The 144,179-nt window shown below is 40.7% G+C and overlaps 2 protein-coding genes across 2 annotated transcripts; both read left to right on the top strand.

The window, feature by feature from the left end:
- Positions 1-65,183: 65,183 nt before the first annotated feature.
- Positions 65,184-83,470, top strand: LOC116911287 (dimethylaniline monooxygenase [N-oxide-forming] 5-like). Its single transcript, XM_032915194.1, has 8 exons — positions 65,184-65,318; positions 67,790-67,978; positions 68,772-68,934; positions 70,723-70,865; positions 71,538-71,737; positions 78,868-79,220; positions 81,988-82,060; positions 83,095-83,470. The coding sequence occupies exons 1-8, from the start codon at positions 65,184-65,186 to the stop codon at positions 83,468-83,470; spliced, it is 1,632 nt and encodes a 543-aa protein (XP_032771085.1).
- A 20,830-nt stretch (positions 83,471-104,300) lies between these two features.
- LOC116910900 (dimethylaniline monooxygenase [N-oxide-forming] 5-like) lies at positions 104,301-122,955 on the top strand. The gene is made up of 9 exons (XM_032914666.1): positions 104,301-104,435; positions 105,376-105,564; positions 105,972-106,134; positions 108,547-108,689; positions 110,220-110,419; positions 112,751-113,100; positions 115,715-115,781; positions 117,893-118,255; positions 122,868-122,955. Exons 1-9 carry the CDS (start codon positions 104,301-104,303, stop codon positions 122,953-122,955), a joined length of 1,698 nt encoding a protein of 565 aa, XP_032770557.1.
- Positions 122,956-144,179: the final 21,224 nt, after the last annotated feature.

The following is a 144,179-nucleotide window of genomic DNA, read 5'->3' as shown; positions in this document are numbered from 1 at the left end:
TTGCAGACTGGTACAACCACTCTGGAAATCAATTTGGGGGTTCCTCAGAAAATTGGAATTAGATCTACCTGAAAACCAGCTATACCACTCCTGGGTATAGGCCCTAAAGATGCTCCACCAGACCACAAGGACACGTGCTCCACTGTTCATAGCAGCCTTATTCATAATAGCCAGAAGCTGGCAACAGCCCTCAGAGGAGGAATAGATACTGCAAATGTGGCTCATTTACACAATGGAATACTATTCAGCTGTTAAAAATGAGAACATCACGAATTTTGCAGGCAAATGGATGGAACTAGAAAATATCATCCCGAGTGATGTAACTCAGACCCAAAAAGACATACATGGTATGTACTCACTAATAAGTGGATATTAGCACGAAAGAAAAAAATACCCAGGATACAACCCACAGGCCATAAGAAGTTTAACACGAAGGATCCCATTTAGGAGCAGGAACAAAATAATCATTGGAGGCAGGGGGTGGGGAGGGATCTGGGTGGAAGGAGGGAGGGGGTAGGGAAAAGAGGAACAGAATCAGGTAGAGGGGGTAACAGGCAAAGCTCAGAGGGCCAGGAGAATGAAGGCAAAGGTGCAGCTTCTGGGGTTGGGGGCAGAGGGGACCTCTAGAATGTCCCAGAGACCTGCGGCATGAGAGGTTCCCAGGACTCAATGGGGATGACCTTAGCTGAGATGCCCAACAGTGGGGAGTTGGTCACCTCTAGTAGACAGACAGGGCACCCGTGGAGGGACAGAGCTACTCATCTACCGTCAAAATGTTTGACCCACAATTGTTCCAAACTTGAGATCCATCCCATGGGCAGGCACTAGACCCTGACACTATTGATGACGCTATGCTGTGCTTGCAGACAGGAAGGAGCCTAGCATGGCTGTCCTCTGTGAGGCTTTACCAACGGCTGACTGAGACGGATGCAGATACTTAACAGCCAACCACGGAACTGAGGCCAGGGACCCCTGTGGAAGAGTCAGGGAAGGATTGAAGGAGCTGAAGGATCAACTAACCCAGACCCCTCACACGAAGAAACTAAGCCACCAACCAAAGAGTGTACACGGACTGGTCTGTGACCTGTGGTACATATGTAGCAGAGGACCGCTTGTCTGGCCTCAGTGGGAGAGGGTGAACCTAATCCTGTAGAGACTTGATGCCCCAGGGAAGGGGGATGGCCTGGGGGATGAGGCGAGGGGGCAATCACCCTCTCCAAGGCAAAGGGGAAGGGGACAGAGAACTCTGGGAGGGGGAACCAGGATGGGAGGGGGCAACATTTGGAATGTAAATAAATAAACCGATAAAAAGACAAAGGACAGTAAAAGGGGCGGGTAGGAGGAAAATGACCAACATTCTAGGCCACTGGCTAATTTCTAAACACACTTAGAGGGTTCTCTGGATTGAGTGATTGATTACCCACGGTCATTTCTCAGGATTGCCAGTACTGCTTTAGTCTCTATTCTTCTAGGTGATATAGGGCAGATGGGGGGAAGAAAAATGGAGGAGTGACAGTGGCCAGAGCCACTCATAAGAACGGCGGAAGGCAGGTTCCAGAATTGGGGAGCTTGGGGACTGTGCCCAGCTACATCTGTGCCATTAACGGTGAAATCGTTGAGAGCATAGGACCTAGGGTCCCAGAGCTTAATTTCACTCATCTATTCTCCTTGTTGATATGAACCGCTAGGACAGTTCTAAAGAGACAGTAAGTGTGACTGAGGTCAGAGAAAGCAGGCAGGGGAAAGGGCATTTGCTTACAAGACCTATCAATTATCCCATTGATAATTTCCTCCCAACGAAGTCTGGGCGCTGAGTCCGCTTGCAGGCTCCTCTTGAAACACAGGCGTCACCCACTGTGTTATTTGCGAGAGGCCCGTTGGAAGCTTCTCTTTGTTTCTAAGGAGTAGTCTGAAGGAAGGCCCAACTCTTCTGATCTGTGACCATCACATGGCCAAGGAGTGGCTTTTTTCAGCGGCGTCACCAGGCCTAATCACTTTCTAAACTCTGCACATGACTTGGGGGTCCCTATGGTGACCGTGGTCTTAGTTAAGTTCTGTGCCCAATGCACTCTGATCATCCGAACTGCGTCTATCTCCAGATAAAACTAGGATTTTTTTTTTGTTGTTGTTAAATGAACCAACTCTTGAGAATCTGATGAGGGAAATTGTTACCTTTCTTCCAGAAATACAAACACATTTTTAATGCCATTTCAGAGAAGTGTAAACTCCGCTCTAGTCATTGCTAAAAGGCCATTGAACTGAAGGCAATACTGAGTTTATCTGCAAAAATCTTGCTGCTTGCATACTGGATCTTTGGGAGTATATATAAGAATGTGACTTTCTCCCTGGGATTTGTGTTTTATAAACTCAAAATATTTTTAAAATATTCTCTGTAGAGGAGTCGCTGTTTAATGAACTGCAGAACATTTTCTCCGAGGCCCATTCTAGCCTCAGAGAGCATGACTGTCATTATCTATACAGATCCCCAGACACTTGAACTTAGAAAGCCTGTGCTGATCTCCCTCTCATCCTGATGTCTTTGTAATCGGTGATTGATTACCTCCCCTGGCAGCTTGTTGACCATCCACAAGGAAAATAAGCAAGAGCTTAGAAAAATCCCAACAATTTTTTTTTTTTTTTTTTTTTTTTTTCTAGCTTGGATGGGGGGGTTGGAACTTCTCTGTAACCAAAAAATTTTTTGGCTTTTGAACGGCAAAAGAAGGCTGCCATGAATGAAGCACAGTCTCCAAATCTTGTTCTGTTTAAATGATGTGCTCACCCAGAGGCCTAAGGACAATTTGCTAACAAGCGCGATGCTCACTTCGTATAGGTAACAAGATACAAGCAGAACAGCTGCTGGAAATGCGCTAAACACTTGCACAATAATCTGATCGAACGCTGAGGGGAGGGAACACAATCAAGGGACAGTTTTGTGGGTGTGCAAGTGTGCCATCTGCCGGCCACATCGGGGAAAAGCACAGAGATTTTACAGCGCCCGTTCTTTCTTTACCCAAAGGTATTTGTCATTCGTCTTCTATGCGTCATATACAATCAAGTACGATACTCATGTCTGAGGCATTTTGGTGTGTTCAAGAAGTTGCAATTTGTATTTTTAAAACATTTTATTAGATATATTTTTTTTACTTACAATTCAAATGTTATTCCCTTTCCCAGTTTCCTGTCCATAAGCCCCCATTCCCTCCCCTCCCCCTCCCCCTCCCTCACACGGGTATTCCCCCTAGACATCCCCCTTATTGCCCTCCCCCATATTCCCCTGCACTGGGGTCCAACCTTGGCAGGACCAAGAGCTTCCCCTTCCCCTAGTGCCCCAACAAGGCTATTCTCTGCTACACATGCAGTTGGAGCCCTGGGTCAGTCCATGTATCGTCTTTCGGTAGTGGTTTAGAAAACTTTGTATTTTTAAAAGAAAGTTTGATAGCTACTTGGACCAGTTAAATGAGCTGAACGTATTCATTGATAAAAGGTATTTTAGAACTGGGGAGTGATGAATACATTTTTTTTTTTACTTAGGTGCCATTTATTTTAGAGTTAAAATAAAACCTGAAACTTCAAGGCATTAACATTTAACGTAAGAACAAAAGGAGAAAAGGACAGTACAAAAATTGAGATTTCATTCCTAGTGAATTTGTTAGACGTGTGTATTTTGTTTGTTTGTTTGCTTGCTTGCTTTTGTAGTGAGCAGTGGTCACCAATTTGACACAGAATAACTCATCTATACTCCTTACATAGTTATTCAAATTAATTCTCCTAGAAGGTAATGGCTGAAGTTACAGAGTGGCCAAGGATACCAGGCAGTGAACTTTAGAATGAACATGAGGATTTTAGACGTTTGGATCTTAGGAAAGCTGATCCTAGACCTCCACAGCATTGAAGAATAGGAGCCCCTGGTTAGAGCCTGATACAGTTCGGAAGGTCGAAGACACAAGAGGCTATGGCAGGCCAGGCATGGCTGAAGAGCTCGTAGATAAAGTGCTTGATCCCGAGAGAGACCCAACCATTAGCAGGAAGAAGGCAGAGTCACCTCATGTGGGGTCACCTCATGAGTACTCAAGCATGGGGGAGGGGAGTGCAGCTTTCCAGACAGCACCATCAGCATGATTTCCCCAGACAGGTTTCAGAGAGCCCACCTCGGCCGGAAATGCTGCAGATGAGCCCACCTCGGCCGGAAATGCTGCAGATGAACTTGGCTGGGGACTCACCCTCTGGGAGCTCGTATGGCTGTTTTAACTAAAGTGGTCAGGGAGCTTCTGTGCTTTTTCACATGCTGCCTAGGGGGACTCAACCCACTTTGAAGATCATTTTATTTCAAGTCCCTGTTCAGGCCAGAATGACAGTCCTAAATAGCTCACTGTGTTCAGGAGGATGTATTTTCTCTTGGGCCCTGCCATTTCCACTCATTTCAATACAAATCAAGAAGACTTGGATGATAATCATCTATGTCAAATAAGTAGTCAGAGAATAGCCTAATTTCAAGATTCAATCATAGGCTCTATGACCTAGTCTTCCTGCTATTTCGGGGGCACATTGATTTTGTCTCGTTTGCTGTAATTGTAAATACTACAGCCATCTAGCCACCATGACCCAGGGCTTCACTAATGAGCCAAGATTAGAGATCATCATGCAAAATTTATCGACATTATTTCACTGAAAATGCTAAGTACAGGTTGTTTGTTTCGGGTTTATGTATCAAGTGAGAAAGGAAGCAGTGTGGACTGCATATTCTTTGACAAGAGCTGCAAGGATGAACAGTACACATGGTAGTCAGGCAGTAATTATGGTGTTTACATGAGAGCAAGCATTGGGATGGTCACGTTACATTTACTGAACCCTGGCTGAGAAACCAAACAGTAATACAATAGCTTCTTGCAACTGTAAAGTGAAAGTTCAAGGGAAGCAAAAGAAAGAGTTTCTTTCTCTGTGTGCTATACACATGTGTGTTCGTGTGTGTATACACAGGCCTGTGTGGTCATGTGTGTGCTTGAGGCCAGAGCTCAACACTGAGTATCTTCTTCTATCATTTTTAATCCTCTTTTTTGAGACAGGGTCTCTCACTGCCTTAGAGATTTCCTGTTCCATTATTCTGGAACCCAGGGTCTGCTTGTCTCTACATGGTAAGCGAAGAAAACCAACTCCCAAAGCTTGTCCCCTGACCTCCACAAACACACCATGAAATACACACACATACACACACACACACACACACACACACACACACACACACACAGAGAGAGAGAGAGAGAGAGAGAGAGAAAGGATTAAAATGTAATTTAATAGTTTTTAGAATATGATTGGAAAGAAACCAAATCTACCCTTTCTGCATCAAGGTTTCCAAGTAAACCCTTGTAATTTCAGAGAACATTTAAGTCAACAGTCCCTCTGTATGCAAACACTGGTGAATCCTGTGCGGACCACGGGAGCCTGTCTGTATCTGTGAACAGCTCAGTGTTACCGAAAACACAACACTCCTGTACACGAAGGAACATACTCAGGTAATCCAGAAAGCACAGGAACACAGCAGTAGACTGTCATGGCCATCTGGGGAAGTGAAAGTGATCAGAAACAGGGTAAACTTAGGCTTTTCGCTGAAGATAGGCTTTACCATGGCTGAGGCCATGGTGACATTGACATCTTTTTTTCTCTGTGGTGCATTTGGGTATTCTCAGGCCCCTCAGCTCAGCATCAGAAGGACCATAGAACTCCACGAGTAATTCCACCTCTCTGGCAGGAACCAATCCAATTCGCTGTCTCTCTTACTCAGTACAGCCCTAGCTGTATTGGAGGTTTCCATTGGCTTGTGCGCCTATCCCGACACTGCTTGAAGGTACCAGACACAGGAAGCAGGGCCCACACAATGATCCTGAGCAGGGGAGAATGGAGTTAGGTAGATGGTTCAATAGGTAATATGCTCACTGCCCAAGAATGAAGGCCTGAGTTCAGATCCGCAGATCCCAAGTAAAAGTGAAAGGTGTACGTCTGGAGCACCAGGCAGAAGGAGAAGCGCAGGTCCTGGGCCAACCGAGTTAGCCAAAACAGCACGTTCAAGGTGCAGTGGGAGGCATTGCCTCAAAAGTTAAAGTGAAAAGCATTACGAAGACACCAGAAATCAGCCTCTGGCCTCTGTGTGCCCACGTACAGATGAGCATACCCACTCAAACACATATCATACACAGTACAGACACACACACACACACACACACACACACACACGCACACCACTTCCATACACATATGGGGTAGAGGGAGGAGAGAGAGAGAGAGAGAGAGAGAGAGAGAGAGAGAGAAGAAGGAGGAGGAGGAGGGGAGGAGGGGGAGGGGAGGGGGAGGAGGAGGAGGAGGAGGAGGAGGAGAGGAGGAGGAGGATGGACTCAGTCACACGAAGACTCAGGTGTCCCTCAATCTCACAAACCAACGTGACTCTGGTTTCTCTGCTCCATAACACGGACACCTCAGTGTTAGAGGTGACCTGTCAGTAACCCCTTCTAGCTTTGTAGATAACAGAACAGAGCCAAGGCAGCTTGATTCTAAACCAGCTCCCACTTCCTGCACAATTTCTCCTGCCTGGGCCTGGCTTGGTTCCTGTCCCTTGGCCTGCTCTCAGAGTCTGCCCATCCCGTATCATCAAGAGAGAGTGTTTGACTGGCTGCCACGATCGCCCCTGATTACTCACCAGTGCTCACAATGAGCACAACTTGGTACACAGCAGTAGCTATCATCCCATTCTGACTACGTCTTGCAAGACGGGCACCTGTAAAGTTCCATTTGAACAGTGTCTTCATTTAGGAAGAAGAGCTGGATGGTCGTGGCTTTCCCTAAATCTCTCTGTGCCCCATAGAGAGGAATTTAACAGAAAGTCACTTCTGAGAAGTTGGATCCTTACAAACATTTACGCAATACCCAACCCACCCACGAATAAATGAGCACTAATCTGCAGGCTGTCAGGTGTGCCCCTAAGCGGCTTCCATCCGTTATCTTTTAAGTTTTAGTGCCTGAAAGGGAGAAAACTTGCACTCAGTTAGTCCAAATTGCCTGAGGTTGTGTAATGAATAAATCGTGGTTCAAAGTCTGAACACTTGACGTGAAAGCTGCTGTCTTTGCTAAACATCCCATTCATTGTCCATTGATATTTCTCAGGCATTCGCTTACTTGGATATTTATAATTTCACTCCTGTAAGATGTATTTTCTTTACTGTTGATTGCTTGCTGAGGCAAACTGTTCTAATAGACAAAGGCAAAATATGTATTCTCCTGACTACATTTATAAATATTTATAGCAGAGCGCCTCCTCACAGTGAGGTTCTTCTGTGTAATTGATAAATTGCATATTAGAGGGATGTGAAATCAGAAATATTTTTCAATCAAATCGTATTTCCCAACATGAACCTGTTTGTCATCTTGATGCACTTTAAGTGTTTGTGTGAAAGAATTTCCCGTTCCAAGTCTCCCTTTGAAAGATTCATGCTCTACATCCCAACTCTCAATTTCTGCCTCCCAGATGGAATTGCAAGTAATGATCACAGAAAACATATTTGAGCACGGTAAGACATTTGAGAAAAACCTAGTTCCACCAATCTCGTTGAGATCAGTAGCATCGCCCATCAGTGTTTCTCTGTCTTCTTTCTGATCACATGGTACGATTTCTCTCCCTCATCGCCTCTGATGCCACATGTGATGGTTGTGATGGTTTGTATCGGGCAGGTAAACCCAAGCAGAGCGACCTATTTTATCCTCCTGCAGCATCTACAAGACACAGTAGCAACCATGTTCCTCTGACAAGGCTGACAACCGAGGGCACCTTTAGCCTAAGTTCTGGAGCGATGATAGTGAGCACAGCCTTGCAGTGTACAGTGCTTTGCCTTGAGACACAAATACTTAGGGACCTTCACTACCATAACGTAACAGAATCTACTCCCTGATGAGCTAATATGATGCACATTCGCCTTCTGCATATTCCCTTCACATTTTACCTGTATAAATAGTCTCTATGTGGATGTAATTACAGTGTGTAGATATAACTTTCTGTGCTAAACTTTTCGAAATATTATGCTGCAAATATTCTCTTAGTCTTCTCAGACTGAATGTTCATCATTTTACTGATTGTATAATGCCCTGTATAAAACCAACCTCTACAGTTATGTAGTATTAACTTAGTTGTTTTTATTTTTTGTTACAAATTATGGAACTCTTAAGTGTTTCCAGACATTTACAGCTGAATTCTCTTTTAAAAATGCTTTTGAGGGAAAAATAAGATAATTTTCTTTTTTTTTTCTTTCAGTTTTCTAGTCAGGTATTTTATAATTAAACTCACAGAACCTTTTCTGGATATTCGTACATAATTTCAGCAATAACAAAACTGAAATCTTTCTGTTTCCTTTTATTTGGCCACCCTTTCAGAATATAAGACTCAACTGTCCCAAGACAGAATGTCAGAATAGTCTTTCCAGAAGGTCCAGACATTGATTACAGAAAAAAGTATACGACTTGAGCCAAGGGTGGTTGTGTACATCTATAATATCTGTACCCTAGGGCAGGAAGAACACAAGCTGGAGGATAGCCTGGACTACATAGCATGTTCCAGGCCAGCCTAGGCTCCATACTGAGGTCCTAGTAAAAAAATGGTATTTGATTATAAAATTTTGTATCTACCATAAATAGCTTAAAGTTATACAAATTAACTGTCCCAAAGATAGAAGGATCGCTTTAACTGAGACCAAATGAGTAGTGTTTCACCCTCCCACTGAACCAGAGAATTTATTCTTCAGTTGACAGTAAACATGTTTACACAACATTATTCCTAAGGAAACCAGACTGGTCACCCCGCCAGAAAACACAATAACTCTGCCTTCTCTCTTTACATTGATCATTTTGATGAAGAAAGCAATTTCATTTCTTCTAATGCATGGACTGTATATCTGAACTTGTTGTCTGTTTTTACACTCCTAGTTTTTCTTATTTGTCTAACACTGCTTTCGGAGGCACTCAGTGATTTGTAGCTATTACTCTGTAAATACTTTGTAGAGCGATGGAGTCAGCCATCTATGCAAACATTTGAAACGTGCACAGACCCCAGCTCTGATCCGATTGCTTGATGCTTTCCTTCTGTTACTTCTCTCTCTTTCTGTCTTAGCCTCCCCCCAAGTTGGATTGTTTTCCCTTGCATTTCAGTGACCGAGAAACAAAAGCAACAACCCAATGGTGAAGGTGAGTTCTGCATGAAGGTTGGGGGAGAGGGGTGATGATTTATGAATGCCACGCAAAGGCAAGACCCTTAGTGACACTGTCAGATCAACACTTGTACGACATCATTAACTCTTTCCAATACCTCATCTCACCGATAAGATTCAATTAGTCACCTTCTAGTTTTCCATTCTCAAAGCATGGTTGTACATGTGAGTAACATGTGATAGTACTTTGCAATTACCTAGGCTGCAGACAGAACCACAGGTGCGTGGACACACCTGAAAAGAGGGCTCCTCAAATGAGGGCTTGCCTCCAGGTTGGCATGACTCTGGGAGATTTTCTTGATGGTTAATTGACGTAGGAGGGGTAGCTTACTGTTGGCAGTGCCATGCCTGGCTGTATCAGGAAGGTGGCTCAGCAGACCAAGGAAGGAGCTGGTAAGAGGCACCCCTTCATGATCCCTGCTTCAGTTCTTGCCTCCAGCTTCCAGCTTTGGATGATGGAATTCAATCTGTAAATCAAGCCTTTTCCTCCCACAAGTTCCTTTTTGATCAGTGTCACATCATAGAGACAGAAATCAAACCAAAGTAATATCATTGTGATAAAAATATAATGGACAATATTATTAAATACTGTATTTCAAGAGAGACTAAAAAAGAGTAAAGTAATTTTTCTAAGTGAGAAACTGTATGCCTGATTATAAGAGGATGCTGAAAAAACTACCATTTTGAGAAATAAAAGACATTTTGGGCTGGAAAGCAGTTTTCAGAGATAAAGGCCCCCATTACAATGCCTTATTCTAGCACATCAGTTACTGCCATTAGTACCGGGCATGGGGTTTACCTACTGTCAGGCTGGGGTTCAAAGCTAGGATCACTTCATTGTAACTTGATGATAAATCCTACCATTTTCCTACATCGGTTCCTCCGATAAAATGAATGTACCAACACCTGTCTGAAGATATTCTCTAAGGGGTCAGCTAGCTGCCTCCATGGGTAAAAGCGCTCGCTGTGTTAGCCTGACAGACAACCTGGACACTGAAGTGGAGAGTTGGAAGCCATTTGGTTTGGGGCCAATGTATCAGTTGCTGTGTTGTAAACAGATTTCAAGGGGAACAAATGCATACAGAAGACAGAGTTTAGAGAATAGTGCATGAACCCGGAAGAGAGAAGACAGGGCTCTATGGGTGGTGGTATGTGTGCTCAGGAAAGGGAAAAGCAAGCGAGTAGAGATACTGACATTTTCAATAATCTCAACTCCAAAAGGAGCAGAGATTAGGTGGTGGGTTGATGAGAGACAAATAGATGTCAAAAGACTCTCTGTCTCTGTCTCTGTCTCTGTCTCTGTCTCTGTCTCTCTCTCTCTGTGAATTTGTGTATCAGTGTAAGGTGTGACTATGTATGTGCATGTGTGTGGGGTGTGTTTGTGTGTGTGTTTGTGTATGATTGTGAGTTTGTGTGTCACTGTGTGGTTTGAGTGTGTATGTGTATGTATGACTGTGTGTCTGTGTGTGTGTGTCTGTGTGTGTAAAATGACACATAGGTAATTATGTGTCATGGTATACAGATAGACATTAGAGGACAACTTTGTGGGGCTGGTCCTCTCCTCCTACCTTTATTTGGGTCCTGGGGATTGATCTTAGACCATCAGGTTTGCCCAGAGAGTGCTTTATCCTCTGAGACATCTCACCACTTCTGAGATTTGTTTTTGATGAGAAAAATAAATACTTCTATCTTCTGATGGGAATCATTTTCGAGACAATAGACCTTTGGGTGTGGGTTTTATTAAGTAGCGAGTGATAGTTCTTTTTAATTATGATTAAAGTATTTATTTATTCTCTTTACAACCCAATATCAGCCCTTCTGTTCCTCTCAGTACCCCCTCATCAAAGTCCTCCCTGAACCTTCTTTTGAGAAAGGGAACCCCCCTCTGGGTATCGCCTCCCTAATCCCCACCATGATTATCCTGCACTTTATGACTAATATCCACTTAGTGGCCACAGATCATGCATGTCATTTTGGGTCTGGGTTACCTCAGCATGCTATTATCTAGATCCATCAATTTGCCTGCAAAATTCATGATGTCCTTGTTTTCAATGGCTGAGTAGTAATCCATTGTGTAGATACACCACATTTTCTGTATGTATTCCTCAGTTGAGAGACATCTAGATTGTTTCCAGTGTCTGGCAAATACAATAAAGCTGCTATGAACAAGTTGAGCAAGTGTTCTTGTGAGGTGGTGGAGAATCTTTTGGGTATATGCCCAGGAAGGTATAGCTGGGTCTTGAGGTAGCACTATTCCCAGTCTTCTGAGAAACTGCCAGGTTGATTTCCATAGAGGTTGTAGAAGTTCCCACTCCCACCAGCAGTGGAGGATTGTTCCCTTCTCCATTCCCTCACCAGCACATGCAGTCCTTTCAGTAGTTTTATTTCAGCCATTCTGACTGGTGTGAGGTGGAATCTCGGGGTTGTTTTGATTTTCATTTCCCTGATGACTAAGGATGTTGAATATTTATTTTTTAATAAATTTATTTTTCTTGTATATTTTATGTATTTACATTTCAAGTGTTATCCACCTTCCCACCTCTCCCATACCCCTCCACCTGCTTCTATGAGGATGATCCTATTCCCACCCACCCACTCCAGTCTCAACGCCCTGGCATTACCCTACATTGGGGAAATGAGCCTTCACAGGACCAAGGGCTTTTCCTCCTATTGATGCTGGACAGTGCCATCCTCTGCTACATATGTGGCTACAGTCCCTGGGAGCTCTGGTAGGGTCTGGTTGGTTGATATGGTTGCTATTCCTATGGTGTTGCAAACCCCTTCAGCTCCTTCAATCCTTTCTCTAACTCCTCTATTGGAGTCCCCTTGTTCAGTCCAATGGTTAGCTGCAACCATCCTCATCTGTATCAGTACGGCTTGTACAGAGCCTCTCAGGAGACACCCATATCTGGCTCCTGTTGCCTAGCACTTCTTGTCATCAGCAATAGTGACTGGGTTTGGTGGCTGCATATGGGATAGATCTCCAGGTGGGGCAGTCTCTGACTGGCCTTTTCTTCAGTCCCTGCTCCACTCTTTGTCTCTGTATTTCCTCCTGTGAGTATTTTGTTCTCCCTTCTAAGAAGGAATGAAGCATCAACATTTTTGTCTTTCTTCTTCTTGGACTTCATATGATTTGTGGATTTTTCTTAGATATTCCAAGTTTTTGGGCTAATATCCATTTATCAGTGAGTTCATACCATTAGTGTTCTTTCATGACTGGGTTACCTCACTCAGGATGATATTTTCTAGTCCCATCCCATTTGCTTAAGAATTTCATGTAGTCATTTTTAATAGCTAAGTAGTACTCCATTGTGTAGATGTACCACATTTTGGGATCCATTCCTCTGTTGAAGGACATCTGGGTTCTTCCCAGCTTCTGGCTATTATAAATAAGCTGCTATAAACATAGTGGAACAAATGTTATATGTTGGAGCCTCTTTATGTTATGCCCAGGAGTGGTATAGCTGGGTCCTCAGGTAGTACTATGTCCAATTTTTTGATGAACCTCCAGACTGATTTCCAGAGTGGTTGTACAATCCCACCAACAATGGAAGACTGTTCCTCTTTCTCCACATCCTCACCAGCATCCTCTGTCACCTGAGTTTTTGATCTTAGCCATTCTAACTGGTGTGAGGTGGAATCTCAAGGTTGTTTTGATTTGCATTTCCCAGATGACTAAGGATGTTAACATTTCTTTAGGTGCTTCTCAGCCATTCAATATTCCTCAGCTGAGGGTTTTTTGTTTAGCTCTATACTCCATTTTCAATAGGACAATTTGAATCTCTGGAGTCTAACTTCTTGAGTTCTTTGTATATATTAGATATTAGCCCTCTATCAGATGTAGGATTGGGAAAGACCATTTCCCAATTTGTTGGTTGCCATTTTGTCCTATTGACAGTGACATTTGCCTTATAGAAGCTTTGCAGTTTTATGAGGTCCCATTTGTTGATTCTTGGTCTCAGAGCATAAGCCATTGGTATTCTGTTCAGGAAAATTTCCCCTGTGTCCATGTGTTCAAGGCTCTTCTTCACTTTGTCTTCTATTAGTTTGAGTGTATCTGGTTTGATATGGAAATCTTTGATCCACTTGGACTTGAGCTTTAAACAAGGAGATAAGAATGGATTGATTTGCATTCTTCTACATGCTGACCTCCAGTTGAACCAGCACCATTTGTTGAAAATGCTGTCTCTTTTCCATTGGATAGCTTTAGCTCCTTCATCAAAGATCAAGTGACCATAGGTGTGTGGGTTCATTTCTAGGTCTTCAATTCTATTCCATTGATCTACCTGCCTGTCTCTAGACCAATACCATACAATTTTTATCACAATTACTCTGTAATACTGCTTGAGGTCAGAGATGGCGATTCCCCCAGAAGTTCTTTTATTGTTGAGAATAGTTTTCACTATCCTGGGTTTTTTGCTTTTCCAAATGAATCTGCAAATTGCTCTTTCTCATTCTATGAAGAATTGAGTTGCAATTTTGATGGGGATTGCATTGAATCTGTAGATTGCTTTTGGCAAGATGGCCATTTTTACTATATTAATCCTACCAATCCATGAGCATGGAAGATCCTTCCATCTTCTGAGAACTTCTTTGATTTCTTTCTTCAGTAGGTGCTTCTCAGACATTTGAGATTCCTCTGCTGAGAATTCTGCTTAGCTCTGTATCCCATTTTCAGTCTCTAGCTTCTAGAGTTCTTTATATATGTTGTATATTAGCTTTCTGTCAAATGTAGAGTTAGTGAAGAAGACCTCTTCTCAATCTATAGGCTGCCATTTTGTCCTGATGGCAGTGTCCTTTGACTTACAGATGCTTTTCAGTTTCATGTGATCTCACTTATCAATTGTTGACCTTAGTGCCTGAGACATTAATGTTCTGTTCAGGAAGTTGTTTCCTGTACCGACAAGTTCAAGGGTATTCTCTACTCTCTGTTTTATTAGAGTTAGTGTATCTGGTTTTATGTTGAGGCATTTGATATTTGGACTTGATTTTTGTGCAGGTTGAGAAATATGGATTTATTTGCATTCTTCTATATGCAAAGATCCAGTTAGACTACCACCAATTTTTGAAGATGCTTTCCCTTTTCCATTATACGGTTTGGCTTTTTTGTCAAATATCAAGTGTTCATAGGTTTATTTCTGTGTCTTTGATTTGATTTCATTGATCCATCTGTCTGTTTCTATACCAATACCAGGCAGTTTTTTCTCCTATTGCTTTGTAGCACAGCTTGAAGTCAGGGATAGCAATATTTCCAGAACTTTTTTTTTATTGTTCTGGATTATTTCAGGTATTCTGAATTTTTTGTTTTTCCATATGAAGTTGAGAATTATTTTTTCAAGATCTGTGAAGAATTGGGTTGGAGTTTTGATGGGAATTTCACTGAATCTATAGGTTGCTTTTGGCATGGTGGCCATTTTCACAATTTTAACCCTATTGATCTATGAGTAAGGGAGGTCTTTCTGCCTTCTGATATCTTCCTCAATTTCCCTTTTCAGATATTTGTAGTTCTTGTCATATGGGTCTTTCCCTTGCTTGATTAGAAAGTTACACCAAGTTATTTCGTATTATTTGTGGCTATTATGAGGGAAGGATGCTATTTTCCTAACTTCTTTCTCAGGCCATTTATTACTTGTATAAAGGAGGGCTACTGATTTCTTTGAGTTAATTTTGTGTCCAGCCTCTTTGATGAAGGTGTTTATCAACTGCAGGAGTTCTGTGGTAGAATCTTTGGGGAATGTATACTATCATATCATCTGAAAATAGGGATATTTTGACTTTTTCCTTTTCAATTTGTATTTCTTCAATATCCTTTAGTTTTCTTAGTGCTAGAACTTCAGGTACTAGATTGAAGAGATATATGAAATGTAGACAGCCTTGTCCCTGACTTTAGTGGAAATGCTTTAGGTATCTCTCCATTTAATCTGATGTTGGTTATTGGCTTGCTGTATACTGCCTTTATCGTGTTTAGGTATCCTCATAACTCTGCTCTCTCTCCAAAACTTTTCTCATGAAGGGGTGTTGGGTTTTGCCAAATGCTTTTTCATCACCTAGTGAGATGATCATGTGATTTTTTCTTTAAGTTTGTTTATATGGTTGATTATGTGGATGGATTTTCCTAAATTGAAGCACTCCTGCATCCCTGGGATGAAGCCTACTTGATCATGATGGATGATGTTTTTGATGTTTTCCTGGATTCTGTTTGTGAGTATTTTTGCATCATTATTCATAAAAGGAATTAGACTGAAGTTCTTTTCCTTTGTTGAGTCTTTGTGTGGTTTAGGCATTAGGATGACTCTGACTTTGTAGAATGAGTTTGGCAGTGTTTCTTCAGTTTCTATTTTGTGGACCAATTTAAGGAATATTGGTACTAGCTCTTCTTTGAAAATTTAGTGGAATTCTGCACTAAAACCATCTGCCATCTGGCCCTGAGCATTTTTTTTTGATTGGGAAGATTTTAATGTCTGCTTCTATTTTCTTAGGATTTATAGTACTATTCAGATAGTTTACTTGATTTTGATTTAGCTTTGGTAATTGATAGATATCTAGAAAATCATCCATTTCATTTAGATTTTCCTATTTTGTGGGGTACAGGCTTTTGATGTAAAAACCTAATGATTCTTTGAATTTCTTCAATGTCTGTTGTCATGTTTCCCTTTTTATTTCTGATTTTATTAATTGGGGAACGTCTCTATGCCTTTTAGTTAGTTTGGCTGAGGGTTTGTCTATCTTACTGATTTTCTTAACGAACCAGCTCCTGGTTTTGCTGATTCTTTGTATTGTTTTCTTTGTTTCTAATTGATTGATCTCAATCTTGAGTTTGATTATTTCCTGACCTCTGCTCCTCCTGGGTGTGCTTGCTTCTTTTTTTCCTAGAGTCTTCAGATGTACTTTTAATTCGTTAGTATGAGAACTCTCCAATTTCTTTATGTAGCCACCCAGTGCTATGAACTTTCCTCTTAGCACTGCTTTCACAGTGTCCCATAAGTTTGGGGATGTTGTGCCCTCACCTTCACTTGAATTCTAGAAAATCTTTAATTTCTTCCTTGACCCAGTGATCATTGAGTAGAGAGTTGTTCAGCTTCCATGAGTGTGTGAGCTTTCTGTTTTTACTGTTGTTGAAGTCCAGCTTTAATCTATGGTGGTCTGATAAAATGCAAGGGGTTACTTCAATCTCCTTGTATCTGTTGAGGTTTGCTTTGTGACCAATTATATGGTCAGTTTTGGAGAAAGTTGCATGAAGTGCTGAGAAGAAGATATATTCTTTATGTTTGGGTGAAATGTTCTATAGATATCTGTTAGGTCCATTTGCCTCATAACCTCTGTCAGTCTCATTATTTTTCTGTTTAGTTTCTGTCTCAGTGACCTATCTATTGGTGAGAGTGGGCCGTTGAGGTCTCCTAATATTAATGTGTGCAGTTTGATGTGTGATTTAAACTTTAGCAATGTTTCTTTTACAGATATGAGTGTGCTTGCATTTGGTGCTTAGATGTTCAGAATTGAGATGTCTTCTTGGTGGAGTTTTCCTTTGATGAATATAAAGTATCCTTTGTGTCTCTTTTAATTACTTTTGATTGAAAGTCTATTTTATTAGATATTAGAATAACTACTCCAGCTTGTTTCTTGGGTCCATTTGCTTGGAAACCCTTTTTCCAGCCCTTTATTCTGAGATAATGACTATTTTTTTTTTTGCTGAAATATGTTTCTTGTATATAACAGAATGATGAATTCTGTTTACACGTCCATTATGTTAGTCTGTGTCTTTTTACTGGGGTATTGAATCCACTAAGTCTATTGATGTTTAGAGATATTAATGACCAATGCTTGTTACTTCCTGTTATTTTGATGTTGGTCATGGTTGATTGTGTGTATGTGTGCGTGTATCTTTCTCTTCTATTAGTTTTAGTGGTGTGACATTATTTATTTGTGTTTTCTTGAGTATAGTTAGCCTTATTTGGTTGCAGATTTCCTTCCAATATCCTCTGTAGGTCTGGGTTAGTGGAGAGGTATTGTTTGAATTTGGTTTTACCATGTATTATCTTGGTTTCTCCATCTATGGTGATTGAAAGTTTTGCTGGGTATAGTAGTCTAGGCTGCAATCTGTGGTCTCCTAGGGTCTGCAAGACCTCTCTGCCCAGGCCCTTCTAACTTTTAGAGTCTCAGATGAGAAATTGAGTGTAATTTCTGATAGGTCTACTTTTATGTGTTACTTGGTCTTTTCCCCCTGCAGCTTTTAATATTCTTTCTTTTTTTCTGTATACTTAGTGGTTTGATTATTATGTGGAAGAAGGATTTTCTTTTCTAGTTCAATCTGTCTGGTGTTCTGTAAGCTTCTTGTACCTTTATAGGCCTCTCTTTCTTTAGGTTAGGGCAATTTTATTCTATGATATTGTTAAAGATGTTGTCTGCCTTTGAGGGAGGCATCTTCTTCCTATTTTTCTATTATTCTTAAGTTTGTTTTTTTTTTCATAGTGTCCCAAATTTCCTGGATGTTTTGTGTCATGAATTTTTTAGATTTTGCATTTTCTTTGACTGATGTATTGGTTTCTTCTATTGTATCCTCCACCTGAGATTTTTCTCTTCCATCTCCTGTATTCTGCTGGTGATGCTTACATCTGTAGTTCCTGTTCTCTTTCCTAGGTTTTCCATCTCCAGGATTGCCTCAGTTTGTATTTTCTTTATTGCTTCCATTTACCTTTTTAGGTCTGGGACAGCTTTATTCATATCCTTCACCTGTTTGAATGTATTTTTCTGTATTTCCTTAAAAGATTTATTCATGTCCTCTTTAAAGTCCTCTGTCATCTTTATAAGATTGGATTTAAAATTATCTTCTTATCCTCCAGTTTAATTAGGACATCCAGGGTTTGCTGTTGCAGGATAACTGGACTCTGGTGGCCATATTGCCCTAGGTCTTGATTGTGTTCTTACACTATCCTTTAGGCATCTGGTTTTCCCTGGTGTTGGCTGGATGATCCTGATAGCAGCAGGACTTCTCAGGAAGGTGAGGGGAGCCATGGGCCAGATGATGAAGGTCAGGGAACCCCACTCTGAACACTGTGTCAGGGTGGACCCTACTCTTCAGGCTGTGTCCCAGTCAAGCCCAGCTGGGGTGGTGGGCAGATCCAACTAGAATGGGTGGTCAGGCAGGGTTCCAAGATGGTTAGTTTTGGGGCCCTTAAGGTTTCTACAGGGAAGCAGGATGCTCTTGGGTCCTGCATGGCTCCTCCAGGACCAAGTTCAAAGCTAGACAGTGGTGCACAGGGGATCACATGTACCATTCACCTCTCATGATGATAGATTTTTTTTCTTCAATAAAATTCAGCTCAACTCAAGTCAGTTCAACAAATATTTATGGAGGCTCTGTGTAGGACAAAGCACTACTTTACATAGGATACATTTGTAAATGACACAGTTAAAAGGTCTTTGTCTTTTTCTAGATATGACAAGTTAATAAACTATATAACATACAAGATAATAAATACATCAGAAAATGTAGGACTAACTAAAGGGCTATAGAAATACCGAACATGAACTTCAGTTTTACATAGAGTATTTGGTCAAAGAAAGACTTCCTGAGAAATCAAATAATCAACATTCCAGGAAGTGTGATGGCCAGTGCACTCTGCTGCAGGGCAGAGTGTCAGGAGTGCATGGAGATAGAGAAACAGAATACAAACAACTGTTATTCACCTCTGATTGCTTAGGGAGATGAACACTGGAGCCTGGAGTGTCCAACTGGACTGAGAGAATTCTGATTGAAAAGAAAATAAGGACACCATCCAGACCATGATTTAAAGTAGGGGGAGAAAGTTGTTCCAGATCCCAGAGATGAGGAAGAAGAGGGAAGGATACCAGCAACTCTAAAGGAAGAGGTGCCACCTATCAGAGCTCCTAAGCTAGGCACCTGCGACCTCCCTCACACAGGGATGACTGTCTACAATAGACCTGTGCCTTGCTTGATTGACATCCCTGAAATATGTCAGCAGAACTTTAATGATCCTGCTCCAAGGCCACCAGAGCCACCAGGGCCACTAGAAAACTAAACTTTCTGCAAAGAGCAGAATCAACCAGAAGCCACTGGGTTAGTCAGGGCTGCTTTCCCACTGTTCATAGCTTCACTTTCTCTCTCAGCCTCAGTCCCAATAAAGTGAGAGCTCTTCAGTATGAGGAACATTTCATGTGGTTCTGTGTGGGCCTGAGAATCTATGATCCTAAGAAACCCCAAGAAGAAGTAGGTATTTCATGCCTGGAGCCAATTCTGAGCACAAACAGGTCAGCTTACCCTCTTCTTTAGCATATTTTCACAGAAATATAGCGAGATGGTCAGAGAAACTCAACTCAAGAAACACCAGCCAGGAAAAATCACCTCTCATACCTCTGTTTCTGACCTCGTTAAGTTTTTTTCTTTGAATGCATTGTTTTTTCTAAGGGACACAATTTGCAATATAGTTGAGTTTTTAAAATCTGAAATCATGGCCTGATACCTCTATCTCTGTCTCTCTGGCTTTCTCCCTCTGTCTTTTTTTCTAGTGGATGAAGATTGTGTTGCTCAAGTAAGATGCACATTCCTGTGCTCAAGTGATCCACCTGCCTCATTCTCTTGATAGCTGGGCCTGAAAGTACACACTACTAGGCCCAGATTCTCTCTTTTGATAGAGAATTGGCTTTATGTATTTCCTGTTCAGGGACTAACAGGCATCAGTGTAGGAAGATCTAATGACTATGTCTTAAAAAACATGGCAAAAGTTATTCGATGTTTTAAAGATTGAAAACACTTTAGAGTCATGTGTATATGTGTGTCTATGTAGGAATTTGCATTGTATGTGTAGATGCCTGTGGAGTCCAGCAGAGGGCATTCAATCCTACCAAGCTAGAGTTACAGGTAGCTGTGAAGTGTCTCACATGGGTGCCTGGAACCGAACTCCAGTCATCTATAAGAATAGCACATACTTTCAACCACCAACTTTCTTTCCAGCTCTAAGATACTCGATTTTTAAAATCAGAGCAGGAACAAGAAAATAAAACATGAAGAAATCAGACAGAAGGAAGACGACCAAGGCAATGCAGAAGTCAATAGAGAACAAATTTACGGTTACTGACAGGCTTCGAAAAACTTAAAATGTGTTCACCTGAAAAGAATGCAAATAAGTAGAATGGAAAAACATTTAAAGAATAATTATAAGGGACACTGCAAAGACTGAGGATTTATGGAAAACTTCATGGAAGTTAGAAAGGAGTTAGAAAGGAGTACGGGGCTGAAGAGATTGCTCAGTGGTTAAGAGCTCTTGCTACTCCTGTAGACCTATGTTTGAGTCCCAGTGCCCACATATGTGGCTCACAACCACCTGTAACTATACCTCCAGGGGACCTAATGCCCTCTTCTAGTCTTTGAGGGCACACACACACACACACACACACACACACACACACACACTGCATACCATCATAGAGACATATTACAAACACACATAAATATAAGTAAATCTTTTAAGAAGGAGTTTAATTAGAGGTACCATGCATGGATAGACAATTCTGCTTCCAGAAGACACAAGTTGCTACATGAAAATTGCGGTAGGAAGGTATGTGCCCTTGTTTACCCACCATAACTATATGGTAAAACCCCATTCCTGAAGACTTCACACTAATATTTTTTTATTTGTTATGAAGGCATTGTCTCTCCATCTTTATTAAATTGGATATTTCTTATTTACATTACAATTGTTATTCCCTTTCCCGGTTTCCAGGCCAACATCCCCCTAACCGCTCCCCCTCCCCTTCTATTTGGGTGTTCCTCTCCCCATCCTCCCCCCCATTACCACCCTCCTCCCAACAATCCCGTTCACTGGTGGTTCAGTCTTGGCAGGACCAAAGGCTTCCCCTTCCACTGGTGCTCTTACTAGGCTAGTCATTGCTACCTATGAGGTTGGAGCCCAGGGTCAGTCCATGTATAGTCTTTGGGTAGTGGCTTAGTCCCTGGAAGCTCTGGTTGGTTGACATTGTTGTTCATATGGGGTCTCGAGCCCCTTCAAGCTCTTTTAGTCCTTTCTCTGATTCCTTCAACGGGGGTCCTATTCTCAGTTCAGTGGTTTGCTGCTGGCATTCACCTATGTATTTGCTGTATTCTGGCTGTCTCTCAAGAGAGATCTACATCCAGTTCCTGTCAGCCTGCACTTCTTTGCTTCATCCATCTTAACTAGTTTGGTGGCTGTATATGTATAGGCCACATGTGTTCCTTCTGCCTCTGTTCTAAACTTTGCCTCCCTATCCCCTCCCAAGGGTATTCTTGTTCCCCTTTTAAGGAAGGAGTGAAGCATCCACATTTTGATCATCCTTCTTGAGTTTCATGTGTTCTGTACATTTAAGGTAATTCGAGCATTTGGGTTAATAAATAGCCACTTATCAATGAGTGCATACCATGGACTTCACACTAATCTTAAACCAACCAGTAAACTCACTTCTTGCTGCCTCGCTCTCATTGTGCCAGGAGGTTCTATGTAAGTAACTGGGGGAGAAAAGACATCATGGCCTTACCCAGTGCTGGAGCCTTCGTACTGTAATATTGACCTGCTTGGCAAGATATGCCCACTGGTACAATGGTAATATGAGTCTTTCAGGTTAACGAGATGCTTTCTAGTTGGGTGGAAACCTGTTTCTCAGAGGGGAACTCATGCCTGATACTGTAAACACCATCAAAACTCAGTCTGATTATTTCTATGACTTTTTCATAAATATCAGAAATGGTTATATCTTACGTTATTTAAATTATCTCAGACTATAAAAATGATGGAGAATTTGACATTTTCAAAGACTGTCATATATAATCAACACTAGATAATCCAATTTAAATAGAATAATAAAACTAATCAAGAAGTTCTGAGAAAAATTATCATCACCACCATGCAGCAGGGCCCTTAAGAGCTGAGAATCCTTGGACATTAGAAAAACTACCAGTATAGTTTGTTTCATCAGCAAAGTAAATGAGGGCAAACACACGTTCTATCAGTAGCTTCTCAGATGGTAGTTGAAACACTCAGTTGACAACATGGTGAAGGGATATCTTAGAATATCATTTTGAATAGGAAACAATACTACAACTATATGTAGGATGTAGCAGTGTGTAGAACTAAAGGTAAAACAATGGCTTATTCTCTGGAGATCCATACCTAAGTTTCATACAATTAAAAAAATATATATATAAAAAAACCAGAAGTGGATATTTGCCAATTTCAGAACAAAAGAATAACCTTTATATTATTGTCACCACTCATCAACAAAGATGACTAAGGACCTGGACTATTTGAGGCCATCCAAGGTCAGCCACTTGCTGCTTTGGGTGTGACCTTGGTCAAGCTGCTGAACTTCTATTCTTCATGACGTTTTATTCTGAAAACTGCAGGCTAATAAAACCTGCTTTGTAGAATTAAATGATGGGGGGACAAGGAACTGGAGATAGCCGCTGGAGTGTTCCAGATGCCAGGGAAGCAAGAGGCTCCCAGGACCCAACAGGGGTGACTTTAGCTGAAATGTGCAGCAAAGGGGAGATAGAACCTGTGGAGACCACCTCCAGTAGATACACATGGCTCCTGGTCGAGGGATGAGGTCACCCACCCATCTCAAAGTTCTTAACCCAGAAATCCTGTCCAAAGGAAAGACAGGGACAAAAATGGAGCACAGACTGAAGGAAGGGCCATCCGGGAACTGTCCCACCTGAGGATCCATCCTGTCTGCAGTCACCAAACCCTGGCAATGTAGTTGTTGCCAAGAGGCGCTTGCTGACAGGAACCTGGTGTGGCTGTTCCTTGGGAAGTTCAGCCAGCAACTGACCAATGCAGATGTGGATGCTTGGAGCCAACCATCAGACTGAGCTCAGGGATCCTGGTGGGGAAGCTGGTGGAAGGACTGGAGGAGTAGATGGGGATTGCAACACCATAGGAAGAACAATGTCGGCTAGCCAGACCACCCAGCGATCACAGGGACTAGACCACCAACCAAGGTTTGTACAGGGAGGGAATCCATGGCTCTAGATACATATATAGCAGAAGAGGGCCTTGTCTGGCATCAATGGGAGGAGAGGCTCTTGGTCCTGTGGAGATTTGATGCTCCAGTTAAGGGGGATGCTGGAGCAAAGGGGTGGGAAAGGGTGAGTGGGTGGGTGAGCACCTTCATAGCAGCAAAGGGGAGGAGGAGAGGGTAGGTGTGGGAGGGGGAGAGGGCAGGTGTGGGAGGGGGGTTGTGGAGGGGTAACTGTGAAGTGGGATATCATTTGAGAAGTCAAGGAATGGAATGATTAATTTAAAAATAAAAAAGACTCACAAGAGAGCCTGAAGCAGCTCCTGCGTCAAAGTAAAGATGAACTAGGTGATAGCGGTGACACCATCTGTACCATCAGTCCCACCATCGTTGCCACTCCTTCAGCTTTACCTGGGAGCAGTGCAGGAAGTGGGAGCTATGGAGTTTAACTGGAATCAGAGGAGGAAACTCCAGCATGCACGATACAGATGCTTAAAGGAAAAAATAAAGGCCTTACCAAACATGCTTTGACAGTAAATGGGCTACCTAGTAGTTATTTACATACAAAAGATCACAAATCTTAATTAACATGTTTACTCAGTCTATATCTCATCATATGAAACTAGATCCTTACGTCAGATGCTAAGAGCAGACGACGGTCCTTCAATATTGAAGTCCTGTTCTAATTCTTCCAAGGATTGTTGACTTAAAATCTTGAGACTAAATAATGCTTGCTGTATGATGGATCCATACCAAAGTCTTTATTCTAGGATGTCGCATGTCCGTTCACTACGCACAAATGAACAAATGAGAGAACTGTGACAACCATGCAGATTGCACTTCCCGTCAACCTCGTGACACTTAAATTCTCTATGATCACCCAGATCTACTTCTATCGAATGACAACACAGTAAATTGTGGAATCTTTAAAAAAACGAACAGCACAGATTAAATATTAATTTAAATTTTTATTTATTTGTCATATTGATTTTGGGGTAAAGGGTGGCATGGGAGCATGTGGAGACCAGGTAACAACCCGCGGGGGTTGACGCATGCTTTCCTTGTACCAGGTGGGTTCTGGGGGTCGAACTCGGAACACCATGGCTCAGCAGCAGATGCTGTACTCATTGAGCCATCTTGTCAGCCCAGAGTATTCTTTGAAACAAAAATGCATTGGCAATTGCAGGATTCACAGGCATCTAAAGGAGGTGGGAATTTATGTACGCAAAACAGCCTGCATGGGATTCACATAGCGGCTTTATTCATGACTGAAAAAAACCCTGAAAGCAAGGGGGGGGTGTTTTCCAGTACTGAACAAGGAAAGCACAGTCCACACAGATGATGGCTGTACACCCTATGACACCGACTTCTCTTCCAGAACGACAGAGCTATGGAGACAGAAAAAAAAAATACAGTGGTTGAACCAGGTTGAAAGGAGAAGGAGCCAGAGTGCAGTCTCAGGGCAGTGCAAACATTTCTTGGGATACTGAATTGTGGGATGTGCAGCCATTATACATTTCTTAGGACATACAACACCAAGGGTGAACGCTGCAGGTTGTGCCCAGCAGCAGTGAGGTGTGGAGTCTAGGCTATAAGGAAAAACCTCTGTGTGTTTAGTCAATTCTTTATGAACATAAAATAGCACTAAAGTTAAAAAAGAATCTTAATAGTACCTTTTAAAACGCACACTCCCTGGTCCAGAGTGAAATTGAGAACAGCCAGGGCTATACTGAGAAACCCTGTCTCAAAAAAAAAAAATCAATCAATCAATCAATCAGTCAATCAATTTAGCACAAATAAATAAGTGTGCTTCAAATAAAAGTAAATTTGAAGATTAACTTTAAGAGCAGTGCCAAAGCCACACTATTGTTTGGTAGGTGAGATGCGGTCCAAGATCAAAACCAAAGGAAGCCTAAGTCAAACGCAGGTGGGTGATGGCTTCCACAGATGAGGTCCTGCTCATCTCCAGACTTTTCCGTCTCCACTCACAGACTCAAGGTCTCACCCAACTCCTTCGTTACACAAAGAAACTTCCAGATCCCTCGTTAAGCATCTGTCTGCTTTAATAAAACTTCGAGTGAGACTTAAGTGGATTCAATGCAAACTGGAATGATTGATCCCATTGGGTTCTTTTCAGTATGGTAATTTTGATCACGTACACAGGTTTGTCCCTATAGTATAAGAAACCCTATAATGAAGGAGAAGGCCTGTCTTTTCAACTGCTTTGTTCATTCAAATGTGGGTTCCCTGTTGGTTAAACTAATCGGAGAGAAAGTTACGTTGTTTCTGTTCCCTACAGCTACGTGAACATCACCGTGTCTGAGTTTATCTTTAATGCATTAACCAGCTGACGTTATCTTTACACTATTTACTGAGGCACGTGTCCACCTGACCGTTCTCTGACTTATTGTTGGAAGTTGAATGGTGAATTTTATCACCATTTCGTTTACTATTGCATCCATAGAACTAGAGGTGGGCATGTTGCTAGCATTCTGTGATAGGGCGGGACAGCACCCTACCTTAGCAACAAAAACCACCTGACCCAAAATGCTAGCAGTATTGGAGTAGAGAAACATGATATTGAATCAATAAGATGAGCTCATGGGTAGTCAAACTGTCTGAATACATAGTCTTCCACTATACTGTCCTTAAATGCAAATCCCAAAAACCATTTATGACTTAGCATCTGCTCCCCAAATACTGCTTTAATAGAACCCAGCGGTTGGGTTTTTTTTTTTTTTTTTAATGGTGATGATGGCTTTGTTTTTTACCCTATTTTAAACATAGATGTAATTGAGGAGTTGATTGTGATATTTTAATATCTTGATATACAAAATGCATAGTCCTTATTGTTTTAATCAAAATATAATTTCATTACTTCCCCCTTTCCTTTCCTCCTAATATCCACTCACCTTAAACAATTTCAAATCCATGGCCTTCTTTTCCTTTATTATTATTGTTACGTAAGTGTGTACATAAATGTTCAAATACAATGTGCTCAGTCACCTTAGAGTTGCTTAGATGTACGTGATTCCAGGGTTGACTACTTAGTGTCGAAAAACCAATAACAGTTTAATCTGGTTTCTAAAACTGAGCCTTGGTCCAGATTAGTTTCACTGTAACTCCTCACTCAGCACAAGAAGGCTAGGTGCTCTGAGTGTTATCTTTCATGAGTTTTGCCAAGCTTAGGGAGCAAGACTTGAAAACCTATCCATGAAGGAAAACCAGCTCTGGGGAAGAGGAAACAGATCCACAAATTATGGAATGATAGTGAAGAAATAACAGTGACCAAGGATTGCAGTACGCTGGTTTATCTCAAAACAGTTAGCACACACAAAAGTATTTATAAAACATTCACATCTCCATTCTACACTTCTTAGATAGCAAGATAACCCAAGATTTGCAGTCAGAAAATAGTCAGGGAGCTGACAAGCTGGAACTCTGTCCTCAGCCTTACACAGCAGCAATTTCTTTGTTATTGAAAATGGAAGCACAAATTCCATTTAGGCTAGGGTTAGGATTAGGGTTAGGGTTAGGGTTAGGTTAGTTTTAGGGTTAGTGTTTGGGTTAGATTAGGGTTAGGGTTAGCATTAGTGTTAGTGTTAAAATTAGGTTAAGACTTGGGTTTGTGTTAGGTTAGGGTTAGGGTTAATGGTAGGGCTTATTGTTTCCTATTATGCAAAGAAGCAATTATATCATGTCATTAGATTATTGATCAGAAGAAATATTTGAAAGTTATATGCCTTTCTAGACAATTAAAATTTAATACAAATAAGTAAGACTTACAATGAGGTGTTATTAGTTGGAGAAATGGCTCAGTCATTAATAGCACCCATTTCTCTCCCAGAGGATCTGTTTTCGGTTCCCAGCATCCATGTGAAGCAGTTTATTATCTCCAGTAACTCTAGTTCAGGGGGCTCGAGTCCTCTGATCACCACACTCCCATGCACATACTTCTATATACACATAGATATGTGCATGTATAACTTTTATATTTTTATAGTAGCTTTAATATATTCATATAACTTTAAAATGTGGTAAAGATTTTGTAGATACATGAACACTCATGTCCCTACTCATGCACATATGTACAACATACACTCCCACACACTGAAATGGTAATATATACATAAATGGAGAGAGAGTGCAGGAGTGATATGGCCCTTACCTTTTAATGTCTGAGACCTTTGTTCAATTCTCATTACTGAGAAATAAAAAGTCTGAGAGGAACCCACAAGGACAAAAATCTCAGGATTGATAAGTATGGGGTGAATATTATTACTTTGACTCAATATATCACACCTAAATGTATATATTCTTATGTTTCAGCAAGTAACATATATGCCTATGCATGTGTATACATCTGCATATGTATTACATATATTCAGCATACAATATATATCCATATTAATTTCATATGGAGGCTACTGCATATATGTGTGTACACACATATATGTTGCAAGTGTGCATATACATGCATATATATACATCTCATGTGGAGGCTACTGCATATACATGCACATGCATGCATATACATCTCATGTGGATGCTAGGCCTCCAAAATGAGCAGAAGCAGCACCCCTTCTTCTTTTTTTTTTCTTTTTTTCTCTTTTTCTTTTTTTGGAGCTGGGGACCAAACACAGGGCCTTGTGCTTCCTAGGCAAGCGCTCTACCACTGAGCTAAATCCCCAACCTCACAGCACCCCTTCTTATGTACTCACTTTCATTGTGTTGTATTGATTATACTTGTGTGAAATAATAAACAAACACACAAGCAAACCCAGGATTTCTCTCTTCCTTTATTTACATGTTTATTATTTATATATACTGTGCCATTCAGCCCTCTCCTTTAACAACAGGAACAAAATAATTTAATATTGGAGTTCAATACTTCCCTTCCACAACCTAAAGCATTTAACCGTATTCACTCCTTCCAAAGAAAGGCCCCCACCCAGCCAATGGGAACATGGCAAGTTCTTTATTGGACTGTCAGTTTTTTGTCACCACGCACAAAGTATTTTTGTCCAAGGACCTACAGCCTAGGGACAGAGACACATCCAGCTGCTAGATGCTAAAGATTTGAACATTTCTAAGAAATGCAAGGCACAAGGTGGCAGGGAAGCTAGTGCCCAAGACTGCTCACATGACCGGTAGAGCATGAAACACTTCCTGATCTAACAAGAGGCAGCAAATGCCAGTGTTCTGCTTAGGATACTGTAAGACGCTGGTCATGACTTACATCAAGTTTACAGAGTTTTCCGCTCTACCGTTCAAGTGTACAAGCTCTAATCTTAAAATGCACTGCAAGAATCTGAAAGCTGAAAATCCCAAAATAAGAAAGGTTCTCAGGTTTTAGTGAGGTTTAACCAGCACTTGCTGTGTGAGGTTGGGAAGCTTAGCACTTAAGTTTATTGTTGGTTGATGGGTAAAATGGAGATGATATTCACTTCCAGGGTTCTCATGACGTCTAAATGAGATGCCAAGTGTGCACTTGACAACCTGTATGAGCCCAGTTCCTGATACAGCGATATTGATGCTTTTATTGATACAGGTCTCTAGTGACTCTGTGGCTCAATAAAAACCATGATGCCTAGAGCTGTTCTTATGGGTTCTGATTTAACATAAATAAGACCAGTTTGCACTCACTTACCTTCCAAGTGATTCTAAAACCCAACCAGACTTGGAGATCAAGGTCAGTAAATTTCTGGGTTAAAAAGCAAAAATTTAAGTCATGCTTTATTTTTGAAAGCATCTTAAAGTGGAGGGTTTTTTTTAAATTTAAGCTGTCTGAGAATTTGTAAATTGATATTAATTATTCCACTTCATGGTTAGAAACTTGAGTCATTGCCTATGTTCTCACAGACGATACAAAATTCTTCTGACTCTGTGGTCCAGGATTTCTGACGGTTTCTGTTTGTATTTTACCTTCACTTAAATCATCAGTAGTTGGGTTTTGTGTCATTGATGTAACACAAATAGTGTGACAGTCAGTGATCATAAATGACATTTAATAGTCAAAATGTATATATGCATATTCATATGTATATTTGTGTGCGCTCGTGTGTATGTGTGTGTGTGTGAGAGTGTGTGTGTTTGTGTATATATCTGTGTGTCTATGTGATGTATGTATGAATCTATGTGTCTCTATGTGTGTGTGTATGTATGTGTGTATGTGGGGTCTGTGTATATATGTGATGTATGTATGCGTCTCTGTGTGTGTGTGTGTGTGTCTGTGTGTGTTGTGTGTGAGAGTGTGTGTGTTTGTGCATATATCTGTGTGTATATATGATGTATGTATGAGTCTCTGTGTGTCTGTGTGTATGTGTCTGTGTGTGTGTGTGTGTGTATGTGTGTGTTTGTGTGTGAGAGTGTGTGTGTGTATATATCTGTGTGTCTGTGTGATATATGTATGAGTCTCTGTGTGTCTCTGTGTGTGTGTATGTGTGTATGGTGTGTGTGTGGGTGTGTGTGTGTGTGTGTGTGTGTGTATGTGGGATGTGTGTGTGTGTGTGAACTTATTAGTCAGGGTATTAACTTCCAGTTTGTCTTTCTTCATTCTCTTCAGACTCTCTAAAGGAGACCTGTGGCTGCTGGCTTTGGAGACTCAAAATTAAAAAAAAAAAAAACACAATCCTTCGTATCTCTAGTTCAGAGACTTTTCACCTTGTCTGATTTTAATTAATTATAATAATCACATTAACCATCAAGGAGACACCCTAACTTTAATTAACTAGAGAGATATTGGCAAGAGACTTAATTAAATGGTAATCAGATTTAAGGCAAAGTTATTAAGATGTGATTATCATGTCATAGTTCATTATCCCGAAATTAAGTGTATCAAGAAACAATTGTCTAAGCCTTCAATTTATTTTTCATCATTTATAAAGCAAAACTTGAGTCAGCACCTCGGAGAACGCAAACTGGATTCTTAGAACATTTTCATAATTAAGACTACCACAAGGCATTTGTGAGGCTTGTGCCTCCGAGAGGTGAGATGCTGCAGACAAGGTGGCTTCGTCCAGCTTTCTTCCCTGCACTTCGGGCTTCTGAATTCTACTGCCTTTCTGTGTGTCAATACCAAGAGGGCTTTGACCCTGTGAAGACTGAGGGAAGCCCGACTTCCACATGTATTCTGCACCCAGGGGCTTGTTTCCTTTGATGTGTGCTTTAAGCTTATCAACATCGCTTTATTTCTGAGGTCTCCTCGCCTATAGGCTTGGGAATAAAATCCCCCAAGTAAATAAACTAAGTTTTTTTTTTGTTTGTTTGTTTTGGGACCTCTCACTTTGGAAAATAATCAGAGGATAATAGCAACGACACAGTTTATAAAGTATGAAGAACATTCGTCCATGTCTTCCTATCTACAGCTCCTATGTTCAATTTTAGACATTACTGTGGAGTCCCAGGTCACCTCAGAAAGCCAGAGATCACCGAGGAACATGAGCCTCACCTGACTATGGTTTCTGTCCACCAACTTTATCTTTTCTTCAGCTACAAATCCTGGCTAGCATCAGTCAGTATGCACGTGTGATTGCCCAGTACTGTGGTGAAAACATATTCTCAAATTTCTTGATAGTCTTTAGAATTTCTTTTCTCGTGGGTTAATTAGATATTTTTGGGGCTTTCTAAGATTTTTGTATTTTAACTCCTGACAAGGACCTTTTAATTTTTGAACTTCATGTCCAGATATTCCTTCAGTGAAGATGAACTTTTTGGATTTGCCCTCCAAACTGCCATTGCATACACAAGGCCTTTGAGCCCTAGACCTGACCGTCCCATCTTAGAACCCATGTGGCTTAGAACCAGTAAGAGATGGTTTATCGCTTTCTGAATCCCAAAGAAGAGTTTGAGATCAAAGGAAACAGGACCGAGGACAAAAAATGGGGGGACAATAAGATACACAATGACTTTATATTTCAGTTTCTCGTTCAGAAATTGGTCAGGGTGATGTGGTACCAAGGCAGGAGTGTAGGGTCGGAGGAGCTCTGACATCCTGGAAGTTAGGTGTCGATAAGCAATGCTGTACCAGGATGGACCTGAAAACTTGGTGATGTCTATCATACAGAATTAGCTGCAAATTCAATCTGCAGGAATGGAATTCAGGTTTCCTACTTTACATATGTGGTGGAGGCCAGAGAATGCAACCCAGGTTTCAGGAAGTGTTAAAACCAATCAAGGAAGGGCTGGTAGCAGTTCTGACTGGAATTGAAAGTCCATGGTCAATGGTTCCAAGTGAATATAAAGTGGATATAAAATGATTGGCATCTCTTCGAGGTTACTCTACCTCCTACACTGCCGATCCTGCAGTTTTGAATTTATAACACGGGTCCTATTGCACATCCTTGCTATCTTTACCTGCGAGGGTAATCGTAATTGTAATTTTGCAATAATTTCCAAACACTCAGCCTTCTGTGTTCCTCAGCATCCCACACACAGTGAGGCATCATATTTCATTTTATCTCCTCAGCCCTGCTGGCTAAGATCTGAAGTACACATCTACTTTCTAAACTAAAATTATCAACGTGGGCATTCCTAGCTTGAAGATTCCTTCTGAAAGTTTTCTCAGTGTTGGGGACTGTTGGTCCACAAAGGCTCCTTTTTTATTACCCCTGTTTCCGTCCTCTCTGTTGTCTGTAGAACATCTTTTATAATGTCTTGAGAATGCGTTTAAAATCTTTGCTTCTATGTCCTTCCACCTGTGCCTGGTAGAAGTTATCTGTGGAAGTCATACACACTGTTATGTTATGTTAAGGTTATCAAAAGCTCATGACCACAAAGACCAGCTTAGTAGTCCCTCTAGATTACATGTTTTAATCATGAAGAGTAAGGAAAGCCAGGCTCTTGTCAGAGGGACAATCCACTGTGTGGATGAAGGAAAAACTGAAACAGAGACTTTCAGTTGTTGATGTTAAGGTTGCTACATAAAACATGGGGGGGCATTCAAATAGATTTCATTTTCAGATAAACAATATGCTTTGACATACAAAAATACAACATACTCGTATGAAGATATTCATCGTTCTCCCAATGTTAAGTTTAATTAAATGTCTTGCACATTTTTTTTTCTGTATGCTTTGGTTACAAGGTAGAAAACTGGGCTAGAGAAATTAAGCAATTTCCCTACATGACCAGGGGCGTGGGCTCTGCGTCACTTGTGAAAGAGTCCACTGCTCTGCAATTACTCAGGGGAATCCTCAAACTCCATTTGGGTTAAGGTAGTTGGCATAGACCCCAGGAAGTACTTTAACAGTGATAAAGAAGTTTTAACTGTGCATTCCTCTCGGGGACCACATTATCACAAGGATGTGGGGTGCTTATATGTCAGAAAGGTAAAGCCACTCCCAGTGGACACCGATAAAGATGCTTTTCAGAAGAGCTAGAGTCCTCTGAGCAGAAGCAGAGTGTAGTTTTTCTTAGAGGGTCAGAGATTATTTCTAGGGACACTTTCTCATTCTGTACAAAGTTAAATGAGAAGTAGGAAAGAGACCTGTATTTTGGCATTTCTGCCCACTGTGATTTTCTCTTGTGTGGTCATCATAGCGTGGGAAAGACTGGCTTGTAAGGGCAAGATCTGTGTTAATTTTGCTGCTGGTAAAATTATTCCTCTTTAGCTCCTTGGTGGCTTTGCAGAGCGACTATTGTGACTGAGTTAAAAGGCAGCAACTGTTGTGAGACAATTCTTCATTTGCATAAAGGTCTACTGTGGTTTGTAAGGGTGCCCCTTTGAGACATTCTCAGCCTGCTCTGGGGATCAGCCATGAAACTCTTATTCTGCCCTCCCTGAGTCATAGCAGTTAAGTCCAACAAAAGGCTCCTCTTGGTTGCTCTTTGGCACAGCAGGTCTACCTGACAACACAATGGAGCAGCTACAGAGGGGTGGTGACAGTGGCAGAGGCAGGAGTTGAAGGATCCTCTATAGTGACAAAATCCACAATGATATCAGTAGTAGTGAGAGCTGACATAGTAACACTGGAGCAATAGAGTGTGGCAATCGCAATGGTGGAGGTGGCAGCAATGATAAGTGGTGGCATCCATTGAGATGGTAACCATGGTTACCACTGGATCTCGTGTTTCAATACCTGAGGCCCCCATGAGAATGCCAACACCTGAGAACACTGTCTACCACGCCTTAATGCGGTCTGCCATGTAATCTACTGCTCTTAGAAGCCCCAGAATGCAAAGCCACAGTTACAGAGTTACAGTTTGAATCTAAAATATTCCTCACGGGCTCATGTAATGAGCCTTTGTCCCCATGACATAATGTCCCTCCCCACTCCACTCACCGCTGTTAGTGGTGCTGTTTTGGTAAAATTACAGAACCTTTGGTATATGAAGGCTGGAGGAGGTGGAATTTTATGGTTTGAGTTTGTAATGGTCTTATCATTCTTAAGTGTTGTTAGCACTTGGTCCCTGGCAAGATACCATGTTTTGGGAAGCCCCACAAGCTGGTGGCACTACACGAACTGTGAAGTCTGGTTGGGAGATTTAGGCTAGTAAGGATGAGCCATTAACACTTGTCCCCTCTTATGCTCTGATCTAACCCTCTGCTTCTTAGTCAAGTTGCTGTAGGAAACATTATCTGTTATAATCTCCAATTTTCATGGAAAGGAGACGCTTCTACAAGCCCAGATTAATCTCCCCTCTCTTAAGCTGCTCTGTCACAGTAGTGAGAAAAGTCCTACTGAGAGATGCTAAGCACAATGCTAGAATTACCCACGATTCCTATCTCGATAAAGCAACAGAACCCCGCCCATCTGATTGGCAGTGTGATCACTGGGTTAATCTCTACAGCTCTGATGTTCAAGAGCAGTTTATGGATGCAAGGCTGAACAAGAGGTACCAGGGAGAATCATCAATGTGTGGCCTCAATTAAGGGCGCGGTGGTTAGTTTTTAATTGTCACCTTGCCCTACATCATAAATTGTGCTGGAACTCTTGACTCTCAGATGCCAAGAAGCGCTAAGCAGACCCCAGGGTGTGGGCTTCCTTTCTTGCTGATGTCTCCATAATTTCTCCATCTTTTTATCCCGCCTCAATACTTTTGGCAGAAATTTCATACTGGAGCAATCATTTGACTTCCAATTTGAGCATCAGTGAAAAGTGTCATATTTAGCTTGTCTTCTGACACTTCTAAGGGAAAAGCTTTAATCAGTACGTCCACAGGTCTCAGGGTTCCTCAGAAATCTCTATAAAGACCTTTCCTAATTTTGAGTAAGGTTCTCCAAGAATTTACTACTTCTCCAGGAACAGGCCCGATATTGCTTAGGTTGTCTTTAAAATATAAGAGTCTTGATGGTGGGCATTGCCTACAATCCTAGCCCTCAGGAGGGTGGGGGAGGAGGTTATGAGTTTGAGGACAACTTGATCCATAGTTCCAGGCCATCTGGGCTACACAGAGAGACCATATCTCAAAATGAAAAGCGAAATAAGCATTTAACGCATGCTGCGAAGTAAATTTCTCTTCATTTAAGATGCCTGAGTTTTAAGTTATCAAGTTGTCTTATCTGTTTTAAATAATTTAGCTATTGAGGAAGAACTTTTATTAAAATTTCCCTTATAAAAATAAACATCAAGAAAGTATTCCCTATTAAAATTCTCCATAATAAAAATGTCACCATAATATTGTAAAATTTTAGTCACAGGGGAAAATGTTACACAGAATCTTATCACTCTAATTTTTGTTTTATCTCAGTCTTTTTTCTTATGTAATTTTACAGTTTAATGCATTATGTTAATAGCACGCCTGTGCCATTAGCATGTATATTACTTCTGTGAAAATATAACCTTCAACATCATGAATATTTCTTCTCTAAAACTATGGGCCACTTCGATAATAAAATCCAAACCTATTGCCATTTAGTGTTTGCTGATTGTCGTGTTTTGTCCAGATACAAGGAGCTTGCAAAGCAACTGATAATTTAAAAGAAATCATACAGAAGCAAACTATGATCTTGTATGGTCCATATGTTTCTCTGTGCTGATGACACAGGATGACATAAAAGAAGCCATGTTCCACCGGAAGTTGTCCTAGACAACCCAGTGAATGAGAAGGAATGTGGGGAATACTTTGAAGGGGGGAAACATGTAATATTATAATTTTGATTCTCTGAGCCTTGAACTGATGAATGAATTAACGAAATATTCAGAACAAGGGTTACAAAGCAACTCAAGTTACATGTGTATACATGTGCTATTAAAATACAGTGTATGTGTGGTTTTATTAAAAAATAAGTAAAATGCATAGGAATATTAACTCCTCAGATCACCAGCAAAGGTAATTTAGAAATTTTACTAGAAAAATCACCGTTGCCAGTAACAGGAAGATATGAAGATATGAATTAGAAATTGATGGTAAATCTGTGAGCCCACGGAAGAAAATGTTACCGTCAGAAACAAAAAATATTACTGAGCGAAGCAATCCTGTGTTCTAAAGGCATCAATTGTGTCATAATGAGCTGGTAAATTTAACAAATTTTTTCTTTGTTGTTTAAGATAGGGTCTGGCTGTGTAGCCCAGGCTGGCCTTCACACTCAGGGTCCTCCAGCCTGCACCTCCTGAGCGTCAAGATTCTAGGTATGCACCGTGACACAAAGACACAGTCTATTTCCTGAATTACGGAAATGATCTTAATAGAAAAGTTGAGAAAATATGGAGGACTAGAGAGACAATGTGGCAGTTAAAGGCACTTGCTACTCTTCTGTAGGATCCAGGTCTGGTTTCCAGTACACACACTGTGGCTAACAGCCACCATAACTCCAGTAAAGCCTCTACCAGCCTCTGCTAGCACTGTGTACATGTAGCGCACAGATACATATTCAGGCAAAACACTCAGGCACACAAACTAAGACTAAATACACCTTTAGAAAGAAAACATTGAATAAGAAGAGAAATAATTGCAACTCACACTTAGAGACATAAATAAATTTCAGGAACAATAATAGTGTCACTTAAGAGGTAATATGAAGAAACAATTAAAATGTTGAAGACAGAGAGGTCTATGACGGTGCATAACACGATAACCAATAACTATAAATTTTGTCTTTAATATTTAATTATTTAGTGTGCATCCACACATGTGGATGTGTGCACACAGGACATGTGTACAGGTCAGCAGTTTTAGATATCAAGCTCGGGCCATCAGACTTGCCAGCTGCTGTCTCTCCTGCAAAGCCACCTTAACAGCCCAGTAGCAAGCAACTCTGAGAGAAAGTGCACACTCAGTTCCTTAGCAAGGGAGAGAAGTCGATGGATTTTTCTAAGTGACAAATGACAAAATGGAAAAAATATACAAAATGTATTTTTAATTAATATTAAGGGAATTTTTTCGCTTTATAATATGAAAAGCTTCCCTAAACAAACAAAAACCCCCACTGAAATGTAGAAATTACACTCACCAATGTCACCAGAGGAAAGACAAGTAGTCTTAAAATATATTAACAGAATTCATATGTCCTGAGGTCCCAAGACATCCAGAGGAAGAAGAGAATGAGATATGTTCTTCTGATGTGACTAATATTTCCAGTTGAAAATAGCATGAAGAAAGGAAGTATCTTCAGACATCACTTATCACCATCGAAACTGATTTAATCCTGGGAGATGCTACATTATGGGTTATTCCACCATGAAAACAAAGTGCTCCTCCTACACCTGCAGCTGCTGTCATACCTGTTGTAGGAACCAATCATGAAGAGAACTTGTGAGGTTGACACAAAGTTACATGAGGTGGTTTCAGTTAACCTCTTAGATGACCTCGCTAGGGCTAGCGCTGTGACTAAGCTCTGCCCATTGAGACAGATATATATCCACTCCTGTCACGTTTCCTTGTGTTTTGCAAGTTTCCATACAGATCAGTTTCCTGACTAGAGACCATCACAAAAGGAGATTCCTTTTGGGTTTCTTCCTGCCTGGAGTTTAATTAGACTTCGTATCTTCAGCACAACTACTGTGTTTAGAAAATGTTGACAACATATCACTAAAAGAGAAGGAGGCACAAGATGGAGGTTTTGCAGTTTATCGATCATAGGACAACATCCAGCTGCTGCCTCAGTGGACTTCCTCAGCGCCAGGTGGAGTGGAGAGAGGCGCACCCCGCTGCCCTGCGGTGGCCAGCTTTCTCCTGGAGCCTGCCTGCCTCAGTACCAGAGGGTTTTTGAGGAAGTTTGATTTTTCTTTCCTTTCTGGTGTGTTAGTTTTGTTGCTTGATTTTTAGCATTTTAAAAAACATTTGCTGATTTATTTTATGAGTGTTGTATCTGCATGTACACCTGCATGTCAAAAGAAGGCATCAGATCACATTGATGGCTGAGCCACCACATGGTTGTTGGGAATTGAACTCAGGACCTCTGAAACAGCAGTCAGTGTTCTTAACCACTGAGCCATCTCTCAACCCTGTAAGTTAGTTGTGTGATCTTTGTTGCCTTGATCATTCTATGGCCTGGTAGAATTAATTAATTAATTAATTAAATGACATAAAAGTATGGATAGAAGAACATGGTTTGTGCTTAGTCCTGCTGGGACTAGATGTCTCAGGGCTAGGAGGTACCCAAGGTGGGGCTTCCCCTTTTCCTCAGAGAAGGGGAGGGGCAATGAGGGGGAGAGGTTTGTAAGGGGAGGACTGAGAGGAAAGGAGAGATGGGGAGACTTCAATCTTTGGTCGGGATGTAAAAATAAGTTATTGGGGGAAAAATAACATACTTGTGCCTCATCATACCTTCAATAACAAAGGTCAATTAATTTACAATGTTTGGCAAGGAAGTAGAAATAGACCAAGAATTCATCGAGGGAGGAAAGCAATAGCCAGGCATGGTGGGGCTCACATGTAATCCCAGCGCTCAGGAAGCTGAAGTTCCGGGCTAGCCTGGGCTACACTGCCCCAAGCAATGTCACTGCATTACCATTTGCAGAGGAGCTAAGAGCTGCTGAGGCGTGGCTGCTGCTGCTGTGGTGAAGAACCAGCTTCTGTGTTTCCAGGGAGGGGACGCAGACAGAGAATGGAATCTGATTTTAAGGAGATCTTCCAGAAACAAGAAGGTTTGAAGGGCCGGGTGTGCCCGTTACTGTATCAAGTGTGGATGGACTCTTTGTGCTGGAAGCTTGTTTTCTCCAACAACTCAGGAATTCATATACCTAAAGAAACTGCTTCACCTGCACATTTTTTGACATAATATTTAAAAGCTATTTTTTTCCCCAAATGGAAACAAGATGTTTGGCATTTTTAACGTAGGTACGGAATGTATGGGTCTATTTTATAAATCAATAAATGAAATGTTCTTTTTGTGGACATTTGTGATTTCATTTCCCTCAAAAATATAGATTTTTTTTGGCTGGATGACTTCATTGATGTTCAGGAAAACCTCATCGCTAACACATGTATTCAGTGAAATGATCTGTTAGTAGTATGAGGTGCTACATTGATCATGAATGTGTGCATACAATTTAAGTAGTAGCAATACACCATATTCTGTGCAAGGGTAAAAAGCCTTAAGCAGACAGAATGCACTAAGGGACTCTCAGTCTACAAAGCCCTCACTTCTTAGCTATACCTGCTGTGAACTTGCCGGAACGCAGTCCTGAATTCTCTTCAGTTTCACTGTTAACCCAAGGTAGGGAGCATGGAGAAAATCACCAGTGTAAAATTGATTAAAGAAACCAATCGTAAGTAAGCCTATCATCGTCTTGTGATTTGGCTCAATGGTTTGGGATGAAATGCGCCCTTGTAGAATAGACCCTCCAAGAGGTGTCCATCCAGAGCCACAGACAGGAATGTAGCCTTAGTGAGTATCTGTCATCATGGTTTAGTTTCTGTATTTCTTTACTCGTTCTTTGGAAGCAGTCACAGCCTGATCAGACTCTGATGCTCATATCCACCTTGGTCTCTCTGATTTCAGTGTTAACTCCTCTGCCTCTCCCCATCCACTCCAAGTCTGGCTCTCTTTTCTGGCTAATACAGATTTTTCTGTGGCTCATACCTTGTTTCTCCCCTGCTTCATCTTTCTCCACATTTTAAAGGAATCAGGTTTGATGTATTCTCTCTTGTATCGGCCTCCGCTGAAGGAGTGCAGGGAACATAATTGGCACCTAAGAGCAGTTTACTGAAGCCAGTATGAGCGGATAGTCATGAGGTTGGATGCCGTGGGTAAGGGGCACACACGGCACGTTCTTTGTGTGAAGACGAGGGACGACGCTGAAATGCTCCGTGGCAGCTTCCGTCTCCCTTTACGTCATCTCTTCCATCAGGCGAAAGTAAAGACTCCGGTCCTGAAGAAACTGAAAACTGCTACCCCATGTAAGTGTGTTCAAAGTTGCAGTAACAGTAACATAGGAAATTAAAGCCCAGCTTTGGTAAAAATCTGTGTACTGAGTGTTCTTGTGTGTGTGTGTGTGTGTGTGTGTGTGTGAGAGAGAGAGAGAGAGAGAGAGAGAGAGAGAGAGAGAGAGAGAGAGAGAGAGAGAGAAAGGTCAGGTAAAAGAAACAAGAAACTATCAAAAGTGAATATAAAAAATAATCTCAGGGCTAGACACATTTTCGGAGTGAAATTCTTCAACTAAAGCATTCACAACTACTTGATAACTGAATGAGGAAGCTCTGTGAGGTAGCATTTGTTACTCCTCAAGGAGCTTGTGAAAGCAGTTAAGTCTTCTATAGGCATGTCTTCTGTGCACTAACCAGCAGTTTTAGAAAGGAAATAGTGTTCATTGTTACATAATATGCTAATATATATATGTATATATATATATTACACGTAACAAGAAGATCTGCTTTCACATTTTAAAGTTTTTTGGTTTAAGGCATAGTACTTAGGAAAAGGTTGAGGTCATTGGAGCTGGGGACCAGGGTCAGGTGACACAGAGAGCTGACTGGAGAAGTTCCTGAACCCACCTGTTCTGAGAGAAGCAATTGCCTTAGGGGACCACACATGTATGGGGTGTGTTCAGATAGTCTTATGAGTATTATCTATGATGACATTTTCCCAAGTCTAGGACATAAGGATGCAAGAATTACAACATTTATTTGTAATGGCTTTACCAGAACAGTAGATTGTATCCTCTGCGTCCCTATTGATAGGGACACAAGAAAATATCTTCAGTTGCCTAAGCAATTACCATTGATCTCCAGCTTCAGACTTATGGTGTATGGTGCATGAGTTGTGTTACTTTCTTCAGACTGGGTGGTATTGTAGGCCTAAAGTATCGTATGAGAATTAGGGAGTCTTTAACAACTAATCTATAGAAGAAGAAGAAGAAGTTGATTCACATTGTAAATCTGAGGCTAGCCTGGGCTATGTAGTGGGTTCCAGGTCAACCTCAGCTAAAGTAAGATCCTAGCCTGGGCTACATGGTGAATCCTTAGTTTAAAAAAATAAAAAAGGTTCAAACATAGCATGACAGATCATTCCTGTTATCCCAGCACTTGAGAGGTTGAGGCAAGAGGATCAGGATTTTTAGGTCATCCTTGGCTACACAGCAAGGTTGGAGACATTGTCTCAGAAGAACCACATACAAATTCAATTCAGAGAAATGATTTCATATCAGTTTGCTTTTCTTTTAACCTCAAAAAGTCAAGAGCAGACTTTACTGGCCTGAGAGGCTAGCTATGTGCGGCTCAGTATCTCTTCTCAACTCCCTGTCAGTAGGGTCATGGGTTGGTGGAATAAGGGGAAGAGTTCAAGGCCAGTCAGGGCAGGTCATCACAGCTGTGGGCCAACCAACTCTCCTCTCCTTGGATTTTCCCAGCCCTTGGACACTATCTCTACTTTATAAAGACCCTTCTCTCTCTCTCTCTCTCTCTCTCTCTCTCTCTCTCTCTCTCTCTCTCTCTCCACTGAATCTGAACATGTCTCTGCTCCCTTGTTCAAACTGCAGTTGCTCGCCTCCCCCTTTGAAATGGTGGGCAGGATTCAGAGCCTGCCCCACATGTGGCTCATACATATACAGCCACCAAACTAGAAAAGATGGATGAAGCTAAGAAGTGCAGGCTGACAGGAACAGGACGTAGATCTCTCCTGAGAGACACAGCCAGAATATGGCAAATACATTGGCGAATGCCAGCAGCAAACCACTGAACTGAGAATGGGACCCCCGTTGAAGGAATCAGAGAAAGGGCTGAAAGAGCTCAAGGAGCTTGAGACCCTATATGAACAACAATGCCAACCAACCAGAGCTTCCAGGGACTAAGCCACTACCCAAAGACTATACATGGACTGACCCTGAGCTCCAAATTCATAGGAAGCAATGAATAGCCTAGTAGGGGCACCAGTGGAAGGGGAAGCCCTTGGTCCTGCCAAGGCTGGACTCCCAGTGAACGGGATTGTTGGGGAGAGAGCAGTAATGGGGGGTGAATGGGGAGGGGAACACACATATAGAAGGGGAGAGGGAGGGGTTAGGGAGATGTTTGCCTGGAAACCGGGAAAGAGAATAACATTTGAAATGTAAATAAGAAATACCCAACTAAATAAAGATGGGGGGAAAAAAAGAAAAAAAAAAAGAAATGGTGGGCAGGGCTCTCCCAACAGAAGATAACTCTCAGCTTTCAGCAAAACTTTGTAAAACCTGATCTTCCCAATTATCTTCTCAAGAGACTTTACCAGTCTAGAATAAGCTTACATCACAAGGTCCCCTGTGTGCTGGTGGACTCTGTTTCCTCTGTTCACTTTTGTAAGTTCCCTCCGTTCTTACCAGGACAACCCTAGCCATCACTGTTCCAACACAAGGCCTTTCTGGCTAGGTCTGTCTCATTGGCCTCTCTATTTTCAATCTTTCTAAAGTCTTCTTCTGGTTCTCGATATAAACAGCTACCTAACGTCCCTGCTTCAAGCAAATGCTTTCCTGGTTCTTTTTGCAATTCAACCTAACTCTGCTTCCACCGGTCATTTAAAAACAAAAAACAAAAACAAAAATAAAACAAACAAATAAAAGCAAAGCAAAACGAAACAACGACAAAGCCCACAGAGTTTGCTTTTATGCGTTGTGCTCTGATGGAGCCCAGGGACACGGCAGAAAGTCACACAATACCATACGACGCCATGCTGTCCGAGTCACTAAAGATGTTCAGATGCTAAGCTCCCACTTCTAAAAACTTATCCGTCATATTTTAAAAGACTGTCTTTATCAGGAAGGGTGCTGATTCAAATATATTGGCATATAAGTTTTATTAATAAAACTCTAGCAACTTGTTAAAAAGAAAACATAGCAATTCGTTGGCCTCATTTTCTTTACCAACAATTGTATTTGACATTTTACACCTTAAAGTTTAGGATATTCACAGTATATGCACTACTAATATTCTACCAATATTGCACATGAGTTGTCAAGAAATCGTGTCTCGTGTGTGTATAGAGCAAAATATCTTCGCGGTTATTATACAAGTTCTTCCACAGTAGTACGTGCTGTTTTGCTGTCTAGCTTCCACTCAGAAAGCTCAAGAGTGGTTTCTAATTCCTGTGAGGTATGTTGTATATTCAACAGATTTCTAATTATGATTTGAAAATGAAGGTGAAAAATGTGCTTTATAGGACCGATTCAGGTGCTGCATATGGAGAACTCTAATTAAGAGATAGGTTATTATCTCTTAATTCTGATGGCATGAGATACCGAGGATAGAAGCCTGTTGAGGCCGACTTACCACTGCGTTCAGAACAACAGCCAGAAGTGCTGGGCACAGGGGAGGTGGGGTGTGTGTGGAAGGTCTGGGAACACAGGGGGAGGGGTGTGTGTGTGTCATGAACAAGGCTGTGATCTCCAACCTGACAAAATAAACACACAAGAAGAATCTCAGTTGGAAGTAAGACGACACCTCTTCTGAAAAAACCCACAACAGAGCAAACAACCCTGAAGGAAGTCTTTACTGCAGCCCAGAGGAGAGGGGGGTAAACCCAACATTATTCACTCACCGAGGCTGGCAACTCTTGGAAGGAAGGGCAGCTGTGACAACAAGTGCTCCATTCTCGGTGCTGAGCCTTCTGTTGTGGTGAGAGAGAGACTGACAGGAAGCAGAAGCTTGTTCCTTTGATTCAACTATGATACACAGTGCTTTTACTCGCCTAAATTTCCCTGTTCCAGAATGTTCCATTCCTGCCATTCCAAACGCTATGGCACTGGTTTTATAGGGGGTATCGGGGTCACCATTATATTTTGAAAAGAGATTAGAACTCTGAAACCAATTTTATTTTCACAGTGGATATTGCCTTTTCTGATTACAAAATAATGAATATATTTTGAAACGTTAATCAAATCATTCATAAGACCATAAAATTGAACATTAAACCAGCAAGATGGCTCAGCAGGTAAATGCACTTCCAATCCTAAGTAGTTGATTTCAATCCCTGGGGTTTGAACCCATCATTAAAGGAAAGAATTGACTCTTGCAGGCTGTTTTCTGACCATTACATGTGTGCCCATGGCATGCACACACACACACACACACACACACACACACACACACACACAAAGTAAATAAAAATGTAATATATTTTAAGTACAAAAAATATCATTACTATCCCATCCCTTGGGGTATAGTTTACCACATTGAGAAGACTGTCTTGTGTTGGTAGAGTACATAGTAAGAACAGAGTTAAAGATATTTTAAGATTTGACTGCATTTCTGAATGTGTTCACATACATATAATGCAGCACACACACACATATAGATAGCTATAGATATCATGGCAAATACAAGTAGCAATGTGCTATTTCAGTGTATCTTAGAACAGAACTTGGTGCTATTGTTTGCTATTTGGAAGTTAAAGCAACCTGTCTTTGACAAATGAGGAGGGGATGACTTCCCCCATCACCACTCCCTGCTTGCTCTGGGGCTGAGTGGGAGGTCTAATTAATTAGCCTTCTTGAAGAATGTCAAGCCCTGGGGATCTCAGTGGAATCTCCCACTGCAGTTGCTAAGAATGCCTATTTTCTAATAGGCGAGACGACAGGGTGATAATTGGCCAAGGGAGAACTATTTTTAATGTATTGTTAATTAGAGACTTAATTACTCTTGTTGTATTCATTCAATCAACACTATTTCTGAAAATGTTTATTGAGTTCAAATGTGAGTCAGAAGCTTACCAGGGTATGAAGATAAACGATGGGCAAACTTGTCAATGGCAGTAACGTTTAAAAAGAAAAAGAAGAGGTTTCAGGAACAGAATGCTTTCTTGTGAGATCAGATAAGGTTTCCAGGCAGGGCTTTATTGAGAAAAGGACAAATGAGTAAATATTCAAAGCTGAGGAAGGGATGGCATGATATTGGGAAATGTACTTTTCTGAAAGAGTGAGTGCAGATGGTTTGTTTAGGATTATGTTTGACTGGACTGAAGGAAAAAGTTGGAAGAAAAGATATCACACAGCGATGGGGAGATCAGATCAAGAAAAACCCTTCTCCACTGGAGTAAAGAGTAGTGGGGTGGGATGATGTCACATAGTAATGGGAGATCAGATCAAGAAGAAATCTCTTCTCCAGCTACCCAACTTTGGCTATTGATTTTGAGTGAGATGAAATTGTCAGAAGCTCTGCACAGAGGAAAGGCATACGCCACCACTTTGGCTCCTGAGTTAGGGACAGTTGGAAAATGGATATTAACAGAAAGCTGGAGACAAGGGAAGAGCCTCTTGCACTCAACTGAGGGTGAGACGAGAGACAGAAGTAGCATGGGCCAGAGTGATGGCACTAGAGATGGAGCTTGGATCTTAGACACAACTTCACGGTTCAAATGGTTTGGTTTATCCTGAAGGCAATCAGAGCTACCATGGGCTTGAGCGAGGAGGCTTATCTGATATAAAGAACGCTAACCAAGCAGAGATGCTGAGAGAGGATGGAGGAGAGAAGGACAGGGGCTGTGGTGGGGAACTGGAAGCATCATGAGGGCCCTGAGCTGCTCATTCAGAAAAGGCACATGACAATGGGCAGAGAAAATGCTCAAAGTGAGAGCTTTCCAAGGGATCCTCGAGCCATTCCTGTGAAAGAGACAGAGTGATTTCCACTTTATACCCTGAGATGCAATCCCCAAGGAAAGAGCTGGTGATGTCCTCAAAGGGAGGCATAGTGTCCCCTTCCACAGTGGCTTACCGAGCAGTGAGTTCATGTTTAAACAGAAGAGAGTACCTTTTCTCTACAGCCAAAGTAGATTAAAACCAGCCAGTTTTAAAGTTCTGAAACTTAGTAAGGTATTTATACAAATGCTAAAGAGTTTTTAGGAAAAGAGAAGCTCACAGTAGGACCCAAGACAAGGAAAATAACTGCAATGACCTCAGTGAGTTCATTGACAGGGAGTCTACTCTACCTACGGGCAAAGCCAGAGCTTGAGAACAATGAGTTCACCAGTGAGTGTTGAAAGATTGTTCCCAAGGAAAGGGTGGAATATTGGAGCAGATTTTGCAGGGAAAAAGGGACACAGAAAAGATTTAATCAGGATGAAACAGGGCTGTCATGTGTCCTGGAGAAAAAAGAAGAAAGCCCATATGTGCAGACATAACTAATCAAATCCTGGAAAAAAAATCACTCAGCTTCTGGGCCATTGGCATGTGAAGTTTCTCTTCTACTTGAAACAAGGTACCACCTTAGCTTCAGATTTTATGCTTGCCTTTAGTAGAACAGAGCAATGGTCTTAGCAAAAATGAACCAAAAAGGATGGAACTGGGATTAAGGAAGCCAGACTTGGGCAAGTGTGTTGGGACCAGTCATTGCAAATAATATGTGACAGAGAAGAAAGATGCATTACTTAAAGAAGAACTCAGTCTTTAATTTATAAAAGCCTCAAAAGGTTGTCAGGGTGTATGCATATGGGTGAAGAGGAGGCAGAAATAAGATACCTATTTGAGCTTCACAGAAACCTCCAGAGCATTGCCCAAGCATGAGATTTACAGTCTAGAACGGAGCTGTCAGAGAATTCATTCTGCCTGAAGACGTCAGGTAGGCATAGTTCACAGAACTGGCTCAGTAGACCAGCAATGAGAAGTTGAAGCAGGATGTTGTGTGAGTTTAATAATAAACATCATAAGTTTCATAATTTTAATAATAAACATAAAATAAAACAACATACTGTGGTTTAGGATTATTTTAAATATTGCTCAAGGGTCTTTAGTAGAAGTCTTGGTCTCCAGCTGATTCTGATATTGGAAACCGGTGGAACCTTCCAGTAGTAGGGCCTAGAAGGGGAAGGTTATATCACCAGGGGCAGGTCCTTGAAGAGGATATTAGAAACCTAGCTGTGCTGGCTGGTTTTGTGTGTCACTGTGACACACGTTAGAGTCATAGAGAGGAAGGAGCTTCAGTTGAGAAGAGGCCTCCATGAGATCCAGCCTTAGGGTGTTTTCTTAATTAGTGATTGATGGGGAAGGTGGGTGGTGCCATCCATGGGCTGGTGGTCCTGGATTCTCTAAGAAAGCAGGTTGAGCAAGCCATCGGAAGCAAGCCAGTAAGCAACGCCTTTCCAAGGCCTCTTCATTCATTCCTGCCTCCAGGATCCTGCACTGTTTGAGTTCCTGTCCTGACTTCCTTCAATAATAACCAGTATGGAAGTGTAAGCTGGATAAACCGTTTTCTCCCCAACTCGATTTTGGTCATGGTGTTTCGTCGCAGCAACAGAAGAAACTCTAAGACGCTAGCCCCTCCTCTTTCAGTCTTGCTTCATGGTCACCGTAAGGTAAGCAATCAGCTCTGCCACGTTCTCTTGCGATCACAGTGGGTTACTTACCACAGGTCTCAAAGCTACTAGGCCAACCTTAGATGCAGACTCTGGAGACCAGGATCAGTCTTTTTTCTCTTTACGTTTATTTTCTCATGGAACTTGTCAGTGACGAAAAAACTAACCCAGTAAGGTAAGAAAAAAACAAAATAACCACCAACACTAAGTAATTCTTTTCTGTACCGAAGATTCAAAGGTTCAAAGATCAAGACATACACAGTTGGGGATACAAGAACACCGAGACATTTCAGGAGATGAAAATAATTGTAGCCAGCATTGGAATTTCAAGCTAATTTGTAAGCTAAGCTCTGTGTGGCTCCTACAACTCTGCCGTTTGGTACTTGTCCCCTGCTCTGCTGGAGAAGCATTGCTACCTGTGTGTAGCCTGTGCTTAGGTCCTGATTGGTCATCACATCTTCACACCTGTTTTCCTGACTGACAACCTGGAAATACAGTTTAGGGGATTAAGAATAGGATAAAAATAGGCATTTTAAATTGTACTGAGTGTCATATTGTTGATATTTCCCAAAGAGTGTGTAAGGTTTCATCAGGTGAGACACACTTAAAAAAATGAGAACACTAGATAAACATCATTAAATTTTGATGTGTGTGTGTGTGTGTGTGTGTGTGTGTGAGAGAGAGAGAGAGGTATATCTGTATGTGAGTTGTATATTGTAGTGTGTGTGTGTGTGTGTGTGTGAGAGAGAGAGAGAGGTATATCTGTATGTGAGTTATATATTGTAGTGTGTGTGTGTGCATGGTACGTGTGTCTGTATGTGTGTGTGTGCGGTATATGTTTGTATGTGTGGTGAGGAGTGAATGTGTGTGTGTGTATGTGTGCAGTATATGTGTGTATGTGTGGAATGTGGTGTTGTGGTGTGTATGTGGGTGTGTGTGTGTGTGTGTGTGTGTGTGTGTGTGTGTGTGTGTGTGTGTGTTGGTCTACCATAATTCAAGATAAGGAGACAATTTTAGCTGAAATATCCTCATGAGCCAAATGAGAACTATTCAAAGTGTTAAGCAAGGCATCAATTTTTAAATTATTTGCATTTCCCCTGTTGCTTTTTTTTAAAATCATGATTAGATGCATGGACCTGAAATCCACAGACACCATCTTTTTCACACATCTCAATTATCTTGAAAAACCTTTACATTCTCAATTAAAAGATATGCAGAGAACAAATTAAATGCTTGATTTAATCATGAAATAAAGATAAGCTCAAAGTCTTTTTTCAATTTTTGGACATAAAACATAATTAGATCATTTTCCCTCTTCCCTTTCCTCTCTCCCCTTCATTCCTTCCTATGTATGCTATGAAATTCATGGACTCTACTTATCTGTCAACACTCACACTCACATACGCACATGCACATGCACACGGACATGTACACACAAACATATAAATACAAACTGTCCAGCACATATATTTTTATTTTCATGAATATTATTTCTGGCTGGTCACTTGGTATTACATAACCAACTTAGGGGGTCTTCCCTGGGAATTACTATTTCCCCTTCTCTCTGCATGTCTTAGTTCCTTGTGCAGGGTTGAGACCCCATTAGATTTCCCCTTTCTACAGTAGTGTGTTTCCTGGTGTTGTCCTTTTTCTGGTCTTGTTTAAGTATAGAAGTTGGTGAGAATTTCTGGGTATAGCTTCTTTGATATTTCTAGCTACCATCTAGCTATTCACCCTCATACCCACAGTAAGTCTCATTCTTCATTAAAGAAATATCTTCTTGCAATGGAGAGACCATTGCAGAAATCCACAACAGATCAAAATGCAGAGAACACGTGAACATGCAGTGTCTGTGCCTAACCGATACATCTACAACAGAACTCTTGCACTCAAGGTTTGCAGAACAGAGTGGAAGAGGCGAATAGGGCAGGGAGATTGTAAGAGCCAGAGACTATCTTTACGGAGTGACGTTATTCAAACTGAAGTCAGTTGGCTCATTTGTTTTCCTTTGCCTTAAGAAGGTTCTCATTTCCCCCCTGGAATATTCAGTCTCTCAAAATTCAGGAGGTTGTGGGGGTGGCATTTTACAATATATGTATACACACACACACATACACACATATGCACACACACACAGACATACACACAGACACACAGACACACACACATACACACACACACACACACACACACAATCAGGAGCTAGTGCAGCACCATTAGTGTTTATAATCTGTATAATCTGTAATCTCACACCACCAACTCACTCACGTCCTGTTCACTGTACATTTCATATATGGATCATGCTTAGAGCAGAGCAGATCTGAGAATGGTCCTTTGTAAAACTTCATATTTTCTGTTTAAAGCACAAGACTCTTTTTAACAGTCACAAATTTATTATAACCTTAGAAATTCAAAGTATACGACAGAGGAAAGTGGTATAAAACCAATTCTTTTATGGAGTTGAGGAGATAAATTAATGTGCAAAATGAGCTTACAGATCACCACAGGATCTAATGAGAAGTCCAGTAGAAAGCCAGAGGTTTCAGACCCTGACAGATTTTCATAACGGAAAATTATTCTCATCTGTTTATGAGAATTGATTTATTTCTATTCAAGAAACACTCTCTGGGAATGAACAGTGTATTACAGCATGTTCTCTGAAAAAGCAAAGGGGGTCTGTCTAAGGATAGCCAGATGTCAAGTTAATGTAAGAAGTTCAGCCAGAAATTGCCTTTTAATAACAATTAAAATAATATTCATGTCATAGACATCTTTAATAACCAGCCCACACAATTCATGTGCCATGGTGTTCACGACCAAAACAAGATGAGTTTGTGTTTCAAATGAGAGCCAAATGCTTACTAAGACAAAATTTAAGAACACTGTTAGGACACGGACGTCTTCTGAAGCCTGCCTGTCAGTATCTAAAGCCCTCGTGTGGAGAAATGCGTGCATCTGACTTGTTTTGTTAGAAACCACTGAGAAGTGTAAAGTGGTCCAGCTGGGTCATATGGTGCATCTAGCTCTGTTTTTTTGTTTGTTTTGTTTTATTTTGTTTTGATTTTTTGAGGAGCCTCCAGACACATTTCTAAACTGGCTGTGCAGTTTATATCTCCATAGCAACATGCAAACCTTCTCTGTTCCTCATATCCATACCAGCAATTGTCATTTGTACAGATGGTGATGCCATTCTGATTGTTGTGAACTGAATATTAAAATAATTTTAATCTGCATTTCTTTGATGGCTAAAGATGCTGAACAATTTTGAAGTGTTTCCTGACCATTATAATTCTTCCTTTAAGATCTCTCCATTTAGTTGTTATGCTGCCTACTTTTATATAAATTTTGGAAGAAAGAACCTCAATTGAGAAAATGTTCCCACTAGATTGGCTTCTGAGTAAGCCTATAGTGTATTTTTGTTTTTCTTTTTATTTATTCAATTGACATCAAACTAAATCCACAAAACTCAATCCAAGTGGAACAAAGACCTCAACATAAAGCCAGATACACTAAATCTAATGGAACAGAAAGTGGGAAACAGCCTTAAACTCCTTGGTACAGAAAACAACTTCCTGAACTGAACACCAATGGGTCAGGCCCTAAGATCAACAATTGATAAAAGAGTCCTCAAGAAACTGAAAGGCTTCTGTAAGGCAAAGGATACTGCCAATAGGACAAAACAGCAACCTACGGATTGTAAAAATTATCTCTACTAACCCTACGTCTGACAGATGTCTAATATCCAAAGTTTATAAAGAACTCAAAAGTTTGACACCAACACCCCAAATAACTCAATTAAAACATAGGGTATAGAGTTAGAGAATTCTCAACAGAGGGATCTCGAATGGCTAAGAAGCACTTAAAGAAGTGGATAAAGTCCTTAGTCAGCAGGAAAATGTAAATAAAACAACTCTGAGAATCCATTTTGCACTGGTCAGAGTGGCTAAGGTCAAAAACTCAAGTGACAGCACATGCTGGTGAGGATATGGAGCAAGGGAAATATTCCTCCATTGCTGGTGAAAGTACAAATTTGTACATCTACTTTGGAAATCAATTTGGTGGTTTCTCAGAAAATTGGGACTAGTTCTCCCTCAAGACTCAGCTATACCACTCCTTGGCATATACCCAAAAGATGCTCCACCATCCCACAAAGACACCTGCTCAACTACTAGGTTCATAGCAGCTTTATTCGTAATAGCCAGAAACAGGAAAGAAACTAGATGTCTTTCGACTGAAAATTAAATAAAGAAATTGTGGTCCATTTACACAATGGAATGCTATCCGGCTATTTAATAAGGAGGACATCACGAATTTTGCAGGCAAATAGAAGGATCTTGGGAATGTCATCCTGAGTGAGGTAACCCAAACACAAAAGGACATGCGTGGTATGTATTCACGTATAAGTGGACATTAGTCAAAAAGTACAGAATACCCAGGATACAACCCACAGACCTTAAGAAGTTTAACAAGAAGGAAGACCCAAGAAAGAATGCTTCTCCCAATGAGGCTAGAGCAGACTGTCTTCTGCTACATATGAGCTGGGGGCCTCGGGCCAGCCCTTGTATGCTGCCTGGTTGGTGGCTCAGTCTCCGGGAGCTCCCAGGAATCTGGGTTAGTTGAGATTGCTGGTCTTCCTTTGGGGTCATCCTCCCCTTCAGCTCCTTTAATCCTTCCCAAATTCCTCCATTGGGGTCCCCAACTTCAGCCCAGTGGTTGGATGTAAGTATCTGCATCTGTCTCAGTTGCTCAAGTGATAGGGCAGCTCAGAGGACAGCCATGCTAGACGCCTGTCTGTAAGCACATCATAGCATCAGTGTCATGCCCCCGCCAACGCCCGTCCACCCATGAGATAGAGCCAAAGTTGAACTGGTCCCTGGACAGCCTTTCCTTCAGTCTCTTCTCCATCTTTGTTCCTGTAGTTCTTTTAGACAGGAACAATTCTGGGTCAGAAAATTTGACTTTGATTTGGTATCCCTGTCCTTCAACTTGGGGCCCTGTCATCTACTGGAGGTGGACTCTTCAAGTTCCCTCTTCCCACTGTAGGGGTGGCTCAGGTAATCCCATTGAGTCCTAGGAGTTTCTCATATCCCAGGTCTCCGGGACTTTCTAGAGCCCCACCCCCCTCCCCAGAAGCTCCATAATTTCATTCATTCTCCTGGTCCTCTGGGCCTCTCTCCTGTTAGCCCACCCCATACCTGATTCTGTTTCCCTTTTTCCCTCTCCCTCCCCTCTTCCAACCAGTTCCCTCCCTTCCTCTGCCTCCTATGATTATTTTGTTCCTCCTTCTAAGTGGGATTAGAAGCATCCTCACTTGGCCCCTCCTTCTTGTTAAACTTTTTATGGTTTGTGCATTGTATTCTGTGTATTCTGTGCGGCTAATATCAACTTATCAGTGAGTACACACCATGCATGTCCTTTTGGGTCTGAGTTACATCACTCAGGATGATATTCTCAAGATCCATTCATTTGCCTGCAAAATTCATGATGTCCTCCTTTTTAACAGCTGAATAATATTCCACTGTGTAAATGAACCACATTTGCTTTTTCCATTCCTTGTTTGTGGGACATCTGTGTTGTTTCCAGGTTCTATCTATTACAAATAAGGCTGCTATGAACACAGTCGAGCAGGTGTCCTTGTGGGATGGTAGAGCATCTTTTGGGTATATGCCCAGGAGTGGTATAGCTGGGTCTTCATGTAGAACTATTTCCAATTTTCTGAAGAACCACCATTTTCCAGAGTGGTTGTAGAAGTTCTCACTCCCACCAGCAGTGGAGAATGTTCCCCTTGTTTCACAACCTTGCCAGCAAGTGCTGTTACTTGAGTTTTTGATCTTAGCCATTTCGGTTGATTTAAGGTAGAATCTCAGGTTGTTGTGATCTGCATTCCCCTGATGACTAATGATTTTGAACATTTCTTTAAATGTTTCTCAGCCATTTGATATTCCCCTGTTGCGAATTCTGTTTATCTCTGTACCCCATTTTAAAAATTGGGTTATTTCCGGTTTTCTTTATTAATCTGGGAAGGCAGCGCTGGAATTCAAATTCTAAGCTGAAACACACTTCAATTGCCCCACAGCAGATGTTTGTCAGCAGGCTTCGCACTTCCGAGAAGACAGTTCCACCTGCCTAATCTCCCCACAAGGTCCTTTCAGATGTTATCACACCAGGTCAATTATAATCAGCTGAAACATTTTTGCCTTTGCCTCACATTCACTGCTGTTTTATTTTAGCTTTCATGGCTGTGGTCTGAAACTCTCACTGACCAGTAGTCTTCTAAGAACCATGATTCCTAAAGGCCGATGGGCCTCAGAATCCCCCAGAGAGTTTTTCGAAGAACAGGCTTCTATGTTCTTCCCAGACACTATGACTAGGTAGGTCTAGGTTGCATTCAAGAGGTTGCATCTCTAACAAGTTTCAAGTTGACAGACAATGCTGATCCCCAGGGACCATAGTCTAAGAATTACTGTCCTTCAACAGATGTGGTCATGTGGACAAGACAACTTTCCACCTCATTTCCCATGTCCTTGGGAGATACATTCATCCAAGATGACCGAAGTGTGGAGTGAAAGTCCCCAGTCTATTGCTGTACAGTGTTTGGAGGTACAGAGAGATAGTGGGTACCAGATGCTCTGACACCCTGGAGAGGTAGGTCAATACCTCCTTTGGAGAGACTGCAGAGAAATGATAAAGGTTAGTGCTGGGTTGACTCAGAGACTCCATCAGCCAATGGGCCAAGTCATTCTGCTGTTCCAGCGTTTGCCTGTCCCATGCTTACTGCTGACTCACTTGAATGGCTTTCACTGAACCCAAATTTGATAGAGAAAGCACTTTCCACGTATGTTACTTGTCATTGGGCTTATCCTGAATCTTTGGTGGTGTCTATTACACAGAGGTAATAACTGCATTTGTGCTTTTTTTATATTGGGTAAATCTTTGCTAAGATCTTTCAGAGGTCAGCCTCAGTAGCCTTTCATCTTGGTAAGTGAAACAGATCTGTTAAGCTGTCTGACTTAAGGCTCCACTGAGTCACTGGGTGTGGAGACGCGAACCATTGGCACCTAAGCTCTACGTCTTATGCTTGAAACAACGGCGTTGCTCAGTTACTCAGCCTTTGTGGAGCCGTGGAAAGTCCCCAAAGAAGGAAAAAAAAACAAAGATCTTGGGAGTTAAGAGTTAAGATTGTTTTCAGAAACTAGAGACACATAGAAATACCCAACAATTTTTTTTAAGCTTTGAGCCCAATACTGAATAGGAAAGCTGATATTCCCACTTACTGTCAATATTGAGAGAGATTGGCCAGGCCAGTGGTCATTTTTAGTTTCAAACAATTTTATTGGTTTTACAAAGACTGCTTGGTAAGGATAATTCTCAAAAAGTTAGTGTTAAAGTTAGTGCTTGTCTACTTACTTCTGGTCTACTCCAGGTACAAGTAGCCATCCGTCACAGAGTCTCTGTCACTTGAAATGGGGGTTGGGGATTTAGCTCAGTGGTAGGGCGCTTGCCTAGCAAGCTCAAGGCCCTGGGTTCGGTCCTCAGCTCTGGAAAAAAAAAAGAATTGAAATGGTTGTATTCTCTTTATCCTTTGTCTTCCTTCTATTGCTAATTGGCTAACTTCCTAGCCCACACTTCTTTCTTCCTTTCAGCATTAAACCAATTAACAGCAATGTGTACCCCTAATACTTTGATCCATATTTTTGACTAGCGTCTAGAACAGGGGTCTGTGGATTTTATAAGTTAAGACCAAGAGAGAGACCATTTCAGATCTATAAACCAAGTAGTCCTGCCTCAGGACTCTGCTCTGCCTGGGGCACACAAAAGCAGCCACAGGAGGAATGGGCTTGGTTCATATAAAACTGCATGTATAAGCATTCAGATTTGAATTTTGTATTATGTGTCAGCCATCTAAAAATATAAAGACTATTCTTAGCCTAAAGGACTTACTAAAGCAGCAATGGACCAGATTGGGACCGTGGTGGTAGTTGGCCAACTCTTGCTCTGGAGCTATATGGCACATTGCCTGTCTTCCAAGTCATCACTGGGGTTGTTTACCCAAAGCCTTGGCTCTGCACAACTGAGACAACTAACATTTTGCTAGACTTTCGCCATGGCAGCCTTCTACTCCAAACGCCAATTCCGCTGTCATTTTAGACCAGATTTTGCTGGCATTACAAATAGCCCCCAAATGTCAGACTTCTAAAAGTTAGAGCAGCGTGCAGCAGACACAGCAGCAGGGCTAGCTTCCAATGCAAACATGAAGCAAAGAGCAACTTAGGGTGAGGGTGAGGCTAGGAGCTTTTAAAGCCCGTGCCTTGGGCTACTGCTTCCCACAAGGCTGCTACTCCCCAAGCGGTGCCACCTATTGGGACCCTAGTACTCAAATACTTGAGTCTCTATGGGACATTCCTTATTTAAATTACCACAAGTTGTTTTGTTTCACTTTTTAAAACAGGAGATTAGTGACCCTGAGATCAGACTGCAAAGGATAAAATAAGCTTTATAATAAAATCAGGCTGAATCAACGGTGATAACAGTACTAATATGCTGACATGAAATGTTAGCCTTTATTAAGGATACAGAAAACTGAGCACACACTTAAGACAAGTAACTCATTTTTTAATTTTATTTTAAACCCCTCCATGAAATCTTTAAGAAGGAGACTTATTTAATACCCCAGATCATAATTACTTCTTTGAAATCATGAAAGGTAAAAATACTAGAAAATACTATCAGTCTTCCTCTCCATCCTCCTCCTTCAGTCCTCTCTTCAGGGGACGGTGTTTGTGAGAACCCTACAACACCACAGAGGACACAGTATCTGACAAAGCAGACACCAAACACTTGAGGCAGCATGTGGAGCACGTGTCTGTAGCCTTCACAAGGATGCCAGCAATCTCATTAAGCCAAGATGGGTTCACAGAGATGCTTTCCATGTTAGGAAAACCATCACATTTGTGTCCTCCTGTGTCTTTTCTCTTATCTTGGATTCATCTTTGACAACTGGAGTCAGAATGTATATAGCCTGCCTATTTGTGGTGTGGTACTTGCTCTTCTCTTTGAAAGGTCTGGAAGGTTCCTCCATAGCTGGGAAAATGTCTCCACTTGGTCTGAAGAGAAATTATCTTCCAGGAGCCAAGCTACTCCCACCCTAGATTCATATCTCTGAATATTAAGGTAAGTAGCCCACAGATAAGACATATAAGATTGTCAGGACTAACAGTTGTGAAATCTATGCAGTAGGCCAGCATCATCAGGTCCAGGGGCAAGCTGCTGTAGTTCAGAGGTTGAATACAGAATTCTTTTCTTGAGTTCCTTGATACCTTGATTTCCTCCCCATCCCCAGTAAGGATTTCAGCAGATTACATGAATCTCATTCACAGAAAAATAAGTTTTTTCTTTATTCAAGGCTTCCTAATTTAAATGCTATTTTGAAAAAAATTCACATCTAGGTTTCTGTTTGGCCATGAAAACTGGTAGTCTAGCCATACAAATACCTAAAAAGATTACTTACAACTGTATGTCAGGCACTGAGGACACATCGGTCATCAAGGCTGTTTGATTTTTGACCTTAAGTGATACAGACAGTACAAGTTAATAGAACAAAACTGAATTATCACAAAATGAGTATAGAAAAATATATGTGTGGGCCTTAAGTATAGAGAGCATGAGGACTGGACCAGTGAACCAAGGCATTAGCCTAATAGTACCTGAAGGGCACAGACACCCAAGGCCCAGATCTTGTAGCCTCTGCTTAACATCAAGCTCTCTGAGCCATCTTTATGAATACCCTGCTCACCATGGTTGTTTGCTACCACACATACAGACTTAGAAACACAGAGAGACTAACCACTCAACGTGACAGCTGTTTCTCTCTTCCTACTACTTCTGGCCATGTCTTAACTGGTTTTTGTTTTGGTTTTGGTTTTTCCTACTGGCACCATTTATTTGAGACTCACAAAAACAAGAAAGAATCCAAAGTCTATGCTCCTGAGACTGTTTCATACAACGCTGTTACCACAACTTGGCCAACATTGCCCTTGTTGAACCTTTCTTCTAAGGTGTAGATTACCGACTTCATTCCAGATATAAGACATGGTATCATTACTGGTCTACTGAAGTTGGCCTGGTAGGACCTGGGAGTGCCCAGAAGCCTTTCCTTGGTGTATCATAGTACCTTTAGGATCCACAAGGAAATAGAAATGTTGGCCACAAGTTGGACACTGTTCAAGAATCACCGAAGAATCAAAATTAATTTGCTCCTGGTATTCTAGAGAGGGGAGGTTTCACTAGGATGATCCAGTCCTCTTATAACTTCATGATTTCTGCACTGTGAGGACTCCTCCAGGCATAATGGGAGCTTTCCAATACTGAACACTATTGAGGATTTATTCTCTGCTATTTCTACTGTGGGCAATATATTTTTCATCCTGTCCTGATGCTAAACACCTTCGTCTTCATCCATTCATCGCCTTTTCTTCAATTGCTGTGCTTCTGTTCTGGTTCCTACCCTCTGCCCTCAATCCAGTGACTTCGAACTAAGTCCTAATCTCATTCCTTACTTCAATTTTGTGTGTATTCAACAGAGACTGTATCTTAAAAACAGTATGTCAAGTCAAAGAACTCACACAAAGAACCAGAGCCTATCAAATATTGTTCAAAGTTCAATGCTGATTCTTGTTTATAGAAAGGAAGAAATAGATATAACTTATAAATTTTGTATCAAATCTATTTAAATTCTGTTACATGTGATATACTTGTCATAAAGCTACATCAGCAGTTCATACTCTGGGGGTCATGAGAAACACTCATTTCTGATGGTCTTAGGAACTGAGATACCACTCAGTAGCAAAATTATAGTTATGAAGCAGCAACACAAATACATTTATGGGTATGGATTCCTAAGACCTTCAGAAATACATGTTTTCCAATAGTCATGATGCACAGGGTAAGAACCACTGCACTGAATCATAAAAACAATTTGTGCTTAATTCTGAAACTACTTCCCCATCATATTGTCAATTATTTTAATAATTAGTAGGGTCCTTGGCACCTTTGTAGATATGTGAATTGATTTTTATTATTTAAGTAATAAAGGGGTCAAGAAAATGGTTTGAAGAAACTACTCCCTAATCTCCCAACAGAATCACATCATGTTACAGGTCAGGCTACATAATGATGTCTGATAACTAACATTAATATTCAATATACATACATGCTTTAAACAGGTTATGAAAATTAATTCTCCTAAAAATGAAATTTTATGGAGCCATCTCTGTTCAGGGACCATATTTACAATAGACCTATAAACTGAGATTTTATTCATGACGAGTTCTGGTTTATTTTCTTGGCAAGACAAATAGCAGAAAGACATTGGGCTTGTCAATTAAGGGAGTCAAAATCAATATTGTTAGACTAGAAATGCTGGAAACACCAAATTTTTAGTAATTTTTTTCATCATGATAATTCTTCAGATGTTGGGATTAGACCTTGGGCCTCTTTTCCCATTTCTTTCATTTATTTTGTTCGTTTGTGTTCATAATACTTAGAAACTAGCCACCCATATAAAAGCACTCATGGAACTTTGCATGGATTAGAGAAAAGAAGGCAGCTACGAATAGATGTGCTCTTGCAGAACAAACTCTCTAGTCTAGTCACATGGGCACAGGCAGCCATGGTAAGTAACACTGTCATCGGGGTTTTCATGTGAACCAAACCTTTGAAAGGATCACAGAGGTGTTGCCCATGAGACTAAAACAGGATAGAATTGTTGGTAGAGGAATTCGTATGTGCGGCTTAGCCGTTTCATCCACAGCTGTCACTACAGAATGCCACTGTGAAAACATTGCTCCTTTATGGCTAATCTCACTGGAAAACTGCTGACTTGGGCTTACGGTTCATGTCAGAGGATTTTCTGCTTCACCTGTCAAAGAGTTTGGCTTCTGTAAGAAGGTGTGCCAGGGTGGAGAACCTTTAATCTGCAGTGTTATTTACAGTGTTTCAGATAACCCAGAACATAGAAACTTTGTAGATCATTAGCTTATTTTGACTTTGAATAATGTATCTTGATTCAGGAACACTTTAAACAGATAACCATCCCTCTATAGGTAAAGCAACTTTAGAGAAAAATGTAAATTGTTTCCTACAGTTAAGAAAGCCAATAGATTTGCTTTGTTATATATATATGTATATATATGTATATATGTGTGTGTGTCTGTGTGTGTGTGTCTGTCTGTGTGTGTGTGTGTGTGTGTGTGTGTGTGTGTGTGTGTGTGTGTTATGCATACTTTTCACAGAAAGGCTTAGTACCCTGGAGTAATGAGTCTACCAACTGCAACTGTGTATATATTTTGAAGGAAACAAAATAGAATGCGTTTCACATACTCCACACCATCAGCTATATTTCCAGGCTGTGCTTTTCCTTTTTCACGTCCATTTCCATCAACTACCATGCTGTATACCTTTTGTTGGTTACTTACTGACAGATCCTCTCATTAAAGACTAAGCTCTCTGAGAAGAGGCACATTTGTTTTTCCAACCAATGTATTTTCATTATTCATTCACACAGTTGATATCACGAGACATAATAATTGCACGGTGATAAAGAATTTCACATTCAAATTTCTTTCACGAAAGTTTTATAATCTACGTTCATTAGCCACGAAGTGCCAAGATATTTTTTTCTCCGAAGGATCAGATGTTAAATTGTTGCGTGTAATTTTAAAAATCCATGCTGGCTTCAGCTATGCCCTACACTCAGTACCTGTCCGTTACTTCTTTGCCGGATGCTGTAAACGGCCTTGGTTCGCCAGCTGTCTTGCTAATCTGTCCAAACCCAGTGATCGCCTGGAGCTACCGCCGGAGTTCCACGGACTGATCACCCGGGTGGTTGGCTACACTGACTGCCAAAGACCACTCCAGTTTCGCCCTCTCTTTCACCCACCTAAATCGTTGCAAATGGAAAACACCAGCCAATTCCTGGGCAAAGAATATCCTACCCCATCTTCCAGCCTGCGGAGGCCACAAACTATCAGTGCCCCGAGAAACCTACATGTCTGTGACTTCTTGTTTGCCTGCCACCTGGATTTACTCCTAATCCTCTCCCTCTTTCTCTTCCTGTCCTGCCTGGAAAATCCCACCTCCAAAGCTTTTCCCAGAGATTGGCTTCTGCTGTCTTTATTAGCCAATCAACAATTAGGGAAATGATTAGGGGAACACCCCCTAAATTAAATATTTTAGAATTTCAATACATGAGGTCTCCATACAAATATTCACCCCTCTTTTTGTAGTCCATAAACAGAAACAGAATATAAATTAAACAGAAATGTCGAAAAGTTCCAATAAAACATTACCAATAACTGCCAAACACAATTCTGAGTGTCATGAAATAGTCTTTTTCACCACAGCTATTTAGAGAGCAAGTCTATTCTTTGCTTTGAAGACTGGATTTGACCCACGGATCACAGTTTAACACTTTCGGTGAGACGCCACACTTTTATACACCAGCGCTTTAAGCATAATGAAGAACTTATACTCAAGCAGCTTTAGGAGGGCTCTCTTAATAGCCTGGTGTACTGCTATATGTCACCCCAGCACTCTCTACAGTGATCAAACAGGAATACTGGGACAATTTAATGTGCCCAGCATTAACACAACTGGCCTAGGTGAGCCAGCAGCCACGGGACCCTCTCAAACATCACGACGGGCTGAAGGGATTCATGAAACCCAGAATCCTATAACTAGGCCGGTCTCCTGTATACGCAAGTGAGGTGCTCTGCCTTTTACTATTTCCCAGGATTTTCTCTGCAGTTGAGATACTGAAAAGCCGATCTGAAAAGGAATATCTCTTAGCACCCTCAATCAATGTTCTCAAACACAGGTTGGACAGAGGTGCAGGATGGAGGAAAACTGCAGCAAGTTGGCCTGGCAGATACATGGCGTACAAGGGACGGAAGGGAAGGCCACGGATGGGGAGCTAGAGTGAGACCTGTGGGTCCATCTGGGTGTGCGGACTGCCCTGAAATGCCCTGGCCCAACATGCTAAGACTTGGATACTGCTTTGCTCTAACGAATCTTTAATTTGCTCCTTCAATAGAGATTGTTTCTGTCGAAGAGTCTTGAAACTCTGAATAAAGTTCATGCTGTGGGGAAATTCGTGCCAAAAGTCTACTGAATGCTCATGTTTGAGGCACTAAACACTGGGCCATTCTTCTTCATAAGAAGCAGTCATTCCGTTATATTTTTGTTTATAATGATTGCCCTCTCTTCTTACCTTTCCCCCTGTGTCCTTACAGAACAGCTAAATGACACTGAGTCCAAGCCTTGAGATCTCATTCTCTGGGGAAAAAAAAGATCTAGAGAGATTCAGAGAGAAAGACAGAAGTTTTCCAAAAAGAAAAAGAAATAAAATATAGTTTGGATCCAGAAATACCTCAGAGGGTGAGCAGAGTGTGATCTCACAGACTTTCCCAAGTGTGAGAGGAGCTAAGCGGCGGGGGCATGAACTGGGGGCAGAGAGGAGAAGTGGCAATAACACAGTAGGTGTGGTGACAGGTTCAAAGAAATCTGCACCACCACGCTATTATTTCTTTCAGTCCTTCTACCAAAATTAAACTCTTGATTGACAGATTCTCCTCTTCAGTACAAACCTCTAGCTACCTTCTGCCCCGACAAGTCATACACCAAGCTGAGGGAAAAGGTGAACACAAGTTTATCTTTGTATCTTCGTATGCGAACCATCACCAAAAAGATAAACCTAATCCAGGTTTTTTTTTTTAAATAAAAAACCCACAGGAGACAATGCACTCATCCATCACTTTGTAAGCATGGAGAAATTAATCTATCTGTCACACCAAGGAATTTATGGTTAATTTGACAGCCTTTGAGTTAAGATCAATTACTGTGCTTTATATGGTAGAGACAAGTGGTTTGCGAACATTTTAGGGAAATGTGTTTGTCACTGTACATTGTGTGCTTATGTCTGGACTTCCCTTCACATGAACGGCTGAAAGGCATAGGGTCAAATGTGAGGGTGAGCCAGTAGCTGTGAGGATATTTGCCTTCTGCTGAGGAAGAAGCCTACAGGGCTGGAGAGGCTGTGCCGTCACGCGCTTGGATAGGGCTCACTAACAATGTAAAAAAAGTTAAATGAATAGAGCCCAGGGAAAGGGGAAAGCAGGGTATTTTAGAGGAGCAAGAAGCTCGTTTGAGGCTTTCATTGAATTGAATAAATGTATAATTTCTTCAGCATGCTGCAACTTCTGAGACACTGACGGGAAATGCTAAAGGCAGTCACTGGGCCAGATGGTGTTCACATAAACGGAACGCCAACCGCTACTTGGTAAAAAATTAAAGTGTGTCCGAAAACCTTCTGTGCATTCGGATCTTTCTCTGTCTACATTTGCACGTAATGTTCTGTCAGTCGTGTGTTGAGAATGTTTCCCCCTCAATATGAAGACCCGAGGATCCCTTCTCATCCTCACTTACTGTAGTCAGTCAACATGCATGGGGACAGAGGCATTTCCTCAACACAGATCTTAGGACACTGTCAGAAAACAAAGACAATTTTCCCATTGCATCAGCTCCACTCTGCAGTCAGATACCACAAATGTGGTGACCGACAAAAGGGCAGCCTATTATGTGCAAAGGTTATCGATGCCGGTGTGCAGAACCCGTGAAGGTCAGGGGGAGGGGAGACAGGGCAAGGGTAGTGGGCAGGATTCTAGACCACCCCAGTGACCCTGATCCTATAGAATACCCCAGCTCACAGAGGGTTTAGGGATATAATCATGAGTACTTTTTTTTTTAGCTGAGAAAACATTTTTTTCATAGGCGATTTTACACTTAATAAACTGAGAACAGTGAGTTTTTTAATTTATTCCTTAGCATGTTGCTTGTAATTTACAAGCTGTTTGGTTTTTATAAAAGTTAAATTATAAGGATTAAGAACTGAACATTAACTTGTGGACCATATTTTTTTAGTACAAAACTATTTAAAGTGACAAAAAAAGGATTGAAAGAGCTGAAGGGGCTTGCAACCCCATAAGAGCAACAATGCCAGCCAACCAGAGCTTCCAGAGACTAAGCCACTATCCAAAGACTATACATGGACTGACCCTGGGCTCCAACTGAATATGTAGCAGAGAATAGCCTTGTTGGGGCACCAGTGGAAGGGGAAGCTCTTGATCCTGCCAAGGTTGGACCCCCAGTGCAGGGGAATGTTGGAGGGGGAGCCGTAAGAGGGGTTGGATGGAGGAACACCTATATGAGGGAGGGGAGGGGATGGGGGCTTATGGACAGGAAACCAGGAAAGGGAATAACATTTGAAATGTAAATAAAAAATATACTTAATAAAAAATAAAATTTCAAAAAAAAGAGAAAGAAACACTTGTACAGTTAAAAAGCAACTTGCTTATATTTCTCAATTTTTATTATGCTGTCCCTGGCTGACGAACACTATTTCACTTAGATCATCTTTACGAAGTGTCAATCAGCGTTAAAATGCAGATTAGACCAGTGTCAGTTGATAACTATAAATTCCACATTAGATATAGTCCCTTCCCTAATATGTCCATGACATTTTTAAAATCCAAATTAGAAGAGTCATGGGAAGGGATTATACATTAGTCAATTCAATCAGCTATAAAAGACTTCACATTGCTGTGGAATTTGACTTCATCTTCAAGAGCACGGGAAGAACGACATCTTTACCTTCATTAAGCAGCCCAAACTAAACTTCAATTTCCTCCTTCCCAAGGGTTGGTATCTTCTTTTTTTCCTTACAATATTCAGTTTCATGTAGGTGAAGTTTGAGATAGACGTTAATATATTTTATCTGATTATAATAGATGGCAGAATACTTTCTAACCATGGAAGCGAGCTTAAAAATTAAGAAATTAATTTATTCACTCTTTTCAGCCCATAGACATTTATTAGATTTCAGCCATGGCATCTTATAAATCTCAACTGTTGCCAAGAGTTTATTGCTCAGCCACAGGAAGACAGAACTGCAATAAAGGTGTGTCATAACTGTAATAAGAGATCTGCACAAGTCACTATGGTTACAGACAAAGAGGGGCTTAATTACCTAAGCCAACCTGCTCAGAGACCTACACAGAGTGCATAGGGGAAACTGGGGAAGGGAATAACATTTGAAATGTAAATAAATAAAATATCTAATAAGACAAAAAAGAAAAGAGGATGGTGGAACCAGCATTTTCAGCAAAGGGCATCTTCACAGAGAAGAGCAGGATGTAGCAGTCTTGGCGGTGCTTCAGTGAGACTGAAACACAATATGCCCCTGTCACAACACTCACCATCATGTGGTGTCTCCCCTTTCTTTGCACCTCTCTGTTCCTTTAGGCTGGATCCTCTGAATTCAAAGACCGTGTGAGAGCTTCTTTTGTGGCCTCTTCAGCAATCACAGTTGGGGTCAACCCACAGTTTGAATAATTTATAAAAAGGGTAAGTAAACGAATGAGTCTATGGCTCTGAAATACTAAATGTTGATATGACATCACTCTGAATGATAGTTTCTATAATTTCCCCAATTATATCTTTTGGGTTTCATAAAGCCATTTAAAAAGAGAGGACTGCATCACATGCAATTAACTTTGCTTCTATAAGCATTTATGGAATATAATTATTGCTCACCATCAACTTTTACCAGTCCTATTTTCTCCTCAGATGCCTTCTACCCCAGCGTGCTGTTGAAATTTCTCTGCTAAAGGTCACATAAGCTCACGGTTTTGGCACATAATGTACCTACTTCAGGCCCTGTCGTATTGAACCAGACAGCTTCTAGCTCTGCCCACCCATGCTGGGTTTGTTTTGTTTTGTTTTGTTTTTATCTTTCTACCATCATTTAGATTGTCTTCATTTTGAAATGTCAATACATGCACATTCTACACAACAACAATATCACACACACACACATACACACACACATCTAGCTAACTTTACATCTCTAGCATTTCCTCTGTCTTCCCTGTGCTGCCCGCCTGTACACGCGGTATAACATTGTTATTGCATTTATGAAACAGCCTAGACCTACACATCTGTGTCTCTCTGGCTGACCGTAAATAAGATTTTGCAGGCAGAAGAAGCAGACGTGTGTGCATTTGTTGTGTGCGGTGGCTTCACTGTCATCCGAGGCAGGAGTCAATATATTAGTGTTCGCACTGCTAGTAAGACCAATAAAAAGAATTTAGGATGGCAAACAAGAGGTCTTTGTGACAAAGCAATCTTGCTTTAATGGATCCGATGACAATGGGAATTCTCAATGTTTATTGATCAGTGGTAACACCATGGCCAAGAAGCGGATAGCTGTCATTGGAGCTGGGATCAGTGGCCTGGGAGCCATCAAGTGCTGCTTGGATGAAGACCTGGAACCCACCTGCTTTGAAAGAAGTGATGACATCGGAGGCCTGTGGAAATTTCAAGTATATTTGCATTTTCTTTGACCTTAAGTACTCTTTTGTAAAGTAGCTATAACAATCTAAATGGTTTTGATAAAGGAAACATTAAATGCACCACACAATCGGGGTCATTTAGTGACCCCAGTCTTTGTGCTTAAGTCGCTGAGTGAGGAACTGTGTAGATACATGCCAAGTTTAGATGAGGAATGGAACTTGGAAGATTGTATTCAAGGCAGCTGAAAGCCCTTGTGACCATCACAGAGATTAGACATTAGTATGAAGGTGGTGCAAAGAGTTTCCTCTTAATTGTTCAGATGTGCTGGTGTTCAAGGTTAGGGATGGCAAAGATCTGGGCTGCAGGATTGGATGGTGACCCATTGCTGACCCTCTTCTATGTAATTTGATCTTCTATCCTGAGGCAATGTCTGCATGCTATCTTTTCTTAAATGTCTCAGGGCACACTAGAGGGATCTAGATCTCTGTATGTGCATGTGCTTGTGCGTGTGCATGAGTATTTGTGTATGCATGTGTGTTTTACAGACCATTGCTATTTTTTGTTATTTCTAAGTAGCAAGAGATGAAGGGCCTTGATGGATGCAAACATGGTGCTAAACTCTGTATAGGCTCAAGTTTCCAAGTGGCCATCTTCTTAATGCTTAACTTATCAACTATTAGACATGCCCATGAAATCCAGGACTTGTGGTCAATACTTTCCAGATCTGCTGTCCTACAGAATCATTCTGATCACTAATCAAGGGTGGTCTTATGACAGTGTAGTTGTTTCTTCTATTGGTCTTAGGTTTTAGCCCCATTCAATATGCATATCAACAGCTAAAATATGAGATCCCTTCGTTCCTGTGGACAGCAGTTGTTCTGACAGAGTAATGTGCATAAATGTCTTTAACAAAGTAATGTGCATAAATGTCGTATAGGGATCTCCCCTTCATGCCTTCATCTTGGACAAATGAGTGTTCAAGAAGGATTCCCACTCACTCCCAAACATGGTACTGACAGGATTCAAATGTTTCTCTGCAGCCCATGGGACTTTTCCAAGGACTGCCTTAACATTCTCATTTTAAATATCAATATCCATGCTGTTTCTTCCTTAATGCAAGAATTCATTCATTCAATAAATCCTTTTGAATACTTGCTTTATACAAGGAACTTTTGTAGTTGATGAATATACTAATAAGTATGAATGCAAAATCCTCAGCATTAGAGAGCTTCAACACTAGTATGAGAGAAAGAAAATGAAATAAATAGTATAGTTAATATCAGTGAGCATATTGCAAAAGTACAGCAGGAGCTGAGGGTTCGAAAGATCATCCAAGTAAAAAGTCGCATGAAGTGATTTGGGTACAAAGATTTCAAAACTAAAAAGCTATCCTCAAGATTATTTAAATAAAGAGGTTTAGAGGAAATTTGGGGTACAAATCTATGAGGTGGAATATGTCTGGCATGGTAGGGAGACTCAGAAATCTCTATGGTTGGCTTGTAGTACCTAAGGAAAGAAAGCTAGGATGTGGATCTGAGGGACGTGGGAGGCTGGGCTTTGTCAGTGGGTTTAGACTGTAGTAAGGACTTGACAGATACTGAGATTGCAGAAAAGAGCAGCATTCTTTAACTGGAGAAGGACCATCCTGCTATGCAGAGAATAGACTAAAAAGAAGGATAAACAAATATGCCTAATTTCAAAGATTCTCAATAATAAGATAAATATGATATTATGTCAAACCGTATCAAGATTCATGAGAGTGTAGCAATTCGTTTCATTTAAAGTACGATATAATTTATCATCCATGTTGATATCTACGACATTCCTCTTAGCAGTTTTATCATATACACAAATGTTCACTGATATGCTTATAAGGTGGTTGTTATTACGTATCTTAATTGGTAGTTCCTTTTGTTAATATATAAAAGAATCTTGTTTCTTTAGAAAAAGAGAATGTTTACCTAACATTACATAATATTAGTGTTACTATGATTATTAAATTAGCTGTTCATTAGAGCTTATACATAAAGCCGTGAGCCCCATCAAAATGTGGAGTGTGGAGATTGCGGGAGTGGGTCATGTCTGGAACTGTGCCAGCCTTTCACACTTTGTGCAGTCTTTATGGCCAGTAGTTGCCCATCTTTTGCTCACCTCAAATGCTTTCCCTGTGCATTTTTAAGGGAATTCTTACCGGACTTCAAAATCTAGGCAATCATTTTGATTTTATCATTTAAGAGACATTATTCTCTTTCCTGACATCCATCTTTCTGATCAAGGAGTCAGACACAACATTTGTTGTTGATTCAATGTGATGTGTAGGGATCTTTGTTTGTTTGTTTTGCCCTCTAGAAAATATAGGAAGTAGGGGGGTAAACATTAGTGGATGTTCAACAATCCCTAAAAAGCAATGTTCTGCTTTTTTTTTTATACTTGGAGACATTTAGAAATATGTTGTTACCTTGTAATTACAATGTTTGTTGTATTGAGGTTTTTCTTGCAGAAAAACCCTTCGGAGAAAATGCCTAGTATCTATAAATCTGTGACCATCAACACTTCAAAGGAGATGATGTGCTTCAGTGATTTTCCCATCCCTGACCACTTCCCCAACTACATGCACAACTGCAAGCTCATGGACTACTTCAGGATGTATGCAGAGCACTTTGGCCTTCTGGATCACATTCAATTTAAGGTGAAACATTGCATCGTGTGTGCATTTGTGTGTGTGTGTGTGTGTGTGTGTGTGTGTGTGTACATGTGCACTTGAACATGCATGTGGACATGCAAGAGATTTATCCAGCACATTCTGATTTTCCCAGATAAAGAAGTGGTTATCAGGGAGCTTCCTACATTAGAAAATCATCACAGATTGAAATATTTTGACAGTTTCCCTTGAGGCTGGAAGACTTTGCTCATCAGAACTATTCTGACAGTGCAGTGCAGTGGTACAGCCCTCTTTGTAAGACATAAATTCAAATGTCTGTGAACTGAGAATGATAGCAATGGTGATTGAGCCAAATCATTTTCTTATAGAACAAAGAAAGAAGGCTCGCATATAAAGAATATTTATTTATTTCCTACCTTCTACCTGTCTATGGCCAGCACTACAACTCAAACATGCAAACCCATCTTAATTTCGGATGCAGTTTTAATTTTTTAAAATTCAAAACACAGGTCTGAAGCAAGTGGACAAGCCTGTGCTAAAGAAGGGAACATGAAGGATGCTATCTCCCTGCATACGGCCTTCTTCCTAGGAGGACATTAATGCTATAGGTTCAGTCACCCCAATGCTCCACAAAGCCTCAACTGTTCCTATAAAAATATCCCTAATACGTTAAAAACACCCTCAATAATGATCCTCCTGTGGGAGGACCAGGAACTATCTTGGTGAGAATGCCTTAGATAAGTGTCCTGTCAGGATTCGTGGGACCTAAAGAGGAGGATTTAGCAGGGAAGTGAGTTTCTACCTGTGTTTCTGCCCTTAGACCACAGTGAGGAGTGTGAGAAAGCGTCCAGACTTCAGTGTCCAAGGACAGTGGGATGTCATTGTGGAGGCAGATGGGAAACAGGAGAGCCTAGTCTTTGATGGGATTCTGGTCTGCAGTGGCCATCACACAGACCCCCACCTGCCACTCAAGTCCTTCCCAGGTATGTCATGAAGACTCTACTATCCAAATGTTCTAGGCAGGAAGGAGTGGGCATCAATGTTATTAAGTTTCATTATGCTTCGGTGAATTACCCCTGGTGCCCCTCAGTGGCAAAGCATTCATCCTCTCTTAAAAGGAAAACACAAACCATTGAACCGCAAAGGCAGGCAGACACAGTGACCCACACTTGTTTGCTTGCTGCCATTGCAGACAGCTTCTAATGAATAATGGAAGTCAGCCCGCATTCAAATGGTTTCCGTTTTCTCCATTTATTTGATCTCAGCCTATTACAGAGAAAGTGGAATTAATAAAAATGAAGCACAAAGACAAATGACAAGCAAACAGCTGGCAAGTCCATAAATTTAGAAATCTTAACATATGGGGAATGAACTTCAGCACATTTATTTACCATGAGTTTATTTTTAATTTTTAAGTCAAATATAATCATTTATTTTCCCCTTTTATCACTCCAACTAGTTCCATGTACCCTTCTTTGCTCCCTTCAAAGTCATGACGTTTTTCTTCAATTATTACTAATATATATAATACATAAATCATACATATTAATCACACACATATGATATATATGACATCTCTATCTCTAGCCATATATATACATATATGTATATATATATATGGGCTGGCAACTTGGTGTTGGATAACTAGTTAAAGGGGCTTTTTTCTGGAAAAGAATATTTTTCTAACTCTTAGCATTTCTTGCTCACTTGCAGTCTGGATGTGGGGACCATAGATTTCTCCCTTCCACATCTTTGGTTTTCATTGGTTAATAAAACCAAACAAGCAGTTTATCACTCCCTTGTAGTTCTGGGTAGTAAAATGGTACCCATCTCGAGGGGGACTATCTTAGCTCCCTACCTTCCCTAACAAGTCCCCTCCCCTTACTCTTGACCGGCTTGCCCTCTATTTCCATCAGATTACCACCAGGAATCAATTAGAAAGTGTTTTATATTTCAAGTTCTTTCTATGGTATGAGAAATGGAGTTAAAGTAAATAAGACTACTTTAAATGGTTGCACAGAATTCTGAGTGAATTGGACGAATAAAAATAATCCTTTTGCACACCAACACAAATATCTATAAAAGTTCCTGATTTTTTGAATGTTATAATGCAACACATTCAGGAAAGCATTTCTAAGTATGAAACAATCTAAAGATTACCCAATGAGGTACTATATCAACATCTGGTCGATGTTTCCTGGAAAAGAGACACCCTCTATAGAGAAGCATAAACGTGTTGACGGGGAGCAGCCTGGCAGTTCCAGACAGATTGGGGGTTTTATGAAGCATGCAGCTAAGCCAGGTACAGCATCGGGTACAGCATAGGGCCGAGGAGAAACCAATGAAGTAAAGGAGCCTGAATCCTAGAGAATTGTAAAACAGTACAACACCCAGAACCCTGCTTTGTTATTTTTCTTAGAACCATGAAAGCAGCACAATAGCGAGCTGCATCAGATCCTGGTGCCGTTGTAACACCTTTCACTTATGCACAGTCAAGACAGACATTCTATTATTTCGTAAATACTTCATAAGGTCACAAGTCTGTATTTGGAACCCATGAGCTCCAATTCTGACTTTAATCCTCCGTTCCCTGAGCTCCCTTAAAGATAAAGGACATTTAAAGACTATGTGATCATCAGGTGGCTAACTCAGATTTCATTTCCTGGTATTCCGGGTCGTTTAGAACATAACTTTCTTCTCTGGTTAAGATGTGAAAGTTCTCCTTGTGAGGACCAATCCTTGTGAGGATTATTTTTATTCGTCCACCACAGGCATTGAGAAGTTCGAAGGCCGTTATTTCCATAGCCGGGAATACAAAAGTCCTGAGGATTATGTGGGAAAGAGAATCATAGTGGTTGGCATTGGGAACTCCGGTGTGGATATCGCTGTGGAACTCGGTCGTGTAGCAAAACAGGTTTGTTGGTGACCGCTAATTTGACTCTACCGGTGGGGTTCTGTGCACTTACAGATGTCACCATGAATGCAAGTTTGGCCAGAAAAGAAATGTGGAGAAATCTAAGGGCCTACCCTCAAGATGTTTAGTTCATTCTGAGTAGAAAATAAATGTAAAATAAAGCCCTTATACAATGGGAACAGGCGTGTAAACGACTTATCAAGTGGCTGACTCATAGGGCGCAATGTTCCATAACTAATCTGATTTTCTTGGTAGGATTTGCACATGAGGAAAGACACGTGGTATTTGTCTTCCTGAGTCTGGGTTTCTGTCACCTACCTAGTGAGACATTTCCCATGGGTTTATTTAAGAGAAAACAACATAGATTTTTTTAAAGCAATCAATAAGGCAATTAACTAATGATTTCAAATCCTTATTTACATATGAAGTTAATATGTCAATATCCAGGAGTATTTTTAATGATATTTCAGTTACAGGTAGTTAAGTGAATTACATTTTAGCTTTTATTTAAAAATTTGGTGTTGGTTTTCTAGGGCTCAGTAAAAGTTCTGGCAAAGCACAAGGGCCACTGCACAGCACGTTGCCTTTTATTCTGCAGTGGTAATGCTAACACTTGAACAGTACGACAGGTAAACAAACATTCCTCTGTCTTCTGTGTATTCTGCCTTCTAGGTATTCCTCAGCACCAGGCGAGGATCATGGATTTTGCACCGTGTTTGGAACAATGGCTATCCCATGGATAGTTCATTTTTCACTCGGTTCAATAGCTTTCTCCAGAAGCTACTAAGCACAGAAGCAGTAAATAAGTACCTTGAGAAGATGATGAACTCGAGATTCAACCATGCCCATTATGGTCTGCAGCCACAGCACAGGTGACAAGGAGCTGAGTGTGGGTAATCATGTAGAGATATGCAGGCTTTTTGCTTTGAAGACAAGTCAACTTTTGGTTCCTGGTTGATTTCATGCCTTTAAGAGGGAAAAGCACTTAAAATTGTATAGTATACACTACTGCATGAAAATGTGCACATACTCCTTGGCACAACTTGTATTTTTCTCATCCGTTCATCAATCAGTTAACACTTGATTGGTATATGTTAAAAATTCAGACAAAAGGCAACAGAACACTCCTCCCTTTGACAGATGTTAGCCATACAGGTCAGAGAAGACAGACATAGGTCTGTGCTAAAACAGTGCTAGACGACATGGTGGATATTAGAGCAGGGTGCATCTGGGTCCAAATTGGGGTAGAATGAATTTCATTCATTGAAGCTGGGGTAGAAGTTTCAGTGAAATTCTCATGGAAGGGGGGCTACCTAAGGGATCCCCCCTCTGTAAGAGTGCCACCCCTATGACTCCAATCTTAACTCATGAGTCTTTCATGATTCAAATTTTGTCAGTACCTTCTAGTTAATAAGCAAAAAATAGAGTAGGACCAGGGCTAGGCTGAGTTAAGAGAAAAATTAACATAACAAAGAAATATTCAAACAAGTTAACTTCCCCAGAATTCGCTTATCTTCAAATTCCTATTTCAATGATATGTTGAGGTGCTGCCATCAAGAGTAAATGATATTAGATGAGATCATGAGGATCAGGCCCATATGAGGGCTCAGGGTTTTTATAAGAAGGGGAAGAGATAACTAAGAGGTTTTGCTTGGTCTTTCCATGTGGTTTTCTAAATCACTAGGTGTGATTCCTTGACACTGACTCTCCATAACTCATCTAAATCAATAAGTGTTATACAATTTTATAAATTACCCAGTCTTGTATATTGTACTAATAAATAGACAAGACAACAAATATTATCTTTCTTATATGAATAGTTGTCTGTGTGTGTGTGTGTGTGTGTGTGTGTGTGTGTGTGTGTGTGTGTGTGTGTGTCAGTGCATGGGGAGGCCAGAACTTGATGTCAGATGTCCTGCAAAATTGCTCTCCACCTAGTTATTGGAGACAAGATCGCTCACTGAATATGGTGCACACTAATTCAGTTGCACTAGAGAGGCAGTTAAGAGAAAAATAAACATAACAAAGAAATATTCAAACAAGTTAAGTTCCCCAGAATTCGCTTATCTTCAAATTCATATTTCAATGATATGTTGAGGTGCTGCCATCAAGAGTAAATGATATTAGATAGAGGGTCCCAGAACCCTCTTGTCTTCTCCTTCTCACAGCTGGGAAGGTAGGTACTCACTGCAGTGCCCAGGTTGATGCAGGTGCTGGGGATGGAGCTCAGGTCTTCATCCTTACACAGCTAGAACTTATGGACTTAGCTATTTGGCTTCCTTAACCCCTCCTACGTTTCATTAGAAGGGAGAAAATAATGTGACATATATTGGTTTGTTCACTAAAATATATTTAGTGACCTTCTCTTATGCTGTGGATGAAAATGTTACATTCTATGATGAATGCATTTTAAATCTACAGAATGTCATTAAAACTATGGAGAAAGTGGATTAGGACGTGATGTAGACTGTCTAGGGGTAGAGCTAGGTGGATTGACTAATAGGATGGTGGAGGAAAGAATTCTAAGGAGTGATGTTCAAGTTAAAACTTAACAGGCAAGGAGGAGCCACTGTAAAAAGTCATCCAGGCAAAAAGACTCTAGGATGGTTCTCAGGCTAGGAAGAAGCCAGTTACAAAAGTTGGAACAGAAGAGAATCTGGCACCATGATGAAGTTAACAAGAGGATCACAAATAGGCAGAAGCCAAGGCAAATGTGGATGGAACGTGGGCCGAAATTTGGATTCTGTCCCTTTTTGAGATGATTGCATAATTTTAAGGAGTCCATAATGTTCTGTTATTCACACACAGTGAAGCTGTTACTATAGTAAGGCAAATCAAAACACTCATGATCTCACCTAAACCTTTTGGCAAAAACATGCAAATTCTTCAGGCTATAGTGTTGTTGGCTATAGTCCCCATGCTGTGAACTGGAACCTTGACTTGCAACTTTATATCCTTTGGCCTACTTCTCTCCATGTTCTCCTCCACCCCTAAAACCTGTCAACAGCCATCGTAATCTCTACTCTTCTAACTTTTTCCACATACAACTTGTAAGAATATAATATGATACTCATTTTCAGTATCTGGCATATTTTACAGAACCTACTATTTTTCAGGCTTTTTATACTGACTGTGACAACTGGCAGTATTTTCGTTTTTATCAGATTTTATTAGTTTTTAAAAGAATTTTCTATAATGTACTTTGATGATATCCATCCCTCCCCAAATTCCTGCCAAATCTGCACACCCCAGTTGTGATTTTTTTAAACCATCAGGTCCACTTTATGCTGACCATGTATTGCTTGACATTGGTCCTTTGAACTTAGGCTCTTACACCTACTACACAGGTGTTCTACCATGTAATTCTAAAGCTGAATAACATCTCATTATACGCATGTATCATAGTCATAGATTAGAGAAACATACAGACATGTTTTTTAATCATTAGTTCATGGACCAGCATTTAGGTTCTTTATTTATTTATTTATTTTTGGTTATCACGAATGAGTCAATGAACAAGGATGCAGATATGTCCTGATGGCAGTGACTTTATCCCCTTCAAGTACATACTAAGAATAAAGATTCGGGGCTCATATGATACAACTACATTTTTAAATGTTTAGGGCTAAGAGGCAATAGGATCCATTATGTCTTTGAACAGTGTGAGTCTTTCTTCTCCATAGGTCAGATAAGTACCCAGAGATCAATTTTAAGGATCCCAAAGGTAAAAACACCAGTGCATCCTGGGAAGAGCACTATGATTCTGCTAAAAGGCAACATCAGTTCTTCCTGAAGCAGTGCTCTAGCACTGATGAAGTGGAGATGATGAAGGATAAACTGAATCCTGACTGAGGTCATTGAGCCCAGGAAGGAGACAAAGGCTCTCTCTGGATAGCTCAGCAAGAGCAGGGATGTTTGCTAGGAGTTTTCATCTTAGTTCATAGAGTTAGTCCATTTACCTTGTGCCACATGCAGAACCCAAGGTTCCTGCCATCACTGAAGGCAGCTTGAAGAACACAGAATGTGTCAAGAGAATAACTTCTTTATGTCAATGACCAGAATCCAGACAGATGATATATTGGAGAATCAGGGCAAGTATTAGGAAGTTGAGTGGAGAAGAGAAGTCATCTTGCATGAAAATACAAAGCATTCATAAAGAGATTCAAGGCTACATAGAATTATCTTTGGTAATTAAAAATACCATTCCCAATTAACAGCCAAAGCAAATAGCAGGGAAAATACTTGCTAGAAAGATGAAAAATTAGAATATAGAAGACACTCAATACTTAAATAAGGAACAGAAGAAAAGGTTTTCCAGATTGAAAAGGGAGTTACTGGATTCCAGGATACAATACTGACCACACACATGCACACAGACACTCTTCATCTAAGGCCCTCAGTTCCCCAGGTTTTTTCTTCCTAGATGAACTATATTGACCAGCCATATGTTTTGTCTTTGCAGGTTAGCCTGAAATTGGTCTTGAAGAACCCCAGGCATTTATGAAGGCCTTTAGGTCTTTTCTCAGAACACTAAAACCCCATCCTTAAGTTAAATTCTTTAACGCATCTACAAACTCCATGGCCCAGTCTGCTCATTGGGTCATCCCTTATCTTGTTCTACCAGGACCCACTGCAGCACCCAGGGATGTCCTCTAGTATATTCCTCAAACGTATGAGCCTGTTTCCGTAAGCCTTACTTCAGAATGCTACCCAATAACCTCTTAGGGTTGCTTCGAGTGTCTCCAGTCCAACCCTTAGACAGACAAAACTCTTAGGTAAATTGTACCAATAGGACTCCACTCATTAAAAAAAGTAGCAGAAAGAAAATACACTCTGCCTCATGTTGATCTACACATGTGGATGACACTGCAATGGAATCTACAGATTCTGCTAGAAAATGTGTCAATCTCAGACTCCCAAATCCATAAGAAGAAAGAAAAGTCATGTGAGTTTGGGTCCACAATAAGGAAGAGTCAGAGCTGGTAGCTCAGTAGAATAGAGGAAGAAAAAGGAGAAAGGTGACGAGTGACATATAAGTATCTATGTGTGATTAAATGTTTGTTGAGGTAGATTAAAAAAAAGAAGTAAAGACACAAAAAGAAATAAGAAAGAATGAAGGAAAGAAGGAAGGAATGGTGAATGGATGGATGGATGAGTGGGTGGTGGGTGGATGATGGGTAGATGGATGGATGGGGAGTAGGTGAGTGGTTGGGTGAACAGACAGACAAATAGATAGAAGGAAGGAAAGAAGGAAGGGCAGATGATTATGGGGTTAGGTAGGTGAGTGGGTGGGTGGACAGACAGATGGATAAATGGATGGAAGGAAGTAGCGATGAGTGGAAGGATATATTAAAGCAAGTAATCTACAGCTCATTCCCTCTGGGGATGCATGGATGGATGGATGGATGGATGGATGGATGGATGGATGGATGGATGGATAGGTGGTTTGATGAGTGGATTAAAGCAAGCAAGTTAAATCTCATTCCTTCTGGTGCTGGGTGGATGGATGGGTGGGTGGGTGGATGGATGGATGGATGGATGGATAGATGGATAGATGGATGGGTAAGGGGTAGGTGGATGGGTGGGTGGGTTGGTGGGTGGACAGACAGAAGAATAGATGGAAGGAAGGATAGATGAATTAAATCAAGCAAGCTATAGCTCATTGCCTTTGATATTGGATGGATGGATGATGGATGGATGGATGATGGATGGATGGATGGATGATGGATGGATGGATGATGGATGGATGGATGGATGATGGATGGATGGATGGATAGATGGATGATGGATGGATGGACTAAAGGAAGCAAGTTACAGCTCATGTCCTCTGGAGCCATGTGGCCAAAGTGCTAGTGAACAGAAATATTCCTGAATGTAGTTCACCTTCATAAACTCTCGGACTGATTAGGGAATTTATATAAGATAAAGAGTGGCAACGGTGTAACTTCAGAAAAATGTATAAACTGCTGGAATTATAAATTGAATGATCAAGACCCCTCTTAATTTAGACACATGTTTCTTTCATGGTACTCTTGAAATATTGTGGAAGCCAATCTACTTTAAAATAATACATATCATATTTCTTTTAAGCCTATTTTCACATTGATTTAGCTTGAGACACTGCTTTACTATGTAAAGATTTAAATTTTAAAAAATTCACACATGTCCATCTTTCCTCTTATAATTTATTTTTAAAACCTAGATAAAGATAGGCTCACCTGTCTCAAGAATATAAAATTAGTCTTCAAAATTTACTCACTACATTTAGAATTTTTAAATATTTTTGAGCATAAATATTTGATCACTTAAGAATTTCTTTGCCCATGATGATTGAAAGGGGGAGATCTAGCAACACATATTAATCAGAAGCCCGAAACCCTCAGGCTGAGTGAAAACCAGCTAGCCCTACGCTCTCATTCTTCACTCCATCCTGTAGCTATCCTCACACCAAACATCATAAGACACATTCTTGTATACAAGGCTGATGGTGTAATACAACATACTGATTCCAGTCATGTTTTTAGTTATAAGCAGAAATAACACTAGGTGTTTATATAGTAAGGGAACTACATGGAAGCTAGTTATCATCATTTCTAGCTATTGCATATTGTGCATAATTGTACATGCTGGCTTTCACCTGCCAGGCAGACACTCAGTGGTCTGCTTTATGCCAGCATCACCACACACATGAGCAGTGGGCTACATTATGATGGCTATGTTGTCATTAAATGACATTCTTGTAGCTCAAACGCAATTTTAAAACATCACTCTTATATATTTTGGTGGGCTAGGTTTTAACCAATACCCTGAATGTAGCACATAACTATTTACTCTTACTTTTCCTGACCTGACTATATACATACATACATACATACATACATACATACATACATACATACATACGGCTTATAATCATAGTAAATCACTTCTCTATTTTATTTTCAGTCCAAATCTTACCTCTGTAGAAGAGCTTTGTTCAGTTTTTTACTACATACCTCTTCTGTCCTGGAACAGAAGATTGGCTGGACAGTGTGGTCAGGTGAAGTGACTTCCTCCAATGGGACTTCTTTGAATATAATTCTGAGGAGATGAGTATGTACCCAGAAGAGGGCCACAGTCAGAATGTGTAGTCTCCACTCTCTCTGTCTGTCACAATTCCTCACTGGAGTAAGGATTCAGTGCCTGGGGCTCAGTTACTCAAGGCAACACTTCACCTGTTTTACAAATACCTGAGCAGCTACTAAGGTGTCAGGCAGCCTCATGGCTACCCATGCTGCAGATGCTTCCTACATCTATTTTGGACTTTAATCTCCCTACAAGCAACAATTATCTGGTCTGAAGAGAGAAAGGAGGAAAACTAAAAGTAGCCTATGGTTTGTTTTCAAAAGTCCAGCATCATTTTTCTCCCTAAAATCTAAAAAGTGCAAATATTTTTTAACAAAGCAAATGAGAAATATCTGAATGAATGATACAATGCATGCATGTTTTTCAAGATCAAATACAACACAAAATGCTTGAAGAAAAGTAGATCTGAGAAGGCCACTAAGTAGTCAAGAGTACAGAATATACTCCAGAAGAAAGGGGATGTCTCAGTAGATAAGAGTGCTTGATGGGCAAGCATGAAGACCACAGTTTGACTGTTCAAAACCCATGTAAACAATAAAGTTTAAAGCTAGGTGTTGCCAAATCCTGAATCTCAAATTTGGGAGGCAGAAGCAGGCAGTTCCAGTAACAAAATGGTCAGGCAGCCTAGCCAAAACTTTAAGCGTTAGCTTCAGTAAATGACCTTATTTCAAGGGAATAAGAGCTGGTGATAGAGTGAGATGCCTTACATCCTTCTCAGACCGCTGCCTGCTTGTGTATGTAGGCATACCTGTGCATATATGTGCATGCGTGTGTGCGTGTGTGTTTGCAGAGACAACCGACAAGGAGTTTCAATCCCTTCTCCCATACCTTGCTTTCTCTTCCTTAGATTTGCTTAGACTTTTACTTTCATACACAGGCCGCTGAGTCAGCACCCCACCGTCAGTGATGACCTTCCAAACCACATCATTTCCGGGAAAGTCCAAGTGAAACCTAATGTGAAGGAGTTCAGGGGAACAGACGTTGTTTTTGATGATGGCACAGTGGAGGAGAAGATTGACGTTGTCATCTTTGCCACAGGATACAGCTTTTCTTTCCCATTCCTTGAGGATCTGATTGCAGTTACTGACAATGAGGTGTCCCTGTATAAGCTGATGTTCCCTCCAGACCTGGAGAAGCCAACACTGGCTGTCATTGGACTCATCCAGCCCTTGGGTATCGTCCTACCTATCGCAGAACTTCAGTCTCGCTGGGCTGTGCGGGTGTTCAAAGGTCTGTATACAGAGGCTGTGAAGGTCTGTCAGTTCCCCTACAGTGAGCCCTCTTCTCTCTTCATGGTAGTTTCCTCTTCCTGATTACTCACGGCCTCCATTTGCTTTTATTGAAAATAGATTTTTCCTATATAATATATCTTGATTATGGTTGCCCTTCCCTCTACTCCTCCCAGTTCCTCCTGACCTCCTTTCCAATCTAGATCCACCTCTTTTGCTCTCTTATTAGAAAACAAACAGGTTTCTAAGGGACTATAATATAATATAATATAATATAATATAATATAATATAATATATTATAATGATAAAACAGAAACTAACATATCAGAATTGGACAAAACAAACAAATAAAAGGAAAAGAGCCCAAAAGAAGGTACAAAAAACAGATACCCATTTGTTCACACACTAAGGAATCCCATAAAAACACTACACTGGAACCCATAATATATATGCAAAGGACATATAATGCAAAAAGAGAGAAAAAAAGTTTATAAATAAATTAAAAAGAAAAGCCAGGCTGGTGGTGCATGACTCTAATTTCAGCACTTGAGAGGCAGAGGCAGGTGGATCTCTGTGTGTTGGAGGCAAGCCTGGTCTACAAAGTGAGTTTCAGGTCATCCAGGACTATTACTACAACAACTACTATTACTACTACTATTACTACAACAACTACTACTACTTTACTAGTACTATTACTATTATTACTACTATTCCTACTATTACAACAACAATTACTACTACTATTACTACTACTACTAATAATAATAATAATAATAGTAATAATGTAATTTTTAAATAATAGAAAAGCACTGTCACACTAAGACACAAGGAACCTGCGACAAGGCTGTCAAGTTAGTTTTCTGTTGTCCATGTACTGCTGGCTATGGAGCCTACTCTTAAGAGTAGTTTGTTTCTACAGTGAGACTCTCTTGGAGACAAGTAAATTTTCAGTTTCAAGTGCTGATTAGTTGGAAGCTGCTTCTGAGTTAGGGCTGGAGTGTTTGTCCACTTCTCCTTTCAGCTCTAGGACCTCATCTTGTGCAGACCCGTGCAGACCCTGTCCATGCCGCCTCAGGCTCTGTGTCAGTCTTCTTGATTTAGAGAGGACCTGTTTGCTTGATGCCTCTGTCCCCTAAGGCTATTCCACTCTTTCTGTCTCCTCTACATCAGGGTTCCCTGAGACCTGGAGAAGGAGGGAGATGCACTTGATGGAAACATTCCTTTTAGGGCTGGTGCTCCAAGAACCTCACATTCTCTGCATAATGTCTGACTGTGGGCCTCTGTGTTTGTTTCCATCTGTGATGATGGCTGACCACGGCCTTATCTATGATTATAGCACAATGGCATTAAGAGTCATTTCATTGCTGTATTTTTATTTGTTTTTTTGTTTGTTTGTTTGTTTTTAGAACAGTAGTATTTTGCTTTAACCTAGTAACCCGAGCTATCTAGTCTCAGGTTCTTGGTCACCCTAGCAGTGCTGAGTATGGGTGGTAACCTTACTTTCATAGTGTGAGCCTTAGGTCAAATCAGATATTGGTTGGTTACTCTCACAAGCTTTGTGTCACCATTGTCCAAGCATATCATAGAGCGAGGACACCACTGTAGATCAAACATTTTGTAGCCGGACTGGCGTTTCGATTTCTCTTTGGGTGCATGCAGAGTACTTTTTTGTATGAACGCTAGCACATAGTGGTGATGATTCTATGTGTGCACTGGTCCAATGTCTGTGTTCAAGGAGTTCTATGGAGTTGTCCTCAGCAGTGGGGCCTGGCTGTCAGTGTGTGAAGAACAACCAAAAACCTGGGCTATTTAGAGATTGCCATGGAAACCCTTTGGTCAACAACTCAATTAGATACATCCCATTACTAGAAGCTTCACTTGATGACAAGAGATGGCCAGGTAGAGATCTGTCTCCCATGTTACTTGGCAATTTCAGTTAGATTTCCCTCATATGTGTATAAATTTTGGGAAGAGTCTACTGTACTAGGCTTCCATAAGACCATCCCCCCATTACACTTACTTTTAGTTAACTCTTCAAAATCCCCTCCCTTGTCTCTGCTTCCCTTCCTCTCCCCACTTGATCCTCCCATTACAGCCTTGTCTTCCATTCAGAGCCATTTCATTTCTTTTTCCTTGTAAGATCTATCTGTCTTCTAGTCCCTTTCTCTATAGCTAACCTCTGTGGTTCTGTGGATTATCATTACCTTAACAGCTAACATCCACACATAAGTGAATACATACCATATTTGTCTTTCTGCATCTGAGTTACCTCATCCATTTTTCTGTAAATTCCAGGATTTCATTTTTAATGGCTGAGTAATACTTCATTGGGTTAATGTACTACATTTTTTTTTAAATTCATTACTCATTTGAGGGAAATCTAAGTTGTTTCCAGCTTCTGGCTTATGAATAAGCAGCAGTGAATATGGTTGAGCAAGTGTCTCTGTGGTAAGATAAAACTTCTTTGGGAGTTATGCCAAGAGTGCTAGAGCTTGGATCTTGACGTAGATGGGTTTCCCTTTTTCTGAGGAACCACCACACTGATCTTCATATTGGCTCTACAAGTCTGTGTTCCCATCAGCAATGGATGGATGCTCTCCTGAGCTAGAACATGTGTTATTTTTCTTAGCCATTCTGCCAGGTACAAGATGAAATCTCGAAGTAGTTTTGAGTTACATTTCTCGAATGCCTAAGGATGTTGAACAGGTCTTAAAGTTACACATGCCCTTCCTATTCTTGCAAATCCTGATGGAATTTTCACTTCCAGGGTTGAGCAAATTGCCCTCAGTGAAGACCATGAATGCAGACATGGCCCAAAGGAAAAAGGCCATGGCGAAACGGTAAGTAAAAATGCAGTGGCAAGCATTTGGAAACATCAAAGAGATGGCAGGATTCTTAGTGCGGAATGCTAATGCTGCTCCTCCTCCCTATCTCACCCTTCTCCATTCCCTACAATCAAGAACACCCATTAGGCCTCTGGCCTGGTCCTGTGGCCCGGACTGTGTATTTATCCTTTCCAACTCTTATTAAATTTGCAATTGCACTCACCACTTCAGACTTCACATCTCACCATGGAAGCTTAACCAACTCCCCAAAAGTGACGATAGTCTCTGGGTTTCACCACAACCATATTTCTTACTGACCAACTAGTAGCCTAAGGCTAAGGTACATTTGAAGACCTGAGCCCAGAGCACTAGTGACTATCTGATTACTCATCTCTAGGTAACAATAAATACAGAGAGGGATTAGAAGCTAAGTTCTCCATCTCATCTAAACACCACACAGCTCTGTTTGGCTACATCAAAAACTCTCATTTAAAAATAATCTATATTTCACTATATGTGTTCTGGGAATCAAACTCACATCATAGGGCTTGGTAGAAAGCTCCAATTCCTATGAGGTTGTCTCTGACCTCCACACATATGCACTGCAGCACTTATGTGCACACACACACACACACACACACACACACACACACACACGAGCATACATACACACAGAGAAGAAAAAAAGAAAGGAAGGAAGGAAGGAAGAAAGAAAGAAAGAAAGAAAGAAAGAAAGAAAGAAAGAAAGAAAGAAAGAAAGAAAGAAATGATAAGTACAAAAGAATCCCTTCTAAGAAAGCTATCTTAAAGGATAGAGATCACTGTGAATGTGGTCTGCAGTTCAACGTCCTAATACCAAAAGTCAATGATGGTACAAGGGGAATGAAAACATGGATTCAGTGTCCTCTGTTCTCCTCAACATCTGGGTGGTGCTGGGTTTCTCGGGGAAGTTTGCTCACTCTCAATTTCTTTACCTCTAAGGTAGACATAGTTAAAGTTCCTGCCCAGTATTGGAGGCTGAATCTTGCATATTCTGTCTGTGTTTTAAGGTATGTGAAGACAGTCAGGCACACAATCCAAGTGGACCACATTGAGTACATGGATGAGATTGCCGCTCTGGCTGGGGTGAAGCCCAACCTCCTGCTCTTATTTCTCTCGGATCCATTGCTGGCCATGGAAGTCTTCTTTGGGCCCTGTACCCCATACCAATACCGTTTGCAAGGTCCAGGGAAATGGGATGGGGCCAGGAAGGCCATCCTAACTCAGAGAGAGCGGATCATCAAGCCCTTGAAGACTCGAATTACTAGTGAGAAAAGTCACTCTGCCCCAGGTCTCTTTTGGATAAAGATGACACTATTTGGCCTGGCATTTCTGGTTATAAGCTTAATATACTTTAGTTATATTTGTTATGAGAAACGTAAATGAATGAGTGAATTGTTTAGCAGGGAAAACATGTACTTCTACTAATTGTAGACTATGGCAAAGCCTTTAGTCAGTAGCATACAGAAATCTCATTTAACCCTGCTACAGCTACAGAAATGTTTAGATATACTTTATAAGTAGTATAGTCCTTTAAGATGGGTGTGCATTAACATTTATAAAACATTTTGAATGCATAAGAAGAGTTTATGTTTAAAACCGTCTTGAGACCTCATTTAAAGCTGGAGAGACTTTTGCCCGCAAGTGGAACATAACTGGTTCCACCAAGGTTGGTTATATTTGTGGGAATTTATAAATATTAACTCTGCACTGATTTTATTTTCTACTTAGTTTTTTTTCCATCCAACTCATTCTGTTAACTTGTGTCAAGACATGAAAGCTTAAGTTTAAAACATAGAAGCTTAAAAATATAAGTCAGGATGTTTTGTGTTTCAACTGATTAGCACCAATAAAATTACTTTTCGTTTAAATTATGATGTTTAAAGAACTAAAGAATAAAACAGAGTATGTGTCAGAGCTGTTAATAACCTACTTTGACTCTCAATACTTAAAAATAGGTCATTGCTGTGCTGTGTTAAGACGGAATGGAGATTTAAGGAGCAACCAGGAGTCTCCAGCTGCTCTGTTAGTTCACCTGGCTTTCTGACCACTCTCTCCCGGTGTGGGATACATGGCTTCCTCACTGTTGGGACTCCAAGAGTGTCAGAAGGCTTCTTATCTCAAATGCCTTCCATTCCACCAACTACCAGAAAGTGTCTCCTAAGACTCCACCTCTGCCATTTTGTTCTCCTGATTATAAAACGCCAAACAACCATGGGACAAAACTGTGAAGACCAACTGGGGAGAGGAAGGAGCACGAGAACTTGCATCCCAGAAGAAGCCTCACTCAGCTGAAGCATCCCGAGGAAAGTTACTCACTGAGAAACAGCTTAGTTGCTCAGCAGAGTAACTCAATTGAAAGCCCACTTGTTTTTCTGAGATGGAAAAAATGCCCACATGCATTCCAGGAATGGAAAGGAATGAAGAGAATTCTGTGTCTCAAGACTTCCACTGCTACCCAAAATGATAACGTCGTCATCTGACTCAGTTGCACTTGACCACAGGAACCATTGACAACTGCTGGAAACTAATTCTCAGAAGCTAAAAATATAAGACAGGGAACGTTGCAGATGTGATTGAGATAAATTTTAAAAAATATTCATGTAGGAATGAACACTGGAGCTTCTCTCTTGGCCCGCACCTCACACTTAATGTCAAAAGTACATCACAGGAACATCATTCCTCAATTGATAAAAACATAAAAAAGACCTTGTTCCATTGACACAGAATATGTTTTCTTCCATGCTTCTCATCCTGATAATGTCTAAAAGAAAAATCTAGAGGTTCTATGATGCTCTTCCATCTCCAGCTGCAGATTGTGTTTCTAATGATCCCTGGTTTTCTCTTCTGGGCATCCCTAAAACCTGTTTTACCCTTCCCAAGAGAACTACCACTGAAAAAGTTGAACTCTTTACAATTTCACGTCTCAACAAGTTAGGTATTCTTCCCTTTGATAATCTTGTCATCTGTCCAGCTCCTCCCTGCCCACCCTCCTCAACACCATGGTCATGCTTAGATCTGAGGGAGAAAAACTCACCTTCCCTATCCCTTAAAATCTCTTCAGCTACAAAAAGAATAGCTGTCTAGAACCACCCTTCACCCCCTCTTTCTGTCTCATTCCTCCGTGAAGATATTTCTTTGTGATGTTAATTCCTACACTCCAGGCATACAAATCCAAGTGCATTTTGTTTCACATTGTATAGACTAATCTGTTTGGGAACAATCATTTTTCTCTTTTTGACATGAAACACTGTCCTTCATCTCTCAAAGCATGATTGTAGTCCCACTTCCTTTAAGAAGCATTATATAACCCTTAATTCTCCTGCCCTAAATATATGTAATTAGAGGAAATTAAGAAACAGCAAAATGAGATGAAATTAACAACAACAAAAATTAGGCCTTCTGGGTAAGGTGATGTAGACTTAGAGAGAGTAAGAAAAATAGGCTCTTTTCAAGACAGAAATAGAGAGGAAAAGCTTTGGAAATCCACAAAACATATCTGAGGAGGAAAATAACAGGACAGCTTATACAGATGAGTAGCTAGACATGCCTACATGCATGCTCTGCCTGGCACACCTCCGCGCATGCTCTGCCCCATGACAGGAGAGAAAGCAGAACCTCTATTTGATTTTTACTTGTTTTATCATCACTGGGAGATATTGCGATCTGAGTAGGCTGACAGATAAGAATATACTCCCCACCACAAAACCAAGAGATATACACGACAACATACGTGCTGAGTGCCAGACAGACACACGATAAACATGAAAATAGTGTGAGATGACTCCTCCAAAAGGTGGCAACCCCTTAAAGGCACTGAAATCGACAAAATGCCAGATGAAATTTCAAAAGCTTTCTGGTTTTAAAAGACCATTGACCTTAAACGGAATACAATCAAGCAGATGCAGCTGACACGGGACTGGAGGGGAAAGTCAGAGGGAAAACAGAGCAATGAGAACAAAATCAGGTACTGGAGTAGAATGCCAGCAGCGTGGAAGGACAGCTCAACAACAGAGATTTGAGGGACAGTTAACATACTGTTGGAAATGAAAATGTAATGAAACAAATTTTGTTTTAAAAAAATGTAAAAATTGGCAATTGATTCTATGAAGCTAAAGAACAAATATTAGAGATGGAAGAAAAAGTTGACCTGCTCAAACATAAAAGAAAATGAGTGCCTGATTTTTGTGGAATTGCCTTAAGTTTCTCTCCATTTAGTTTGATGTTGGCTATTGGCTCGCTGCATGTTGCCTTTACTATGTTTAGTTATGTGCCTTGTATCCCTAATCTGAGACTTTGAACATAAAGGGGAGTTAGGTTTTGTTAAAGGCCTTTTCAGCATCTAATGAGATAATCACGTGATTCTTTTCTTTCAGTTGGTTTGTGGATTACATTGGTGGATTTTCATATATTGAACCATCCCTGTATCCCTGGGATGAAGCCTACTTGATCATGGTGGATAATGTTTTTGATGTGTTCCTGGATTCTGTTTGAGAGTATTTTATTGAGTATTTTTGCATCAATGTTCATGAGATAAATTAGTCTAAAGTTCTCCTTCTTTTTGAGTCTTTGTATGGTTTAGATATCAGGGTGACTATGTTTTTATTGAATGAGATTGGCAATGTTTATTCTTTTCTATTTTATGGGATAGTATGAGGAGTATCGATTTAAGTACCTCTCTCAAGATGATATTCTTAAGTTCCATCCATTTGCCTGAAAAATTCATGGTGTCTTTGTTGTTAATAGCCGAGTAATACTCCATTGTGTAGATGTACCACATTTTCTTTATCCAGTCTTCAGTTGAGAGACATCTAGGTTATTTCCAATTTCTAGCTATTACAAATAAAGCTGCTATGAACACAATGGAGCAAGTGTCTCTGTGATAGAGTGAGGCCTCTTTTGGGTATATGCCCAGGAGTTGAGTTTTGAGGTAAAACTATTCCCAGTTTTCTGAGGAAACCACCAAATTAATTTCAAAATGGTTGTACAGGTTTGCCCTCCCACCAGCAGTAGAAGAGTGTTTCCCTTGCTCCACATCCTCACCAGCACGTGCTGTCACTTGAATTTTTGATCTTAGTCATTCTGACTGGTATAAGATGAGGTCTCAGAGTCATTTTGATTCGCATTCCCTGATGACTAAGGAGGTTGACTGAGGCCCCAAAGGAAATAGGAACTACGCAAGAAAACCAACAGAGTCAACCAAACTGGACCCCTGCAGGTCTTAGACACTGAACCACCAACCAAAGAACATACAAGGGATTAGCCTAGGCCCTTGCATATACACAGCAGCTGTGAAGCTTGCTCATCATGTGGGTTCTTACAACTAGAGTAGAGGCTGTCACAAAAGTTGTTCTCTGCCTATGGGACATGTTCTTCTAGCTGAGCTACCTTATCTGGCTTCAGCAGGAGAGGATTCTTCTAGCCCCATAAAGACTTGAGGTACTGGGGTGACTGTGGGAGAAGACCGAAGGTTCTCCACACTCTCAGAGGAAAAAGGAAAGGGGGATGAGGAGAGAGATTGTGGGAGGGGTTGACTGGAAAGGGGTTAGCCATGGAGATGTAAAGTGAATAAATGAATGATTGAAAAAAGAAAGAAAAAAGAGTGGCTGGAGAAATGAGTCAGTGGTTAAGAGAACTGGCTACTCTTCCAAGGACTCAGGTTCAGTTCCCATCAGCCCCTGGTGGGTCAGAACAATCTATGAGTCAAATTCCAGGGCATTTGATGACATCTTGTGGCCTTTTCAGGCACAAGCATGCACATCAGGCACACATGTAGGTAAAGCACTTGTACACACAGAATGAAAGTAACTTCAGAAAAGAAACAAACTGAGCATGGTCATAAAGTCCAAGAACTCTAAAAATGACCTATGACCTAGAAATTAACCTAAGACTCTATGGGATAAAAGGAGCTTAGAAAAAACATTAAAAGAATTAAAAACTGTATTAAATGAAATTAGAGTAAAAATAAATCCCAAATTCAGAGGGAAATGGGATATATGGGAAATAGGTATGCAAACATAAGAAGCATTTAGAACCTATATACACAAGATCAGAGAAGAATCTCTCCATGAGATATTAACATCAATCTGTCAAAAATACAGAATCAAGAAACAAGATTAAATCTACAACACAACCACAAAGGCAGAAACACACAAACACCATCACCCTCTTATCAACCCTAAAAGCCAGTAAATCATGGAGTTATGGTTCAAACTCTGAAAACAGGAACTTCCAATAAAAAGTACCACGTCTAGTAATCTGTCCTATAAAATCAGACATAGAAATAAGGTCATTCCATGCAAGCACAAATGAAAGCATGTTATGACCAGCCAGCTAGCACTATGGAAGTTACTCAATGGACTAGACTACTATACACACTGGAGAGCCACAGTCTGAGTCACAAGAGCATAGGGAAGGAAATGTTTCATGACAGTAATAGATAAAGAAGGACGAGGAAGGAATCAAATATATCTAGTGTGGTGCACAAAAAGAACCCTGCTACAAGCCGAAGAGAAAGCAGAGAACACAGAGTAGTCCAACTACCAAGGGAAAACAACCAACAATGTTGCAGAAATCAGTATATATCTGTCGGTGACAGCTCTATTAATATAGATGAACTCACTTCAGTAAACTGGAAACTGGATGAGTGGATTAAACATCTAACCGACTATCTGTTTTGTTCCTAAGAAACGTATATCATATATAAGACACCCACAGACTGAGGGCCAAAGAATGGAAAATAATTTATCAAACCATCAGAAACCTTGAGTAGGCTGAGATAGTGGTACTAATAACAGATAAAGTAAACATCGAAATTACGAAAGATAAAGAAGGCCACTGTGTATTAATCAGAGCACAAGCCATCAAGAAGATATAACCATTGTAAATATATATGTATATATTATACATATACTAGGTATATTTTTTCTATATCAATATTATATATTATATATACACTAAATACCCAGACTTCCCATGTCATAGAACAAGGTTTATTAAGCATAATAAGTCAAGTAGGTCCCTGTACAATGATAGTAGGTGACTTCAGTAAACTGCTCATCTCCAGATAGGTCATTCAAACTAAAAAATCAACAAAGATCGTTCATAGTTAAACTATATCATAAAGCAAATGGACTTAACACATCTACCGAGTATCCCACCTAACATACAGAATGCAAATTCTTCTCAGAAACCCATGGAAACTTGTCTAAAATACATTACACTACAGGCCACAAATGAAGTCTTAAAAAAGAATCACAATACCAACCAACCAGAGCTCCCAGAGGCTAAACCACCATCCAAAGACTACACATGGACAGACCCATGGCTCCAGCTGCATGTGTAGCAGAGGATGGCCTTGGTGGGCACCAGTGGGAGGAGAAGCCCTTGGCCCTGCCAAGGCTGGATCCTCCCAGTGTAGGGGAATGTCAGGGCAGGGAGGTGGTAAGGGGTGGGTGGTAGTGGAGGAGCACCCTCATAGAAGAAGGGGGAAGGGGATGCGGTAGGGGGTTTATGGATGGGAAACTGGGAAAGGGGATAACATTTGAAATGTAAATTTTAAAATCATAAATAAATAAATAAATAAATAAATAAATAAATAAATAAATAAATAAATAAATAAATATCAAAGAGCCAAAACAATTTGATTCAAAAGGCAAAGGGATCAATATAATTTCTTTTATCTTATCAGATCATAGAATAATAAAATTAGAAATAGATAACAAGAAAGACTACAAAAACTACACAAAAAGATAGAGACTGAACAATACATTCTTTAATGTCCCGTACAGCAGAAAAGGAATTTTCAAGTTAACAGAATCAAATGAAAATGAAAGCACGAATGAGCAGAACCTTTGAGACAGGTAAGGCTATTTTAAGAATCATTCGTATGCCTATGAGTACTTACATTTAAAAATCGGGAAGGTTAAAAATGGCTGCACAAATTAATAATGCACCCGGTGTCCCTGGAAAAGCAAGAATGATTCAAACCTCATACCCCTTTGAATTTTCTGTTCATTTTTATCTTCCCCGTTCAGCACTTCAGTGTCTTCTGACTTGCTTACTGAGGTACGTGTTTGTGTCGATACCTTTGTGTTTCTTATATTTTTATTCCAGTTTATAAAATGTTGGGCGTCCTGAGTGAGCTGCCATCTCCTATAGGCTCTGAGTCTCACTAGAACAAAGCCATGCGAAACCAAGACCACCAAACCAATAACCACAGAAAAGAAAACGACAAAAGTCAAGTAGCACAGGGCATAAGGTTAAAATTAATTATAGTCAAAGTGCAAGTGACAAATAGGCACGTAATAGAGGGGACAGATGTATCCGTTGCTTTCCTGTTGTGGAGATAAATCAGACAAAAAACAATTTATGGAAGAAAGGGTTTGTTTTGCCATTAACTAGGTAGGGACCAAAAGTGTTCGAAGTTATGCATCCAAGGGGGATCATTTTTCATTCAAACCACAAAAGGAAAAAATGAAAGAAGAAATAGAAAGCTGAAATAAAAGAGGCGAAAGAACAAGTAAAGAGAAGAAAGTTAGGGAGAGAGGGATCAGTAGGAAAAGCATGCAAAAGAAGTTTGATAGAAGTAGAAAGAAGAACGAGGATAAAACAGAAAAGCTTTTGCGGGAGGGTGGGGGCCTTAGTAGCAGGACTGAAGAGATGGCTCAGTGGTAAAAGTTTGCTGCTCTTTCAAAGGACCGGAGTTCTACTCCGCAGTGCACATGCTCACAACCTGTAACTCCAAGCCAACAGAAACAAAGTCTTCTTCTAGCCTCAGTGAACACGCACGCGCGCACACACACACACATACACACACACACACACACACACACACACACACACGAATAAATAAAACAAGCCCCTTTTATTAAGTAAAAAGGTAATAAAAATTATTACAAGTTCAACAAAGGGAATACACTAAGGAAGAAATAGTTGGACAAATTATTATTTCAAAGTATTACTTCAGCTTCTCTCTGTCTCCTCCAGTACTGGCATTTTCTAAGTCTAGAGTGGAAACTCCTTGTGTTTCTGATGTCCAGGCAGGTGATGATCCTAGATCACCCTAGAGTTGGTTGCTAGTAGATCTGTATTCACCCTTACTTCTGTATTAGACCCTTACTTCTCTGAGTACCAGCAGACATTACTGGCTTCATTTAGTTCTGCAGCCTGTGGGCTGGGCATTTTCCCATTCACTCCAAAGTCTCTCAAAGTCAGTCTTCTTGTAGTAGCTAATACACAAGCCAAGGGCTACTACCCAAGTGTGCTAGAGAGTGTGGGAAACAAACAGCAGTGGGATGTGGACCACAGCACTGGCCTCCTTGCATCCAAATCTCACCTAGCATTAAACATCATGTGGGAAAGAGGAAGCTGTGGAAACCCGGCATAACTTCCAAGCATTCTCACTAGCAAATAACCAATAAGCTCCAAGCATTCTCGCAAGTAACCAATAAGCTCCAAACATTCTCTCCAGCAAGTAACCAATAAGCTCCAAGCATTCTCTCCAGCAAGTAACCAATAAGCTCCAAGCATTCTCACCAGCAAGTAACCAATAAGCTCCAAGCATTCTCGCAAGTAACCAATAAGCTCCAAGCATTCTCGCCAAAGTAACCAATCTCCAAGCATTCTCGCCAGCAAGTAACCAATAAGCTCCAAGCATTCTCGCCAGCAAGTAACCAATAAACTCCAAGCATTCTCGCCAGCAAGTAACCACATAGCAGAGCAGCAGAGAGGCAACTGCTAGGGCTAATGATTCTGACGACCTCAGGGGGCAGTTGTTCCTTTCCATAGGTGTCCTCAAGCGATGGGGTTTGCTCCCTACTACATCCTTCATGGCTGCTTCCACTATGCCCAGCAAACCCTCAGTCTCCTCCACCTGGACTCTTTCCTAGGTTCTAATTCAGCCTTCTCCCTGTCCACCACTACCTGTCATAGCCATCTCCCACATAGACATTGTGCCAGGCTCTCTGACTTGTGATTACTCCTCGGTTCAGGCTCTCATTGTACGTAGCTCATTTTCAAACAGTGTACTCTCTCGAGATCGTGCCTGTCTATAGCACTCCAAGATATAAGCAGGGTTTTTTTCCCCAATGGTGAACTGTCATGAAAGAGGACCCATAGTCAGGCCAAGCACCTTTACTGGATTTAAGGGTTTTGAGAGACGTGGACTTAATGCCCTAACAGACTTCTAGTTTCTTTTCACTGGCAACTTTAGACTACTTTGTGGGAAATATTTTTCTGGGCCTTAGTGGGAAGCCACCAGCTCTTGCATTTCCCTGTGTAGCTCACTTCTCTCTGCTTTTCAGCTGCCCTAACATCTCTTTTATGATATCTGATGTGCTGCCTTTCTGTAAGATAACCCATTCTTTGTTACTCCACTCTTTCTCCTCTGTTTCCTAGTCAGTTTCTAATCTCCCATCTTACCCTGGAGCCCCATTGCATAGGATTTTAGGCAGCACCTAACATGATGAATCATCATTTCCTCCATCACTGGGATTCACAAAGACAATTATCAGAGGAGAGAAATGAGAAGTGGACCTAGTCACTGTTACCAATAATGGCCCATTAGCAAATACTTACTTCCTGTTCCTTTGATTTTTATCCTCTGCTGACCTAGATGTCTTTGTTCCTTAGAAAGGAATGCTTTCTTTCTCTTTGCAATTTGGTGTTTTCCATTAAACTTGGAGTCAAGACTGATTTCCAAACACTTTGGAAATTACAACACGATCTAGATAAGAATGAAAGTTACTCAGATTTCTCAAACAGAATGTGTAGATCACCCTCCCAGGTACAAACAAACAAACAAAAAAAAAACCCTTCAAGTGGAAGTCGAATGGAAAAACCCATTGAGTAGTAAAAGGCTGTGTTCATTCAACCAGGGGATAAAGGGCTGCTATTGTCACTACAGTTAAGAGCAAAGCTGATAGGTCTGCCTCCAAGACCTCTGCTTCTAGCCAGCTGGTGATCCAGGCCTGTTATAAGAAGTTAAAATGGGTTGGTAGTGAGATTTTTCCAGATGGGCTTATGAGTAGCCAAGAGGGTAATGTTGAGTAATTTTGAGTCTCAGGGTCCCCCCGTTGCCTAAAAAACATAGCATATATATGTATATAGATAGATATAGATATAGCTATAGATAGATAGATAGATAGATAGATAGATAGATAGATAGATAGATAGATAGATATTCCACACCAGTAGAAGCATTTGAGCACTTTCACCTCAACAGGCAAAATGTCCTGCCCTCCTGATGAATCTAATACAGCCCAGAAGATTAATCATACAGTCTGGTTTGAGGATGGAGCTGGACAAAAGCAGTGGAGCTCAGGGGTGCGCTGGTGACTCCAAGTTCCCTCTCCCAGGTGAGCAAAGAAGGTGAGCAAATCACGGCCTGCCCTCTGCCACCTGCAATGTTCCATGGGGCAAGTTGAGTTACATATACAAGGCATACTGTCCTATTTGGAGTACTTAAACAGCCACAAGTCTATGGATAACATTATTTTGAATGGCTACACATGGAGCATTTGGAGTTCCAAGGAATGGAATTGAACTTCACTCTGCACTTCTCTTGAGCCTTCACCATCAAGAACCAGGCTACTGTAGTAGGCCACACGAAGATGCTGTTATAAGTGAGGTCCAAACACTTACTCCTTATGATGTAAAACTTGGAGCAATAATGAGCTTCCATATTGGCAGAGAGATTCTTCGCTCTTGACACTGCCTAGTGCCTTTCCAATGACAGAAATCATCTACACCTTTTAGAGCACTAAATACCTTACTTGCCCGCAGGACACCTCCACTAGCATCTCCTGGACTAGACCAGAGCTTATACCATTGTCACTCAGGAAGCAAGTCTGTGTTCCCAATAGGCCTCTCAATGTAGCAGCAGTTCAGGATCCTGACGTGAGTGGCTCCATAGTCAGGCTCACTGCTGAGGACGTAGACATGCATCAGAGATCACCAGGGGTATTGACAATGAGTAAATGATGACCCCATATTCCACTCCTACATGTTCCAGATCCAACAAGACCAGGATCCTGGTCCTGAGAAAAATTGGAAACAAGACCAATCCTTTGAGTCCTGATTCTAGAAGTCAAATTCTAGATTATTCAAGTATGAAAGTAGAGATAATAGATTTGAGATGACTGTCAGGTCCACATGGCCGAGAAGACCAAGACTTCAGAGTACCATCAAATCAGATTCCCAAAACAATCCAGAGTCTGAATAGAACTCAAGAAGCTTAGAAGACTCTTTTTCTAGACTGTTACCCAAGGCCCGAGGGAAACTTTGTACTTTGGGCCCAGAAAGGGCCTTTCCCTGGCAGTAGACCTCTGTGAGCGCCCAGATCACACGCTGGTTGACATTGACAAGAATCCACTGCCTGAAAAGGAAACACTAAGTCAGCCTAGTCCCAAAAGGTTCATAACACTGAGTACTTGGCGTGGATTTGGAGACGCCACGCCACACCTGGGATAACCTTTTGTTTCAAGGCCAACTACAGAAGCTGCACAATTTGCAATGTATAGCAATAAGACAGTGTTTCGTGGTGCCCAAGCTTGGCACCTGTGGGTAAACATGATTTTGTACAGATTCACTTCGTCAAGAATGGACAAAAGCTGACTCAGTGATTTAGAAATTCTAGGTGCTGACCAATTATGACCACGGTTGAAAGAATGGTACTATGATTGCTGGGAACATTCCGTCTTTACTATGTTATGATATGTTTTGTATGAATGTGTTTGTGAGTATATGGCATAGCTTTAGTTCTGCTCATCACCCTGTCATGTACATGCTATTTACATCAATACCTAAGCGTTAATTTTATATTTCATGTCCATCATAGCATTTGAGACTAGGGACATTTGAAGATAAACAACTTCACTCAAGTTTTGTTCTCTCCTCTTTAGGGAATAGTTTGGTGTTCTTTCCCTCACCTGCAGAATAGTTATAGCACATTGACATGTTGGGTGAAGCTATTACATTTTCATTGATTTCACTTGCTTTTTAAAATAAACTTTATTATAAAAAACATAGAAATAAACTCTCTCTCTCTCTCTCTCACACACACACACACACACACACACACATACACACACACACACACGAATTAAGCAGGCCTGAAGTCCATACATGTTATGAACTTCTGTACCGTTAGAAAAGCCTGCTTGAAGATTAAGTAGGGTTAAAGGACAAGCATAAAGGTGCCAAATAACAAAAGGTGGTTAGTTTTACACACTTTTGACAGGATTAAAGGATACCAAGGTGGCGAAGCATTATTCTTTTTTTTTTTTTTTTTTTTATTAACTTGAGTATTTCTTATGTACATTTCGAGTGTTATTCCCTTTCCCGGTTTCCGGGCAAACATCCCCTTCCCCCCCCCCCTTCCTTATGGGTGTTCCCCTCCCCACCCTCCCCCCATTGCCGCCCTCCCCCCGACAGTCTAGTTCACTGGGGGGTTCAGTCTTAGCAGGACCCAGGGCTTCCCCTTCCACTGGTGCTCTTACTAGGATATTCATTGCTACCTACGAGGTCAGAGTCCAGGGTCAGTCCATGTATAGTCTTTAGGTAGTGGCTTAGTCCCTGGAAGCTCTGGTTGCTTGGCATTGTTGTACATATGGGGTCTCAAGCCCCTTCAAGCTCTTCCAGTTCATTCTCTGATTCCTTCAACGGGGGTCCCGTTCTCAGTTCAGTGGTTTGCTGCTGGCATTCGCCTATGTATTTGCTGTATTCTGGCTGTGTCGCTCAGGATCGATCTACATCCGGCTCCTGTCGGTCTGCACTTCTTTGCTTCATCCATCTTGTCTAATTGGGTGGCTCTATATGTATGGGCCACATGTGGGGCAGGCTCTGAATGGGTGTTCCTTCAGTCTCTGTTTTAATCTTTGCCTCTCTCTTCCCTGCCAAGGGTATTCTTGTTCCCCTTTTAAAGAAGGAGTGAAGCCTTCACATTTTGATCATCCGTCTTGAGTTTCATTTGTTCTAGGCATCTAGGGTAATTCAAGCATTTGGGCTAATAGCCACTTATCAGTGAGTGCATACCATGTATGTCTTTCTGTGATTGGGTTAGCTCACTCAGGATGATATTTTCCAGGTCCAACCATTTGCCTACGAATTTCATAAAGTCGTTGTTTTTGATAGCTGAGTAATATTCCATTGTGTAGATGTACCACATTTTCTGTATCCATTCCTCTGTTGAAGGGCATCTGGGTTCTTTCCAGCTTCTGGCTATTATAAATAAGGCTGCGATGAACATAGTGGAGCACGTGTCTTTTTTGTATGTTGGGGCATCTTTTGGGTATATGCCCAAGAGAGGTATAGCTGGATCCTCAGGCAGTTCAATGTCCAATTTTCTGAGAAACCTCCAGACTGATTTCCAGAATGGTTGTACCAGTCTGCAACCCCACCAACAATGGAGGAGTGTTCCTCTTTCTCCACATCCTCGCCAGCATTTGCTGTCACCTGAGTTTTTGATCTTAGCCATTCTCACTGGTGTGAGGTGAAATCTCAGGGTTGTTTTGATTTGCATTTCCCTGATGACTAAAGATGTTGAACATTTCTTTTAGGTGTTTCTCAGCCATTCGGCATTCCTCAGCTGTGAATTCTTTGTTTAGCTCTGAACCCCATTTTTTTAATAGGGTTATTTGTCTCCCCTGCGGTCTAACTTTTTGAGTTCTTTGTATATTTTGGATATAAGGCCTCTATCTGTTGTAGGATTGGTAAAGATCTTTTCCCAATCTGTTGGTTGCCGTTTTGTCCTGACCACAGTGTCCTTTGCCTTACAGAAGCTTTGTAGTTTTATGAGATCCCATTTGTCGATTCTTGATCTTAGAGCATAAGCCATTGGTGTTTTGTTCAGGAAATTTTTTCCAGTGCCCATGTGTTCCAGATGCTTCCCTAGTTTTTCTTCTATTAGTTTGAGTGTGTCTGGTTTGATGTGGAGGTCCTTGATCCACTTGGACTTAAGCTTTGTACAGGGTGATAAGCATGGATCGATCTGCATTCTTCTACATGTTGACCTCCAGTTGAACCAGCACCATTTGCTGAAAATGCTATCTTTTTTCCATTGGATGGTTTGGGCTCCTTTGTCAAAAAAATCAAGTGACCATAGGTGTGTGGGTTCATTTCTGGGTCTTCAATTCTATTCCATTGGTCTATCTGTCTGTCTCTGTACCAATACCATGCAGTTTTTATCACTATTGCTCTGTAATACTGCTTGAGTTCAGGGATAGCGATTCCCCTGAAGTCCTTTTTTATTGTTGAGGATAGTTTTAGCTATCCTGGGTTTTTGTTATTCAGATGAATTTGCAAATTGTTCTGTCTAACTCTTTGAAGAATTGGATTGGTATTTTGATGGGGATTGCATTGAATCTGTAGATCGCTTTTGGTAAAATGGCCATTTTACTATATTAATCCTGCCAATCCATGAGCATGGGAGATCTTTTCCATCTTCTGAGGTCTTCTTCAATTTCTTTCTTCAGAGTCTTGAAGTTCTTGTTGTACAAATCTTTTTACTTGCTTGGTTAAAGTCACACGAGGTATTTTATATTATTTGGGTCTATTATGAAGGGTGTCGTTTCCCTAATTTCTTTCTCGGCTTGTTTCTCTTTTGTGTAGAGGAAGGCTACTGATTTATTTGAGTTAATTTTATACCCAGCCACTTTGCTGAAGTTGTTTATCAGCTTTAGTAGTTCTCTGGTGGAACTTTTGGGATCACTTAAATATACTATCATATCATCTGCAAATAGTGATATTTTGACTTCTTCTTTTCCGATCTGTATCCCCTTGACCTCCTTTTGTTGTCTGATTGCTCTGGCTAAAAGTCTGGTGTGATTCTGATGGGCAGCCTTGTCTAGTCCCTGATTTTAGTGTTATATGTTACTTGACCTTTTTCCCTTACTGCTTTTAATATTCTTTCTTTATTTTGTGCATTTGGTGTTTTGACTATTATGTGACGGAGGTGTTTCTTTTCTGGTCCAATCTATTTGGAGTTCTGTAGGCTTCTTGTATGCCTATGGGTATCTCTTTTTTAGGTTAGGGAAGTTTTTCTTCTATGATTTTGTTGAAGATATGTACTGGTCCTTTGAGCTGGGAGTCTTCACTCTCTTCTATACCTATTATCCTTAGGTTTGATCTTCTCATTGAGTCCTGGATTTCCTGTATGTTTTGGACCAGTAGCTTTTTCCGCTTTACATTATCTTTGACAGTTGAGTCAATGATTTCTATGGAATCTTCTGCTCCTGAGATTCTCTCTTCCATCTCTTGTATTCTGTTGGTAAAGCTTGTATCTACAGCTCCTTGTCTCTTCTTTTGGTTTTCTATATCCAGGGTTGTTTCCATGTGTTCTTTCTTGATTGCTTCTATTTCCATTTTTAATTCCTTCCACTGTTTGATTGTGTTTTCCTGGAATTCTTTCAGGGCTTTTTGTTTCCTCTCTATGCTTCTACTTGTTTATTTATGTTTTCCTGGAATTCTTTCAGGCATTTTTGCGATTCCTCTCTGTAGGCTTCTACTTGTTCTCTAAGGTAGTTCATCATGTCTTTCTTGAAGTTCTCCAGCATCATGGTCATATATGATTTTGAATCTAGATCTTGCTTTTCTGGTGTGTTTGGATATTCCATGTTTGTTTTGATGGGAGAATTGGGCTCCGATGGTGCCATGTAGTCTTGGTTTCTGTTGCTTGGGTTCCTGCGCTTGCCTCTCGCCATCAAATTATCTCTAGTGTTACTTTGTTCTGCTATTTCTGACAGTGGCTAAACTGTCCTATAGGCCTGTGTGTCAGGAGTGCTGTAGACCTGTTTTCCTCTCTTTCAGTCAGTTATGGGGACAGAGTGTTCTGCTTTCGGGCCTGTAGTTTTTCCTTTCTACAGGTTTTCAGCTGTTCTTGTGGACCTGTGCCTTGAGTTCACCAGGCAGGTCACTTGCAGCAGATAAGTTAGTCTTACCTGTGGTCCCGAGGCTCAAGTTCGCTCGCGGGGTTCTGCCCACGGGCTCTCCGTGGTGGCAGCAACCAGGAAGATCTGCGCCGCCTCTTCCGGGGGCCTCCGTGCACCAGGGTTCCAGATGGCCTCCGTGTTTTCCTCTGGAATCAGTAATGTGTGCAGAGAGCAGTCTCTTCTGGTTTTGCAGGCGTGTCTGCCTCTCTGAAGGTTTAGCTCTCCTCCCACGGGATTTGGGTGCAGAGAACTGTTTATCCGGTCTGTTTCCTTCAGGTTCGGTGGTGTCTCAGGCAGGGCTCCTGCTGCTCCTGGGCCCTCCCCCACAGGAACCCAGAGGCCTTGTACAGTTTCCTCTTGGGTCCGCGAAGCGTTATTCTTAAAGGTCACTAAGCAGTAAGCCAATTCCTCTTTTGCTGGATGGGAAATAGATATTTTGGCATTTCATCAGAATGGTTTAACTAAGTCAGGTGTGTCCACAAAGCTGTCTTCAAAGACTGTGTGAGACTCAAATGTCCACTGCATTGGAATGATCCAACTTCAGTGTGGTTAGACACCATCCAAATGGTCAGGGGCATAAAATAGAGTAAAGGTGCGAAAGAAAAGAGTTCTTGGTTTTCCTTGACTTGGAATGCTCTTCCACCTCTGGACATCAGAACTCCAAGCTCTTGTGCTTTGGGATTCCAGCATTGACAATAGCAATTTTGTGGGCACATCTCCCATGTCATGTCTAGAAGGAACTATCCTGCAGCGGCATCCTGGTCCTCTTGCTCTTACAATCTCTCCACCCCTCTTCTTTGATCTTCCCTAAGCCTTTGGTATACAGGTTGTACTACAGACATATCGACTGGGACTGGGCACCCCAAGGTCACTCATTCTCTCTATTATATGCAGCTGAGTTTATCTGTTGTGGGGCTCCATCTGTTGCAAACAGAAGCATCCTTAAGAGAGGTGCATTGACCTGTGGATATAAGGTTAACTACTTAGAATACCGTTAACTAGAGTTATACTGGTCCAGGAAAATGGTAGTAGTAGGTTCTCCTCTAGGGTCTATGACTTCACCAGCCATGAGTCGTTGGCCAGGTTAGCAGCCACAGGAATGGAGTTCCTCTTGTTGAGTGCCCCATTAGAGAGCTATGGGTTACCCTCATGACAGAAGTGCCACCATCACACCACCATGATGTCTTGCTGAGCAGGACACTTGTGTCATTCACAGGCTCTAACATCGGGTAGAACTACTGGTCACTTGTCTCCCATGGCTGTTTGCACCACTCCTTCAGAGGACATGGGAGCCAGTCCTCAGGAGAGGAGGTTTGCAGGTCAGTTCTAGCTCAAGTCCTCCAAGATCTGTGCCCAAAGTGTAATGTCTTCGGCATTAGGTCCTTGCCTTTAAGTTCTGTGGAGCAAGCAGAGGCGATGGTAATATATTGATTGAGGAGTCTCTTGAATTCCCTGGGGCAACCATTCAAATGGGTATTTTCCAGACCTAGCACTGGGGGTTTTGCTAGTTTATGACTCTTGGGGAAATCATTATCACCCTGTGTGACCTAACTCCATTTAAAAAAAATTAAAAATTGTGTGCATGTCAAAGATAGTTAAGGAGAAGAGATCATCAATTTGAAGGGACGAGGGGGGCAAAGAAGAAGCTGAAGTGGGAGAAGAAGAGGTGTAAATGATTTAAACGTAGTTCTCATGTATGAAATTCTCAAAAAATTAAAGTTTTAAAAGAAGAGATGTGATTGGAATATGATCAAATGGCATTTCATATGTACATGGAAATGTCTCGATGAAACACTGTGCAGCTTTATAAACTTTATACTTTGTGCAACTAGTATAAAGTAATGAAATCAATATTAAAAGCAAACAAACACACTTCAGTTCTCTGGATCCCAGACTTCCAATTGTGGGTGGAGAGCTGTGACCACCAAGTGCCTGGCCTGAGGTACTCCTGCCACCAAGTGGCATGGCCACATAAGCAAACTGCTACGGAGAGTCCCTTGCCTTGCTCTGCTCCTGCTTCATCTGTGCTCTGGTGTCTGCTGATGCGGGCTGGAGAGCCCTAACACAGGAGGTAAGGAGCCTAGCATGTTGGGACTGACTTTGTGATGCTTCGTTCTTCCTTCCAAGGTGTTCTTCCTGAACAAACTTGTGAAGGAGAATTGACTTGTGCTTGAAAGTGCCAAAAGGGGAAGTCGGAGACCAAAGTTTCTTGGAAATGATTTTTGGCAGCTGGGTGGAAACATTTGCTTCTATCTGCAATGATCGTGACTTTTTTTTTTTCCTGAGAATCAGAAAGGGTGGGTCCTTCTACGAAGATATAGAAAGATCCTGCCTTCTCATGGGAAAAAAAAGGGACGAGATTAACATAAAAGCGGATTGAGAACAGGAAAGAACTAACAGTAGCTCAACTCTTCTACAGGGAGAAGCCACCCAGGAAAGGAACCACAGGGAGTGGCAAGGAGATTGACTGCAGCTCTGCTCTGCTCACAATCCCTTTGCACACCTGGGTACGTAAGCACCCGATTTGAGGGACCAAGGGCAGGAAGACCAACACCGCTGAATCCAGTAAAAGGACAACCTCACTCCTCAAAGACTGTAAGTTGGACAACAGTACTTTGGGGACACCAAGGGATTGTGCTTAGTAAGCCACTTCCATAGATTTTCCTGCCTTCCTCTGTCTCCTCTTCCCTAAATTCATATTGCATTCATTTTTGACCATTCTTCTCCAACTGCGAAACTATAGCTCCGAATTTCCAGGATCTCTTGATCTAAAATAGTTTTTCTTCCTAGGTTAAAATGCAATTTAAATGAGCACCTACTATATACTCTGGTGACGTAGCAGTTCTCAGCTTGGCATGTAGGTTTCACTCTGTACCATCCCGACTGCTACCCTGGTGCATGTGGTTCCAACCAAATATTCCTCACAATATATAAACTGTTTCGGTTTACCTTATGTTTGCTTAATACAAGTCTGTTCTATTGAAATTTTATATGGACGTTAAGTAAGAGAAAGAGGGGGGAAATCAGAAATGACAGCTAATGGAATGGAAAAAGCATATACAAGCAGGTAGGAAGCCCAGCAGACTCATTCCCTGACAAACAGGTACAATGCCCCAGGCACCATTCCGAGAGTGATGCCTGTGTCCTTGGAGCCCAAGAATGATAGAGATAACGGATGCAGATAAAGCAGAATTACCTTTATAGTAAGAAAAGATGCATCAAAAAGAAAGCTTTGGGGGTTGGGGATTTGGCTCAGTGGTAGAGCGCTTGCCTAGGAAGCGCAAGGTCCTGGGTTCAATCCCCAGCCTCGAAAAAAAGAAAAGAAAAAAAAGAAAAGAAAAAAAGAAAGCTTTGGTTCACTGATAATAGTGGAAGAAAATCCAAACTATCCATTTAAAAATTATGTATAAGGGGTTGGGGATTTGGCTCAGTGGTAGAGCGCTTACCTAGGAATCGCAATGTCCTGGGTTCGGTCCCCAGCCCCCTCAAAAAAAAGAAAAAAAAATTATGTATAGAAAATCCTATGATGATTATGATTCATAAATTGTTTTATAAAGCAATGTGTTTTATGTAGTATGTTATATATGTATATATTACTTTTTAAATCTATATGTATTACTTTATATAAATATATAAATCTTACTTTTTAAATACACACACATATATATATACATATATATATATATATATATATATATATAAAATATCACTCACTAGTTCTAATAAGAGAGAGAAAGAAAGAAAGCTGGGCATTAAGACAGCACAGTGGCTTTATTTCACAAAGCCCATGCCTCCCTATTCACTCCGAGCTGCAGAATGTGACTAAGGCTTCAACCTGAACAGGATTACTGTTCTTTTCTTCCACTGTACTTTGAAAGCTACAGAGCTGAGAGACTGAACACTTCAGACAGCTTATCATTTGTATGGATGACCGCTGTATATTCCGTCCCCTTCAAGACCAGAAGCAAGAACCTCAGAAAAAGAGACAGGGGAGCCCCACTCTTGCTTCAGTTCCTAAAATAGAACAGCAGAGTTTTAACCCACCTCAGTAGGGCCATTCCTCAAATGTATGAGGGCTAAAGAGGACGCTCAAAGGTTAAGAGCACTGGCTGCTCTTGCAAAGGACCCCATCCATTTCTAACACCTATTGGTGACTCACAACCCCCTGTAACTCCAATTCCATGGACGCCCACACCTTCTGACTTTGGCTGGCACCAGGCATTCAAGTGGTGCCCAGACATACATGTAGGCGAAACACACCATACACATAAGTAATTTTTAATAGTCATAGCGTAGAGTGAGAGGAAGAAACAAGAATACCTGAAAGTGGCTCTTAAAACAGAAGCACACTGGGAATCCCTCTATGGAGACAAGACTAGGAAAAACAGTTCTTGGCCTTCAAGAAACCGAACCTACTTGTCATTGAGTCCCTACACTGCCCTCTGGCACCATGACGCTTACTCTTAGAGAATGTGATGTCCCTATATTCACATGTCGCCACCTAAGTGAGGAAGAGGCATGGTATACTCTAATCACGTTAAAGGGGAATTAGAATGTAGAGTGAAGTGCTGAGCTGTGTTTTGTCAGCTGTGAGAAGAGAAGATAGCAGTGAAAATTACAGATGGCTGTAGGTGGAAAAGATCATAATCTCTGTACAGAAGGAGAAATAAGCAGGAAGACACCAGAGGAAGATGGTCACAGTGCTCTGTGGTTGCATGCTGACAGGAAAGCAGCAAGGGCAGTGTCGGGCGAGATGGAAGGGTAAGGTGAAGCCTCACTTGCCAAGAGCCTCGGGAGCCAGATAGAGTCGCTGAGATCACATGTATCACGTGTTAGAATTCTCGTTGCATTTTTAAAAATAGTTGAAAATAGATGATTTTTCTCACGTAATAAATCCTAAGTACGGTCTCCCCTCCTTTTACCCCTCTCAGTTCCTCCTTCCCCACCTCCCATCCAGATCTACTCCTTTTCTGTCTCTCGTTAGAAAAGAATAGGTTTCTAAGAGATAACAACGAAATGTAGGAATGTACATTTTAAGAAAAATTTCCATCTGTTGTTGTTTGAATATGTGGGTGCAGAGTGTTCTGAAATGGAGAAAAAATTACATAATATAGAATTAAAATAGAATATATATGCCAAGATAATATAAGGTATAATAAAAGCAGTTAAAGTTGTGGCCTCGAAATCTGTCAAGGCTAAAATGAACGAGGTTGGACACAAACACGGTGATGAGCCTGGGCATCGCTGCTCAAAACCAAGTGAAATAATTCTTCTTAATCCCAGAAACCATGGGGGTAAAAAAAGTAGCAGTGATTGGCGCAGGGGTCAGCGGATTGGGCGCCATTAAGTGCTGTCTGGATGAGGGATTGGAACCTACATGTTTTGAGAAGAGGAGTGACATCGGAGGACTGTGGAAATATGAGGTAATTTTATAAATATTTTCAGAATATGACATGATCTGTGTGTATGGGAGTTGTTTCTATTCAACTCGGAAATAAAACTCTGAAAACATAAATTGTCCCTTAAGTACACTTTCCAAATTAGTGATAAATCTTTCGATAAATTTGAAATGTCTTGGGGGACATGCACAATCCTATTTAATTTTGTGTCCCTCACAACCCCACGTATAACATTCAGGATATTGAGATCCAAATTTTGCCTAAGAGTTCTGAAACTCAAAGAACATGCATGCGAACAGTTTTCTGCCTCGAACAAACTCTTAGTTGTGGCATTTTCTTCTGTATTGTAAATCATTCCATGTGTTGTTTTGTGTCGCTTATTAGTTACTGGGAAGGCATGTCACTACCAGGAAAGGTGTGTATGCTTGCTTACAGAGTCAAGAATAGTAGCTTAAAAGAGTGGGCCTATCTCACAGTGTCTCCAGGAGTTAGAAGGGTGAAGGGGAGTCTTAACTTGGGTGTGTCTTACTGAAGCACGATATAAGATCATTAAGAGCAGTTCTTATTAACTTGACACTTTTATCTTAGTCATCATTATTCCTTTATATTTTAATATATTTTAAACCCAAATCCTATAAGCATCTCATGCTCTATTACATTCTCTTAAATGGAATCCCCTCAGTTGGGAGACAGATTTTGCCCATTGGTAGTTTCTCATTGGATCCTTCTTTGTGTTATTTTTCTACTTTTTCCTCAGTTTGTGTTATGTGCATACTTGGAACCTGCTATTTCTTTCCTGGTGTAAAACAATCATTGCTACCACCCCCATTAGTAAAGGAGTCTAATGCCCTCATCCTGGTGAATTCTATCACAAAACCTGAAAACGAAATTGTGACTTTTCAGACACCTCAATTTTGGTTCTCTAGTGCATGCCCAAAGCCATGGGTCAACTTGTTTCCTTTAGGAAAAATCAAAAAGTGGAAATCCTGGGATATACAAATCTTTAACCTGTAATACATCCAAGGAGATGACAGCCTTCAGCGACTATCCCATCCCTGACCATTACCCCAACTACATGCACAACTCCAAAATGATGGAGTATCTCAGGATGTATGCCAGGCACTTCGGGCTCCTGAAACACATCCAGTTCCAGGTAAGGAGCGAAACCCCGCCCACTGCCTTCCCATTGGTCAAGGCAAAGTTCACACACAGAGCCAGCTGGGCAGTTTCAGTCTGCGTTTCCCACCTGCCCCCAATGCTCACAATTTGCCAAGATATGTTTGTCTTATCTGCCCACCATATGAGCACTGGCCCAGCTGGAACCCAAATTCTAAGTTTTTGCTCATTTTTGTAAAGTAAATATACATAGGTCCTAGAAAATAAAGCCAATGCGTTTGTGCTCTAATGAGCTGTGACATTTGGGATGTGATCATTTTAGGAATTTTATGTGCACACAATTCCTAAGTACCTAGGAGCCATGTAGAGCTACTTAAACATAGAATTCTACAGGAAAAAAAAAATGTCGTAGAGATAAGGCTTTGTTTGTTCTTTGTTTCCTAGACAAAGGTGTGCAGTATAAAGAAACGCCCTGATTTTTCATCTTCTGGTCAATGGGACGTGGTGGTAGAGACTGGGGAGACGCAGAAAACCTACATTTTTGATGGGATAATGGTTTGCAGTGGTCACTACACTGAGAAGCACTTTCCTTTACAAGACTTTGAAGGTATCTCTCTAATGTGTGTGTGAGAAAAACCTTAGGATTCTAAATATCTTAATGCCTCTCCTATCATAGGCATTGGCCAAACGGTGTTTATACAGAGTAGATCCAAGAGGGGGCATCATAAGTTCATAGGACAGTCAGGGAAGGTCTAGCAACAGAGGTAAAGACAGAGCTGTAAACCAGAGTTCCTAGGACAAACAAGGTCCAGGAGAGACGTTCATGGATGAGGAAGCAGTGGAGGAAAGACAGTAGATTGGCAATCCTGGAGAGAGCTTAGGAGTTGGTCCACACTTGGAGTGACTAGGAGAAGCCTGTAAGAGTTAGTGGGAAAGCATTTCAGTGTGTGTGTGTATGCGCATACATGCAGGAGAGGCAATATATAATCATCTCTGCAAGAGTGAGGAACATTAATAGGGGAATATGGTTGAATCAGAAGCATCAGGAATAAAGACTTTAAACAGTCCATTTCAGAGATAACAATGAGGAAGACTGACCAAAAGAACAGAAGTAGGATTTGTGGAGATAATTTAGAAGTCTTTGGAACACTCAATGAATGACAGATTATGCATCATGGAATTTTATAATTTATGGCAATTATAATTTTTGAAGTCTAACTTTTCCAGAATGCCTTGAAATGTCTGCTTATATTTTAGAGAGTAGGGAGTGGCCACTAGCCAGATGTCACTGATGAGCAGTTGATATGTGAAAAACACAAAATTAAGATGTTTCCTTTGTAAAATATTCACCACACTTAGAAAACACAGTAGAGAATCTCACCAATAACCATATATTAGCATCTCAGATTATCCTGGATTAAGTAAAATACGGACTAAAATTACTACCATTCGCTGTACTTTTGGGCTCCCCGGACTTTAAAACTGCATTTTAAAATGAATGCTTCACTCCTTCTTTAAAAGGGGAACAAGAATACCCTTGGTAGGGAATAGGGAGGCAAAGTTTAAAACAGAGGCAGAAGGATCACCCATTCAGAGCCTGCTCCACATGTGGCCCATACATATACAGCCACCCAATTAGATAAGATGGATGAAGCAAAGAAGTGCAGGCCGACAGGAACCAGATGTAGATCTCTCCTGAGAGACACAGTCAGAATACAGCAAATACATAGGCGAATGCCAGCAGCAAACCACTGAACTGAGAATGGGACCCCCGTTGAAGGAATCAGAGAAAGGACTGGAAGAGCTTGAAGGGGCCTCGAGACCCCATATGAAAAACAATGTTAAGCAACCAGAGCTTCCAGGGACTAAGCCACTACCCAAAGACTATACATGGACTGACCCTGGGCTCCAACCTCATAGGTAGCAATGAATAGCCTAGTAAGAGCACCGGTGGAAGGGGAAGCCCTTGGTCCTGCCAAGACTGAACCCTCAGTGAACGTGATTGTTAGGGGACGGGCGGTAATGGGGGGAGGATAGGGAGGGGAACACCCATATAGAGGAGGAGGGGGAGGGGCTAGGGGTATGTTGTCCCGGAAACCGGGAAAGGGAATGACAATCGAAATGTAAATAAGAAATACTCAAGTTAATAAAGATAAAAAATTTTTTTAATTTAAAAAAATTCTTCTTGGGGCTGGGGATTTAGCTCAGTAGTAGAGTGCTTACCTAGGAAGCGCAAGGCCCTGGGTTCGGTCCCCAGCTCCGAAAAAAAGAACCAAAAAAAAAAAAAATTCTTCTCATGCCAGAAAAATGTAGCAGATAATGTCTTATGTGTTTTGCGTACAATACTCTGATACGGGAGAGACCAGGGGTAGTTCACTACCCTATAGGTAGGTGCCAATGGCAAAACTAAATTCTTCTTCTCTTTTGAGTTTTGTTAACTCCTTCCATTAGTTCTTTGAGCATTCCATACATTGTATTTTGATCATATTAACCCCTAGTTCCTCTCCTTAATTTCTATATCTACTCCTATCTCTCTACTCCCCTACTGCATGCTCTCCTTTAAACAGTATTAATTGAACAAGCAACTGAAAAAAAATGTGTGGCTGGCATTCAGCTGCTTCTGAATAACACCAATATACTACTTAGGATCTTTGCAAATGTGGATTTTCGAAGAGTTATAAAAAGTAAAGAGACAGTCTTATATCTCTGAGTAAAAATTACAAAAATACAATAACACTCTAAAGCGACAAAGAGTTAGCACACTGAGTAAATCTTAGAAGGGTATATTTTCATCAACTACTTAAAAAAAAAAAACTCTGCTCCAATTTTGGTCTTGGCCATCCAGTCACTGCTGTTGAATGCTTTATTCCCTGGAAGACAATATTCCTTAACAGTGGCATGAAGTCCAAGCGCAAAGAACAGAATAAAATAACATGAACTTCAAGCTTAGGAATGAAATTTATCAAGCTGTGTTTTCTACTTCTGCTGCAACTTGAGGGCCTTGATTCTTCCTTCACAGGAATCAGCAAGTTCCAAGGCAGCTGCCTCCACAGCTGGGAGTACAAACACCCAAACTCTTTTGCGGGCAAGAGAGTGGTCGTGATTGGCATTGGGAATTCTGGAGCAGACGTGGCAGGCGAGATCAGCAGGGTCGCTGACCAGGTTTGGTATCATATCCTGATTTTGCTCTTGGGTGTAACCTTGATACCTGCAGAGACTGTGAGTCTAGACGTCCTCTGCCTTTAACAGTCATGTTCCCCTTTGGATTGTGAGGACATGTTTTTCTGCTGACTAAATATGGATAAGAAAGCACAGAATTCCCAAGTAGCAAAACCCCAAGCCCATAATGCACTGGAGTAGGAGAAGCAGCAATCCAACAAGAGTCAGAAAAGTTATAATTAAATACAGGTAGCTAAATGAGAAGTCTCTAAATAAAGTGAATTTTACTGGAAGATGCTGTTTCAGATTAGAGATGAAGTTTAAAGAGCAATCGATGTCCACAAATATCGTTGGTCTGTGTGAAGGAGAGATTTAATAGTTTCCCAAAGACTGTGAAGAAATGAATGCAGGAAAGGAGGAGCAATCCTTCCTCTGCAGGAACTGTTGCTGACTCGTAAAGAGCATGGAAGGACAGTCGTACAAGTCAAAATTAACTCTCGGTTCCTACTTCATAGTAGGAAAAGACACAAGATTTCCAGTACTGAGCACTGGAAATTAAGTTAACCATGCCATGATTCTGAGACACCTGAGTCACTGATCTGTGACAACATCACACTGGTGATTGTAACATCAAAAAAAGAAAAAGAAAAAGCTTTCTTTTCAAGGTCTCTGTTAAATAACACAAAATAGACCAAAATATTTATCAATTTATCAAAAGATATATTCCCCCCCCTTTTTTTTTTTGCACTGCAAACATTTTGTTAGGGTTTTTCCAGTTGTAAAAGTGAGTAAATTCCACTGTGGACTTCTGTACCCAATTTTTGTTTTGATCCCAAACATTTTAAACATGTGCTTCTTCATGTCTTGGAAATTTCAAGGGAGAGAGCTCACATGGAATCTGAATACTAGCTTCAGTACAATACTCAATGTAATAACCTATTGCGGTGTTGTGGGTTTTCTCTATATTTTGGGACCTCAGACACTTCAGACACCTAGTATAGCAGGGGCAAATGTCACAAGCCGGGTAGATCCATGACAAACATTAAGTTAATTGAAATGACTTTCAGTAAGTGGATCTTTTACGTTGTGGTTGTTGGTGGTTGTCTTTATATATTTTATTCTTTTTAAAAATTGTTTTATTTATTTACATTTCAAATGTTGCCCCTCTTCCCAGTCCTCCCTCCAAGAGTTCTTCACCCCAAATTCCCTCCCTTTTGCCTCTGAGCGAGTACTCCCCCATCCTCACCCCCACTTTTATCTTCCCCCACCCACACACCTACTCTCCAGCTCCCCCCGCCCCCCTCACGGATCTCCGGTCCCTGAGGCATCAAATCTCTACAGGATTGGGTGCATCCTTTCCCATCGAGGCTCAATTAGGGATAGGGGAAAGAAGGTGAGGGGGACAAGGCAATGCGAGAAGTTAATTCCGTTTCCTCTAGAACTTAAAAACAAAAACAACCAAACAACAACAAAAATCTCTGAGGATCTGCTTAGCAGCTAAATTCTCACTAAGCAACTACTCCTCTCTTGAAGGTTTTCCTCAGCACAAGACGAGGGGCATGGGTATGGAGTCGAGTTTGGGATCATGGGAACCCCATGGACGCCTCACTCTTCACGCGTTATAATAGAGCTGTCCAAAAGTTCTGCCCCAGATACCTGATCAACAGACAGATGGAGAAAAAGTTAAATGCAAGGTTTAACCACGCCAATTTCGGGCTGCTGCCCCAGCACAGGTAAAGTTGTGAATTTGAAGCAGACAATACTTTTGAGTAACTGGAATAGTTAAGTCAATTAAATATGTCCTCATATTTGGGAGGAGCAATACCATTAACTCCACACAGTATTTGTTTTTATGGGGAATATCCAAATTATTTCCTTCTTATTGAAGGCTCTTTGTGATCCCACTAATGTAGTGACCTTCAACCTCTCTGATGCTGTAACAGTTCCTTGTGTTTTGGTGGGTGACTCCCAACCATGAAATTATTTTTGTTGCTACTTCCTAACTGTAATTTTGCTATGGTTATGAACTTTAATGTAAATACCTGGTATGCAGGATATCTGATGTCTCCCCTTGGAGGGGAGGTTGTAACCCACAGATTGAGAACCACTCCACTGAGGTGTGAGAGTTGTACAGCTAGGGAAGTGAAGACTTTAAAGTCTTGACTTATTTGAAATTCACAAAAGGTCAATATGCCACACTCTCTTGCTTTCCTACCATCTTCTGTGAACTACCGTGTGTTCACTCTCTAAATTAAGAACTCTGATTGCATGCTTACCTTTAAACCCACCATCAACCAAGACCATTACCCATATACAACAACCTCATGCCCTTTGACCTCTTCACTTGCACTGACTTTTTGTTCTATCCCATTTGCATGATTACCAGCCCCAGTCAAGATAGCCCTGAACACTGAAAATTGCAATGTTTATAGACATCTTTCCAAAACTCATTCTGTACTTGAGAATACTTAGCTTTCTTTCTTTTACCTCACACAACACCAGCCAGTTCTGTCTATTTCTGTGATCCCACGTCTGCCTTCCCTGACTCTTATGACTTTGTGGGCACTTTTCCTCTGCTGCTTCTGCTTCTGCATCTGTGTCTGTGTTTTCTCTTTCTCCTCCTCTTCCTCCTGCTCCTTCTCCCTTCTCCCCTATCCTCTTCCCCTCTCTCTTCTCCCTTCTTCTTTTCCCTTCTTCCCGCTTCTTCTCCCCTCTCCTTCTCTCCCTCTCCTTCTTCTCCCCACTAAGACATGTATTAAAAATTTCAAATCCTATGGGTGGAGAGATGGCTCAGTGGATAGGGGCACTCACTCCCAACCCTGATGATCAGAATTTGACCCCTAGAATCCACATGATGGGAAGAGAGAACTGACTCCCACAAGTTACTCTTTGACCTCCACACATGCACTGCAGCACACTTAATGGGCATAAATAAATAAATAAATAAATAAACAAATAAATAAATAAATAAAAGTTTAATTCCAGGAAAATATAATAAAGGTTTGAATTAATGAAAACAGAAAATCAATATGAATGGATATCTGGAAGTATACATACATAGTTTTGTGCTTAACCAAGGTCAAATGTATAACTTTGATTTCTTTTTAGGGAAGAAAGTATTCAGAATATATGAGATAAGTTTAATAATATTACTTTTGTATTAATGTATGAACAGGAGACTACTACTAATTCATAACTAAAGCCTTCAATTAAAATTGACCAAAGGTCTCAGCGCCACTAGTCACAAATATTCTCATTCAAGATTCATTTTTAAATGTTGCAGATGTATCTTTTAGGTCTTTAAAAATAATAGCAACTGGGGTAGCAGGCTAGTTCAGCAAGTAACGGCACTTGTCACCCAGCCTGAAACTGGAACTCACGTGGTACAAGGAGAGAATCATTTCCACAAGTTGCCTTCTGATCTCCACATCTTCACAGACACACACACGCACACACACACACACACACATACACACACGGGGGGGTGAGATCGCTAAATACATAAATAAAATAAATCAATAAATCAATAAAATATTAATGTCAACTTATTTTACATAGTATCAAGAGTAAATAAATACAGCAAAAATTAACATACATTTAATCCAATCACTTGGGAGGGAAAGGCAGACAGACCTCTGTCAGTTAAAGAGAAGCCTGAACTACAAAGTGAATTCCAGGCCAGCCAGGGTTACATAGTGAGTTCCTGACTCATTAAATGATGAAAACACTTTATTCCTTGAAAAAATATTATTATCTAAAGATATTTAGTATATATTAACAAATCTGATCTGGTGTTACAACATTCTTACAGTTCTACAATTAGGAAAGTGAAATCAAAATGTTTCATGGCTGGTCCAAGGTCTCCCAATGGGTAAGAGACTGAACAAGTATCACAGCTCGGTTCTGAATCAGACAACCAGCTCTTTACTAATGATCTATGTGGCCTTCTGAGGATGCCGAAAAGCAGAATGAAAATCGTTGACGCTATGCAACATTTCCCACAGCTTTTGCCTATGCTACTACATTTTTACTAAGAAGTTGCATACCTATCTCTTTATGCACAGAATTCTTGACCACCGAACAGTTCTCAGTGATGACCTGCCAAGTCACATCATTACTGGAAAAGTGAAGGTAAAAACAAATGTGAAAACATTCACCTCAACATCAGCCATCTTTGAGGATGGAACCGAGGAGAACATAGACGTTGTCATCTTTGCCACAGGCTATAAATTGACATTCCCTTTCTTGAGTGATGACTCAGGAATACTAGACAGCCAGTACTCCATGTTTAAATATGTCTTCCCTCCTGAGCTAGAGAAGCCAACTCTAGCTTTCATTGGAATCCTACAGCCAGCAGGAGCCATCATCCCCACGTCTGAGCTCCAAAGCCGATGGGTTGTGCGTGTGTTCACAGGTATGTACCTGTCTTCCCATGAGTATAGTGTGTCCAAATTCTCTGTGATTTTAAAAGTAACACAGAGGTCTACTATTCTGTTGATTTCTCTAATTCTGCTAAATTGTCTGAAATTTCACCATTAAAAGTAAACTACCATGGGTTCCTCTCAAGGTTGATACTTCATTTCCAAGAGAATTCTATTAAAACTGAAAACACAAATTATAAAAACTGTAAAACCAAGAAAATCATAATGAGGGTATATTTTAATGTGACTGTCTACTTATCTGTTTCTTTTCAGCAGAAACTAATTTAGGGTAAGGTTTTATGGATACAGAAATGATCCAAAGTAGGAAAACAAACAAGAGATGAACTACCTGGGACACATTTCAGATATGTAGTAACCAACTCCAAGTTTGTGGTTCATATTCTCAATTTGTTTCCCAAATAATTACCCAAAGTGATGCTTCTGAGCAGAACAGGTTGACTAGTAGAATGAAATAAATCAAGGTCAGTTTGCAAGGAATTGCCGGGCAGCGTCTGAGATTGAATCACATACAGCCTTCTCCTCCAGGCCCCAAACAATCTTGACCAAGTTTTCTATACTTTATTTAATGAGTAACCAGGGTTCTTCCTTATGAGGACAGTTCCTCCTCAGTCTGACACACTGTGACAAACGTCCTTGCTAAGGCCTCAGCACTCATTAATGTGGCAATTCCCCAAGCGAGATTTGAACATGTTTCCATGGTGAAGTGGAAATAGTGGCTCCTGAAACTTCTCTTATGCCATTTATTTTTTGAAGTTTCAGGTGAACCCATTTGAAGCTTATTCAAAGCTCTAAAGCATAGCTCTATGTTTCTGTTTTCTGTATTTCTTGCTTCTGTTTGTCTTGATGAATATGTCTTCTTTGCTGACTCCCATCAAATGGATAATATGATAATGAACATATGAGAAAGTAGTTACACAATTTCTTACAACATTTATTATACTTTGGGTCTTCTATTCATATTGAATTGCCTTTTGGTAAAGAAAATTTATCTGATGAACTATTCTAGTAAAATATACACATCCAGAAGCACATATACCACACACTGAACAGTTTTCACAAATCAAATACACATACAACTATGTGTATACACATACACAATCAACTGCGAAGTAGATAAAAAACAAATGGAATAACTAAAATTCAGAACTCACTCTTTTTGCATTTCCAGTCTCACCTTTCTCCAGTATCACCGAAGAAAACAATGTTCATTTCTGATAGGCAGCTTTAATTTTCCTTTGTGCAAATGGAATCATAGATTATATGAACACTGGGGGCAGGGCAGTTCAAGCAGATAGTGGAGAGATGTGAGGGGAGGAAAAAAAATGGGTGAAGAAAGCGTTGGCCAAAATAAAGTGTGCACAAGGAAAATAAATATGAACCTATGGTCTCACAACACAAGTAAAAATATAGTAGAGGTGGGCAGTAGAACACAGTAATCTAAAGGAATTGAAGGAGGAATGCTGGACGACTATGCACTATGTGATGTCTGGCTTCTTCCTCTTAGCACCATATTGTCAAATGAATCCTTGTTTTTCCAGTCATTTTCTTCACTTAAAATATAGCACTCCATATTCTTATCCACTCAATATAGGCATATGGGATATATGTATATGTATATACATACATACATATACATGTGTGTGCGTATGTATACATACAACTTATTTTATATTAATGGGCCACTTAGAATTATTATAAACACTGATGCATGGAAAAGGACACATGTGTATTTCATTGAGTAAGTTCCTTTTCATTTGGTATATTTGTAGAACAATTGATGTTTCACAATGTATGTATACATGTACAGTAGTAATTTAAAGTGTGCTTCATGAGCTTTCGATTCTGCAGTCCTGTTCCTTTTCATGCTTTGAATACTCATGCTTAAAAATGTCTTTTGAAACTTCTGAGGAATCTTGTGTGTAGGTCATATTTTTGCAGATACTAATTCCGTATGACACCTGGTGAAACAACAAGGCAAACAGTCTATAAGCATCATGCCTACAACTGTCCTGTCTTTCTAGCATAATTTAACATTCTGTTGGTTTGATGTTCTTTGTCTGTGACACATTCGTACATACAGAATTTCTGTCTGCAATTACTTACTCTCCTTTCAAAATGTGGTTATCCCAGTTCAGGGTTCGTTTCTATCAGTGTATAATTTCGGAAAGCACAATAAAAACTAAGAGATGTTCTCAACTCAAAAGACAGGGAAAATGCATTTGGAATGTAAGCTCAATGTTAGGCAATGTTCAGATACATGAAACTTTGAGTCAGGTCCCAGTTTGGGTTGAGGATCTTTGGAAGACTATTAAAAACACCTGAAAGGTATTCATAGTATTCAGGAATGTTGAGTGTACACTTAAACTCTATTTATCAGAAAAGAAAGCTAAATAACTTAAGAAGTGACCTTCTGGGCGTAGGTGTAGAAGAAATTCTCTTCCTTTGCAAGGTTTTTACCCTGAGGCTTTGATTATTAATTTTATAGAGGTCTGGAGATTCCGTTCTATTTCAGAATCATTATTTTTGTTTATGTGTGTACCTTGGTCCTCGTGTCAACCCTCCAATACTTATATATTGTTTTCTCAGGACTCCAAAAGTTATCAAAGAAAGCCATGATGGCCGACATCAACAGAAAGCATCAAGCAGACAAAGAGTAAGGAGCCTAATTTTCTGTAAAAGTAAATGAAACCTGTTCAGATGGGGAATATTTGGTTTTGCTTTTTATATAGTTTACACCTACATGTGTCCTAATATAATAAGCTTAGCTTAGTGATATTCTGTTGACATTTTTCACGTGGGTCTGATTGTGGAACCTAAGTCTGACACGATGTGTTAAATAACCACAGAACACCAAGTCTGCATGATGAGTAGAAAATAAACTCACTGTGGAAATAAGAATAGAGGAAACTAAACCTATACCTACCAGATATATCACTTCTCAGTATTTACCCAAAAGACTCTAGGCCAGCACAGCATGGAGTCAAACTGCATATTAGTATGTACGGCAATCCCTAGTCACAGTTAGCTCGGTTAGAAACTCAGTGTCCGGAGGAATAAGGTGAAATTGTGTATTATGTTCAATCTAAAGTAGAATAAAGTACACCACTTGCAAGAATAGAGATATAAATGAAAAGGGTGTTGTATTTTTCTCTCATTTGTTGGTCCCAGACAGTACAGATAAATACAGTCATACGTACCGGTGACTTGGAAATAGGAACAAAACAATCTGGGTCACTAGAGAGAACAATGGGGTGAGAAAGGAAGGGTAGGGAGGTCAGGGTCGTATGCTCAAAATACATCATATACTTGTATGAAAGTTCTCTTAGGTCACCCTGTGTCATTGTTTAAATTTTTAATTTTTTAAAAGCAGAACAAAGAAGGGTGGATCATACCTAGAAAATAGCATTCTGCAGCCCTTCTCTTTGTCTCCTGGTGGATCTGGTTTATCTTCTGGTCCTCTCTGGTATTCCCTAAGCCTTAGAGAGGGTAATACACATACCCTGCCCAGGGTTGAGCACTTAGCCATTGCTTGTTTTCAGACCCAGCAGTCATGGAGTCACCACCACTCCTTACAAAGAGAAACCGCTCGATCAAGGCTGAGAGTAGCATTATTTGCCTAAGAGTAGAGACACAAATGTCTAGAAGGTAGTTTGGAGCCACCCAGGTTTAACTACAAAATAGTAAATTCTCTCGTATCGCCTCGAAACTCGTCATTCCTGGAGTTATGACCGGGCTTAGAGGACGAGGCATCAGTCTCGTCCTGAGGAGCAGGCCTCAGATCCAGTCAGAGGCTGGTTGGTTGCTCCCTGACCAGTCTTGCTGTTGACAGACCAGTGGGCAGGGCTTGACTGGCAGGTTCACAACTGAGTAAGATCAATAATGGCCACTCTTCCTCTGCAGCCATGAATTCGGTAATAAGCGCTTTAGTGCTGCTTTCCTTAGCCTTATTGCATCTATTTCTAACTTACTTGGATATTTTTATTCATTTTTTTATTATGTTTATCTTAAATGATACAAATTTATCTCCTCTCAACATTGTGAAAAGTTCTAATTTTTTTTAAATTGAGGCACTTTCTATTTGTGGTCCCCCCCAACCCCCAGACATAATTTAAAAGAGTGGTTTCTTGGTTTTGTATTCTTTTATTTTGAGATAGGGCCTCATTTCCTAGCCTAAGCTAGCTTTGAACTCACTGCATAGCCCAGGTTGACCTTGCACTTACTATGATTCTCTTTCCTTGGCCTCCTGAGCACTGGGACAGTGCGTGCCACTGTGCCTGCTTGCAGAGGGGCTTCTAATTCTCGAGTATTTGAAAATTACAAAAAAATCGATAGTAACTTATACTTATCTAGGAATATCCAAAGGAAGAACTGTACACAGAATTAGTACATGGAGAAGACAGTTTACGCAGTTTGGAACCATGAAGTAAGCAATGGAGTTTCCTACACTGTGACTTGTATACTCCTTGGTAATTTAATTCTTACGATGGAATTGGATTCTGTATCTACAAGGGAAATCCAGATATGTCACTCCTTTTTATATATGCCAGTCACTCTGCTGGGTATGTGGAACTTTAAAGCCCTCAGAGATTTACGTCATGTGTTAAGAGACCATAGTGTGCCTAAGGGAGTTGAGGAGAGTGTGTTAAATTAAGATTTGACAAGTGTAAAGCAGCGAAGAAGCAAATAAAAGCAAATTGTACTGGAATCTCGGGGACAGTGGTGACTGAAATATCTAATGCTTGTGTGTTTCTGTTCCCACTCCAGCGCTATTAAAAATCTCAAAGACTCTAGCCGCCGAGTACAGTTCATCGACTACATGGATGAAATTGCTTCTGAGATAGGTGTCAAACCCAATTTACTCTCTCTCCTCCTCTGGGATATAAAGCTGGCCAAGGAAATCTTCTATGGTCCTTGCACCTCCTACCAGTACCGTCTACAGGGGCCAGGGAAATGGGCTGGGGCTCGGGCAGCCATCCTCACTCAGAGAGAACGGATACTCAAGCCCCTGAGAACCCGTGTGGTCAAACACTCTCGGGCCTCCCTCTCTCATCTGTTCTGGGTCAAAAGTGTTTGTGTTGTCAGTTTTTTCTTTATTTCCGTATTAGTTATCATGCATCTCACAAATCTGTAACCTCATATTGATGTAAATATTTATGCAACTAGTTTTAATTAAGCCATGTATCTTAAGATCAGTTAAGGATAAGGGGAAACATGTTTATTAGGCAAGTTTTACAACTGGATTTTCAAATGCACATAGAAATACTCCAACGATGACTTTATAAGGAGAGGCTAAAAAGGTACATTTACTACCATTTTATTGCAAACGTCATTTGAAATAATTTGAGAAGCTTAGATGTAACATGACCATGAAGAATAATTAAAAGCAGAATGAATTTGGTTTATTAAAATCTCAGAGAGACTGTTTAAGCAACAATAAACCTTAAAAGTACATTTGACAGTCTCAAAGCATCTTCCCCGTTCTGACGCCCTAGAAAAATCATAGCTGTTTCTAGCAGTTGTTTGTTTGTTTGGTTGATTCTTAGTTTTAAGACTTGGTCTCAGTGTGCAAGCAGTCTGGGATGGCCTCATGTTCATGCATTTTTACTACCACTTGTTGAGATTGTAAGCCAGTGCCAGCCACTAGGCACTACCTGAGAAAGATTTATTAGTAGAAAGATGTGATGTTCGTCAACTTACCACTTAATCAAACAGCACTATTTGTAAACGGGCTACCAGTCAACCTGACACATTGCAGCTCCTGATGTGTTGCACTAGGAACAGATATTTCATACTGCTGCCAGAATGTTTAGCATGAATTAAATTAAGGAACAACTGAGAAAATGAGAGAAAAAGAACCAACATTCCCAGTAAATCTTAGCTCTATTCCAAATAAAGGAGACTACAGTGCTATAATGATCAATGAAAATACCTGAACACTAAATGACAACGCTAACATAAACGAGGGGATTTTAAATGTAAACATGGTCTTATTGAATAATGAATATTGTATAATGGTGATACTGTGTGGTATAATAGCATTGTGTTTATGCAACAGAACATTCTTATTTCTAAGAGATAGGGGAAAGTAGGAGTTAAGTACCATAATGTGGGCATTTTATTTGCAGTATATGTTTAAGTTTATCTGCAGGTGAGAGACAGAGCAAGAGATACAACAGAAAAATGCTAGGGACAGAATTTCCACAGATGGTGATTCTGGTTAAAAGTTGTACAACTGTTCATAGCACTAATCTTTCAGACCTTTTGTAAACTTGAGAATTTCAAAATAAAAAAATTAAAAAACATATTTTCCACAATGATCTATGTCCTAAGATGAGAAAGAGGTTTCTATGGGTGGCTCTTCTAAGCAATGACCATATACTAAACATATATTCTGTGACAGCCTTGGTCTTGATGCTCCAGAACATTAAGACTGCAGTAGACTGTTCACTGTGAAACAATTATCCATCAGCCATTACCCCTTCTGTTGTGTAGCTATTTCCTGGAAACTGAAATTTCTTTCCTGAATGAAGATGGGAAGGTAGTGCTTTGAAGCAAAACTCATAACACTGAAGACAATGAAGCTCGAAAGGCCCAGGAAGTTCCTGAAAAGAATGGTACTCACTAGGCCCCGCCCCAAGGTTATAAAGGCCATAAACAATAGCCGAGGAAAGGAGACTCTGATAGAATCTCCTTGCAAGCTGGAAAGACAGCTCCAGAAATTCAGGTTGTGTGCCTCATCAGTGGTGTCTTTGTTTGGTGAAGCCTCAAACCCATCTCCAATGGCTGGTATAATTTCAGGTACTTGGTATACAGTAGTGTGGAAAAGGAACTACACAAGAGATCTTCAAGTTCTTGTTTACATAACATTATGTTCTTGATTTCACACTGAGCATCAGAGAAGTGTCAGCACAGACTCTCTTCTTACCTGTTTTGCATTATTACTATCATTAGTTAAGGATTTCAAGGCTATAATCTTAAAGCCACGTGTTCCTTTTACAAAGAGTCATTTTACTGAGCTATAGCAATCAAACCTATAAATCTACCAACCCCAGTAAACTACCACCAGATGCAAGGTGTGAGGAAAAAATGAACTGAGAGTGCTCAATCTAAGCTCTCCTCATTACTTAGAGTCACAAAAAATGGCTTCTGCCTTGGATCTTTGACACAGGACCTGGGTCAACATCAACCCAAATATTGAGTGAAGCAGAATGCATTTCTTGCTCTTAGATGTAGAACAAAGCTTTGATGCAAGTCGGCCTTTTCTTTTCTTCTTCTTCTTCTTCTTTTCTTTCTCCTCCTCCTCCTCCTCCTCCTCCTCCTCCTCCTCCTCCTCCTCCTCCTCCTTCTTCCTTCTTCTTCTTCTTCTTCCTCCCCCAAACCTCCTGAACAGTACTACTCATTGCTCATTGGCCCTTATGAACAGTACTACTCATTGGCCCCTGCTTTGAAGTCAGAAGCCTGGAATACATATAGACCATACTTAAAGCCACATCCAACAGCAAATCACAGATAATCTTCTATCTCAAGCTGCACCAATTAGAATTTGTCAAAAGCTCTTTCTTGTCTCTCTGTCCTGCCTTCTCTGGTCAGCAGCAGTCACTAAATGGTGCCATCTTCGGCTGCAGTTCCTCCAAGGTCCTCACCCTATTCTCATGGGAATGACATGTATTAAGCCCCATTGCCATCTTTGGGAGGGTTCAGAATATGATGCTTCTGCCTATGACCTGGTCTACATTATGGTCTTCTTGTAAGTACGAAAAATGTATATCTGCTTGAGGAGTAACATAATTAAAATACCTTGTCAAAGTTTCTCTTAAACACTCTATCATTCTTACCTTTATATGTCCAAATTCAGTCATTCCACAGTAAGAGTTCATACCCTATCATCCTTCCCCAACAACCAAAATCACTACCTTCCATGATCCCTGCTCTCCCTGTAGAGACATGATGTCTCTACTGTCTGTGTTGTTGCTGAGAGAACTCCTCAAGGATACACATTTAACCTATTCCTGTTTTTACTTCAGATTGTCACCAAGGAAAGAGAATTCAGCATTGGCTTTTCAAACATTTTGGAATTGTCACGTAAAGAAATGTACTAATCCTGGGTGATCTAAGAAGACAAAACTAGGGTTTATAAGAAAATATTCTAGAGAAATAGAGTTCTGCTCTGAGTACCAGAGATTCTATACATTTTGTCTAATATCCACTTATCAGTGAGTACATACTATACATGTCCTTTAGGGTCTAGGTTACCTCACTTAGAATGATGCTTTCTAGTTCCACTCATCTGCCTGCAAAATTAATGTTGTGCTCATTTTTAATGACTGAGTAGTATTCTGTTGTGTAAATGAACCCCATTTTCTGTATCCATTCTTCACCAAAGAGCACACATGGGCTGGTTCATGGCCCCTCAACACATAGGTAGCAGAGGACTGCCTTGTCTGGTCTCAGTGGAAGAGGATGCACCTAATCCTGTAAGGACTTGATGCCCCAGGGAAGGGGAATGCTGAGGTGGGTAAGGTAGGGGGGGTACCCTCTCAGAAGCAAAGGGAAGGGGAGAGGGGGTGAAGAACTCTTGAAGGGGGACCTAGAAGGGGTGCAACATTTGGAATGTAAATAGATAAAAATAATTTAATAAAAAATTAAAACCTAGAGTAACTAGAAAAAGCAGAGTAATTTTTGTTGCGTGTTGTGGTTGTTGGTTTTTATAGATATGGAGTTTATGGTTTCCTGATCTGCAGAGAAGGAAGTCCAAGGCATAAGTTTCAAAGGAGAAGAGTTTGGGGGGAAAAACAGGATATGAGATGCAACCAAAAAAAATCAGTAAGTCTAAAGGATAATAGAAAATAAATAACTGAATTTTAATAGATAAGTATAAAATAACAAGAAAACAGAAAATTTAATAAATGAAAATTTAAAAGGTATCCACCTCCTCCTTTTAATGAGGAAGAACTGATTAAACTAAGAGCCATTTAAAGGGTCATGTAAATCTACTATAGAAGAAGATTCATAAACTATATACTTGTATGAAGGTGATCTAAACGGAATTGCCAAGTAAGGGCAGGGATGGTTCTGCAACTGGATATCTTTCATCACCAAATGAAGCTTCCAGTGCTGCAAATGTGTTGCATCTAATCCAACTAATGACCAGAGGGGCCTGTGGGATCCCCTAAATAACCCAGGGTATTGTCAAAGTCATTGGTCTCTCTCCACAAACTGACAGTAATGCCCTGTTGTAGAACACACCACCTACACACCTCACCAAACATGGAGTTAAACTGGTGCCTAACTGAAGCCTTCACCCCTATAGACCAGTATTCATGGTATAGGAAGGTACTCTGCTGTTGGGAGTGATGCCCTTGAAGCCCTCCAATGTTGATGTTATTATTATGGTTAGAATTAAGTATGACTGGGTTCATGGAAAATCCCCAGCCAGCTGCAGAAGACTAATACAAACCTGGTGGTCAGGATGAATAATGATATGAAAGAGCTAAAACCAACATCCTGCTGACTAATAGATATGACAAACCTGTGACTTTTCTGACAACCTGTCGACATCAGCCTACTCCCTGACCACATGAATATTGTGTTCTTGGCCTGCGTAAATGTTTCTTATTTCCCCCCTCCCTCTGTTACCCATGTTATGGTATAAATTCAGCCTTGGGAAAAAATAAAATTGTTGCCTTGATCAGACTCTTGGCGTCCTTCTTCATGTCTCTTGTCTTGCATTCTCTTCCAGGTACCTTCAGACCCGTCACGTACAAATGGTGCCCAACATGGGCCTGTTTGGAGGTCTCCTGGAGGAGAACACCGTCCCCCGTGAATAAGCAGGCCTGTCTTCCTGGTTTGTTGGAGCCTTTGCTCCCCCTCAGAGCTTTTGCTCCCCCTCAGAGCCTTTGCTCCCCTGCTTCTGGCAACCATGGACTGCACAACCTTGGTTCAGAGGCTTTGTGTGTGTTTCTCCCTGGACGATGCAGATCTCAGTGGTGAGTGATGGGACAAGCATTCTACAGTTACCTTTTGTGACAGGACTCAGGAAGTCACTCAGGACGTAAAGAATAAGGTTTTAAAAAAAAGACATAAATAGGTATCCCATGCATGTTATGTCAGAAATAAGCAAATCCCAACTCAGTGCAGTACAGTATCAATAACTGAAAGTTAAATATTATGTGGATACATAGGAGGAAAAGATAACATGTTGACTGTCATTGTTGACATTTACAAAATTAATTCTAATAGACAATTCAACTTGGGTTCCTGCAACAATCATAATTGCGTTATCCAAAAAGTCAAATCCTACGAAAGGTATCAAATTGTGGAAGAACACATATCTCAGCTGTCCTGGAGTGGGTGGTAGAGCTTCCAGTTCTTCTTGTGCGACGGCCATGGACTCGAAGCGATGCAGTTCTTTGAGCAAGCAGCCCCTCTCGGTGGAGTGCAGGCTGTAGATGAAGTCGTGTGTACCTTGAGCCGTGTTCACTCTGCATGCTAGCAAAGGAGAAAGGAAACACCCATCCAGTGACAAACTCTTCTAGCTACAGTGACTACAAAATGGGCTAGTTCAATAACAACACAAAGCTTGTGCGAGTAAACAACCAATATCTAATTTGATTTAAGATCCACTTCATGAAATAGAATCTGTCCCTGACACTATTTGGGTGACCAAGAATCTGAGCCCAGATAGGCCAGGAACCTAGGGGAAAGTTAAATACTACTTTTCTAAGAAAGAAAGAAAGAAAGAAAGAAAGAAAGAAAGAAAGAAAGAAAGAAAGAAAGAAAGAAAGAAAGAAAGAAAACAATATATTCATAACATCGATATCATGATGATATTCTGCTAAACTCGTAGATCAGTGCACATAGGTCAATGCATCATCAGAGAAGTTTCCTCCTGCAGCAGGTGGGAACAAATACAGAGACCCATAGCCTGACAATGTGCAGAGAGCGAAAGACCTTGGAACACTCAGTCCTAAACTAAAATGGATACACACACACACACACACACACACACACACACACACACATGGAATCCCTTGGAAGAGGAAGCAAGAGGAGATGCAAAGATTGTCAGAGCTAGAAAGGACAGAGGACAGCAAAGGAAAGGAGCCTTCCAACCACAGCTCAACCTAGACACATATGAACCCATAGACTGTGGCAACATGCATGGGGCCTTCACAGGTCTGTGACAGATGTGCACACAGTGCTGAAAGAAGAAGAGGACACATGCTTCAATCCCTAACCCAGAAGCTATCTGCAACTGATAACCACTTGTAAGTGAGAATTTAATTATCTCCAACGGAGTCTAAGGGAGATACAAACCACCTTTAAGGGCAGGCCCCATGACCAGCATTAGACAGTCAATACAAAATTAACTTAACAGAATCTTTGAAGGCCCATTGTCTCCTAATGCTTTCTCAGGAAATTTTTATTTCTTTTTTATTTTACAAATCTTTTATGTGTATATTATGACTTCCAGTTTTATGTTTCTATGGGATTCCAGTGTGTACGTGTCTGTGTGTGTGTGTGTGTGTGTGTGTGTGTGTGTGTGTGTGTGTGTGTGTGTATCTGTGTCTACATATTATTTGTGCCTTTCTGGGGGGGTCTCTTTCTTCTGTTTGTTTCTATTTGGTTTGTTCGGTCTTGTTCTACTTCGTTATTATTTTTAGATACCTCTTTATTTTGTAAGGGGAGACAGAAGACATGGGTACAGAAGAGACAGGAGGTGGGGAGGATCTTTGGGGAATTGAGGGAGAGAAGACTATAATCAGAATGTGTTGTATGAAAAAAATCTTCTTTCAATTGTAGAAAAATAAAAAATTAAAATGTAAATAGCCACTTGTAATCTCTAAGGTATTCAGATATTACTTTATTTTCTCTCAGTTGATGTGGTTAGTCAAGTATTCATAGTAAATTTAAAGGGTGCTCAGAATGCAAAAAAAAAAATAGCCCTGATTCATATCCATGATTGGATGGGAAGACTAACCAAAGGAACAAAATAAAGTTCCCACTGAGTAAAAGAATAAGATAGCAAAAGTGAAGTGAAGACCTAGAAGAGGAAAATGTTGAGTACAGAAGATACAGTCGATACAAAACAGAACAAAGCAGCAAAAGTAAATCAGAAGATGTTAGCAATTCTTCCCCCCCTTTAGTTGACAATGAATTATTTTCTCACATAATCTATTCTGGTTGCACTCCCCCCCCCACTCCTTCTAGTCTTCCTCACTTTCCCTCCTACCCTGATCTATTCCCTTTTGGTCTCTCATAAGAAAATAACAGATATCAACCTCATAGGCAGCAATGAATAGCCTAGTAAGAGCACCAGTGGAAGGGGAAGACCTTGGTCCTGCTAAGACTGAACCCCCAGTGAACGTGATTGTTGGGGGGAAGGTGGTAATGGGGGGAGGATGGAGAGGGGAAGCCCATATAGAAGGGAAGGAGGAGGGGTTAGGGGGATGTTGGCCTGGAAATGGGGAAGGGGAATAACAATCAAAATGTAAATAAGAAGTACTCAAGTTAATAAAGAAAAAAATGGTGTAAGAAGGCAGTTTTTGATACTGTGTCTATAAAGGAAATTAGAGAGATCTCATATCATCAACCTAACAGCACACCTAAAAGCTCTAGAACATCAACCTCAGGACTGAAATTAAAAAAAAAAATTTTTTTAAACAAATGGAACAGTGCAAAGATTCAACGATAAGAAGTTTGTTCTCTGAGAAAACCAACAAGATAGACAAACCCTTAGCCAAACTACATTAAAGGCAGTAAGAGGATCCAAATTAATAAAATCAGAAACAAAGAAGAGGGGATATAACAACATACAGCTAGGGAATCCAAATAATTATTAGGTCATACTTCAAAAATGTGCACTGTACAAAATTAACAAAACTATAGCTATAAACTATTTGATAGATACCACTTAAAAATTTAAATCAAGAAAAGATAAATAATTTAAATAGACCTATTATACCTAGGGAAATAGAAGCAGTCATTAAAAATGTCCGTCCCCACTCTTAACCCACCCCAAAAAAGGCCCAGGGCCAGGTTGTTTTAGCATAGAGTTCTATCAGACTTTAAAAAAAAAAAGAGATAACAACAAAATGTGGCAAAATAAAATAGGACAAGACAAAACAAAATCCACCACATCAAAGTTGTATAGTACAACCAATTTAAACTTATCTCCAACTAGTTTGCAAATTAATGAGACTCAGACTATGGTTAATTTATTTGGCTTTGACAATTACTGGGGGTCACCCCTAATCTCCTTTTCTCACTGCTGGCCTGGATACTTCCCCAGTGGTGCTCCCTAAATACTTGCTGTTTCTCCTGGTCATGTGCTCATGGTCCATAACTTCTCCTTCCTCTCCCTCTCCTCCTCCCTCTCCTTCTCCTTCTCCTTCTCCTCCTCCTTCTTCTTCTCCTTCTCTTTCTTCTTCTTCTTCCTCCTCCTCCTCCTCTTCTTCTTTTTCTTCTTCTTTTTTGTGACCTTGTAAAATCCACACTTTCTATGTTTAGGAAATCTGAAACCAAATGACATCTGAGAATGATGAAAATGTAACCAGGACTTTAGGTTAGGATACATTTTATTTTATTTTATTTTTTGGATGATCAGAGCTCCTTTGTTTCAACTTTTTTAAAACTTTCTTTTTCTTAGATATTTTGTGTATTTACATTTCAAATGTTGTCCCCTTTCCCCCCTCTCCCATACCACTTCCCCCTCCCCCTGCTTCTATAAGGATGCTCCCATTCCCACCCACCCACTCCCAACTCAACACCCTGGCATTGACCTACATTGGGGAAATGAGCCTTCACAGGATGAAGAGCTTTTCCTCCTATTGATGCCGGACAATGCCATCCTCTGCTACATATACGGCTGTAGTCATGAGTCCCTCCATGTGTACTCATTGGTTGGTAGTTTAGTCCCTAGGAGCTCTGGTGGGATCTGGTTGGTTGATACTATTGTTCTTCCTTCGGTCTTGCAAACCCCTTCAGTTCCTTCAGTCCTTTCTCTAATTCCTCCATTGGAGCTCCATTATTTAGTCCAAAGGTTAGCTGCAAGCATCCTCATCTGTATAAGTAGGACCCTGGCAGAGCCTCTCGGGGGACACCCATATCTGTCTCCTGTCAGCAAGCAACTTCTTGGCATCAGCAATAGTGACTGGGTTTGGTGGCTGCATATGGGATGGATCCCCAGGTGGGACAGTCTCTGGATGACCTTTTCTTTAGTCCCTGTTCCACTCTTTGTCCCTATATTTCCTCCCATGAATATTTTGTTCTCCATTCTAAGAAGGAATGAAGCATCCACATTTTGGTCTTTCTTATTTTTGAGCTTCATATGATGTGAATTTTTTCTTAGGTATTCCAAGCTTTTGGGCTAATATCTACTTATCAGTGAACCCATACCATGTGTGTTCTTTTGTGACTGGGTTACCTCACTCAGGATGATATTTTCTAGTTCCATCCATTTGCCTATGAATTTCATGTAGTCATTGTCTTTAATAGCTGAGTAGTACTCCATTGTGTAGATGTACCACATTTTCTGTATCCATTACTCTATTGAAGGACTTCAGGGTCCTTTCCTGCTTCAGGCTAGGATACAAAATGAGCTCAAGTTCAAGTGGATCAAAGACCTCCACATAAAACCAGTTACACTGAAACTAACAGAAAAGAAAGTGGGGAAGAACCTCAAAAACAAAGGCAAGGGGGAAATTTTCCTGAACTGAACACTAATGGCTTACTTACACTCTAAGATCAACATTCCACAAATAGGACCTCATATAATTGCAAAGCTTCTCTAGGACAAAGGACGCTGTCAATAGGACAAAACAGACACCAACAGATTGGGGAAAGTCTTTACCAATCCTAGAATACATTTTAAATTAGAGGATTTCTTTTAAAAAAAATGTGTGTTTTGTTCATTTTTCAGTAGAAAATTGTGACATTTAATTTTATAGATGTACTTTCTTACATCTTACCTTACTGATTGCATCATTTCTTACCGGCCCTCTTCTCATTACTAGGGGAAAGACATGAATGTCAGAGGAAAACTTCGCACATTTTCAGCTCCTTTTGATACAATGAATCTACATGTCTGAGGAGGCTACATTCTACCATGCCAAGAACTGGCACAGAACAGATATCACAGGTAAACAAACTGTTTTTAGAACTGTAATTGCATTTTGTAAGATATCCGGCTCTAAAAGTCAGTAGTTAGTAATGTCTGAGCTCTTCCCCATAATCCTTCTGTAGGAATGTGGGTATTTATCTATAAACAGAAGGCACGGCAGAAAATGACACTACTGAAGAACGTCAGTTTTCACTGCTCCCTAGTCCACCAGGAATGACAGAAAGACTTCATTCTTAAAGGTTTGGGTCTGTTGAGTATCCACTGATCTAGAGGAGCCGCAAATTTTGTTATGAGATGCAAACAATCCTGTTCATTCTTTGCTTGAAAGGGGGCATTTTCTCTCTCTACTAAAATGGGCAGTAAATATAATAATCATAATAGTAACTGACCCTATCTTTCAACATCACCTACCTAAAACTTCCTTTTCTTCTTTTTTTAATTTTTTATTATATATTTCTTTACTTACATTTCAAAGGTTATTCCCCTTCCCAATTTCCTGTCCATAAGCCCCCATTCCCTCCTCTCCCCCTCCCCCATAGGAGTATTCCCCCTATACATCCCCCTTATTGCCCTCCCCCATATTCCCCTGCACTGGGGGTCCCACCTTGGCAAGACAAAGGGCTTTCCCTTCCACTGGTGCCCAAACAAGGCTATTCTCTGCTACATATGCAGTTGGAGCCCTGGGTCAGTCCATGTATAGTCCTTTGGGAGTGGTTTAATCCCTGGAAGCTCTGGTTGGTCGGCATTGTTGTTTTTATGGAGTTGCAAGCCCTTCAACTCTTCCAGTGCTTCCTCTAATTCCCCCCAAGGGGGTCCTAGTCTCAGTTCAGTAGTTTGCTGCTAGCATTGACCTCTGTATTGGACATGCTCTAGATGTGTCTCTCAGGTGAGATCTATATCCAGTTCCTTTCCACATGCATTTTTTAGCTTCATCAATCTTATCAAGTTTTGGTGGCTGTATTTATATGAGCCACATGTGTGTCAGGCTCTGAATGGCCATTCCTTGAGTCGCTGCTCTAAACTTTGCTTTCATATCCCCTCCTATGAATATTTCCCCCTTTTAAGGAGTGGGAGCATCTGCATTTTGGTCATCCTTCTTCTTGAGCTTCCTGTGGTCTGTAGATTGCATCTTGGGTTATTTGAGCTTTTTGGCTAATATCCACTTATCAAAGAGTGCATACCAAGTGTGTTTTTCTCTGATTGAGTAACCTCACTCAGGATGATATTTTCTAGTTCATTCCATTTGCCTATGAATTTCATGAAGTCATTGTTTTTGATAGCTGAGTAGTACTCCATTGTGTAGATGTACCACATTTTTTGAATCCATTCCTCTGTTGAAGGGCATCTGGGTTCTTTCCAGCTTCTGGCTATTATAAATAAGGCTGCTATGAACATAGTGGAGCATGTGTCTTTGTTATATGTTGGAGCATCTTTTGGGTATATGCCCAAGAGAGATATAGCTGAGTCCTCAGGTAGTGTAATGTCCAATTTTCTGAGGAACCTCCAGACTGATTTCCTGAGTGGTTGTACTAGTTTGCAATCCCACCAACAATGGAGGAATGTTCCTCTTTCTCCACATTCTTGCCAGTATCTGCTGTCACCTGAGTTTTTATCTTAGCCATTCTGACTGGTGTGAGGTGGAATCTCAGGGTTGTTTTGATTTGCATTTCCCTGATGACTAAGAATGTTGAACATTTCTTTAGGTGCCTTATGGCCATTCGATAATCCTCAGCTGAGAATGTTTTGTTTAGCTTTGTACTCCATTTTTAATAGGGTTAGTTGGCTCTCTGGAGTCTTAACTTCTTGAGTTCTTTGTATATTTTGGATATTAGCCCTCTATCAGATGTAGGACTGGTGAAGATCTTTTCCCAATGTGTTGGTTGCAGTTTTGTCCTCATGACAGTGTCCTTTGCCTTACAGAAGCCTTGCAGTTTTATGAGGTCCCATTTGTCCATTCTTGATCTTAGAGCATAAGCCATTGGTGTTTTGTTTAGGAAAGTTTCCCCAGTGCCCATGTGTTTGAGACTCTTCCCCATTTTTTCTTCTACTAGTTTGAGTGTATCTGGTTTGATGTGGAGGTCCTTGATCCACTTGGACTTAAGCTTTGTACGTGGTGATAAGAATGGATCAATTTGTACTCTTCTACATGCTGACCTCCAGTTGAACCAGCACCATTTGTTGAAAATGCTATCTTTCTTCCATTGGATGGTTTTAGCTCCTTTGTCAAAGATCAAATGGCTATAGGTGTGTGGTTCATTTCTGGGTCTTCAATTCTGTTCCACTGATCTACCTGCCTGTCTCTGTACCAATACCATACAGTTTTTATGACTATTGCTCTGTATTTTATTGAAGTCAGGGATGGTGATTCCCCCAGGAGTTCATTTATTGTTGAGTATAGTTTTTGCTATCCTGGGTTTTTTGTTATTCCAAATGAATTTGCAAATTTCTCTTTCTATCTCTATAAAGAATTGAGTAAGAATTTTGATGGGGATTGCATTGAACTGCAGATTGCTTTTGGCTATTTTAGCCATCTTTACTATATTAATCCTGCCAATCCATGAGCATGGAATATCTTTCCATCTTCTGAGATCTTCCTCAATTTCTTTCTTCAGAGATTTGAAGTTCTTGTCATACAGATCTTTCACTTGCTTGGTTAAAGTCACACCAAGATATTTTATGTTATTTGGGTTGTGAAGGGTGTCATTTCCCTAATTTCTTTCTCAGTCTGTTTTTTCTTTGAGTAGAGGAAGGTTACTGATTTGTTTAAGTTAATTTTATACCCCAACACTTTGCTGAAGTTGTTTATCAGGTTAATTAGTTCTCTGGTGGATCTTTTGGGGTCGCTTAAGTATACTATTATATCCTCTGCAAATACTGATATTTTTACTTCTTCCTTTCCAATTTGTATCCATTTGCCCTCCTTTTGTTATCTAATTGCTTGGGCTAGAACTTTAAGTACTATATTGAAAAGGTAGGAAGAGAGTGGGCAGCCTTGTCTAGTCACTGATTTTAGTGGGATTGCTTCAAGTTTCTCTGTTTAGTTTGATGTTGGCTACTGGTTTGCTGAATATTGCTTTTACTATGTTTAGATATGGGCCTTGAATTCCTGATCTTTGCAAGACTATTACCATGAAGGGGTGTTGAATTTTGTCAAATGCTTTCTCAGCATCTAATGAGATGATCATGTGGGGTTTTTTTTCCTTCAAGTTTGTTTACATAGTGGATTACATTGATGGATTTCTAGATACTGAACCATCCATGCATCCCTGGGAAAAAGCCTACTTGATCATGATGGATGATCATTTTGATGTGTTCTTGGATTTGGTTTGTGAGAATTTTATTGATTATTTTGGCTTTGATATTCATAAGGGAAATTGGCCTGAGGTTCTCTTTCTTTGTTGAGTCTTTGTGTGGTTTAGGTATAAGTGTAATTGTGGCTACATAGAAAGAATTGGGTAGTGTTTCTTCTGTTTCTATTTTCTGGAATAGTTTGGAGAGTATTGGTATTGGGTCCTCTATGAAGGTCTGATAGAATTCAGCACTAAACCCATCTGTTCCTGGGCTCATTTTGATTGGGAGATTTTAATGACTGCTTCTATTTCTTTAGGAGTTATGGGACTGTTTAGGTGTTTTTTTCTAATCCTGATTTAAATTTGGTACCTGGTATCTGTCTTGAAAATTTTCCATTTCCTCCAGATTTTCCAATTTTGTTGAGCATTGGCTTTTGTTGTAGGATCTGATGGGTTTTTTTAATTTCCTCAGTTTCTGTTGTTATGTCTCCCTTTTCATTTCTGATTTTGTTAATGTGGATACTGTCTCTGTGCCCTCTGGTTAGACTGGCTAAGAGTTTATGTATCTTGTTTATTTTCTCAAAGAACCAGAACCTAGTATTGTTGATTCTTCCTATAGTTCTTTTTGTCTCTACTTGGTGGATTTCAACCCTGAGTTTGATTACTTCCTGTAGTCTTCTCCTCCTGGGTGTATTTGCTTCTTTTTGTTCTAGAGCTTTCAGGTGTGCTGTCAAGCTGCTAATGTATGCTCACTCCAGTTTCTTTTTGGAGGCACTCAAATCTATGAGTTTTCCTCTTAGCACTTGCTTTCATTGTGTCCAGAAGCTTGGGTATTGTCTTAGTCAGTCTTCTTGGTCATCTTGACCAAGAAGAAAGTTGGGGAGGAAAGGGTTAATGCAGCTTACACTTCCACATTGCTGTTCATCACCAAAGGAAGTCAGGACTGGAACTCACACAGGGAAGGAAGCAGGTGCTGATGTGGAGGGCATGGAGAGATGTTACTTACTGGCTTGCTGCCCCTGGCTTGCTCAGCTTGCTCTCTTATAGAACCCAAGTTACCAGCCTAGGGATGGCACCCCCCACAATGGGCTGAGTCCTCCCCCCTTGATCACTAATTGAGAAAATGCCTTACAGCTGGGTCTCATGGAGGCATTTCCTCAATTGAGGCTCCTTTCTCTGTATCTTCAGCTCGTGTCAAGTTGACACATAAAACAAGCCAGTATATGTATGTTGTGCCTTCATTTTCATTAAATTCTAAAAAGTCTTTAATTTCTTACTTTATTTCTTCCTTGACCAAGTTATCATTAGGTGGAGAATTGTTCTACTTCCATGTACACATAGGTTTTCTGTCGTTTTTGTTGCTATTGAAGACCAGCCTTAGTCCATGGTGATCTGACAGGATGCAAGGGATTATTTCTATCTTCTTGTATCTGTCGAGGCTTGTTTTGTGACCAATTATATGCTCAGTTTTGGAGAAAGTACCATGTGGTACTTTCAGAAGAAGTATATTCTTTTGTTTTAGGATGAAATGTTCTATAGATATCTGTTAAATCCATTTGGTTCTTAACTTCTGTTAGTTTCTCTGTGTATCTGTTTAATTTCTAATTCCATGGTCTGTCCATTGATGAGAGTGGAGTGTTAAAGTCTCCCACTATTATTTTGTGAGGTACAATGTATGCTTTGAACTTTAATAAAGTTTCTTTTATGAATATGAGTGCCCTTGTATTTGGACATAGGTATTCAGAATTGAGAGTTCATCTTGGTGGATTTTTCCTTCATTAGTATGAAGTGTCCTTCCTTGTCTTTTTTGATAACTTTTGCTTGAATATGGATTTTATTTGATATTAGAATGGCTACCCCAGCTTGTTTCTTGGGACCATTTGCTTGGAAAAAAATTTCCCAGCCTTTTACTCTGAGGAAGTGTCTATCTTTGTCACCGAAGTGTGTTTCCTGTGTTTACATATCCAATCTATTAGTCTATGTCTTTTTGTTGGGGAGTTGAGTTCATTGATGTTGAGAGATATTAGGGACTAATGATTGTTGTTTACTATTATTTGTGTTGTTAGAGGAGGAATTATGTTTCTGTGGCTCTCTTCTTTTGGGCTTATTGAAATTAGATTATTTTATTGCTTTTTCCAGGGTGTAGTTTCCCTCCTTGTGTTGGAGTTTTCCATTTATTATCCTTTGTAGGACTGGATTTGGGGAAAGATATTGTGTAAATTTGGTTTTGTCATGGAATATCTTGGTTTCTCCATCTATGGTAATTGAGAATTTTGCTGGATATAGTAGCCTGGGCTGGCATTTGTGTTCTCTTGGAGTCTGTATGACATCTGCCCAGGATCTTCTAGCTTTCATATTCTCTAATGAGAAGTCTGGTGTAATTCTTATAGGTCTGCTTTTATATATGGCTTGACATTTTTCCCTTATTGCTTTTAATATTCTTTCTTTGTTTTGTGCATTTGGTGTTTTGACTATTATGTGACAGGAGAAAATTCTTTTCTGGTCCAATCTATTTGGAGTTCTGTAGGCTTCTTGTATGTGTATGGGCATCTCTTTCTTTAGGTTAGGGAAGTTTTCTTCTATGATTTTTGTTGGAGATATTTACTGGCCCTTTAGGTTGGGAATCTTCACTCTCTTCTATACCTATTATCCTTAGGTTTGATCTTCTCATTGTGTTCTGGATTTCCTGGATGTTTTGGGTTAGGACCTTTTTGCATTTGACATTTTCTTTGACAGTTGTGTCAATGTTTTCTAGGTATCTTTTGCCCCTGAGATTCTCTCTTCTATCTCTTGTATTCTGTTGGTGATGCTTATGTCTATGACTCCTGATCTCTTTCCTAGGTTTTCTATCTCCAGGGTTGTCTCCCTTCGTGATGTCTTTATTGTTTCTATTTCCACTTCTAGATCCTGGATGGTTTTGTTCAATTCTTTCACCTGTTTGGTTGTGTTTTCCTGTAATTCTTTAAGGGATTTTTGTGTTTCCTCTTTAAGGGCTTTTACCTGCTTCCCTGTGTTCTCCTGTATTTCTTTAAGGGGGTTATTTATGCCCTTCTTAAAGTCCCCTAACATCATCATGAGATGTGATTTTAAATCTAAATCTTGCTTTTTTTTCAGTCTGTTGGGATATCCAGGACTTCCTGTGGTGGGAAAACTGGGTTCTGATGATGCCAAGTGGCCTTGGTTGTTGCTTAGGTTCTTGCACTTGCCTCTAACCATCTGGTTATTTCTGGTGTTAGCTGGTTTTGCTGTCTCTGACAGTGGCTTGACCCTTCTCTAAGCCTGTGTGTCAGCACTCCTGGGAGACCAGCTCTCTCCCAGCAGGATCTGGGTACAGAGAGCTGTGGCACAGCATCAGCTCTGGGCACAGATGGAAACCAGAAGTGGTCCATCTCTTCTTATGGCACTTTTTTCTCTGTCCTCCTCACTCACCTTTTCTCCTCCTTCTGCCCTGCTCAACCAGGTAACTCAAAAACCTGCCTATCTCTAATCACTCTAGTAATTGGCTATAGCCATTTTTATTTACCCAATGGTTTTAAATTAAGGAACAAGGTTTGCCCAGCGGTAGCATGTAAACTTGAGTATTGACTCACAGGCAACTAGACTGTATAGCAACAGACCAAACTTCAACAATTCTCCCTTTTATATGAATAAAAAGGCTCTTTCTCTTATAATAATAAACAACATAGAGTAAAAACAATAATGGAAATTATTAGATAAGGGTTACATTCAAAAATCAGTCTCTTTGCATTTGGCAACTCAGGAGAAAGTCTTCTATTATCTATCCTATCCTGGTGAGTTTAGAGTTCTGTATCTATTTTAATTTCTATCCTTAACCTGTATTATCATCCTAAAAATGTCCTTTTGGACCTAGAACATCTTAAATCCTAGACAGACTGTGACTATCTGGTCTTCAACCCCATCAGAAGCCTGAGAAGGATATAAATATTACCAGAGCATGCAGGAAGTGCGGGGATGCAGCTTCTTAAAATTATAGAAATGACAGAGACAATGACCACTTGGACAGTCCCCAATATTCTCTATAATGTTGGAGCATCTGTGTTCAACCTTCTGTCCCAGAATATCTGACAGACTTTTTGAGAAGCAGGAATTATGAAGCACTTGCTTACCCTGTCCTAGTAGAGCTTGGTAGTGACTTCCCTGCATCTATATGTCTTTTCTGGTCAGCATTTTGTCTTCAGATGAAGTTGGGGCTAGTAGTAGCTAGCTTGCCGCAAATGAAGCCATCTCCAAATGGAGCTCCTTCAATGCCCATCATCTTCTTTCAAGTCAAATGGCGGGCTGTCAGGAGCTGACATGTCTCAATGTCAAAAAGACTTAAATTAATTCTTTTTCCATCTTCTTCAAATGCTGTATATTATGAGACTCTGAAATTTTGAAGACCATCTACCTATTCCTAGCATATCTGAACAAGCAAACATTGCCTGTCTCCAGCTACCTATTATCTGTTCAACCCAGGATGCATATTTCTGTGATAATCCAGACTGGTATCTGACATGACCATGCGTTTGACAGTTATTAACTTTCATTACTCAACCATTCCTAACAGTTTGCAATAGCGGCTATTAAAAGGACCAAACTTGTATTTTTAAATGAGTTACATAGGCATAATACCTATACAAGAGTTGAAACATACATAAATTATGTTGTAACAAAATTAACCTTACATCTTGTATCAATATACAAAGATCCATACCAGTGAACACCTTAAACAATAATCCATGTCAATGTAAACAAAAATAGCATTATTTGAGAATAGCAATAGCTCTAAGTTGAAGAGTAGATTCGATAATCTTTTATTTTATTATTTCTATATGACAATTCTATATCCTCCTTTTTCATCAACCCACTTCCTTTTATCTAAGAAAGAAAGAATGATAGAGAAGAGAAAAGGAAAGACAGAAATCCCCAAGTCTAAACTCCCTATTTTGTTTCCTCCCTGTCCAAGACTATAATTATTTGTAATCATTCCCTATAATGACAACATAATTCATAAATGACCAAAACCATCCACCACAACTTAAGGGGCTGGGACAATGGTCTTTTAATAATTGCTTTCTGCTGGATTAAGACAAATAATTTCTTCTGGGGGGACCCATAAGGAAATTGGGGAAATGAATTAAGTCAAAAGAAAGCTGGCTGGCATCATTTGTTGTCCAGTCTCTTTGTCTTGAGAAAGTTTAGATTTAAGTGAAGTCCTGACTGGATCAGTCCGTAAAGCTGGATGAATTGAGATCATCTGGGGTCAGCAGCTTTCCGAAGCTGTTCTGGAAGCAAATCTCTTGAGGAAACAGCATGGGAGCAGTCTGCTCAGGCAGGCTCAAGAAACCTAGCACCCTTGAGGGTGGATCTTGTTAGGGCTGCTCTCTTGACTTTCCATTCCGCAACAAAATTGGACCTCATTCACTTGAGTATGTCACATAAAAATACTAAAAGCCGAAAATAATAACATATACACAGAGAACCTGGTGCAGATCCATGCAGGCCCTGGGCGTGCTGCTTCTGTCTCTATGAGTTCATATGAGTTTGCTCAGTTGACTTAAAGGGCCTTGTTCTCTTGGTGTCCTCCATTCCCTCCGGCTGTTATAGTCTTTCTGCCTTTTCTTCCACTGGTTCCTTCTGGAATGGGGGAGGGATTTGATAGAGACATCCCATTTAGAGTTGTGTGTTCAAGGTCTCTCTCTCTCTCTCTCTCTCTCTCTCTCTCTCTCTCTCTCTCTCCTCCCTCTCTCTCTCTCTCTCTCTCTCCTCCCTCCCTCCCTCCCTCCCTCCTCTCTCTCTCTCTCTCTCTCTCTCTCTCTCTCTCTCTCTCTCTCTCTCTCCATAATGTCTGGCTGTGTATACAAATGAATCAAACTTTGGTTATAAAAATTCTACCTAATTAGAAGCTAGCTTTTGAAAAATTGCTACAAAGTATAAACAAACGCAGACTGTGCCCATCATACCTATGTAATCACATCACTGCACATGCCCAAGGAGAATGGAGACCACCTCCAGGACAGTGGTGCTGGGGAAGCAGAAAATGACTGGAGGCGATCACAGCACAGAGCTCTGGCTGGTGCTTAACCTTGCTAGTGTATCTACCAGCATCTCACACTAGAGCCTCTCAGGCCAGGGCTTCCAAGCTAGTTTTACTTAAAGACACATTAATAAGTAAAGCAAAGTATCTCTGGTTCAGTAGTAACCATTGAGGACACTTGTCAATTAGTGCAACCAATGAGAGGATAGGTCCAGAAGAACTCTGTCTCCCAGGACACGGGGGCGGGGACACATTCATAATAACCTAGGACAGCCATACCTATTGCCTTCTCTGCAGACAGCCGAGAAGCACTGCCCTGTGTTGTTTTGTATAATGCTGTGTCCCCTTGGATGGTTGGAAAGCTGATCAGAAGAGAATCCACATCCTTCACAGTTCTCAGTAGGGTACATTGAAACAGGATGGTAATAAGATTTCTTTCTAAGCAGGACAAAGCTAGAAGTGCCCTTTGTACTTACAACAGAAGGGCCATAGTTTTGTCTGAACTGACAGTGGAGAACCACCTTGCTGTGATAGCACAAATGGACACGGGGTTGTATTCCAACGTATGGACTATTCTTAAAAGTCTGAGATGCGAAGACTTGGAACTATGCTATTTTAATACATGTTTAACTCACTTTTTATTTTCCACAAAGAAACAAACACCAGTGCATTGTACACATGTTATAGGGAACTTTAATTAGAATGTATCAACTGCCATATGATAATACTTTTGCTTATGGTTTTTTCTTGATTTTCACTTCATCACCTATATCATTACAGCATAGATGAATGCTACATTTCTATACCCCAGAATCCCATCTTCCAAGAAATAAAATGGGATATGATAATATCCATGCATGGAAATATATGTAGGACATACACAGAGATAGAAAGAGAGTGGGAGAAAGGGAGACAAAGAGACAAAGACACACAAAGCGTTACAAAATACAGGAAATAAAACTGGAATACACTCCTACTGAGAACAGCACAGAAGGCCTGGTGACAGTCCTCAAATCTACACTGACAAGTCACTGTTTGTTTCAATTCATTCACGCAATTAAGCTTCTAATTCCAAGATCATTTTCTTTAACACAAACCATTTAATCATTTCTGCTCTGACAAGTTGCCCATGCTGCTGGATTTCGAAAGCATTGACATCATATACTGTGCTACAGCCATGTTAAGCTTGTGAAAATGATCCTGAAGAGAAGTAGCAACAAGTCTGCTTTGTGGTGAGACTTAACACACTTAATCCAAGAGAAGGCAAAGGAGACAGCCTTCTCTTGTATATTCACCATACTTCAAACATTCAGAAGTTCAATTCTCTGCCAAACCAAGGACCCAAGTTCTATTTGATTTCTCTTCTATCTGGGTTAGTTCCTTGTGTTTTCTACTTCAGAAAAGAGTTTTATAAATGGTTTAGGGTGGAAATCGTCCTCAGCTATAACTCCAGAATTATCTACATCCAAGAAAGTACACAGAAGGATAGAAAAAGCAATTTCAAGAGATGGTGTTTGCTTTAAGAGAATGAGAGAAAACACAGGGTGAGAGTTTCTGTTCCTCCAAATATGGCCCACCAAAGAGGGAAGGAGAGCCTGGTACATGGGAAAAAATAACAAAGAAAATAAGATCAGTACAGCCTGGGAGAGCCTGGTACATGGGGAAAAATAACAAAGAAAATAAGATCAGTTCAGCCTGGGATAAGAGATGTGGTTTGCAGGCTTCGATGACTTGAGTAAGTCTGTGTGGCATCTTCTACCTCCTATAACTTCTGATGTGCTGAACAGGAAGAGACTAAAGGAAAACACAGAGTCCAATCATTACAACATTGGACAACGTTGGAATATTGAATTTTACATTGCTCGGTAAAACTAAAATATGATTGTTTAAAGAGCTGTGTGCTCGAATCTTTTCTATTTCTTTTTTATCAGTGAGTTGTATGCTAGGAATATGTTCCTATGTAACATTTTTTTCCTGCTGTTACGTATCATGAGTGTCAGCCAACAAAAAGACATCTCAGTGTACGACCCTGTTCACGTTCTCACGTTTGCCTAGGATCTGGAGGTGCCTCATTGGGTTCCTTAATTGTAGATCTCTCTGATTTTTTTTAAAACATGAACCCTTTTGATCTATAAGCTTTACTTGAAGGACAACTTTGGCAGTGTCCATAATTTTCTAGTGGGTTGCATTCTCATTTGACTCTGGGAATTTTCACATTTGTTCTCTGATTTCTTCAACGAACCTCTGTTCATTCAAAGGTTTATCGTCCTTTCACACTTAAAGCTTGGGGAACATTGCAGAACAGGGGGCAGAAAGATTGTAAGAGCCAGGGGCGGGGTGAAGGAGGAGGAGGAGGAGGAGGAGGAGGAGGAGGAGGAGGGAGGAGGAGAGGAAGGAGGGGGGGAGGAGGAGGAGGAAAAGAAAGAAGAAGAAATAATTCCAAAATTGCTTTACCAGAGACTGCATACTGTTCGGCACTGGTACACCTCCAATTTCAGAGCCCTCAACCCTCTCTCTAAGCACACAGTGACCCAGAGGACCACAGAACTGCCTTCAAGCAAGTAAAAGTAAATACACCTAGGCAAAGAGTGCTGCCCCTGGCAGAAAAGCCACTGAGCTTTAGTACAACAATAATATCCAGCTGCAAAGTAAACACGAACACATGAAATCATGTTAAAAAGGTGGGTGCAAATATAAGGTAAGGTCAAATATCAAAATCCACAAACGGGAAAACACCATCACCCAGCTCATATGGAAGACAGCATCTCAGACAGTAGACATCCTCTAGTGTGGAAACCCGATGCTGAAAGGGAGAGAAGCCTCTGTCCCACGGGGAAGAATATGAGGCTGCTTGTTCCTGCTCAGCTCAGGAATTCGGTAAGAAAGAGGGAAGGTATCTTGGCATGTTCTGTCTGGTCTAACCTGTTTGAACTTAAAGGATATACGTGACTGCTCCCCCATCAGCAGAATTAGCTACAGATGATAACTCGGGGTAAGAGAGACGTCACCCATCCCAACAAGGAGAGAATATTAAATTTCATGTTTCGAAATCTTCATTTCTGAATGATTCTTTCATGAGATCTCTCTCAAAGTATATAAATCACACCAACCATATCCATTGCCCTCGCCTGCCTGCCTCCTTTCCCCGTGTTACTAGAGAACATGAACCTCCTTTGTTGGGTTTAGTTTCATAGAGAAAATAACTTAAAATTAACTCAGAAGAAAATTCATGGTCAATTCCCTTGAAGTTTAAGAGAAAAACAACAAAGCAGAAAATTAATAAGTCTCAGCAACTCCCAGAAAGAGGAAGGAAAAAGAAGAATAAAGAAAGCCACACTCAGCTGGAGATAAATCTGATAACATGGTGGGAGGTGTCTCTACAGTGAGGAGGCCCAGAGTGTCACGGCAAGCACGTTTAGGATTTTCTCAGGAATTCAGAGAAGGGATAGCGTGAGGGTAAAGGAAAACCTACATCTTCTGAGTTGGGCCTTAGGAAAGATAAATATTTAGCAGTGAAGACTGGTAAGTCAATGCTTCAAGGCAGGGGCCCTGAGATGCTGCGTGCACTGTCTCACTGAGGGATAGTATCCCTCCCACCTTGGCCTGTCGTCAGCTGTGTCAGCTCTTCTGAGCAGCGGTCTTCTGGCCACGTGAAGAACAGGTCCAGATGGATGAACTCTTAAGGGGAGGAACCAAATGTATTTGAACTCAGGCAGTTTAGAATCTGATGTCTCTACCCCGTGTCAAAGGAACAACTGGGATTGCATTCTTTTATTCAAAACTCACATAATAGAAAATACTAGAGAGAATTCAAGAAAAATAAAAATATCTGTAAAATAATCATTACTAGGAAGCAATGGTTTTCCCTAGGAGGACTTAACAAAGCACCATCTTGGTCCCTTTTATACCGTATGTTAAGTCTCAGGGAAGGGCACATGTGTTCCTCCTTCCCTCCTTTCTTAAAACTATGATATTATCGGGAAAAATAGGGGTTGGGGTCCAAGGCTGCTTATGGAAAACAGGGTTCATCTTCAGTGGCCCCCAAGCTTGCTGATGCCTGTTGACCTACCCAACCCTGGAAACTCTTCCTCTTCTTAAACAGTTCCCTCCATATCTTTTCATGGTGTGTGTGTGTGTGTGTGTGTGTGTGTGTGTGTGTGTATGTATGCGTGTGTGTTCACGCACACATAAAATCTGGGTATCATGTATGAAGGGAGATATATGTTATGTGTCTTTCTAGATCTGATTTGATTTGTTTAATTAAACTCATTAATAGATACCAACTTCTGTCCACTTTTCTGCAAATGACATAATTTTGCTCTTCATGACTAAATACAACTCCACTGTGTACACACGCCGCATTCTTCTCATCATTCATGGTTCGGTACACACCTAGTGCTGATTTTGTGACTTGGCGATCATGAATAGCGCCTCAATAAGCATGAATAACCAGTTGTGTCTGCACTGTGCTGACTTAGGCTGTTCTGAGTACCAGGAGTAGTGTAGCTGAATCAGAGAGTTGTATTTTTAATTTTCTGAGGAGCCTCCACACTGATCTCCATAGCGTCTGTGTCACTTTACATTCTAATGGGCGATGTGTCTCACGGAGCCTCACCAGCTGTTGTTTGTTTTGGTGACAGCAGCTCTGACAGAGATCTAGCTTTTACTTGCATTGTACTAGTGCCTGATGCTGAGGGGTTTCACTTTGTCTGCCGGCTCTCTGTTCTTCATTTTTTTAAATAGGGTCTGTAATTTCATTTCTCCACATGTTAATTGGATTTACTTATTTTTATTGGTAGTATCTTTTCCTACTGTATTACATATTTAGATACTAGCCACCCTGAGGTGTATGAAGATGCTCCCCATTCTGTAGGTTGACCCTGCCCCCAAGTCCCGTGGGTCGACAAAGGTGCTCCCCATTCTGTAGGCTGCTTCTAGCCCCCTCTGGTGTAAGGAGGTGCTCCCCATTCTGCAGGCTGACTCTGGGCTCTGTCACTTGGTTCCTTTCTAATACCATGCAATCCCACTGGGGAGTCCTTGCAATTGTCTCCTGAGACGCTGAAATTCTCGAAAAGTTCTCCTTGCCTCTCTGTGTATCTTGGAGGATTTTCTCAGTTTTCCTCTAGCACTTTTAGAGTTTCATTGTCTTGGCTTTAGATCTGGGGTCGGGAGATGGATCAGTCAGTGAAGTGCCAGAAAGGCATTTTTCCCAGTTCTGCCAGTTTGTCAGACCCCTTGTAGGAGAGACTCAAGAGCAGACGATGAGGAGTAAGACAAACATTGTCCTGCACTGCTGACTTCTGCTCGCCCAGTATTCAAACATATTCATTCCAGAATCCTGAAGATGGACCTGAACACCAATGGGCTTTTTTGCCTCCCTATTTCTAAAGTGCATGCATTGGATAATTCTGCCCTTTCTGGTCTCTTTCATTGGCCCACTGAGGATAAGTAGCTAGGTCTGTTAAAGCCACCAGGACCCAGGTTTTGACCCTAACAACTTCAATAGCATCCCAGACCCTGCTTTTCTGCAGCATCCACTTAGCAAATTCTTTACCCAAGCCTCAAATCAATGTTCACTTCTTTCCGCTGAGTAAAACCAGCTCTGGACTCTGAGAAGCTCCATTTTCTGCTCTCACTGCTGCTTAGCAGTTCAGGGATTCGCCAACAAGCAGGTGCCTGTGCATATTCTGTGTCGGTCTGCATGAAAACTGCATCAGAAAACAGAATAGACAATGAATATGTAGCTTACATTCTAACAGTGGAAGATCTACACTGACCAGAATGAAATGAGGAAAATATTAAACACAATGTGATAAAAACTATGAATATATATTATAAATGTATACATATGTATATATGCCACACACATATCTATATGTATATATGAATCAGAAAAGATAAATCTGAATGTAGACACATAGAACAATGAATGCATGATGCTTAGTCATATCCAGACCAGCCAGACTCCAAGCTACCAACCTTTCTCTTGTGATAAGGTTCTCAATGATTCATAGTTTTCTCATATCCCTGGCTGATCCCCAACCTTAACCCCCACAGAACATAGCTTTGTCTCATACATCATTCAGATAATCAAAGCCATCAAATAGAAGCTGACTCAAACTCTTGGCTCACCTACCCTCACAACACCATTCCCTCCAATCTTCCCTCAGGGTCAAAAGTGACATCTCTGTGGAAGCAAGGGCAGCATCTCCTCCTGCTGCTTGAAGATCCACATTGATTCTCTTCTCTAATATTGTCAACCTGTATTACTCCATTACGAGTTCCCTCTAACTATCAGCAGAATCAAGGTGTCATAAAATCCACTTTCTCTTTACCTTGTAAACACGTGTGACAATGTCCCCTTTCCTTCTCACTCCTAAAACAACCATTTGCATTTTCAGAACCTTAATTCCAAAGGCTTGAAACCATAGAAAAGCTTCAGGGGTTGAAAGCACAGGTCATGCGCACAGGGCCATTCTCACTAAGAGAATTGTTCTTTGCATATTAATGACAGTGGGTGAATTGTAAAGTAGCACTAAATTAGAAATAATCCTGCCTTCTGTCTCCATGATTTAAAAAAAAAAAAAAAAAAAAAAAAGGCAC

This window comes from Rattus rattus, chromosome 10 (assembly GCF_011064425.1).
Source record: "Rattus rattus isolate New Zealand chromosome 10, Rrattus_CSIRO_v1, whole genome shotgun sequence".
Lineage (NCBI taxonomy): Eukaryota > Metazoa > Chordata > Mammalia > Rodentia > Muridae > Rattus > Rattus rattus.
The sequence above is the reverse complement of the archived record's forward strand: the minus strand, read 5'-3'. Positions and strand labels throughout refer to the sequence as shown.

Excerpts from the sequence above, each read along its gene's own strand:
- LOC116911287 (XM_032915194.1), top strand. The coding sequence starts at position 65,184 with ATGGCCAAGAAGCGGATAGCTGTCATTGGAGCTGGGATCAGTGGCCTG. Across the intron at positions 65,319-67,789 it reads GAGGCCTGTGGAAATTTCAA|AAAAACCCTTCGGAGAAAAT; the intron begins GTATATTTGCAT and ends TTTTTCTTGCAG. Across the intron at positions 70,866-71,537 it reads TCGGTCGTGTAGCAAAACAG|GTATTCCTCAGCACCAGGCG; the intron begins GTTTGTTGGTGA and ends TCTGCCTTCTAG.
- LOC116910900 (XM_032914666.1), top strand. The coding sequence starts at position 104,301 with ATGGGGGTAAAAAAAGTAGCAGTGATTGGCGCAGGGGTCAGCGGATTG. Across the intron at positions 113,101-115,714 it reads GGTTGTGCGTGTGTTCACAG|GACTCCAAAAGTTATCAAAG; the intron begins GTATGTACCTGT and ends TTGTTTTCTCAG. Across the intron at positions 115,782-117,892 it reads AAGCATCAAGCAGACAAAGA|CGCTATTAAAAATCTCAAAG; the intron begins GTAAGGAGCCTA and ends TTCCCACTCCAG.